This window comes from Lytechinus variegatus, chromosome 3 (assembly GCF_018143015.1).
Source record: "Lytechinus variegatus isolate NC3 chromosome 3, Lvar_3.0, whole genome shotgun sequence".
NCBI lineage: Eukaryota > Metazoa > Echinodermata > Echinoidea > Temnopleuroida > Toxopneustidae > Lytechinus > Lytechinus variegatus.
The window spans coordinates 68,497,835-68,629,589 of NC_054742.1; the positions used below are offsets into that span (position 1 = coordinate 68,497,835).

The 131,755-nt window shown below is 37.3% G+C and overlaps 4 protein-coding genes across 8 annotated transcripts; 2 read left to right on the forward strand and 2 right to left on the reverse strand.

The window, feature by feature from the left end:
- Window positions 1–831: 831 nt before the first annotated feature.
- Window positions 832–18,399, forward strand: LOC121411770 (ceramide kinase-like). The gene is given in 15 exon segments (XM_041604616.1): window positions 832–1,380; window positions 2,108–2,272; window positions 3,174–3,235; window positions 3,237–3,294; window positions 7,286–7,329; window positions 7,331–7,415; window positions 8,162–8,225; window positions 10,488–10,633; window positions 12,434–12,508; window positions 14,272–14,424; window positions 15,035–15,140; window positions 15,668–15,735; window positions 16,106–16,320; window positions 16,705–16,946; window positions 17,340–18,399. Coding segments are annotated over 15 exon segments (1,800 nt in total). The 5' UTR covers window positions 832–1,226; the 3' UTR covers window positions 17,503–18,399.
- Window positions 18,400–26,134: 7,735 nt separating this feature from the next.
- Window positions 26,135–67,066, reverse strand: LOC121411771 (glucose-6-phosphate 1-dehydrogenase X-like). 5 transcript variants are annotated; one of them, XM_041604617.1, is made up of 14 exons: window positions 66,658–67,066; window positions 58,943–59,023; window positions 51,872–51,909; window positions 44,965–45,073; window positions 42,022–42,236; window positions 41,154–41,312; window positions 40,440–40,565; window positions 32,664–32,757; window positions 32,093–32,279; window positions 31,596–31,625; window positions 31,158–31,360; window positions 30,272–30,441; window positions 29,644–29,727; window positions 26,135–27,188 (listed from the first exon to the last, which is right to left on the reverse strand). In XM_041604617.1, the coding sequence occupies exons 1-14, from the start codon at window positions 66,697–66,699 to the stop codon at window positions 27,182–27,184; spliced, it is 1,545 nt and encodes a 514-aa protein (XP_041460551.1). In that variant the 5' UTR covers window positions 66,700–67,066; the 3' UTR covers window positions 26,135–27,181. The 5 variants fall into 5 exon arrangements, with proteins under 5 accessions (XP_041460551.1, XP_041460552.1, XP_041460554.1 ...); XM_041604618.1 differs by having other exon boundaries at window positions 66,682–67,065; XM_041604620.1 differs by lacking the exon at window positions 66,658–67,066 and adding an exon at window positions 66,091–66,197.
- Window positions 67,067–81,777: 14,711 nt separating this feature from the next.
- On the forward strand, window positions 81,778–88,672 carry LOC121411772 (ornithine decarboxylase antizyme 1-like). The gene is given in 5 exon segments (XM_041604622.1): window positions 81,778–82,054; window positions 83,813–83,867; window positions 83,869–83,961; window positions 85,101–85,344; window positions 86,541–88,672. Coding segments are annotated over 5 exon segments (633 nt in total). The 5' UTR covers window positions 81,778–81,920; the 3' UTR covers window positions 86,648–88,672.
- A 6,157-nt stretch (window positions 88,673–94,829) lies between these two features.
- On the reverse strand, window positions 94,830–125,334 carry LOC121411773 (AP-4 complex subunit epsilon-1-like). Its single transcript, XM_041604623.1, has 22 exons — window positions 125,225–125,334; window positions 124,692–124,764; window positions 123,739–123,862; window positions 123,101–123,296; window positions 121,817–121,976; window positions 121,284–121,450; window positions 120,583–120,656; window positions 118,489–118,611; window positions 117,740–117,849; window positions 111,842–111,981; window positions 108,687–108,802; window positions 107,478–107,578; window positions 106,809–107,021; window positions 105,492–105,566; window positions 102,774–102,888; window positions 101,590–101,776; window positions 100,337–100,490; window positions 98,748–98,873; window positions 97,918–98,439; window positions 96,097–96,284; window positions 95,466–95,614; window positions 94,830–95,023 (listed from the first exon to the last, which is right to left on the reverse strand). The coding sequence occupies exons 1-22, from the start codon at window positions 125,332–125,334 to the stop codon at window positions 94,851–94,853; spliced, it is 3,396 nt and encodes a 1,131-aa protein (XP_041460557.1). The 3' UTR covers window positions 94,830–94,850.
- Window positions 125,335–131,755: the final 6,421 nt, after the last annotated feature.

Here is a 131,755-nt window from a genome sequence, read left to right on the forward strand (position 1 = left end):
ATTATCATTATTATTATTATCATTATTAATCATCATTATTATTATTATCATTAATATTATTATTATTATATTGTGATTTACTATTTACTTGTTATTGACATACGTCTTACGCCTAACTTTAATTTAATTATTTTTTTAAAAATTATCTTATGTGTTTTGAGGCATGTTGTTTCGACTTTTTCTGTAATTCTTACAAATATTTTGCCATAAATATATATGTATATGTCTTACTCTGTAAAGAATATAGAGTGATGTTTGATATACATGTATATATGCGTTAAATGAATTAATCTTTAGTTTGTTTGTTACTATCAAGTTGGTGTAATTTTGAGGGTATAGAGAGTGTCATCTCAAAACAACGACTATACATGATGTTCATGTAAAATACCTTGGTTTTACACAGTGCAACAGAAAAATTGGCACATATTTGTATTTTTTGTGCGACAATAAATAATAAAATGATATATGCTTACTTGGGTATTTTATCGGTAAACAAAATTCTTGTCATTAATATTTCAGACAATCATATTTTTTTAAATTGAATGCTCAAAAACACACGAAAAAATAGGATAGATTTTAAGATGAATGAGACGAGGTGATTGTATGATGAGGGGGGACAAAGGGAAAGGAAGTGGGATCATTACGCCCCTCCCCTCCTCCTCTACGATCGCGACTCGACTGTAAACATCGAACCCTGAGAAAGTTTGTTCACCTTACACCCCGAACTCTTTCATTAGTCTGCTGAGGAGTCCGTAAAATAGTCTTGATATTTATAAATATATAATTTCTCATTTTTAGAGTGAATATACTGGCATCAAATTTATTTCTATATATTCCTAAGTTTATTTCTTGACTAAATTATATTGTAATAATGGCATAAGTCACCAAAAGTGTAGATCTAAACATGCCTTTCAGACGCTGTATAGAGTTTAGACTAGGAGTAGAGAAAGTTTGTTGGCCTTTCGTCTGGCTGTATGCCAGCAGACGTGTTTTATTTATGAACTGAGCTGAGCGACAGCGCAGCAGCATGAGCGAGCTTGCAAGATCGCCGGAGTTTGTGAGCTCGCTGTACCGTCATCAGTGATCATTTCTTGGAGCTGCAGGCCAGGGCAAGATTATGTTTGAATGTTCATTTTTGATGATTCAAATGATCTATTCTGTCTTCTTTGCTGGAGGCAGTATATGCGAACGTGGTCTTATAGTTGATTAGAACATTAAGCTGAGAAATGGAGAAATTTGACTCCAATGATGGAGAATCTAGTTCTGCGGATCTGCAGGCGACGTTTGACATCGAGAAGAAACCCTGTGATGTGCGCCTCTCAGCCCAGTCGATTACGTGGTGGGAGGCATCCTCCACGCTGGGAAGGCATCATCAACTCCGTAAGTCAATGTTTGGATTTTTTTTTGAAGGAGATTGGTATTGGAGTCGAGTTTAGTCTTTATAAGTGACATAATACTAGGGAAATCACACAGCTTTTAGTTTAATGATGTTTGATTTTTATTCTAATTTTTGCCAAGGATTGAGAGCAGAGCTGCAGAGGGGGAGAAAGAGAGAGTTACAGGTCTAAAGACTAAACGGTAGATCTAGTTCTATGAAGTATGATCTAATTTTAGACTGCCAACGAATGTAAAGGTTTAGAGAGAGAAAAATCGAGAGATGTCAGATTTATCTTTTACTGCTAGTTTTTTTAATTTCAATTCTTTTATTATTATCATCATCATCATATCATCATTATTATTATTACTATTATTATTATTCATTATTAGTACCGTAGTATCACCGTCATCATCATCGATTATCATCATCAGTAGTGATATTTATTCAGGTCATTATACCAACAAATTTGATTGAAATATTGTTTCCACCAGTGATCCATATTACAATCACTGGTATGTCTGATGAACAATAACAATAACCTTGTTCATTGAATGAGTGTTACAACAAAAATATTTTAGATAGGTCAGGTGATCACAACAGCAACATTGTCTGGCATCTTGTTACTAATTCCTTGCATTTTAATTTTATAAAATCCATCTTTGCCTCAGAATATTTTGGTTCATTATAAATTCTGTACTACTTGTCACATTTTTTTATCTGTATTTTCAGACAATCACCAATGTATCCAGTTAAATCGTATCGTAGGGATTCGACTGAAGGGACCAGAGAAGCCTTCCACACCTGATGGAAGTCACATCATCACCTTGACTCAGATGGGTCAACTCTTTCAGGTGTTCACACCATCAACAGATCAACCGTTATTTAGCTTTACAGGTATGCATTAATAAAAAAACACAACAAATATGTAAACAAAATCTTTACAAAGCAGGATTTTGCAAGTACATGGTACGTTTTTCTATTCTATAATTATAACTAGTAATGAGGAAAGATGTTAAAAAGGGGTGATAGATTTTCATTATTGGTTATGCTGACAGAGATCATGATAATATGTTAGTGAACCTCTCCAGAAAATGAACATATATATTTTTTAATGTTCAAGTTCTGCCATGTTATGGATATTCATTTGTGAAGTCAGGCGATAAAATAATGAAATAAATTTTGTTTCGCTTGCCTGTCCGACATTGCAGTGTTGCCGTGTGCATTCAACAATTTTGTGGTGGTGGTTCACTACCTTTCTAGCAACATTGTAATTTACAAATAATGACAAATTATGATGAAAATTTTCAAGAGCTTATATGTGAGAAAAAACAAGATGTATATCAGATATGACAGATAATAACAATCCAATCAACTTTGACAACTGAAATGTAATCTAGGCAAGATGCCATTTCTTGAATGGATATTTTCATCCTGTGCCATTCTTTAATGTTCATCGACTTCTTTGCAAGGTTTATTTTGGTTTTTGGAGGTGTTGTTTGTATGTATCACTCAATGTAATCCGTAATCTTTTTTTTAAAGATTTCCGTAGTAGTTTCCGTAATTTGCCCTTAATGAATTTTTTATATGAGCTCCAAAGGAAAATCCTCAGAAATCGTAACATCTTTTGTTTTACAATCTAGGCCAACTACCCAACAATGGAAAGTAAATCTGTATTGATAATGCTTCCTTGCAATATCAACAATAATATAGATCTCATTGGAGGTTTCATTTTCTGATTTAATTCTCTATTGATTGTACATGTGTGTCTGTGTTCTCTTTGCTTCAATGGATGCAGTATATGTTGGTAGGAGCAGTCGACACATGAAATGGAAAGTTCAAGCTGTCACATTTTGCTCCCCATGACCAGGAGCTTTGTCTGAACTGGGTCGATAGAATAAAGACGACTCTCCAGCAAGGTAAGAACACTTTTGCAATATTTTTAGAACCCCCCCCCCCCCCCGAACCACATACCGGTAAAGAGAGTTTAAACTGTGATCATACACCAAGAGCTGTGTCTGAATTGACTTTGATACCTTCTAGAATAAAGACAATAGTTGAAAATTGTGATAAAATGCCAATGCCCCCCCCCCCCCTTCTTGACTGCACCAATACTAATCTCTGAATTTGGAGTGATAAAATAAAGAAAACTCTGTATTAAACACATGATAGTTATTGATTACTCGTGGCGCCATTCCTATTCTCAGAAGAAGTGAATAACACCCAAAATTCAGTCTCAGTTTGGTTGATGGAATAAAGAATATATACTCCATGATTGAATCCTGATGATTTGTTTAAATAGCATCATGTGACCATGGAAATGTTATGATGCGACCAAATAAAAAAAAACCCTACCTACATGTACATTATATTGTGAATGATGTTGAAAATGAAATGCCCTTGATAAATGAAGAAGTGACAGATGACATTAATAATTTGTGTCCGAATGGTGTTGAGAGAATAAAGACAGCTATCCGAAAAAGTGGGATTCATGTTTCTGAACAGAAACTTACCCCCCCCCCCCTTAATCAGTAGTTTTTTTAAATGAACAAAATCAATTTAGAATTTAACCCCCCCCCAAAAAAAAAAAGAGAAAAGAGAAAACCCCATATGATCAGATTGTTTGGTTTTCACTGCTCTGAAATAATAGAAAAATTAAAAAGGATTTTGACCTAAATTTATTTACTTATTTATTCGTCTTTTCATTCTTTATTTTTTTATTTCACAGTTAATATTTTTTATTCCTTTAAATATGTATTTCTTAATTCTTATAGAATGTGTTTGTTTAATGCTTGTAATTTATTCAATCATTTAGTAAAGTACATTTCACATGAATTATTATAAGTTCATCTCAATTGGGAATACCAGAAAAGTCTTGGAATAAGATCAGTTCACACATAATAGGTACACAGCCTAGGTAAGGGAAGTAATTATGTTAAGTACCAGCATCATCATGCAAGACTAAGCATGTTCTGCCTCAACGCGAGTGATATTCTCTAGCTTTTGTTTTCCAATAATTATGTGGGCAATATGAATGTGTAGCCTACTGTTATATGAATGTGTAGCCTACTGTTTTCAGTGTGTTCTACATGTACAGCAAACCTCGTATATGCAGTGCATACATTTACTAGTATGTAGTTTAAAGAGTTTGAATTTGCTTTGTTGATTTCTGGCACAGAAACCACTTGCGCAGTTTGTATTAAAGTAAACTGTAGTGATGTATTGTTAATATATTACTCTCATGTATCATATAACAAATATGTGTGTGTTCAAAATTGGTTCCTCTTTCGCTACATTGAGAGGCATGCACTGCCATGAAGAATTTTCAGGAAAACAATTATGGAATGAAATGTTCTCAATTTCGAACTAGACTCGGCCTATTCCATGCTTGAGTTTAAGATAAACAGATTTTCATATTAATTAAAATGTCATAAAAATTACAGATAAAATCTGATTTGACCTTTGATAAGAATCTCTATTTTATGACAAATATTATGTGTAGTCAATTTTTGGAGGCATAGGGCCAAATGGATTTAACACCTTTCCTTGCCAAGGGTGTGGGGTAATTAATGTCTATATCCTGCACCGCTTTTTGTTTATTAAAAGGGTATTGCTTTGGGAAAAGATAAAGGAATTGATACTTTAATGTAGATAAACATGTTTGGCCGATACTAGAATTATACGCAATTTTATTTTGATCAGTCAAGATTGGAAGGAAAAGAAGAAATCATGCCTTTATTTACATCCATTTTAGGCAGCCCTCTTTTTTTTGTTTACAGGAAACTGATCAAAATATAGATATTGGCATCACCATTCCATTAATTAAAAACCAAAGTACTCAAAAACAGCAATGAGGAACTGCAAAAACTATTCACCCTGTTACTTGGTGCTTCTGAATTTAAACATACTTGTAAAGCCCTTGCTTGCTCTGTACATATGCATGGCTGACATACAGTATTGTTAATATTATTCCTTTACAAGTGGTGGGTGAAAAGAATGTTATTTCTTAAACATGAAATTTTTACCAAAAACTCTGGGAAATCAATTTTAGTTATTAAAATGATTTTTTTTAATAATCAAAAAGAGAATTAGAAAAAAATCACCATTTCCTGATAGAAGTATCAAAGGGGAAATTACAAGAAAGTGCATTTGTCTTCTATGACTAATCACACATTACTTTCTTTCTGAGAACCATTATTTTTGTCTCTTGAAAGTAAGAACTTATTTGCATCTTTCCATGTACAACAGAATTCTAAATGAATCCCTTGATGAATGTAAAAAAAAATCCAACCTTTGTAAGGACTCAACACTAATGCTAAAAATAGGAAAGACCAATGCCATTACGAATCTCTACAAGATTATATCTGTGAACGGTATCTGAAACACATAGGCAATGATCATGGAAATGTTCAGTGGGAGGATGATATGCAATATGGTACAACAGAAAGACAGCAAGGTGACATGCATGTAAATTTTACACCTGTGGTCTTTGTGGAACACCAAATGATCAGCTGACTGGAATCAAATGTTGCTTGGGAGACAAACCTTCAAATTTTCTCATGTCTCAAAAACTGAAATGTTTTGGGTCTTCAGGTGTAATACTGAATAAACAACAACAACATAGCTGCCATGTAAATGCTTTGAGATGAAGTGTAGTCATTACTACTTTGAATTACTTTCAGTACTTTGATCTGATGGAGCTTCATTCTAGTTCCAGACTTTGAATCTGACCAGAATATTTCTTGTTACATTTTTGTAATACTTAAAACAAAGAAATAATTTATACATGTAGGGCAAGGCTCTTGTTGCCTCAATGACAACTTCATAGTTTAATCTGTACTTGTAAAATTGTAACCAGTATACTTCTCTGAACTATGTGACTGTTGTGTGAATACTAATCATAAATCCTGTTGTCTTATAGCCATGTAACAGCTCTCGTATTTATTCTTTTTTTTTGTTCAATTTGTTATTTTTTAATTTCCATCTTCAATATAGTGATTATGTAATGATATTTAGGCTAATGTGAAGAATTATTTCAGTCTAAAAAAATAATGACTAGAAAAGTGACGTGTGACTTGGTTTAATCCTACACCATTATTTATTCTACCTTCTCTTATTATTTTCAGACAAAAGTTAAGAATGTGGAAAATCATGTGTCTAAAAATAAAGTTGAGTGTAATCAGAGATCAATGGAACTCGTATTAAAGGACAAGTCCACCCCCAAAAATTTGATTTGAATGAAGAGAGAAAAATTCAACAAGCATAACACTAAAAATTTCATCAAAATTTGGATGTAAAATAAGAAAGTTATGGCATTTTAAAGTTTCGCTTCATTTCACAAAACTGTTATTTGCACATCTCGGTCGGTATGTAAATGAGGAACTGATGACATCACTCACTATTTCTTTTGTATTTTATTATATGAAATATTTTTATTTTCTCATCATTGTCATGTGAAACAGTGAAATGAAGTTTCATTCCTCCCTGAACATGTAGAGTTCCATTATTTTAACATTTTGTGCTTCAGGCAAGGAGGTTCTAATCGTCAAATACGTAAAAATTAAAATATTGTATAATTCAAACAATAAAAAACAAAAGAAATAGTGAGTGACATCATCGACTCTCTCATTTGGATGTAACTGGCTCGTTCATATAACTATTTTGTTAAAAATAAGCGAAACTTTGAAATGTCATAACTTTCTTATTTTACATCCGATTTTGATGAAATTTTCAGCATTGTGCTTGTCCGATTTTTCCTCTATTGATTCAAATCAACATTTTTCTGAGGTGGACTTGACCTTTAATGGAGGTGTCGCATGACAACTCTGCCATGTTTACTTCATTGAATTGCGAGCTGAAACATACTTCTAACTGGTGATTTGATCTGTTTGATTTGAACCCTGATACTAGGTAACAGCAGACCAAAGCGATTGCATGTAGTAGTGAATCCATTTGGGGGGTAAAGGAAAAGGACAGTCGATCTATGAGAGTAAGGTTGCGCCTCTCTTCGACCTTGCTGATATCGAGACCAGTATGACAAGTGAGTCACCTAATAGGATTAGTGTTCTGCAAACTTATGCTCTTTCCTGTTCATTTCATTCGAACTTCCTAAAATGTAAATGGAGTTTTATTTCCCCTTTCCTTTCTTTTATGTCTTTTAGTCGTCAATCTTTCAGATATACTCATGCATTCTCTCTCTTTCTCCTTCTAACACACTCTGATTCTGTGTATCTCTCCCATTTTGTACCCTGTTCTCACAAGCCAAATTTCTCTTGACCCTATACTACAGGTGGGCTAAATGACAAGTTAGCCTCACCTATATAGTATTGGGGTAATGATAGCCTAGGGTTTGGAAACGCCTTGAAAAAAAGGAATATATCTCTCTTTTTTAAACCGTTCCTCTTATTTTTCTGCATTGTCTCTTCCCCTTTTTCTCTTTTCATCTCATCCTCCCTTTCCATCTTTTTTTTACTCCCTTTTGTCCCATGTTCCCCAAATTTCTCTATCTATACCTGTCGTTTTTAGCTTTACAATTTGGTACTTATGATTTGATTTTTTTTCTTACATTAGCAATTAGCATTACGGTACATCAAAGCACATTAGAATGAAATTCTACTTCAAACAGTATTAGTCTGAATTATAATTTCCAAGTTTCGTATGGTTTGTTTTATGTGGTATTAAAATAGCAAATGCTGATAACTTGGCATGCACTGTAAGTTTAGAAATATAATATTTATTTTAAATTATTACATTTTTATCTCTTTCTGTTTAAAACAAAAATTATAGTCACCGAAGGCCCCGATCATGCCAAGTCTCTGATGCAAATGATGGACTTAACTGGAATCGATGGGTAAGTTTAAAAAATCTTCAAAAGAGAAGGTGTGATCACTCATTTCAAACATTTCATTCCTTCACTGTGTGATCAGCATCCATCTTTCTAATTCACAGTGTAATATGATATTTCCTGGGGAATGTTTAGTGGTATAAACAAAAAGCTATCAGTTTCCATGCATCGCCCACTCAGATTTGGATCACCAGACACGTTCAATTTCATATCGATTTGAAAATACTGGCACTTGTATCCACTTTCTGAAATATTCTTAACCAGATTTTTTTAATGATAGAATTCTGTAGGGCTTTCAATCAGGGGGGTGTTTCAGGAAGCACCTTGTCAGTGATTTTTCACTGACAAATTTGCTCTGAGCCAATCAGATGCAAGGATTTCAGTAGCTTGTAACATTTGTCAGTGCAAAATCACTATTCATGAAATGCTCCCCTGGAGCAAACTTGATAGCAATCATATAGTCGCAGACTCATAGGACTAATTGGCATGACTGACCCTAAAAGTTTGAAAGGCAATTTAGCAATATCAATATTTGATCAAACTTTTTTTAATGACCTGCAACTACCTACGCATGCTGTTTGGTTATAACCTAAATGTACTTTGTATCCGCATGTATCACAGGGGCTGCAGAACTGTTTCAAAGTGTGGGGGGGGGGGGTTGCTGACCATGTAAAAAATATCACAAGCAGATGGTCATTGTTATGTGTTGGTACACGGTGTTGTTCCCTGTATCATGATACACTTACTTAAATTTTTTTTTTTTGGGGGGAGGATATAAGTCTATTTCTATTTTATTCATAATAAGAAGAAATAAATTAGGGATTTATTACAGATATATAATCATACCATATTCTGAAAATAAACAAACAAAATATATTGAAACATTAAAAATATAAAAGTGTCCACAAAGTAAAGGTGTGTTCTCGTGCTGCAAGTCAGGCGGCATGTTCGGGTCCGGTTCAGTTCGGCAGGGTTCGGAGGTGCCAAGTTCAGCAAACTTCCGTTAGGTTCGGCAGTTCGGCTACAGCACTACCACAAAGCTTTTTTTTTTATTGATATGAACCTACTTGATGTCTTACTCAACTGGAAATAGTGCTTATATTTTGTTCACATAATCAGTTGATATATCGACTTTTGTTTAAAAAATCCACTTTATTTTTCATTTGTATGATCATTGTCCAAATATGAAATGCATTTATCACAAACTGGGTTGATTAAATATTATATTTCAAATAAAATCATAATAAACTTTACTTTCATTTTCTCCACACAAATAAGTGCGACATGATATACATATCAATATAGTCATAATGAATATGATACGTGCTGTAGTTTATACAGAGAACTGTTTATGAGTAGGCATAATCTCTGCACACACACATATGACTGTGTGTTTAAATCGAGGTTCAATAAAGTCTCTTTGTTCAATTCAGCACCCAATATGCATAGGTCTACCCACGTATCTTTATTAACAATGGGTTATTATTATGGGAGATGTTGGGTCTATTGAAAATTGTGAAAAGAAAGTACAAAGATCAAATATGAAAATGAATACATGTATGAGTATACAGGGCTTTAGAAACCATCCAATGGCTTTCAATGGCAAGGGTTTTGGAAGTTGTCATGATAACACCAAATGAATTCAAACCAATCTACCATGTTTGTGAGATACCTAGTTACTTTGAATTTTGCATTTCCTGCGAGTACAGAAAATACCCCAAGAGAGTGATCTGTTATGATCGCAGTGTTTCTGGTGCCAACTATGCAACATTTCATCTGATTTTGATTTTTGAGCAATTAATTGTAATTATATGCAAGTAAGCTTTGCAGATAAGGTTTGATGAAACCACATCAAAGAATTTAACAGAGTTCTGATTGTTTTTAAAGCTCTGATTTGTTTTCCCCTTTGTACTGTTTCACTGTAGTTATTCAGATTTACTTCATGATTTTCTTCACATTAAAACAGAAATAGATGAAACAAATATATCCTGATATATGAAATATTATAAAAAGAACACATGCTTTCCAGTAAAGAGTTAAAGTTCCTCCATTTTCACAAATTGTAAATCACACATCCTTCACACATGCTTATTTTGTATGTAACTATCTTATAACATGTCTTTTTTCAAGTTGATTTAATGACCTTGGTATATTCCATTTCTGATGTTGACTTTTTATGATTGTATTTATTTGATTTATATATTGTTGAAAATGAAATGAAATGAAAATTACCCTTTTCCATTCTTTGTTTACTTTCACCCACTCTAGTATTGTATCTGTTGGTGGAGATGGTACGTTTGCTGATATTGTGAATGGATTGTTAATAAGAACGCAGGAAAAGGAAGGGATAGACCCCAACAACCCTGCGTCTGTACCGGTCCCTCTTGGTCTTAGAGTAGGCATCATACCAGCTGGTGAGCGCCATCAATGTTTCATTTAACAGCCCAGTCTCTGACCCTCTACTTTTTTCGTTCATTTATGTGTCGCATACTGTGATAAATTCAGGAGGGTGATCATGAGTTTTCACCTCATGCTTAAATAAATGAAATGAGATATCTCTGTAGAAATCACATTTTGTATGTATCGCTATTTGTTTCCAATGAATTTTTTTTTTACTCTAGGATATGAAGAATTTATGAGGAAAGTCTTTAAAATATATTGTGGCAACACAAATATTTTCATACTTATTTTCTAAAATTTGTGAATCCCAAAGTTTTCAACATGTGTCCCATTTAGAAAAATATATATTAATACATTTGTAGTAGCCCCCATTCCACAGAGGGGAGACCTTTGAAGGACCTTTGAAAGACCAAACATTTGCAAGGTCCTACAGCAGTCTCCAAGATCACTGAATTTTGTCATCTCTGTGGAAGACCCCTCAAAAAACTCTTAAAGACTGATGGATATTACTTGTCTTACTGGTCTTAGACTAGTCCTATAGAGATCTTTCAATGGTCTTTCAGAGATCTTTTATGCAACAAGTGAATTTTCAGAATTCTTTCCATGGACTTTGCCTGGTCTTTCAATGATCTTTGAACGATCTCCTAAAAAATCTTGAGAGACTGCCAAAAGATCATGGAATGGCTAATAAGAACTAATAAGTTCATTGAAAGACCACTGAAAGACTGCTGAAAGACCATCAAAAGACAATTTTCCTGTAAGACTGCTGAAAGACTGTTTTGAAACATTTCAAACAGTTTTGGGACTCACAAGGACCATGAAGACCATTGAAAATCCATCAGGAATCATGAAAGACCTCAAAGATCTTTGAAAGTTTGTTGAAAGATCAAGGAAGTTTCATGGTCTTACAGCAGTCTTTCAGAGGTCTTGCTCTCTGTGAAATGGAGGTCTTAATGGAAGAATCATCGATTTGGAATACTTGAAAACACCTACTATTGCATTTTGGAAACATATGCAAAAAAAGAGTATTATGGTGCCTTTTTTGAAATCATATCTCAAGTATACAGTTTTATTCTTCAACAACAAACTTTTATGTTTGCAAAGGACATGGATGCACTTTTAGAGACTTTTAAACTCATAATGAATTGATAGAATAATGGTGATAAAAACTAGTATTTTTTGTAAATGTTTATATTCACGTATTTTATCAGTTTAAATGGTCTTTATATTAAGGGGTTCTTTACCTCTTTTCTTCATTATCGATCTGTCCTATCAAAAATTGGACTTTGATCTTGAGAGCCTCATTGTTCTGGGGATCAAAACAAGTGGAAAGCAAACATATCAGGAATTCAGTGTGTTTTAAGTGTGATTATTGATGAAGATTTTCTTTGAATAGCCAAATTCTTGTCATAACAAACAGAACTTAAAAAAAAGTTGTATCAGTGGCAAACTTTGGTATCACTCTAGCTATATTAGACTTGCCTTATTATTGTCTAGGGTAACACATATCCATCATAATTAGATAAACTCTTAAATTACTAAAGAGAGTTGTAAGGGACTGTACCATACATGATTTCATGCCCACTCTGAGCCTTTATTTCTCAAATTGAAAGTACTTGGTATATTGTATTAAAACCTAATAAATTTACCATAGGAATACTTCTCTTTGAATATGTTTGTGAACACATCACTACCTGAAAATGTACAACTTTTATTTACATTAATGTATAATACTGTAACATTTTTGTGGAATGGAGTGCAAGAATCTTTAATCTAATTCATTTTTTTAAAACAAATTTCCATTTATATCCCAGGTTCAACAGATGTGATGGCATATGATACGACAGGAGTGAACGATCCCGTCACATCTGCATTACAAATCATTCTAGGTATGAAAATACACATTTTTAGTTTTATTGTGGCAGTTTGAACTTTCAATCCAATTATGTAGAACTTGCTGTATTTATTTAGCCTTGGATGGATCACATTTTAAGAGCTTTTTATGGTTTTCCCCTCGGTAGAAAAGGACTCGATTGTTGGCTTTACAAATGGCTTACATTTTGGTTTCATGTTACTGCAATCTACTTCCTTGTTTAAACAGAAATTGTGTTACAAGAAATATGACAATGCGAGTTGAAAATTTAGATATTAGTCATTCTTGTTGGAGGAAATCGGATCACAGGGGAAATATTAAAGGTATATTGATATATTGACAAAACAGTATTGATTTTCAGAAATTAATTTGTTAAATACATTGAGATGATTGATTGTATGGAATTATTCTGATAGAGTTAAATTATGAAATAATTTTTTTTGCCACTGGCCAGGACTCCCATGATATTGGTGAGCTGCAAAATAGAGGCTATGAACTGGAATGAAGCATTCTATCAAATATCCAAGGAAATTAAATTTGTGATCTATAAAGACAAGAGGTCCTTCTATACAGTTGGTTGCTAAACCAGGTTTGATTATACTTCATTGAACCCTACCCCTTCTTTCTCCATCTTGCTTTGTATAAAAATCTGTCATACAGTCAAACTGATAAAATCTGCTCGATACAGAGACAGGAAAGCGGTCCATGACATTTGCTCCAACAACAAATTGCTCTGAAGGAAAATCTGCATGTTGAGCCAAACATAAAACCGAACCTCCAAAAGGAAATCAACCCTAATCATTATCTTTACATTATTCTGAACCAAATACTCTATTACAATTCTAACTCTAACAATAATAATGCAGTTCTTGTACAGCACTTATCATATTATGTCATACCGTTCCTATGCACTTCCAAAGGACATGGATATTATTACCCTCGCTTAAGCCCTGCAGCCTTTTACAGCGCGGTGGCATTTCAAGGAGTAAATTCCTGTCAGGTACCCATTCATCTCACCTGTGGATGAATTTCTTGCTGAAGGAAATAAAACCGTGGCTGGGATTCGAATCCACGATCCTCTGTTTCAAAGTCAAAAGACTAATCCACTGGGCCACAACGCTCCACATGCCCTCTGAGATATTGAAACAGGAGCCAATGTCGCAGGAGCATATGTCCTGTCATCTTATATTAAAAGCAAGTGGTCTTTGTGGACAGGGTGCTGTATCAATGGAAAAAAAGTATCAAAGGGAACTTATTTTGTGATCTTTACAGACAGGTGGTCCTTTTGTATAGGTAGTCAGACCTGCCAACCAGTACGTTTTAGGCGTGTTTAGTACGTTTTTTTTAAATCGTAATTTATTGAGAAAAATCATCTTTATATGTCTATATTTCCTAAAGCGTACACAAATATGGTTATTAGATCAATGTTATTTCAGGTAACTTGTTTTTTTTCCCAATCATTTTGTTAAAACCAGGGTGAGATATACACATGTTTCAATGTTTTGTTTTTTTCATCTGCAAGAGCAGTGCGCGTTATAGCTTGCATGCAGCTTGAGCGCATCGATGAGCGAGTGCGCCAAGCATTTTATAATGAAATACAATTTTTTGGGGAAAAAAATTTTTTTTCACAGAATACAGTTTTTCATTCCCAGAGGTTGGCAGGTCTGGGTAGTCACTAAGACAGATTTGACTATCCTTCATTATACCCATCCCCCCTCCTTTCTCCATCTCATTTTTACATACAATATTAATGATAACTCTTGTTATCTTCCTCACCAGGTTTCTCCCTCGGTCTGGATGTGTGTTCCGTCCACCACAACAACTCTCTCTTAAGATACACGGTCTCCTTCATGGGTTATGGCTTCCTGGGGGATGTCCTGAAGGAAAGTGAAAATTACAGGTGGATGGGACCTGCTAGATATGAATTTGCAGGTACAGTGTATGAGTGTAATACACACTTATCATCCTTTGCCACTCCCCACCCAGGTGTTCAAATGGAAACTGATAGGATTTGAAAAATCAAAGTAGATTTTCAGTACTGTGTGATGAATGAATATATTAGGGCACTGGGTGCCACCAAAATCTCAAGAATTGCTCCCAGTTCCTATTTAGTTACTACTTAGTTGAAGTTTGGATTAACAATTTTTTTTTCTGTGGATGCCACAAGGCTTGAACACTCCCCAGGATGTATACATGATTTGTACAATAAAAGATAAAGAAGGTTAATTCCATAATGGTTTGTTTAGTTCCTATATGTGGCACCTTCTTAAAATGATTTGTCACTTTTGTCTCTTTCATATAAGAAGTTGAGAAGCTCTCTTATGGCTTGAGCAGTTCATCAAGTGAAGTTAAAGAAGTGGGAAAAGGGGTCAGGCAAAAACAGGGTAGAATATTTCATGGACTTGGCAGTGAGAAGGTAGCCAGTATTTGCCAAAACATGCAAAGAGGAGTATTTTATCAGTTAACAAGAGCAAAGAGCTGTCATCAAAAGTGAATTGTGTTCAATGGGTTGATACCTTTTTTATTTTCTTCTTTTCATTAGGAGTGAAGAAATACCTCAGACATCAAGCCTATCTGGGAGAGGTTGCTTTCTTACCGTCAAAGGATGAAGACAACACACCATGGGATAAAAGAGGGTGTAGGATAGGGTGAGTTGGTATGGTATTCCTAATGGTCAAACTCGTAAAGTTGGTAAATAAACAGGTTAAAAAACGCATCATATAATATAATGTTATGAATTTCATATGCTGACGTCGAATGACATGCTTTTGTTGAACCTACAGGTTCAACTTGACCTAAATTTGTGAAATTAAAATTTTATTATCCTTATACTCTGCAGAATGGATACGAGCACTCTGTACGTTGTATTATTATTTTCAATATTATTATTGAGTACCTGTCTCTGAGGATCACATGTATGTTCTAATATGAACCTGACCATGAAGAATATCGTTCTAAAGAGACCACTTTTCTTGTCGTCCCAGGCATGGATCAATCTGGATTAGACACAGTAGATTTGAGAGTCCGAGTATTGTCCAAAAACAATATGGCCCAGAAATTGGTATTGTGTCTAATCCGGCTAGATCTCCACCTGTGTCTTCCTTCAATAAATGGATTGTATACATTTTGATTAGCAATGCTGGTATATCTCAGTCATGTATTTCTATAATTGTAGGTGTGGGGTTTGCTCAAAGAGAAAAACACGAAATCACCATGAAGCCCGCAAGAAATCTGATTACATTGGTGAGTATGATCCACCTTATGCACAAATCGACCAATGGTTTATTTGCCTTGCGTAAAAGCCTATTTAGTTTGTACATCTGACCACTTATGTTAGGACCCTTCCTGAATACTAAATCCAATACTATTCCATTGAATACTATTCCATTGAATACTGAATAATTTTGCTATAACTCCTGTTTTCCGTAAACTCCAGCATGCATATATGCGGGATCAGTCTCCACCAGGTCGATGGAAGGATCTTGGTTTCAGCAGTTTGAACAGTTGAAGTAAAAATGATGAAATGTGGGGGTGAGATGCACAAAATGTTGATTTTAGGGAATTCCCCATATGTAGATTACAATCTTCCACACCTTTGCTGCCATCTCTTCAGATCCCTCGGATTCATCATCCAAGTGGAGACACGTTAGAGGGCACTTCACAGCTATCAATGCTGCTCTCGTGAGTGGGCGATGCTCCAGGACTGTGACCGGTATGTCTCCCGCTGCTCATCTAGGAAACGGCTGCCTTGATCTGGTTCTAGTAAGAAAATGTTCAAGGTTTGACTACCTCAGACACATGCTGAAGCTGGCTTCATCGGGTAACCATGTAAGTACATAGTTTGAAAGTACTCTAGCAAGCAGGGCAGCAAATAATTGGAAGCCTTAAGTATTCTTTGAAATGGTAACAGCAGTACAGTTGAGTTTACCTTCCTCATTGTAATTGCAAAACTTGAAGCTATTCTTACAAATATTGTATGCTGGTTTATTAATGGAGCTGGTTTCTAGTCATTGGTACTCTAATTGGAAGATCTCTGGTTAAAAGCCATTGTGCGAGTGCCCTTTGGTGTGGTAGTGAATCCTTTTTACCAAGTCCCTCTGAGAGGATCTATGGCCATCGGTCCTCTGGTTGCCTACCTATCAACCAGTCCACACATTCCTTTTAACAATAAGATTAACCAAAGAATGTTCTTTTTCCTTTCTGAATGCCCAGTTCAACTTTGACTTTGTGGAGGTGCACCGTGCCAAGGCCTTCAAGTTCCGATCTCTCAACACCGATCTTGAGCTGGCCATGGCTGCCGAACCCTCGACCCTTCACGATGAACAGCAGACCTTCAGCAAGGGAAGCCCTAAGAGGTTTGGCATCTACAAGGCTGTCAGGACCGGTAGCGTCTGTAGCACCAGCTCGTGGAATATGGACGGGGAGGTTGGGGAACCCCCTGATATAGATGTTAGGTGAGCTATCAACAAAATCAATCAATTATAGATATTTATTCACTTGAAGAGCTGCTAGGTGTATTCCATAATTTGTTCTTCAACGACAATTAGCACAAATGTTACACCTAACCACATACATCAAGAGGTATTAAGCCCAATAACTAAATAGACCAATAATGGATATCAGATTGAATGGGTGAAGCCCAACTAGAAATTACACAAAATGGGCTCACTTTCAATTAGATCAAGTGGTCAGTAGACAAAATGGTTGTAGACAAACTAGAATTAAATGTGGGATGGGAAACCAGAAATTAGATGAAGTGGACGTTGATCAATTCGCAATTTACCCCTGATGCATATGTTAACTTGACAGTGTAGCATTTAAATGATATTGTTTTCTTGTCCCCACAGGGTGCATTGTCAGTTAATCAAGGTGTTTGCCCAAGGGCCAGACATGCCAGATGGGGAAGAGTCGCTTCAACAATGCTGCTTCTGTCAAACTCACAACTCGGATCCCTATGAAATCTATTCAACTCAGGACAATATCACCGTAGCTGATGAGAGGCCAATATGAGTGACCACTAAGTGACCAAAGCGAGACTGATAGGATTGTACCATCAAGTGAACGATGCAAATACCACTAGGAGTGACCTTCATTTGATATTTATGGATGAGTGATTAATAAGTGACTGCGCGGAGGGACAATCTGGAAGATACCACTAAGTGACCACTGTGATTAGCATTGGGCTTGACTGCTAGGAGTAACCACTAGAGTGACCTTTAATCGATGTTTTCAAATAAGTGAACACAAGGTGGCTGCAAGGAGTGACCAATAGGAAGATACTTCTGAGTGACTGCTGTGATTAGCATGAGGCTTGAACGCTAGGAGTGGCTATTAAAGTGACTTTCATTTGTAGATGCTTGACCCCTAAATTAAGTGACTGCCAGGAGTGACCATGAGGAAGATATCACTATTAGAGTGACCAGTGATTAGCATTGGCTTGACCACAGGAAGTGACTCATACAGTGACCATGAAGTGACCTTCATGTCTTGTTAGAGGTGCACAATTGCAGGTGTAATTATGAAGAGTCAACAAGTGGTATGCACAGATCTCTTTCGTACCCGTTAAAAGTTCTCCATGAAATAGATACTGGTATTGCAGCCGAGCAGTTTCCGCAAATGAGTACCAAAGTTTGTAACAAGTTGTGTTTGTATCATTTTTTTTTTTACTTTTATTCACAAAGACCATTGACATCTGTATTAGTGTGCACTACACTGGCATTATGATAAGATCTATTGGTCCATATTCTTAAGTCGGGTTTAAAGTTTAAGTATGGATAGCCAATTGTTTCATTAATCACTAACGGCAGAGATACCATATTTAAGCTCATTTGGGCTCTCAAATCATTCATAATTGTCCAGGATTTATAAATAGATGATTGTCTTCACCATCGATGAATCAGGAAAGAGCACAGTAAGAAGAAACAAACAACTAAATAAAAAATTTTGAAACTTATGGCTTCCCATAATTTTAGCACAGAGTTAGACCTGACTTCAGAATACAGGCCATTATGATGAATAGTATACAAATAATGAATGTTTATGAGTGCAATGGACATAATATTTTATGAGGTAAGAGATGAAACGATCCATTCAATGAGGTGTAGCCAAGTTGAATAGATTATTCACTTCATCTTTTACCAAGTAAAGTATTCTATCCATTGCATGAGTGAAAAGAAAATTCATTTTTGTTTTATGACACCTTAAATTAGATCCTTGTCATTTGACATTTCTAGATTTGAATTCATAGGTGCATTCATTGCAACCAAGGTATATTGATTGCCGCATACACATAACACATGCACTGCAAACACAAGTGTTTTCATGTGTGCCGGTGGTCTAGCTCAGCGAGTGTGCAATGGACAAAATCGTATGGATCCAAAATAACACGGATGACGTCTTTGTAACTGGGCTGAATGATCGACATCAAACCACCAATCAAATGACAAGGATCTATCTCGGTGCCATAAAAGTATAAATATTAATCATATACAGAATGGCCAAATGTTGCTAGATGTTTTAAAATGTCTACCTCAACTTTAAAAATCATCTGCTCTTGACCTGAAGCACAAGCGAAAGTTTTTTTTTTAATAAGACTAAGAAAATCAGCTTTGTATCGGTTCAATAATGAAAGTTATTGTTCGTGTATGTATCCTATGGATAAAAAAAAACTGTGAGCAGCAGGCTCTTGCAATACTTGTCGTTTGTTAATGATGCATTATGGGAAACTATAAATAGCAAATGAAGTACTGTGACATACATACACTGAGATTAAAAGGAATTTAATCAGGACTTTTGATTGATAGATGGGAAAAGGCTGATTGTTTGTAAAAATTATGTGCTAAATACCAACATTTCTTAATTGTGGAAATTGTTGTCATTTTGATCTCTGGTTAAAATTTGCTGAATATGATCTGAAATCTTTAATCTTGTATAATTACGTTTGAAGTGATTACATCTAGGCCTAATTACACCACCAGATACACACAAAAACATACCAGATTACGTTCATATTGAATATTGTGCAATAGGATTTGATTAATCAAGCCGAATATGGAATTGTGATTAGGATTTATCGAAAGTAGAATTTAAGTATCTTTCTTTATTTCTTGCTGCATATTTTTCTCTTTCATACCACATTGACATATTCGCATACATTCGTAATTCGGAAGCTTTGTATTCTGAAGGTTTGGATATTCCTAAGATTCGTTATTCCGAAGGTTCGTTAATCCGAAAAAGAAATGAGGTTTGTAATTCTTAAGGTTTGTTAGTCCAAAAACTAAATGATTAACTAACCTTATTTTGTTTTCGGACTAACGAACCTTCGGAACAATGAACCGTATTTCGTTTTCGGATTAGTGAACCTTCGGAACAACGAACCTTATTTCGTTTTCAGATTAACAAACCTTTAGAATAACGAAGCTTCGGAATAACGCCACAAATGTTCGCATTACGGATCCCTTTTACGTTTTCGAATTAAACGAACATCGGAGTATAGGCAATTTGCATGTTTCGGAATTACGAAGTGTATCCGATATATTACCGGTATACGTAAGTTTTGAGAGAAATTCTTTATAAAAGAGTACTGTGAAAAGGAGTGGGTGAAGTCCTTTTTTTCCCCTTCTAATTGACTTCTGATTTTAATATAATTCAGTTCACTCAAAAGTCTTGTAACTATCCATTATTTTCTAAAAAATTGTGCATTGAATAATGAACATATTTGGTTTTTTTTTTATTGAATATGCTAATGTTTCTCATGCACCCAATCCAATAATGAACTGAACTTAGTTCTCCTCTAGATTTATTTAGTAATACATATGTAGGAGGTATCTGTCCAAACTGACATGAATATTCCGAAAACTAGCTCGATGATTCTGGTTGCTTGTAAAATTTCTTGATAAGTGTGTATAAACTTGCCCTTATGATGAATGCCTTTCATGATTCGTCTGAAATATTAGAAATTCCTTCTGGTTCTTCGTCTTTTGTCTGCATGGCAGCGGGTTGTTAGGATTTACGTGTAAGCAAATTCCCATTTTTGTTGGTCATACAGAAGGGCATTGACACCATATATTTAGCATAGAACATGCTTGAACTAACGCCCTTATGCCATCCACCCATGCATTCTACTACCCTCAGTTCTTCCCGTTATATTATTGTAGATAACATATGTTCAATGCAGGTAAGCCGCTGTGATCCGCTGGGATTTCTGTCAAAGGGGTCTTTTGGCAAGCTGCTGGAGGGGGGGGGGGCGGGCGATGAAAATGGCTGAAAAGGGAAAGGTGTTATCTGCCCTTACATGAAGTATTATCATTGCACAAAGGAAAAAGTGTTTTGAAAGGAAATCAAGTGAAAAATATTTGTTATTGTATGTTTGTCTCACATTGTTGCTTGTAGAATATTTCTGAAAAGCTGCATGTAGAAAGAATAGTTTGCTTTATCACATTCCAATGCTGTAACTTTTTATACTTGACCATAAATATCGCAAGGCCTGGTCACACCGCCCGAGCGCTGTTGGAGCAGTCGTGTAACAAAGAGAAAAAAAATCATCACCACTCGCTACCGTTCACCATTTTCGATTTCGATTGTTATTTTTGTTTACTATTTTTGTTTTCAATTTTTTTCCCAATTTTGTGAGCGAAATTCGGCCCTCTTTCCCTACTGCTCCACGATCGCTTCAACAACGTTCGGGCAGTGTGACCATGCCTTTATATGTTTATCTGTGTGGGAAAGCCTTAAAATGCAAGGCCAATGGCTGATGATATTCTGTGCAAATCCAAACCTTACAATCTCTTATGGATGTCTAATTATGGATAAAGATTGCCCAATTATTTGAAAATGTTTTATTTCTATGCATATATTATGCTAATTTATAGTGACTTTTCTATTGTATTATCGATATTCACTGTTGGCTCTTTGTTACTTCCGTCTGATAAATGCTCCCTGTTGGCAGAAAATGATGATGAGGATGATAATGATGAAACCAAAAGTTTTTGAAAAGATGCCAATTTATTAGATAATTTCATTTGAGAAGAGTAGTTCTTTCCAGTCCTAGTTGATAACTTATTTCATGTTTGATATGACAGAAAGATTTTAGACAATGCATGGTCTGGCGTTGTTCACATATGATGCTTTGAATGGCCTTAAAATGGTGCTGTGGCAAAGTTACTGTAAGAGGACGTCCACCCTTTATAGTACAGTAAAAAGAGTAACAAGATTGTCAAACTTAAAAAAAAATGAGATTTAAAGTTTAGATCTTTTGTTGAAGTTTCTAACAATTTAAAGTTTGGTTTGAACTCAGAGCTTGGGTTTCAAATCTTGGATATGAACTTGGGTTTGGACATGAAGTTCAAATCAATCAAAGTCATAAATTCACTTTATGATGGGTTGTAAAATCAAGTTGCATTTGATTTTCCCTGGGTGTGATGTTTATTAAGCTTATTTTTTTTCTTAGAATCACACTATTCTGTATGTGAATGGAATGGAAGCTTGCAAATACACTAGTATTGTCTCATTTATCTCAACTTACTATTGACTAGTTATAGCTTTCTTACCAAAATTATGAATTCTGTTTATGAATTCAAGATGGACTTCCCCTATGGGTTTTCATTGCATGCAGTTAATATTTGTTAAGATGATTTTGAGCATCATATATGAACAAGCCTTCTAACAGATGAAATGCCACAATCTTTCAATTAGATGGGGAAAATGAACGATGATTTTGCGTGAGTTTCTGTCTCAAGATGGAAGCATGGTTTCCCTTTTTAGTGTGCAATATTTTATGTCATTTGCATTCTGCAAGCACTTTTAAGCTCTGTGTTAATATTAAATGTACATTTTCATCTGAGATGATAAAAGAGTTTAGTTTTGAATGGTGTTGGTACGATTTTCATTTCGTTCATTTGAGCGTCATGTTGATTTCTATACAGTAAGTGTTCCAATGTAACTACCGTTTTATTTTACGAATGGACTATATGTGTACATGTATTTTAAGTAAATGTTAGGGTGTTGCAAGAAATTTAAAGGAGATCATTATATTATTTGTCCCAGACTCAATCATTAGTTTTGTAATTAATTTCAAATTTGCAGTAGACTTGTACATCAACATATTCAAAGTTATAATCTATAAACAGAGGTTCTTGATGACCAGGTGGGTGTCTCATAAAGCTGTTCATAAGTTAAAGATAAATGAAAATAGTTGCAGTAAACACTGATTTCATGAGAAAGTGTGTGAAACCAAGCTTTATTGTCACTATATCATCAAGGATCTAGATCTGGTACAGTTACATAAACTGAACTTTGTGAAATCTTGAAATCTACGCTGATAAATGTTCACACTGAAGATCACTAACACGGATAAGCGCATGTGGGACAGTGTGTTATTGTTGCTTTGAATGTCTGCCCGACACTTGACCCGAATCCTGTGCTTATTTGCTAATTCTCAGCAATTACACAATTTCTTCCAGAATCCTTTGGCATATATTTTTTATTCATACAAACAGACACTTTGGTGGTCATTTCATTGGATTCTTTACAAACTCATTGAAATTAGTTACCACACTGGTGATCCTTGTGGAAAACGGTATGTTCATTGGCGATGGTTAAGCGCATAAGAAGGGTTCACCAGTCGCTCTTAACTTACGAACAGCTTTATGAAACAGCCCCCTGGAAGCTTGCCATAGGCTTGTCAGACATAGCAGCAAGTAATGTTTGCAAGCTGAATTCCAAGTATTGTTGTTTAATACTAACAGAATACGCATTATTTTATTCCCAGGTTCTCAGTAAAGAAATGATAAATATGAATCACATAGTAAATAAACAATAAGTATAAATTGATTATTGTTCAGAACTATCAATTACGAAAATTGTTACTGATTGTAAACAAGTTTCTTGCATCAATCCTCAAAATTGTTGTATACATTATATCTGTAGGCTGAACGATGGGATTATATTTGCACTTGTATGCTGCACACGCATGGCATTCTGGTCATTTCTGGGCAATTTCATATTGAATATATACCTCCAACCCCCTCTTTGTGGGAACTACCTGAAATGATCTGTATCCTTTTCTTAGTTCATGTGAAGTTTAATTCATTGCAAATTTCATGTCTAAAAAGTAAAAGGCGATGGTAGAAACATGATTTGGATCAAAGATATTTACTCTGTATTTTTTAATCATTCAGTTTGGTGGTGGTGTTTTTGTTTTCGATGTGTTTTAGGGAATAATATGTCAACCTTAATGGGGGAGGGAGGAAAGTGTTTTATTAATGTTGATTTATAAATCAGCCTGTGGCCTAACATATTCAAGTAGCTCTTGGAGGCTTGCCAGGCATAGCAGAAGAAAAATGCAAAATAACATAGCATGTATTCAAAATACTGAAGGTCTTTATACCCAGTTCCCATTGCCAAGATTCGTGGAGTAAGCGCAATGATCGTATCAGATCAGTCTGGGCAATCGTATTGTTCAAAAAATTTCGCAATCAGTGTGAATGAGGTATTAGGAAAGACACCTCCAAAAATGTTTAATAGGAAGTAAAACAGCTCATACTCATAACTTAACTCTTTGGACACTGAGCCATGAACCCCTGTGCTGAATTACTTTCAGGGAGGGAAACAATGCATCGTTTGCTTGAGCGTGAAATGCCAAATAAACGAGTGTGCATTGGTGCAGAGTACATGTGGAAAGGGTTAATAGGCCAAGTTATCTAGTTAACAACTAGTCAAGTTTGGTTTTACATGTTTATTATGGGTTACAGTCTATGGGCAAAAAATCCCCAAAGTCTTAAATTTATATATCAGTTTTTATATTCCTGAATCCCAATGTTATGTCCAACTTAATCATGTTATTGCACATAATTGATGGATGGTTGTTTGTATGTCTAAATGTGATGCGGATTACAGGTCACAACTCTTTTTTTCAGTCACATGACTGCATTTTCTAGTCTTTTTTAATATTATCCTGCTTAGTTGTAATATGATACATTTCAATCATGATGGAAATAAAGCTATGGTGTACTTAAACATAACGCATGTGTGCATTGTTGTTTTCATTCTCATATCTCCCAAGTCAAACACATTAAAGGAAAATATAACCTTTGGAACAATCTTGTGTAAAAATTTGAATATTGCGATCACTAGTGCTATGGAGATCATCCTATTGGCAATGCGACCAAGATGTGTGACGCCACTTGTGAACAACTCTCCCAGTAAATTTGTATATATTTCACTCAAACTGCCTCTTTTTTCACGTCTAACAGTAGATCATGTGTTCTTTCTATAGGAGGGCATGTAACAAAAATTTTCAAAGAATACATTTACGGATAAAGAGTTTGGATCACCATGAGAAAGAGCAAAAAGAGACATTTTGGGGTTATTTTATAGACCATCAAAGGAAAGTTGTTAACGTGTGACATCACACGTCTTTGTCGCATTGCCAAAGGGAGGATCTCCATAACATTAATGATCGCAATATTCAAATGCTCATCACTTTCTCATTTTTCTCAAATTTTCTTTGTTGTTTATTCTTTGATTTTTCTGTTTCCACACAAGTCCACATTTTCCAAGGTTTCATTCTCCTTCAAAGCTTCCTTCAGACATGATCTGACCAAGCTATTAACAGTGTTCACTCACACAGTGAAAGAAATCTCACCTATATCTGTCATGACCTTTTTTTTCCAATGCCGTAAAGACATTGTTCTATCAGGTGGGCATTTCATGAAGAATTTTGTGATTTCCTCTGAACAATTCCAGCCATTCCAATCCATCCGTTCCTTATTTCTATTCGACAATTAGCCACGAGTGAATATTTTTGCCACCTGACACACTGTATGTTAATTGACATAAAAACATTTCCTTCATTTCTGATGTACTTCTTTCTTATTTTTTTTCTATAATGATATACTATTTTAATCATTCAATAATGAGAAAAAAAAATCAACACCAACACAAGCAAAACAAAACACTGGTGACATATGCCATCACCAAAACTGTAGAGGGAGTACTTTCTGATGTTCTCAGAAATGCAATGATTTCTAGTCGTCTATAACAAAAGTTTTGTAAGTTGTACCAGCTACAAGATGGTTCATTACATAAAGCTGCCATTTTGGACTCGCCGTGCGGACACAGCAAGGGGAATATCGACTGCAGCAGCATTACTTGTTTCATTTGGGCCAATTTTTTAAAAAGAAATTGCTTGGTCACCTTGGAGAAAACATAACAGATGCTAGCATCTGCAACATGAATTTTTTTTATGCCTCAATCTCCATTGACTTAGTACGGGAACAAGTTGTTGAGTTTCGTTGCATTAGGCTTGGATGAACCCATATCTTTGGCTTGGCTAATGGCACTCAAAGACTTGTGGTGCCATTTAGTATTCCAATCAAATACACGCATATATCACTGACTTGCCTACATGTTTATCTCCTCATTCTGACATGATCATGCTCACAAATAAACCAACCACAAAAACAAAACACAAACAAACATACCCACCACTGACAGCTGATAAATAAAAGTCAATAAATAGTCAAAGAACAGACTTCAACCAATATCAACATACTATTTGTGTTAAAAAAGTTCAGAATAAAGCTAGTAGTAGTATGAACATAAATAAAAACGCACCACACAAAATGTTTTATTTTTCTATAAATTCATCACCCATTTAATACAATACAAGAAATGAGTCTTCTATTCTTGTGTATAAAATACTATCTAAATCATGCTTTGCATATCAAATATATATATATTTAGTATACTCTTCAACATCCATTCTCATCAATGGGAAATTAAGGTGTATATAATTGATTCAAGTCAATAATTGACGCCTTAAATACATTGAAAAAGTTCTAAACTTAATGGGAAATTATATTTCTAAATGGATTGGAATTCATAATGTGCAAATTAACTTTTTTTATTGCAATGTAACAATACTATGTTTCATTTAAAATGTAGCAATTATCTAGTTTTAATTTCTTGTAAAGCAACTGTTTAATTGCAAATAAAGCATCAAACCAAGTGACTATTAACTTTAGTTAGTACTTTTGTTTATTTATCTACTTAAGTAATCAGAGTGTTGAAGCCAGCATGTCTCATAAACCATATAAACATGTCACTTTCTCTCCTAATACAAAACGATTTTTGAATGAGGATTTTTAGACAAAAAGAAAAAAGAAATTTACCCTCAAATGCAGGTGCTGGCAAACATGTCAATTTAAGCAAATTGACTGTAGTACTAAGCTCCATTTAATATGAGCTAAATATGCATATGGTTGGTCCAACGTGTCTTTTCTTTGCGACACTTTAGGCAAGAAACTTGTTAGGTGATGCATGAAAAGAATCAAGACAGAAGCCTTGTCTATGGTGAAAGAGAAAGAAAAATTCCCTTCAGCAAAAAAAATGTGGTATAACTGCAACAAAATAGCCTACATTTTATCTTGGATTAGAAGCAAATGTCCATACCATGTAGTTTGAGGGTGGTAATATGTTATCTTAGATTTTACTTGTCTTTTTAAAGATAACATATTCTTGAAAAGACAAGCGAATAAAGCCTCAGAGTTTTGAACTGTTGAAAACCACAGCATAGAATAAAAAAGTGTAGCCCCATGCACTTCAATTTATGTTAGTCTAGTTACATAAAATGGCTTCTATCTCCTTGCTGGTGCTTTATGCAGTGAGCTTCTTTTCTTGAGACTAGATGTTAAAGTCTGTGAAAGGAAGGAGAATACACACACACAACTAGAGTGAGATCTTTCATTATTCAGCAAACCAAGCTGCCCAATTTCATTTTAATTACCAAAACTCTTATAATATAGATATTTGATAAATTAATCCATGTTTCTGGGTCGTAATTTTAAAATTGATAAACTACTGTGTCAGTTTATGAATTTGAGTGGATGAAGATTAGGGAGATCTTAATTAAAAAAAAAAAAAAAATAATATATAAAATCAAACACTGAATAGCAGTTTCCTCCCTTGTTTTAAGCTAAAAGCTATTTTGGAAGCTCTTTACAATCTACATCTGTTTATGTGATTTTTATTTTCATTATTGAAGAGGCTTCTCTCTGAAATACAAGAGTATGCATCATGCAAAACAAATGTGTACACGAGCACATATGAAGGTAACTACCCAATTAAGTAGCTTTTGAGCATTCTCTGACATCCCCTCAGTGCATATTATACCGTTATGTTGACTAAGGTGACGTCAAAACCTAGAATATAACAAATGTGATCTTTGAAACTCTGGTCATCAAGTGATGACCAGATTACTGTTTCAAATCTACATAACCTGTGATATAAAAATCTAGCAACCTTAAATCTTTACAAAATCAAGCAAAGGAAGAGAGAGTGGGAAGAGCATCGGACAGCTAGCAGCCATTAATTACAGGAGAAAAAAATCGGCCTTAGAATTTCATTTTGTTCTAAATATGTACTTTCTTCTAAGCATATATGAATATTCTGAATCGCATCCATGGAAAAGAAAGCTTTACTTAACAAGAAAAATCAGTAAATGAATCCCACTCGATTCCATTTGTCAAATGACAGTGTCATTCAAAAGTGAACATGGGCTTTATGTGATTTGTGCTAGTGATCTTGAAACCCAAAACCATTTCATCGTTAATAATAAATAGTTGTGTTAAATAGACTTGATAATTTTCCAAAGTGTTTTATTTATTCATGCCATCAAGGCAATTAGAACTATTACAAATAAATATAACTAGTATGAATAAATATATCTCTAAAAATGTCTTCTGAATTCCGATAATCATGTTTGTTGATCGCATGGACAAGGATTAGGTGCATGTATTCATGTCATCATTTGCAATGGAACTGATTTTGGACAAAGCAGAGATCTTCTCTGCTTGCGTTTAGCATGTTCAACATGTATGAATCCTGAAGAGCATTTCGTGAAAAGACTGATTGGAGATTTTATCAGACAGGTCCCATTTTATCCGACAATTACCATAGTAACAGTACTTGTTATCCATTCAGATCCAACGAAAGATGTCGGATCTGACTTCTTGTCGGACGAAAATGTTGGTGGAACGTTCCCCTGGACTTTAAAATTGCACTTGTATTCTGCTTCCAACACCTTAAAACTACATCTTTGCCCTTGAAACACACAACATTCTGATAGCATCAGTGTTTTTAGAATATACTCCATTAACATCCCACAACATTCTGGGATTTAGCAGTGAACAAGACACTTCTCACAGAACAAAACAAACAATTTACAGCGACATTGGCAGGCACGCACACACAAAATCTGATTGAATCGTTTGCTCATATAAACTGATTATTCTCAACCCCAAAATATCAGACATTACTTTCTATTGAACATGAGCCTTGTGACATAGGGTAGGTTGCACGACATTTTCTCCTGCGACTATTGCTCCGGGCTTTATTTCGTCTAAGATATAGGGTTAGGGTTGCAATAGGGTTTATGTTGGGTTTATGGTAGGGTATAGTGTTCAATCCAGGGGGGCGTTTCATCAATATTTTCGTCCGACAAGTTGTCAGATCTGACAACTTTCCTGGATTCCGATTGTTGAGAAGCAATGTTACTATAGCAACTGTCGGATAAAACAGGACTTGTCGGATAAAACGTCTGACAAGTCCTTTCATGAAACGCTCCCAGGTTGAAGTGGGTCATTCCATTAAAGTGTGGAATTGGCAGCAAAGCAATCGTCACCGGAGCTTAAGTGTTATGGACCCAGAGAGTTTGGGGTATTGCAAGAAGGTTACGTTCTGCTGCAACTGGACACAAATCAATTAAAAATTTTCTTTAAGGACTTACCCTTGATATTGGGACTTATGACTGATCAAGAACTGCATGTAAATTTCTTGCAACATCCTAATAGTCAATCTTAAAATCAATTCCATGTTTGTGAGTTGTTACAGACTTGCAATTAACATTGATCATAAGATGACTACCTTTTGTGTAACAGGGCATTGAACATAATACAAGTACGACTCCCTCAACGACAACCAATGCGTGTTTAAGTAAAGAGTGTATGGTGAAAACCTTAAACCCCAAAAGCCTTATACAGCGCTCTCGACATCTTTGATCTTTATTCCCTATCAATAATTGAAGCAGCTATCAAAATGTACAAAAAGACTGAGCTCTAGTTCAGCTGCCATTTTTTATTAAAATCAATTTACTTGTTGGGGTTACTCCATTTGTAGGTGCCAGTGAAGTGGAAGTTGTTCTTTTTGGCCATCTCGTCCGCCTCGGTTGGTCCTCGACTGCAAATAAAGAAAAACAGTACGAAGTAATCATAAAAGAAATCATACAAAAATAAAAATTCTTTATTCAAGGGTAGAACTTCAATCATGAAACTGCTCTAGCAGTGGGCAATGCATATCATGTTATCACAACCCTTCTCAAATTTAAATACCAAGTGCATAAGCTAGCGAGCAGAAGTTTCCATTGTTTTAAGAGTCTTTGTATGACTCGGCCAGGGCCAGAACCCATACCATCCTTTCCATGAGGCATTTACTCGTACCCTTGAGCCAATATCACCCCTATCAATGCTAGCTTTACTACCACTAGAAATTGGAGTCTATGCTAAATTGTGCCTTGAATGCAGTGGCGGACAGTGACCCGGAGGAGACAAAGCATTGGAGGGGCACTCTATGATTTGTGAACAATGCTGTGCCCCTCCAATGCTTTATCTCCTCCGGGTCACGGTCCGCCACTGCTTAAATGTGTGAGGGGCATGGGGGGGAAGGTTACAGGATAAATCTATTCAAGAGAAAGTGAAAAAAACAGAGGATTACGAGCTCATACCTTCCATATTTGTAAGGGATCGGTTTGGGTTTCTTGGCTTCGATTTCGTGCAGGACCGGTGTGAAGATCCTCCAAGCTTCAGCTAGCTCATCGTTTCTTACAAAGTGGATCTGACTGCCACAGAAGACATCCAGGATAAGACGTTCATAAGCATCGGGAAGGGGAAGGTCCTGTATTTCATGAAGAAAGATGAAAAAAAATTCAAAATACATTTCGTCCCTTCAAATGAATTCATAGCTTGTATCCCTGACAGTTTGTATGGTTAAAGACTAGCATAATTAAATAAATTGATAATTTTGTTGCATTCAGACCTCTAAAAATTCTCTAATTGAAGGAATCACTGTCTCATGATTGAGACAAAATGCTACTTGCATGTATAATCATAAACAAACCGGAATTAATGGGACGCTTTTGTTACTTATATGGGATATTAATGGCTGTCAGTGCAGAGGGTTATCTTATGTGTTTTGGGGGAGGGGGGGGCAACAAATGATAATCCCCTGCACTGACACCCATAGTGTTATCAAAGACTTTTTCATGCAAACTACCCTTTAAAAATGTTTGGGGATGTTTTCTAAGGTTTGTATCCAGTTGATCTTCAAGCAGATGGTCCACTTAATTCTCAGACCATCTGGTACCATGATGGCAAAATATACTTGGTCTAATTACTGTTTGGCAATTGTCTACCTACAAATCAATTCTCTAATGAACTGTTTATATAATAATTTAGATGAATTAGCATAACTGAAAATATGACAAAAGAGTGCATGAGCTACATGCAAATTAGACCAAATGGTTAGTAGACAAACTAATTGTATGAAGTACACAAAACATGTGTAGACCAAGTGACAATTTAGCAAGGTTCTTTTTGCTTCCCCATGCTCACCTTGTATCTTGACTTATAGGTCAGATCCAGTTCAGTCTCTTCAGTACCGAAGGCCATTCCTGGTTTCTTGGTCATGAGTTTAACGTAGACAGCCTCGTTAGGTTGTACCCTGATCACCAGTTCGTTGCGCATGATGTTCCCAAAGATATCGCCAGGGACGTCCTTGAACTGCACCCTCACCTCCGCTTTACGCTCGTTCAAGGCTGCAAGGAATGGGAAAATAGCGGGTCAGTAATGCCGGCGATGGGGCATTTGAATGGCTGGCAAAAAATGTGGACGGAGTCTTCATCATTATCAACATCAACATTATTTTCATCATCATTATCATCATCATAATAATCATCAACCATTATCATCACCATCATCCTCCTCATTCTCTTCCTCCTCCTCCTCATCATCATCATCATTAATCATCATCGACATTATAAAAAAACTTACCTTTTCCACATTTCAGCATGAAAGGCACACCTAGATATGAAATAAAATGAAAATGTAACATATTTTTATTCTAAATTGCAACATGTTTCTTTAAATGTCGATACAGTAATATTTCATATAACAAGTTTTAAGACTGACCTCTTGTGCAATATAAAGCATGGAGGCTATGTATAAAATACCTCCAATGACTCAGATCTTTGACTCTGGATACTTTCATCAAGACAAGACAATTCACTATTGGCATTAATAAAGTGCTCCTTATTCAAAGCTTTGAATTTCACTTTACAAAACTTAACATAAGATGATATAAAGATAATATAATGTACATTAACCTCAAGGGAATATTTCTCATTCCCAGTCAACAATATACTCAGATTATATTAAAAAGGACCACATATCTTCTAAACCCGTTACAAACTTTTTTCTATTTGCTATTTGTAAATCAAAGCATTCATGTCGCTCAAAAGAAAATATTCTTTGCAAAGTCAGTCACTCACCGTCCCATCTCTCGTTCTTGACCAGGAACTTGGCAAATGCAAATGTGGGCGTGACCGATTTCTGGGAGACCGTGGGGTCATCAAGGTACCCCTCCTTGGCGTCCCCTTCTCCGTCCGGGTCACCCACGTACTGACCCAAGACCATGTCGTCAAGGGTCAGGGGGGCCATGGCCTTCAGGACCTTGACCTGTGTAAAGGGAAAAAGTGATTTCAAGATTCATTTTGAGTTTGCTGTTGAGCTAATTTAATCATCGACCCAACACCACCATCAGAAGGCAGGGATGTATAATTGAGACCGGCCTCGAGCCACATTTTGCTGACCTTGGCTTTGGTCTGAGTCACAGTGAGAGAAGGTATTCTCAAGCAGCAATGGCCTTGACTACATCCCTGCATAGCTTCATCTGATGGATGCAATGGCATGAAAACAACATTCTCTTTGCTACAATCCATAAAGACTTGAAGGGGGTAATTGTAAGAGAATGATAGCATGGTTGGGTATATCTGGCAAAGCTTGGCCTTTGATTAAATAGGAGTGAATTTTTTTACCCGACTCTTTGTTTCCCGATCTTACCTTTTCGTCTCTGATGTCTTCGGCTGCTGTTGAAGCAGGCTTCTCCATGGCTGTCAGACATAGGATCTGAAGAAGATGGTTCTGCATGACATCCCTGTGGATAAGAACAAGGGTTCGTATTCACTTGGTCTACAATCACTTGTCTACAAGCAGTAGGTCTTCTTCTCAAGACAGTCTTGGGCGATTCCATACGTGTCGTAAGGGACATTTTGACAATTTCTTTCCTGGCCGAATGCTTGGGCAATAAAATATTCTTTTTTGTCAAGGATAAGCTATAGTGGGTAGTCATGTGAAAAACTAATAACCAACACAAACAAATTGATAATGGGTAAATTACAGGTGAAAATGTTGTGAGTCGTACGGGACGCAGGTATTTCCTTTACGACACGCAACATTTTAAGCTATAATTCACCTATGGACAACATATTTTTGGTGGTTGTCAGTTTTTTTTGCATGTCTACCCAGTAGTACTTTGATATTACCACAAAGCAAATTGAAGTTATTTGTGCGTTTGGACAGCAGGATGAAAAATGTTGTGAAAATGGCTGATTTTTCTAGCATGGAATCGCCCTCTTATACCACATGGGCTAAACTCATCGGCCCGTATTCTGAAGCCAGGTTTAATTTAGACCACAGTCTAACTCTGTGCTAAAATTATGGGGAGCCAAAAGTGAAGAAAAATACTTCAGCTATCATTCCCACACAATTATGAACAAATTGGGTGTCATATGAGTTAATAAATTATGAAAATACTTACCTGATTTTCTTATTTACGAGATAACTCATACATCTACTTGATTTGCTAGTTCAGCCCTCTGGACTGCCATACCCGAATAGAACTCCCAAGGATTTAAAAAGCGCGAGCGCGCCCTCTCCCGTTCAGGCTTACTACCCATGATCACCGCGCAATTAGCGTCCATCTTCCTCACCTTTCGCAAGCCCATACGTTGAAACATGTTGCTACGCAAGGCGGAGGGTCGGTGGGAGGTATCAAGTAGATGTATGAGTTATCTCGTAAATAAGAAAATCAGGTAAGTATTTTCATAATTTACTTCAATAACTCCATACATCTACTTGATTTGCTAGACCAGCACGGACTCAAACCGTAGGGAGGCATGTTTTCAATTGTAAGCCTAAGAAAATTTAAAAGAAAAAAACAAAAACAACGAAATTTAGGGAGAGGGGGAAAAAGCCGCAGCTGCTTTAAGCGCCGAAGCAGCAAATCTCGCCTCGCTGGACGGAATGTCCTTCAAGTAGAAAGAAGTGAAGGAGTTAGTTGAGCGCCAAAAGGCGCCCTCAAAAATGTCCTCGAGAGGAATGCCCTGTATACTCAGGAATACTAAGTATCATGGCCCTCGGCCTAGTGTCAGGAGAACAACATCACCTGCTGACTAGAGCGTAAGAATCGAAATTTGTTGAAAATTTCAACAAGAATCGTGATCGGAAAACTGAAGCTTTTAAGGCTCAGTAAGTGATCAATCGACCAATCTGAGAAGGCGAGATATCTCAGAACCCCTACCGAAATTTAAGCGTGCCGCTTGCTAGTAACTAGCATGCGACTAGCAGGGCACTCGCTTAATAAGCGAGTGCATGCTAGCGAACAGTCCCTGCTCGCTAAAAGATCGCTTAACTATTACTCTGCACGCATATCACACACGCTTATTAAGCTAACCGCATGCTAGTTACTAGCATGCCGCAAGCTTGCGCAAGTTAGTCGCACGCTTCCCGCAAGCTTGGAAATTTCTGTAGGTGAAGCCTCCGCGTGGGAGAAAGCGCCCAGAATTCGATATCTGTCTCAAATGCGTGAGGGCAGAAATCTGCAGAATTCTGATAGAGAGCTGTGGTAAAAAGTTACTAGCGGTCCGAAGGGGACCAGGAACGACGGAGAGTAGGGATTTAGGAAGAAAACCACTCGTAAGGCAGACAAGGGTCGAGAAAGCGACTGAGTGCCATCCTGTTAATAAGGAATGCCGCGACATGTTGCCTATGTAGAATAGAGCAGTCTGGTCAAAACAGCTCAACCGGGCGTGTCAGGGATACAGCGCGGTACACATCACGACAAAAGTGTGTTAGACCGAGTGATCGAGAGAGAACTCAGGATCCCCTTTCTCCCATACTGATTGAAGCACCCATCTGAGGGTGCAGTGCCCGCGGTGGAAGAGGTGGCTTGGCTCAAGCCACCATCGCCGAGAGAGCCCGTGAGGCTAGGCTGCGATGGCTGTCCGCTGGCGGGGGAATCCCTAGCAGCAGCAAGTGTACGCCAGAGGGAGCTGGCGAAAAAAATCTGTCACGATATTACGTGTAAACGACCATCAAGAGATGCTCTAAACGAACAGACATCGCCAGATATGATACCTCAACCGTTACATTCCCAACGGAATCGAATGAGGTAGCAACGGCCCTGTCCTATCAAGTTAGGGACGGAAACTGGCTAAGAGTGTCGAAGTCCTCGCTTGAAGAAACAAGCGAAGGAGACTTGAGGAAGTAATCACAAAATTTCCATCAGTCTGCGGTGAGAACCAGTTGTTTATGAAAACAGTCACAAGGCCTGTTTCTCAGGTGATCGTAAGAGCGAGCACCGCCGGCGCCGGTTGCGGCAGCGTGGAACAGTCCGATATCGGTAAGATAAGGAGCTCCAAAAAGCTGCGGGGGGGGGCGGCAAAAATGACGCCCTAAGCAGCGGGGATGAGAATCTAAAATTTCTAAAAGAAAACTCCAGTGAAGTAAATCACTTACATGGAGAGGCTCATCCACAGTCGGCCCGAGAGAAGGCGGGTCGTAGTGATCGTGGTTAGGAAGGCATAAGCATACATCCATCCACTGTTACATCATCCTCGGTCGTGCGGTGACCCTGGCCACATGCCTTGCATGGAAGGAGGATGAAAGCAGCATGCGGGGCGACTCGAGTGTGCCGTGAAAAAATTTCTAAGAAAGAAGCCGATTCGACTAACGGGCACGGTAAAGACATCCACCGTAGACCACTCCGCACAAGGAGGGAGCGGCGGAGACGCCCGCAAGATTGACCCACATAGAGGGCAGTCTATAAGATAGACAGTTAGAGCTCGACCGATGGTCTGGCGGTGTACAGTTTGGTGTGAACTCGCCGACCCGGTACGGTGGGTGTGCCCAGAAAGTAGGCATAGAATGCCGACAGAGAATCCTGGGGCTTTAAACAAGTTTGAACGCGCGTACATAGCCAACAATCTCATGAGATGTACGGCGGTTACTTTCCTCCGAGATGATGTTTACCCAACCGGGAAAGACTCGGGGAACAGCTGTGAATGTCAACAGGAGGGATATCTAGCATATGAAAAGCTGATTCCTTCCACGTATTCGGTGCGGGTGCTGCCGGCGGTGTCCGGGGGGACGACCGGTGATGGCAGCTCGGGCAGGGTTCGTACGAGCCGCCCGAATACGAGACAAATAGGTTAACATAACCATAATGCACCGGGTGGTGAAGGCATAGCGATTATTAAGCACAGGAGAACTTTTAATCGCCGTGACATTCAGATCCGATATACATACTCATAAGCTCGGAGAGCTATGAGATAGTGAGACATACCGCTGAGCGGTGATGGTGCTCATATCAGAGTCGCCCTCTCTTCAGCGGCGATCGCTGGAGAACGGGTGTCTGTACTAGCCCTGACTCTGGCGTTGCAAGGGTAGGAGCTAAGTAAGACAGGGCACCCTTACTTTCGAATAGAAAGTGAGGTTCAGGCCAGAAAAGCGACGGTCCCGTCGCCTGGGCGGACGTGATAGGTTGTCCTCTCAAAGCAGCCAAACATTCTCACGAGAGAAGTGCGGCATGCGGTATGTAAGAGATTCATACCTCCAATCTACGGGCCCGCTTAGGGGGAAGAATGGAGAGAGTTACCGCTGAAGGAGTCGTCGCCGTATGTGAGCTTGACGTAGAGGGCGAATTCGGGAGAACCTGCATAATATCGCCCCCCCCCCTGCCTCTGCCTTCTCGCTAGCCTCGAGAGGCTTGAAAATTTCGAGACGGCGGCGCCGGAGCCTGGCGCTTCCGGGCAGCAGCAGAGCGGGGGTGGGTTTACACCCACGGAGCTGGCGGCTTCCTCGTCGTAGGAGCCGCCTCGTCTAGAGCGACCCCGTCACTCTCCGAGACCCCCAATTCGGCCGATTGAGCTCGGAGCGCCTGAAGAGGCGGGGCGAGAAAATATGGACTCCCTTGCTTCATCAATACCCCCACTCGGAGGGTAGATGTGAGGTAGATACTTGTCAAGCAGCGCCTGAGCGCTTACTGAAAAGTCGACCGCGGGATAGGGGTTGTCCTCGTAAAGAGAGTCTCGCTCTATGGACTGAACCGGGGGTTTGTCCAGTAAGCGCCGGGGTGGCCCCGCGTGTCGGCTGGGATACGTGCTCTGAGATCGACGAAAATGCTGGAAAGCACACGCGATCTTGGGCACCCGGTTAGTCGGTGCACTGGCTGGCGATTTAACAGAATCGCTCGAGGATTTCCCGGGTGTCTGGTGGTTATTGCCCACTTGTCTCGCTTGATGCTCAGGGGCATCAGCGGGGTGAGTAGACGTCGAGGGTGGGGTGAACCCGCACTACTCGAAAGCAGAATGTAGCAGCATGAATAGCTGTAACATCTGACCACCGACACAAGGGTCTGAAGGAGGGACGCCCATGGCAACAGGGCTGGCCGACCTCACCTTCGACCTCTTCTTCTTCGCGGCCTCCGCCGGCGTGGCCGGGGCAGAAGAAGGCACAAGAGGCACGGGTGATTTCTTACGATTTGCCGCCCCTGGCAGGGCGGCCGCCGACAATGAAAATTCACCCGAATCTGACGGGGTCAGATTGTGGTCACAGCCCGATGTGTGACGCCTCTCGCGGTAGCAGAATATAGCAGCATAACATGTATGACTGTAACATCTGGCCACCGATAAGAGGGTCTGAAGGAGGAATGCCCATGGCAACAGGGCTGGCCGACCTCTCCTTCGACCTCTTCTTCTTCTTCTTATTTTGCGGGCTCCGCCGGCGTGGCCGGAGCAGAAGAAGGCACAAGAGGCACGGGTGATCTCTTACGATTTGCCGCCCCTGGCAGGGCGGCCGCCAACAACGAAACTTCACCCGAATCTGACGGGGTCAGATTGTGGTCACGATCAGATTGTGGTTACAGTCTGTGTGACGCCTCTCGCGGTCAGGGGCTGGGCGATCTCTCCCGATGCTGTCAACGGAGGACGACTTATACAGCAGAGATCCTGACCTGTGCCGGGGGAGAGAACCGCACTCTCCCTCCGGACTTCTGGTGACCCGGTAGCCGGTGGGTCGCATAGCCCTATGGGTGCTGCGGCGGCAGGACCTAGTTTAGGCTTGGAAGCCTTGGCTACCACTTTTTCCTTTGTCCGAGACCGTGGCACCACAGTCTCGGCCTTCCTTCTCTTAGCATCCGACCGCAAATTCGGAATGCTGATCGACGCACCCTCATACTCACCGCCGCTGGGCGCTCACCGCGGCGTCCTTCCTGCTCGCCTGGAGGCGGCCGACTTCTGTAACTTGCAATCGGGACGGTCCCCGTGGAGGGCACCAGGTCCTCTGGGGCTGTGTTAGTCCCATTCAAAGATACCTCTCTCTACCCTGAAAAAGGAAAAACAAGAATTTTTCTTTTTCTTTTTTTTTTTTTACAAAGATCTCGCTTAGATTAAAGGTGGAGACCGGAGTGGTCTTTCCCTCCTCCTAAAAGGAGTTTGTTTGAGCAAACAGAACAAAACAAGAGGGGAGGGGTAGGGAGGAAGAAGAAACTAAGAATAGTTTAGGTATCTGCCTGTAAGAAAATAAAAAAGGAGGTCGGAGACTTTGAAAAAAGAAACTCCTACAAGGTTCCCCTACTATATTCTCTTTTTTGTGCCCGAAGGAAAAATTCGAAACAAAAATTCAAAAATGAATGCAAGTTCAGAAGAGAACGAACTTTCCACCTGCGAAGAAACACAAAAACAAGCATTTCAGAGCAGGAAGAAAAGGGATTGAGAGACAAATAATTCCAGATAAGAGAAATTTTACGATAATTTCCAAGAGGAAAAAAAAAAGTAACCTCCTGTGGAAAGGTAAAGAAATTCAGAACAGGAGGAAGGAGGAACGTCTCTAGTAACGATTCCAAGAGGAAGAACGACACAGTAAATCCTCAAAGGGAATCGTAGAGCCCGCCTGTCGAAATAAAAAATATATAAGACTAGGAGGGAAGAGGGAATTGAACGAAGAAAACAATTCCGGGACAGGTCAAAAAAATTTCTAACAGGAAGGAGACCCCACCTGTAAAGAACAAAAATTTTTTTTTTTTTTTTTTAGGGGGGATTGAATAACCAAACAATCATCAGGTATAATTGCGTAAGCCGAATTAAACAATCCCCGAAGCGTCTGTGAATAAAATATTAATCAAGAATTTTATTCAGAACAGAAAGGAAAAGGAATTGAGCTTTAGGATGCGCCTGTGAATAAAATATCAATCAAGAAATTTATTCAGAACAGAAGGAAAAGGAATTGAGCTTTAAGATCCGCCTGTGAATAAAATATCAATCAAGAAATTTATTCAGAACAGAAGGAAAAACGAATTGAGCTTTAAGATCCGCCTGTGAATAAAATATCAATAAAGAAATTTATTCAGAACAGAAAGGAAAGAGAATTGAAGAATTAATCAATCAATAATCAATCGAAAATCTTAATAAATCAATTCCAGAAAGCAAGGAAGGAACAGAGTTGAAGATCCCAACCTGCAAAAAGAAATAACAATAACACCCTCGACAACAAAGTGTAGAGGCTGTCTAGAATTTAATTCAAAAACGGCACCAAAAGCCACCACGCTTTGAACGTGAAGAACAATAACCATGACAGGTGGTGAAGGCTTGCTGCCACGTAGGCAGGCCAAGCCCGGTGCCTCGCGAACGCGCTAGCGAAGCGGCGCGACGAGAACTCAAACGTTAGAAAAACAATTTAAGTGTCACCAAAAACACGTCTAAAAAGTCACGCCAAGTGTAAATTCTGAACACAATCTTACACACAAATGGAAAGATTGAAATTAAAAGGGAGAATGCACCACAGATAAGCGAAAATAATATACCAAGCTCAAAAAGATTTGAGCTCTTAGGAGACTTATCTGAGCACGTCTTGACAGGTGGCTTGCCGAAAGCAAAAGAGGAAGATGGACGCTAATTGCGCGGTGATCATGGGTAGTAAGCCTGAACGGGAGAGGGCGCGCTCGCGCTTTTTAAATCCTTGGGAGTTCTATTCGGGTATGGCAGTCCAGAGGGCTGAACTAGCAAATCAAGTAGATGTATGGAGTTATTGAAGTAAATCAAATGTGTCCTGTTAGGGATTTGTGCTCTGATTGGCTCTCCATAGTTAAACCACAACTTTAAACCAGGGTTTAATTCAAACCCGAGTTCAGAATACTAGATATTTGGTATACCTACACTCGGTCCAATATCCACTTAGACTTATTCTCACTTAGTCTAATTAACTCTTGGTCTATTCATTTTTTTATTAATAGTCCATCCAACCAAAATAGACTAAGTAGTGCTAGATTAAGTTGATACTACACGAAAATAGGTGTAGCCTAAACTTGTATATTGGGCTCAATGGCAATTGGACCAAATGGTTGATAGATGAAATGGTTGTAGACGTAGTAGGATTAGTACACTTGGAATGAGACTAACAATACACAATGCAGGCTAGAGTTTAGTATGAAAATACACAACAGTATTTGGGGTAAAAAAGGTAATAATTGTTTCACAAGCCAAGAACAAAGAGTTCCCTTACCTGATGATTCCAAATTCATCAAAGTAGCCTCCCCTACCCTGGGTACCAAAAGGCTCCTTGAAAGAGATGATGACCGATGCGATGCTGTCTCGATTCCAAATCGGGCTGAACATACGATTGGCAAATCTGAATTTTTAAAAAAGTCAATAATAGTATGTTTAAACTTACACTAACCAACATAAACGAGTACAATATTGTATTTTTTTTTGGGGGGGCTAGGGTTAATTGAAGATTTTCTGCAAGTGAAAGTAACAAGGTCAGCAAAGAAAAAATATTTCTTGTCGGCTGCAGGTAAACGATAAAAGGTATAAGCGATGTTGTGTCTCGCCCACTGTAAATGACCAGAAATATTGTGATATGCGAAAGGATGCAACAGAATTGTATTAAAAGTTCATTGAGAAATAACTGGGATGGAATAACATTTGTCGTAAGAGTCTTGCATGTAAACTTTAATGTTGACCTCAAAATGAACTTTAACCTTACCATGTGACCTCCGAACACAATGCAGGTCTCCTAAGTACAGCTACAACCCAAGTTTGATTTGGTTATTTGAGGAAAGCCACTAAATTTAGGGTCAAGTCTAGTCATTTTAGGGTTCAAGTCGGGTTAATTCAGTCAAGTCACTGTACAAATGTCAATAGGAACGAGCCATGGAATACTGTTCAAGTCACAGGTAGGTTTAAGTACAAGAGTCACGAGTTATTTCTTGATTACCTTAGCACCATGAGGTTTTGAACCATCTCCTTGCCAAGGTAATGGTCGATACGGTAGATCTGGTCCTCAGTGAACAGGCCGGCAAGATGATTGGATAGCTTAGAGGATGACTCCAGATCACGTCCGAATGGCTTCTCCACAATTACCCTGGTCCAGCCACTAGAGGTTGGTTGGTTGATGGAAAATCAATAAAAACGTTATGTATCACTTCACATGAGTGAGTGACAAATGAATAAAATCCATGGCTTTCAAAACAAAATATTACTTAATTGTTTTTACTTTCTTTTAAATACATAACAAGTTCACCTCTGTTTGCAAAAGGGCTTCAGAGAGGTACATACATTTTTTCAAAACAAGAAAAATCCATGATAATATTGGAACGTTCAACCACTTAGATAATGTACTATTTTTTAAAGTTCGATCTTACCAATTCAGAAGAGTGTAATTCTTTTTTTTGTTCACATTCAAGGGAGGATGAACATGCAAACAATCACAATAATATGTTAACATAGTTTGACATAGGATAAGTTCTCTACAATTTTGACTTTATTATCTGTGGACTATCTTGCTTCTACTGTTGAACAGAGCTGAGGGAATATACTTCAGAAAACAGTAAATCACCAAAGCAATAGCACTTCTAGTAGTGGTAATATTATCCTGCCTGGCTTTAGCTCAAGCTGTCCTTTCCTTCTCTCAGAGCCTTCAAGGTCTGTAATCCTGCCATATATCCAATCACCTCACTTGGGTTGAGTGGCACCCAATATCTTCCTTCTTGCTCGAGGAAAGCATGCCTTGGCTGGGAATGGGAACCTACAGCGCTCTGACTGAAAGAAAGTCAGAACCGCTCGACCAAGATGTGTATACTTACTTCTCAGCCATACAGGCGCCCTTGATATGCTTTGTTACAGATTCGAAGACGGACGGAGGAAGAGCTAGGTAGAAGAGTCTGTTTGTCTTTCCTTTCTCCAAGGTCTTGAGGTTGTCATTAAGGTGTTCAAATTCTGCAGCATCGTCGTAAGATCCCTTGTAGTAAACATTCTCCTTGAAGAATTCTTTTAACTTCCCCTCCTGGTCATCCTTGATCTACATGAAAATGATCAATTCAATGCACAAAAATCATCATTATCAACATCATCATAGACATCAACAATATCATCACCATCATATTGCCATCATCATCATCACCATCATCACCATCATCATTATCATTATCATTATCATTATCATTATCATCATCATCATCATCATCATCATCATCATCATCATCATCATCATCATCATCACCACCACCACCACCACCACCACCACCATCATCAATATCATTATAACGATGATGATGATGATGTTGATGATCAGCATTTGTATAGCATCATATAGCTGTAAAATAAAAGCATTCACAGGTGCCGGCTCCCCAATATGTCATACATTTGTCACAAAGTTGCTTGAAAAGCTAAGTCTTTAGTTCTGATTTTAAGGTTACAATCAAGAAGTTGGATAGGTGGATAATTCCAAAGCCAAGGAGGAAATGAAAAAAAAACTCTGTCCCCACAAGTTTTCAGACGGGTACTGGGTATTTGACGATTAGCTGACGTGCAATGATCAGACAAGTTACACAGCTCGGGGCAAAGTTATGGAGAGCTTTATACATCAGCATTAGGATCTTATATTGCACTCTGCATTGTACTGTCAGCCAGTGAAGCGTTGGCAAGAAGTGATCGAACTTCCGAATGCCCAAAAGAAGGCAGGCCGCAGCATTCTGGACAGCCTGGAGCCGAATGATAGCTAATGAAGGCGAACCAGCAAGGAGACAGTTGCAGAAGTCCAGTCTCTCTCCGTCATCATAGTCATTATCATCATGAACATCATCATCATAACCATCATCGTCATCGTCTTCATCATTATCATCGTTATCGTCATCATTGCCATGGTGGTGTGATTTCTAACTGAGCTTTCATCATTAACCCTTTGGCTCCATGTTTCATTTTGTCTAACTGGCACTCGTTTCATTAGACTGAACAGGGTTAGCCAGACTTGTTTTCAGGATTTTAAGTGAAATTAAATGAAATGGAAAGGAGATGAACTGGTTGGAAATAAAATAAAGTCTGAGTGTGGATATTCATTCAAGAGAGAGAGTATAATGATAATAGTATTCAGTTCTTGCATATTATGTACCATTTAACGTCTGGATGCACTTCCAAGAGCACTTTGGATATCAGCGTGGCTTTATATTCAATTCTTGCATAGTGCATATTCTGTACCATTTAATGTCTGAATGTGCTTTCAAAACGGCTTGGGATATTATTATTGTTGCTTTAGCCCGGATATGACTGACTGAATGAATGATGACTGTATATGATAGCTAAATTATCATGTACAGTATGTGATTGATTCAATCACTGCTTCCTTGTTTTAAAACAATCACTTCCATTTTACATGACAGGCCTAAAAAGTAACATCACAAAACTAGGCCGAAACAAAACTCCCTTTATTGATCATATCTTAATTTAGAATTTTCTTCAGTAAAAAGAATCAATCCCATCATTTCTCCCATGATCCTTGCTTTTTACACAGACTGAAAGCAACACACAAACACGGTACTGATTCGATCATTCAACACTCATTTCCGTGACATTGCCTCACACCCGAACGCACCTGAAAAGCCTGAGTGCTTGATCGAACAATTGCACCCCATCGCTTTCCTTTCACGATGCTCAATTGAAGAGAAAACAAGGCATGCCTTTTGACACAATTTTCACATTATTATCATGGTTGGTTTTGCCCATCCAATGCCGGCCAATAAAAGCACAGATGAAAGGAGGTTCCATGAACACGTCTCCTTCATGTATTTTCATTTCAATGAGAAAATATAAAATACACAAGATGCATGCTTGGATTGTGTTTCAAACAATGTAACCTACAATTTTCAACTGGTACATTTTTACATTGCAATATTGTTTTCTTCTCCTCGTCAACTTCCAGTAAAGCCCTAATGGACGATTCCAATGTGGTCAATCTTTGTGTACAATGTACCTCTGACCTCCATTTTACTCCATTCTCATGTTAATTCACAAAATGCTCAAGTCATTATGATTGGAAACCATTATCAAATTTGCATATGAAATTTGCATGGGAAACAGGTCAGGCAGGCCCCAAAGGATTCAATAAATGTGCATACATCTCTTGTATCCAAAGGAGCATTGTACTTTTCAATTTCTATTAATCCATATTCAAAACTTACGATCTGAATCCTCCAATAATACTGCTATTAACAATAGACGGCTTTTGTAGTTGGGTCAAATTTGCGGTTAATTGCTGATTTGTCTGCATACCTGTTTCATGATATCCCACACGGTCTGGGGCCCCCGTTTCATAAAGAGTTTAAACTGTTGTAACTTTGCCATTATGGCAACTACCATGGTAACCTTGATTGTGATTGGCTGCCGAGCCCTCTTACCATTGTAGTTGCCATAATGGCAAAGTTACAACAGTTGCAAGTCCTTTATGAAACGGGCCCCTGATCCTGGTTTGTCTACAACCAATTTGTCAAGTTACAATTTGGTCTCACTGCCATTATATCTAATTTCCAATTAGGCGACACCAATTCCATCTAATATTCAAATAGTCTCTACGGTTAGATTCTGTTAAAACATCTTTTAAATTCATAAAGTAAAAAAATAAAACATACGGTAGTCAAATAGGAAATTAGACAAGTGCTTGTAGACCAAATAGCAATCGGCTATCATACTATCTGCAAGCAGACAAATTGCCTCGTATACCAAGTGAAGATAAACCAAATGAATATCTTACATACCTTCATGTATGGTCTAGTTTTCGCCGCCAGTGCGTCAATGGTCATAACGGACCTAGCGTATCCAACAAATTTCGTCTTTTTTGGAAGGAGTCCATCCTTGTACAGCCACCTGTAAAATGACATTGATGAAATATTCTTGAAAAAATGACAATTTTGTTTCATCACTTATGCAGTGAATGAGCACCAATGATCGATACTCCACAGAATGCCTCATCAGCCTCTTAATTCCAATTCTACACATATTCTATATAAGGGCTATTCCACGGTTACTCACGTTACATTTGGAGACACCTTGACTCATACTTGGAGCTGTAACTCCATTATTATTGATAGGAACTAAACATCTCCTTATCACAACAAAGTACACAATCTGACTATCCTTTGCATAAAAACAAAACTTGGGAAATTCTATTATGCTCCTGGCAAATCATTGGAATGTGTCGGTTACTCACGTTTCATGATTTGGTCCAACCTGTGGAATTGCCCATAAAAGGATATTTGGAAGGAGAACCCAAGGCTGAAGATTATGAGATTTTGATAGATAGGCCTACATGTAGAGTAAAATCAGGCAAACAAAACTAAAAAAAAAAAATTTACTGAGACATTTTTATTCTGCTTCTGATATTGTGGTCGCCAACACCAAAGCCAGTATTTTTCTTACGCAATCAATCTTTAGATCTTAGAGCCCGTATTGATGAAAGGGGAAATTGCATGTACATGTTGTAAGATGGTCAACACCAATGTAATTGGTATACGGCAGACCACATTCAACACCGGAGAAGCATTTCATGAAAGGACTTGTTGGACGTTTTACTCGACAAGTCCCGTTTTATCCGAAAGTTACCATAGTAACAGTGCTTCTCGGCCAATCAAAATCCAGGAAAGTTGTAAGATCCGACAGCACTTGCCAGCTGAGCTGCTCCCCGGTATTCAATACAATCTCCAGATATAAATACATGTACTGAATTTGTCATATTTTTAAGTGGTCAATCACAACACCAGTCTGATTTCAAATTGGTGTTGCCAAAACACTAAATGGATAAGGTAGGGAGGGCTTGACATTAGCAGTGGCCTATAGCACCCAACAAGAAAGAATATCACAAGTGGAATGCCTCTGGCCGTCTCACCTGCATCACGCGGTTCAATATAGCAGCAGTGCTGACTTTGAATACTACTCTAACTCGCACAAGATGTTCAGTGATACATGGTTACTCTTATGTCCACTTTTTATGAACTAGACCAATAAACTTACAGAGATACATTGTATGATGGTTATTCAACAAAAAAACCAACATGGCCAAAGTTCATTGACCTTACATGACCTTTGACCTTGATCATGTGACCTGAAACTCAAACAGGATGTTCAGTGATACTTGATTACTCTTATGTACAAGTTTCATGAATCAGATCCATAAACTTTCAAAGTTATGATGGTAATTCAACAGATACACCCAATTCGGCCAAAGTTCATTGACCTTTGACCTTGGTCATGTGACCTGAAACTTGCACAAAATGTTCAGTGATGCTTGATTACTATTACATGTATGTCCAAGTTTCATGAATCAGATCCATAAACTTTCAAAGTTATGAGGGGAAATCAACAGATATCCCCAATTTGGCCAAAGTTCATTGACCCTAAATGACCTTTGACCTTGGTCATGTGACATGAACCTCATGTAGGATGTTCAGTGATACTTGATTAACCTTATGTCCAAGTTTCATGAACTAGGTCCATATATTTTCTAAGTTATGATGACATTTCAAAAACTTAACCTCGGGTTAAGATTTCGATGTTGATTCCTCCAACATGGTCTAAGTTCATTGACCCTAAATGACCTTTGACCTTGGTCATGTGACATGAAACTCTAAAAGGATGTTCAGTAATACTTGATTAACCTTATGGCCAAGTTTTATTAACCAGGTCCATATACTTTCTAAGTTATGACGTCATTTCAAAAACTTAACCTCAGGTTAAGATTTGATGTTGACGCAGCCGCCGTCGGAAAAGCGGCGCCTATAGTCTCACTTTGCTTCGCAGGTGAGACAAAAATGAGAGAAGGGCCACCAAAATTCTATGAAAGCCCACACTTGGTGGTCTGGATTGGCTAAAAAAGTTGACAAATTGTAATGTTTTCTATTGTTTAAGGACCATCAAATTTGCTTGGTGGGCCACCAAGAAAAAAAAAGTTAGTATGGGGCCTTTAGGTCGGGATCATGAAGGGCATGATTGATAATTTTCTGATTGCTGGGAAGCGCAGGGATGATTTGACCTCTGACATACATGTAATTATGCAGGGAAACTAGTAACGTCCCTTTTACGCTACCAATTCTAAGAGGCAGGGAAGTTAAGCGGGAAGTTTTCACCTGGTCTTTCCATACTGCATCATCCACTACCTATCACTGCCTTTCCCGGAGAAGGTCAACTGCTCTTCCCCCACTGAACTTATCTGGGATGGGAAGTGAGAACAGGGGGGGGGAACATTATGAACGGGGAACAAGAGGCCAAGCACACCACGACGTGAGAGCCTGGTAGTTTGATAGAAAGGTAATGGCGCAGTCACTTTTCGCCTACGATGGCCATACAGCGAGTCAAGAACTGCCATTTTTGTACTAGCTTTCTGTATGTGGTTTGAATAGAAATCTGTAAAACAACGGTTTTCAACTCACCATGTGGATAAGGTAGGCCCGGTGGGATCACTCACAGCAAAGGGGGACGCGTATGACCGTTACCACAAATGCAAGTAACCCCCTATTGCAGTCAATTTCAAGGACATATTGTGAAATTTACCCCCTATTTTCACGCAAAACAAAGACAAAATTGCGGTAAAATGGTACCTTGAAACACCCCTAATTATAAGATTGTAAGGACACTTTTGCCCATTTCGCAAACTTACCCCTATTTACCATATTTCAAGGACAGGGCATTTACACCCTTTCCTCATTCATTAGCAAATTGCAACACAGGCGTCAGAGTGCTCAGTCCTTAAAGATGACCAAGAGCCATACTGATACAATAATCCAAAAGAACTTTATTTTTCTTGAAAAATAAGAAAAGTAGAATTCTTTGTAAAATAAATGTAGAGTTGTCCACATAAAGATACAGAGCATGATCGTTCTCCCCCCTTTTTCCTGACCCCTATTTCCATCAGATCGAGGACGGTGAGCACCCCTATTTTCACTACTTCGAGGAGTGTTCTGTCCGCGGACGTTCCGTGAAATTGACCCCTTTTCCCGCGATTTTGGTAACGGTCATGCGGTCCCCAAATCATATTGAGTGACCCCACGGGAGGTAGGGGGAAATGTTACCGCAGCATGAACCTACAGCCCATGCTAAACAAACGGTGGCTAATTCATTGACTTTCAAATTTGCCATCTTGATTTAACTGACATTTCCTGCTGCCGCTTCAGGATCGAATTTCAATCAACTGTGGCAATCAAACCCATGGCCAATCCCTCCAACATAAACACACATTGACAAAGTGCTTTCCAACAAGAAATTGCAGGCCACGCTAATTTATGTCAGTCTTGTGGATTTTCTTTCTCCATACCAAAAGACGTGCAATATCTGTACTACATGTACATGTTGGTCGTACATGTATGTAGTTGTTCAATGTTGCAAATGCATACATTTTTCTCTATCTGCATTGAAGATGAAATTATTGCAATATTTTATTGACTAGAGATTGAAGATTGGAATCCCCATTCAACTTAGAATAGGGTATTAATAGCACTCCATTTTGTAAATATTCAGCTAATTTACAGGCACAGACACACTCGGGTATTGGCTTGGGATAATTTATTATTCACGGTACCATACCATCCCACTTTATTCAAATAGAGCCAAATGAGTCATAATCTACAAACACATCCATGGTTACATTCAACACTCAAGTGACAATCCTCCCATTTGGGCCGATGGGGATGGGGTTTCTTGTACCTCAAAAGGGCCGATTAAGCTAGAATCTTAAAGGACAAGTCCACCTCAACAAAAAAAGAAAATCCAACCAGCATAACACTGAAAATTTCATCAAAATTGGATGTAAAATAAGAAAGTTATGACATTTTAAGGTTTCACTTAATTTCACAGAACAGTTATATGCACATCCTGGTCGGTATGCAAATGAGAAAACTGATGACATCATCCACTCACTATTTCTTTTGTATTTTAATATATGACATATATCAAATATTTATTTTCTTATTTTCTCCTCATTGTCAAGTGAAACAACGATTAATTCCTCTTGAACATGTGGAATTAGCATTCTTTAACACTATATCATTCAACTTGGTTCTTATTGTCAAATCTGTAAAAAATGAAATAATGTATAATTCAAACAATAAAAAACAAAATGAATAGGGAGTGATGGACATCATCGACTGATTCGTTTGCATGACACTGACTTATGCATATCACTGTTTTGTGAGAAATAAGAGAAACTTTAAAATGCCATAACTTTATTTCACATCCGATTTTGATGAATTTTCAGCGTTATGCTAGTTTCATTTTTCTTTTATTCAAATTAACATTTATGCTGGGCTGGACTTGACCTTTAAGATCAGACAACCCTAGTTGATGAGACAACAGCTCATGAAACTAATGTACAACCCTAATTCAACCCTCCACCTTTGGGTTTTTGCATTCTGAGTGATGGATGTTTTTCATACATCCAAATGCTTAGAAATGGGTGTCTGAATATATGTATGCAGCAGCACGGCCTGATAAATGAGCGCTGCTGAACGGTTCTAATGGCTTTTCGGTTGGGATAAATTTCCTGCGCTTGCTTAGACTCCACATTCAGACTTCAATGTCACTGTCATATAATCATACCAGTAACAATATGGAGAGTAATTTTAAAAAAAATACATATTTCACTTCCTCACTACCTCTGAAAATTTGCTGTTCTGTATGCACAATGAGCTTTGGCCCCGCTTTTGAATTATGGTTCCAAAAAACATAAAAAAGACTACTGGAGAAAACCACAAAACAAAAATCTTTATCTCCAGGAAGTTTAAAATTACATGTTGGTGGGGAATTGGTTGTTCCCAATCTTTTAAACACACATTTTGCATAATAAATCAAACTGCTTCCTTAAATTATGAAGCTTCTAGCAGAACTCTGTGTGGCATGTATCACACATGGTTTGGAGGTATTCGGCTATAAGCAATTAATTCATCAGGGAGTCTGAACCATTAAGACTACATGATGAGGATGAGAGAATGCTCGACAACAGCCCAGCACCTTTCTCTTTATTTTCTGTGTATTTCTAACAATAGCAACACTGCATCAGAATCAGGGGGGGTTTTTCACAAAGATTTGATTATGACTTAAGAGTCACACTGTCTAGTTGCGCGCAGTAGAAAAGGCATGACAGCATTGGTCAGATCATGCCAAGAGGACGAGCACTAGTGCGCACTGATCAATATGATTGCACGTCGCATATCATGTACGCATCGGCATTTAACTAAGTGTGACCCAAGTCATACTTAAATCTTTGTGAAAGTGTGAAACACCCCCAAGTCAACCAGTTGGTCAAAATAGTCAATTGGCAATGATAGTATTTCACTTGAAATTACGGAAATGAGAATCAAATCTTGCAAATTGAACACAAATCAGTAACACCACACCCCCCCCAAAAAAAAGAAAACAAAAATATCTATAACCACCATAAAATTGACTCATTGAACGCAACTGATTTTGCTGGTCTAAAATAGGGCTGAAATATCCATTCCTGTTCCCTGACAAACCTAACTGAACAAAAGGTAAATACCGCTGATCCATTGGCTAATGAGTCTGCCATTGTATGCAGCTGAATTTGTATTACAGATGGATGTTTTAAAAAGATGATTGATTTTGTAACTGATTTTGAATGTTAACACCAATTATAAATGTGAATCACACGCCTGCATGTACGAAATGCAGAGCACATCTTCTAGTAGATGTATGGTATCACGACTTCATCCTGTTATGTTTAAGAACTTCTTGAAGTAGAGTGACATGATGTACAATATCGTCAGTTGGGTGTTAACACCTAATATTTCAAATAAAAATTGCACGACGCTCAGAAAAAAGTTGTATTTTTAATAGATATATATTGAAATGGTGGCAACCTCACATTGAAATCAGTAAGAGAACCAACTCTAGGAAAAGCAGGTTGCCATCCATTTCAAAATGCTGTAATAATTCAGCTAATACAGGCTGTCCCAATAAAAATATATATTTATTTTTTATATAGAACTGTTTCATACCCCAGTGGCACTATAAATTTCCTGCGTACCAAGGGCACTAGTATTCAACCCGTTTGGAGAGTTCACTCAAATATATAGAAATATAGAATTTACCTTAATTTCAGACCCATCTTATTTCAAGGAGCAAATGCTGATGATTCTTTTTCCGTTATTTTTTTCTTCAACCCTTCGACTGTGTGCGCGGGTGATCGAATTATATGGCGATGGTTTTTGGCACTAATATTCAATCCGTCAGCCCTAGTATTCAACTTAGCTATGAAAGATGGCCCTGTCTCTCAATCTGCCCTCATCCTATCCGACTGGACTAGACCATTTGAGATAAGACCAAACAGGGAATTAATCAAGGCCAGCGACTTACATAAGTCTAGATCTAATTTAGCAATCTAAACCCTTATGAGATTTGCTATCTATCCTCACTAGGTTGAATACTAGTGCCATTCAGTGCAAAAGGCCATCGCCACATAATTTGATCCTCCGCGCATACAGTCTGATAAAGAATATACCGACAACAGATTACCCTGGAAACAAAAATATGAAATTCAGACGAATTCCCTATTTCTAAGTATTTTGGGGAATATATCAAAATCTTTGAATCATACCGGGTTGAATACCAGTACCCATATGGGATATACATATATCTATTCTTATAAAAAAAACTTACCATAGAGTTGGATAGATCTTCTTCTTTGCCAAATCTCCCTGCAAAGATAAAATGAGAGAAAGGGGTAATTCAAATAGAAAAACAAGACCAAACAATTGTTTTGATGATCTTTTGATGAAGTATAATCTTTTTTAAGTTGTTGAAAATGGCATTGATACTCTTGACCAGTGCTTTACATGTAAGAAATTTCACCAAAATAGAAATCCTAAGTACATGAAAGGCATGAATAATAAAAAAAATATGTCTGGTGAACATTAGAACATCCATATGCCCTCCTTCATTCTCCCTACCCCCTTCTCTCCTCCCTCCCCCCCCCCCATCTCCTGCACCTTCCCCTCCATACCACCCCCCCCCAATCTCTCTGAACCTATCTATCAATTAATCAATTTCATCCATGTACTTGACTTTACCCATCTCCATCCTACCGATTCACCTGCGAGGCCTATTAATCTAACAACCTATTAAAAGACTAGATGGGAAATGAATAGAAATGGATCAATATTGGCCAATGACATTGCCTCATACAGCTGGCCTTTCAGGCTTTCAGGATGTAAAGGTGACTGTATTCATTTTAATTTGTCCATTGGCATACAATCCATTATCTACTTAAAATCAACAAACTCGGCAAGCTCTTATGAATAGAATATTAACTGTTAATGATTTTTATTGTAAATTTAAAAAAATCTCTGGTGGCTCCACTTCTACTCATATACATGTAGGCCAGATATCAATTTTAAAAAATATGAAGTTTGAGATACTTGCTAGCATCTTCAAGCTGGTAAAATTTCACCCATTTCACATCAATATGTTTTTTTAATCTCTTTGCAATTTAAAAAAATCTCTGGTGGCTCCACTTCTATATATTCCTATACATGTAGGCCAGAAATCAATTTAAAAAAATATTAAGTATGAGATGTTTACAAGAATCTTCAAACTGGTAAAATTTCACCAATTTCACATTAATATCATTGAATTAGAATGAAGTAGGAAAAAGTGACTGTATTCATTAAATTTGTCCATTGGCATACAATCCATTATCTACTTAAAATCAACAAATCGGCAAGCTCTTAATTGAATAAAATATTGACTTAATAATTTTTATTGTAAATTTTAAAAAATCTCTGGTGGCTCCACTTCTACTCATATACATGTAGGCCAGATATCAATTTTAAAAAATATGAAGTTTGAGATACTTGCTAGCATCTTCAAGCTGGTAAAATTTCACCCATTTCACATCAATATGTTTTTTTAATCTCTTTGCAATTCAAAAGGCAAATAATGACTCAGCTCTAGAGGCAGATATGTTTGCTTTGTATATTAACTTATCAAACTTCAAATTTCGTGTGGTTTCAAAGATAAAGAATGCATCTTGCAGCATGACTTGCAAAAAATCTTCAAACTCATTGAACAATGATCATGATTTAAAATTTTGACATATTTTTTTAATGAAAGGTTTGGGTTTTGTCATTGATATTCACAGCCTAATTTGCTCTCACCAAATCTGATAGAATTTGCAGTATTTTTTTATTATATGAAAATTCTTCCCCTGAGCCTGAGTTATTATAGATTTCCTGGCATGGGGCTACAAACTGGTAACCATAAAAAATGATAATAAACAAAAATGACAGCAATATTCTAGAATAAATTAATGCAAACCATATTTTTTTTTTAAATGATTCAAAACTGCCTCATTCAATCTATGAAATAAAATCTCAAGCACATGAATAGTAGTCGAAACTGCTTCATTAACTATATGAAATAAAATCTCAAGCACATGAATAGTAGCCAAAAGTCAAAACTGCCTTATTTATTCTATAAAATAAAATCTCAAGCACATGAATAGTAGCCCCTGTAGTAGAGTTCCATGTATAATTCCCTCATGTCTATTTTTAAGAGAAGAGTGGAAAGACCCCCGGGTGGGGGGGGGGAGTCAAACGTAGTGGAAAGATTGCTGCATTTAATTAAAATATTTGTATCCAATCATCTTGTTCTACCTAAATGAGAGCAGTTTTAATTTGAAAAGGTAAAGGGACACCATGTATTGGAAGACTGCCTTAATTAATATGATTAAAATCCCTGCAGGTAACCAATGTTCAGATTGCCTTTTATAATGAAACAGATTAATTAAGTTCTCTAGCCTCCATTTCTATACTTTACAGGCCATCATCAAAGTATTTTACTTTCCCCGACAAAACGTGGGTTTGATTTCTTCATGGATAAAATGACATCATCATTATCATGGGTATACCGACTACTACGGCTGAGTGAAAATAAGTGAGACTCAAAACTATGATACTTCCTTATTTTACATCCGAATGTAATGAAATTTTCAGTGTTAGGCTTGATTCATATTTCTTTATCATGAACCCGTTGCTGGGGTGGACTTTGGCTTTGAATAAAAAACATAACTAATCATGACTATGGTAGACGGTCTAAATAGTAACAGTAAATTCATGAAAATTGTTTGAATCAGGAAGTACACAAGTTTAAATTAATTCAATGTCCTTGTTTGAACTAACTGAATTATTTATTTTCATGTCAGAAATACACTGTATATGATACTGAAAATCTCAAATTTTGTTCTCAACACCCTGGAAAATTTATGAAATTTGCTCAAAACTTCCAATTACAGCCTTAATCGATTTTTTGAGATTTTCATTATCTTCTACCAGGAAGGTGCCACCTCCCTGCATCTACAGTACAAACATTGATAAGATTCCATGATCATACAGTACCAAGTACATGTAAATTTACTTTTGAGAAATGGTCTAGACGCAATGTACATTTATATCATATGGCACCAAGAAGAGAAATTCCCCTCATTTCTGAATAATTACTTGAATCACAGCCCCCCCCCCTGGAAGTACACCATATATGGGACTTTTTTGTTCAATAACCATTCACGTGGGAATACATCCTCATCCATTCATCGCATACTCAAAATATTTCACTTCACTATAAAGTGTACATGTATCTTAATTAAAACAAGAAGGGCCCAAGGGTTATCTAAAGTCTGTATGATGAGCACACAAACATTCAATTTTAAAGGAAAAAGAAAATAGAACAGAGAAAGAATGTTCGATATAAAAAAAAATACCAGATTAATTTCATGGCCATGGAATGTTAGATGATATAGTCAAGTATAATTCCCATTAGCGACCCTTTTAATAGAGAATCTTTAGACGAACTTCCAGGGCTCAAAAGTGCACTTAACATGACAGATATTATGTGAAATGCACGGTGACAAACTAATTAGATTTGATGGGTTTCATTATGCATTTTCAATCTCATTAGGGCAGGTGCATGATGGGAGTTGATTTGATAAAGCGACCGGGACAGGACTGCCGCCAGAGGCAAACTTCAGCTTGGTATAAAAAAAGGATGATAGAGAATAATTGCAAATGCATTTCTCACCAACCGGCTAATAATTAACACAGTCCATAATAATACTTTAAAGTCCATGGTATACATTAGTAGGGATATTCCTGGTACATGCATGATGGTAATGTAGTACTATCGTATGGAATTTGCACATTTACAGGCCAAGTCCACCCCAGAAAAATGTTGATTTGATTAAATGGAGAAAAATTAAACTAGCATAATGCTGAAAATTTCATCTAAATTGGGTGTAAAATTACAAAGTTATGACATTTTTAAGTTTCGCTTATTTTTCAAAAAAAAGTGATAAGCACAACTCAGTGACATGCAAATGAGATAGTCGATGATGTCCCTCACTATTTCTTTTGTTTTTATTGTTTGAATTATACAATATTTCATTTTTTCCAAATGTGACAATAAGGACAAATTGACTGAACCATATACATGTATTATTATCAAACAATGCCAATTCCACATGTTCAGGGAGGAATCAATCGCTTTTTCACTTGACAATGAGAAAATAAGAACATTTCATAAACAAAAGAAATAGAGAGTGGATGTAATCAGTCTCCTCATTTGCATACCGACCAGGATGTGCATATAACTTTTGTGAAATTAAGCAAAACTTTAAAAATGTCATAACTTTCTTATTTTACACCCGATTTTGATGAAATTGTTAAGTGCTTTTTGGATTTTTCTCTTTTTATTCAAATCAACTGTTGTTGGGGGTAGACTTGTTCTTCAAGACATAGATCGTGAGACCCACATTCCATGCTTTATATTTTCCCTATCATAAATATGAAAAAGAATGCCAAAGCCATTGTAATGTAATAGGAAAAGAATTCAGGAAATCATTTTTTTTTCAATCTATATTGATCAAAGTATAAATTACAATATAAATCAGACAAATGAACAAGCTATTTACATGATTAAACAGAGCAGCACTTAAGAATGTATAAGTTTGTTGAGACAGATATACATAAGACAAATATAATATCAAATCTCCATTTTTTTAAAGTACAGGTAATTTACCATTTTTCTTTGCCAAAAAATATTCAATTATCCTTAATACCTTTGATACGAGCTTTGAATTCTACAATATTGGGGTTTTGTTATTTTTCATTATTATGGTAAAATACTAGATTGTAATTAGCTAAAATATTTCCAATACAATTTTTTCACATAATTTTGTTTTTAAATGACATTTTGTTGTTGTATTACCAGTACTGATTTTGGCACATTTTTTAAATCTGTACCTGTAGGAAAAATTTAAATACTTCTTTTGTTTTGTACTTCAAGCAGAAATAAATTCAATTCTTCAGAAAACCCAGCAAAAACAATGCCAAGGCTTTGCCTGATAAGAAAATACAAAAAGACTTTATTTATTTTATACTTGAATGTTTAAATGGGAAAACACTCAAACTTCCTGAACTGCAAATCGAATTTGAAAAATTAAATTATTCTCTGCTACAGTCCTAACAGTCTTCCTTTTCTCCTTCCATATTAAGGTATTATAATTTTTATTTTTAATTTTTTTTTGCATTTAATAGGAGATTGGACATACATGTAGATATATAGTCCCATCCATCCATAACAACTGAACTGCCTCTATTTATGATTGTGTTCCAATTTTTCCCCTTGAAAACAAAGTGAATACATGTATATAAGCCACACAGGAAATTAATGATCTGTGTAAAAAGCTGGTACCTGTACCTGTATTATTTTTAGACTTATCAATAACCACCAGGGTTGCAATTTTTTATCAAAAAATAAAAAAAATTGATTTACTTGATTTAAATCAGATTTTTTTATTTTTAAACAATATTTTCAAAAAAAAGTGGAAAGACTAAAAACATAACCCTTACACTGAAATCATTTTCAAAATCACACATTTTACAACTAAAATTATCATTAACTTCTTTTCTATTTCCTAATTAAATCCAGTCAAATTAGAATTAATATAGAATACGTAAGTCATGACGAAGATGCCGTTTCTGCATCCTCTTGTGTAGGTTATTCAGCTCCTATACTGACTGGTTTGGTCCAAGTTGAGGAAATGCCTTGGTACAGCTAATAGTGCAAAGTAAGTGTTCCTATTCAAACATGAAATGAGGATCAGTTTTTCGTTGGAGGAATTCCATGACTCAGAGACTCACATTCTCGAAAGAGAAACATTGATCTTTCAGTTGAAAAATTGCAACAAAATATTTGCAATTGACTGCAAATGTTTTTTTTTGCATTACCCCCATAGTGCTTATGTATTTTCCTGACATATGGTCTGGCACAAATTCTGGCATACTCTTAGGAATGGATCCTCTTCAAATTTTACAATGTCTACTCAAAAACATAGATTTATCTGCATTAAAAAAATTCTGGAAGAGACTAGCTTGAAATACTATGTGTAGGACTAGGGCATGTTTGTGTCATTGTGCCAGCATATTCTATGTAGCTGCATTCATAAAACATGCAGGCCTTACGTTGAGGTTGTCATAGTTGTCTTCATAACATACTCAATTTTCAGGTGATGTGAGGATTTGATATATGTTGTAGGAAACTGACAAATCATTTCGAGCCCAAATTCCCTATTACTGAATTTGTCTATTGGATAATTAAGACACTAAATAAACATATAAAAAAAAACTTGCTTGCACAAAAAAAGATGAATTTATTTTCAAAAATAAAACTGCTCATGGCAAATATCCTCTTTCAAACATGATCACAATTAATGTCAGAATACATGTAGTTGTGGGGGAAAAACACGATTATTACAATCTATCTATCTAATTTCCTCTCACAAATAGTACTACGGACTACCATTTACATTCATAGTTTATACTAAATCATATACATGTGGTTATTACAATATCTGTAATTGTACATCTCCTTGAATTTACAATTGGGATCACAAAGCTACAGGTACATCAGGGAATGATTTTGTTCACCAAATTGGATAGATTTTGGGGCCATTTAGGGAATAACTCTCCACTATTCTGTAGGCTACAATCATTCTTATATTAAAAGAAATTTTAAGAAATCTGATTTTTTTGTGCGGCAGTCTTTAAAAAAAATGTGGAGCAAATTACGATGCAATAACCAGGAAAATTATTCCCTGCTACAGTGTACATGTTTATTTAAAGGACAAGTCCACCCCAACAAAAAGTTGATATGAATAAAAGGAGAAAAATCCAACAAGCATTATCCTGAAAATTTCATCAAAATCGGATGGAAAATAAGAGAGTTATGACATCTTAAAGTTTCGCTTAATTTCACAAAACAGTTAAATAGCACATCCTGGTGGGTATGCATATGAGCAGACTGATGACGTCACCCACTCACTACTTCTTTTTGTACAGTAGTTTTCTACTCATTGTCATGTGAAACCAAATTTTATTCCTCCCTGAACGTGTGGATTACCATCATTTCAAAAGTTTATGGAGAATTTAAGTTGGTCCTTTTTGTCATTTCTGTAAATCACAAGAGAAATAGTGAGGGACATCATCGCCTCTCTCATTTGCATATCACCGAGTTACGCATATAACTGTTTTGTGAAAAATAAGCAAAAATTTGAAATGTCAGAACTTTATTTTACATCCGATTTTGATGAATTTGTCAGCATTATGCTTGTTTGATTTGTCTCTATCGATTCAAAACAACAATTTTCTGGGGTGGACTTGACCTTTAAAGAATACTTACAGAAGCTCCTAGGACAACAAAGATGTGTTGAACCTCATCTTCCTGATTCATGCTGTCCTTCAGCATAGAAAGACCGCTCTCCTATAAAAACAAACAAAACAAATACTTGTAAGAACATTTCTGAGTGATATGTCTCATCCTTTGGGGTATGACTGTTGATTTTTTCATGCATGCATTATCTTCACCTCCTGTGTGTGAATTAGGGAGCTTTAGAATTGTGACAACTTCTGTAATTTGTTGTAGTTGGCAAACAGTGTTGGCAACAACAAAAATCTGCCAAGTCCTTGCTTCTACTTCTAGTAATTTTTACAATTTTGGGTCAATTTATCATTTGTGAGGATCTACAGTGCATTTGGTTATGTACTGTTGACTTGATACCCTATAAAACCCTCAAAAATTCCAAGCTAGTAGCGAGCTAGTGACTAGTTAGTGGATAGCTTTCAATAGGCATGCAAAGAAACTTTTTCGTAAGCATATGCCATTCGCGAGCTTGCAATTGCTTAAAAGACAGCCACCGGCTCGTCGCTACTAGTTACTACACATTAGCTTGCAACATGTTTAAATTTCTGTAGGTAGAGATATACACCATTTACCAGAAAAGCACTGAGCTGGAAGAATACTACTTGCAGCTAATCAAATGGTTATGAACTTTTCAATCAGGCTGCGTAGTGCCTTCCCAAACTCCAACGCAAGTGTGCAAACACGTTGCAAGCTCAGAGAATACTAAAATATGCAATTTGGACATCTCAGAAGCTGTATGAAAGTGGTTTCTTATTCACCTTCATGGGTTATTGAGGGTTATTTTTATTACCAAAACTCGACTTGGCATTTAAGATCCAGGGTATGTTCTACGTACATGAATGTGCACAAACTGTCTCATTTCCTGTCTTACATGTATATATTGCTGGGTTCAAGTAGTTCAAGTCGAGTGCTTCAGTAGGATATACATGGATTTGCAGACAGGAACTGTTTTCCATATCATACAGGGGCATGTTTTATAAACTGTAAAGACCTCCAATTTTCTTATTATGATACCTTCAATGGAGACATTTATTTTGATTGGAGTCCAAGTCACGTTACCAAAATTACAGCTAAAGATATTCTTAAGTTCTTGATGAAACTGACCCTTGGGAAGTAAAAATCTCATGCATCATTTAATTTCATGCAGTTGTACATGTATATACCAAATAAGGATTAATAAATTAAGCAACACAAAGCAGCTTACGTGATGACAAGGAGTGAATTCTTATGTTTTGCATTATTTTGGAAATGGGTTAATATGGAGGCAAGTAATGAGCAGAGAGAAAGACACCGTTCTCACTACATTCCTAAAACTATTTACGGTACTGTAAACTAGTTTAACGCGTAGCGAGAACGGTCGAAGCGGTCTTGGAAGCTTTATGTAAAGTGATTTTGAAAGCTTTATGTGAAGCCATCTTCCAAACTGGTTTCCTGAATCACTTTCCAGTAAACTAGTTTTAGAAAGTGTTATGAGAACGGCCTCAAAGACACATAGAGGTGGTGGTGAAATTATGAAAACAGAAGTACCCATACAGTATATGTACTACATGTGAAAATTCTGTTCAAAAGTGTTTGTGACAAAAAAAATTACTCTGCATTGTCCCCCAGTCAAGCTCTGTTATCATTTGCTTTATATACGTACATATAGGCAACTATGCAAGGGAATGCTTCGCTTTATTCAACAGAGCAAATGTCAGGGTACCCTTCAGACTTGCAATAGAGTAATTAAATTTCACGATATTAAATTTCATCATTAAACTCTTGACCTTGATACCTGTACATGTGGGGTCTCATTACCTATGGTCAGTTTGTTCGAAAAAGAAAACTTCTGAATAAATAAACTTTTTGATGAAACTCCTTACAAATGAGACTAATTGATTGCTGTTTGTTGTACATGTACTTTAGTACTGGTCAGAGAAGAGAACTTGGTGCGACAAGAGTTGCCAGTTAAATGGGATATCTTGTGTCCACTGACTCTCCAACAATAAAGGCAAGGACAGTAAAAAAATATTGAATATTAAAGTTGGTCTTGTTTTATTATCCAAAAGCCAGTCAGTAAAAATATTCCCAGTTTACAAGGACAGCATTTCATCACCATACACAGTTGGACAAACGATTTTCCTGATCACCAGTGCAATATACAATGTAGTATTGAAGACCTGCCAATATCTCTGGGAATGAAAAAGTGTATCTCTGTGATAAAAAAGTGTTTTTTCCCCCAAAAAAAGTGTATTTCATAATAAAATGCGTGACGCACTCGCTCATTGCGGTGCTCAAGCTGCATGCTAGCTAAAATGCGCACTGCTCTTGCAGATGCATATCTCACCCTGGTTTTCACAAAATGATTGGAAAAAAAAAGTTACCTGAAATTATATTGATCTAATAACCATATTTGTGTAAGCTTTATGAAATTAAGACATATACAGATGATTTTTCTCAATAAAATATGAGTTTGTAAAAAAAATTAAAAAATATTATTTTTTTTTACAAAAACATGATTTTTAAAGAAATATCAAATACGCCCAAAACGTATTGGTTGGCAGGTCTGGTATCGAAGCTCGATGATGATGTATTAACTATTTATTTGTTTTCTACTTTACTTAGTTTTTTAGCTTGGTTATGATGAGAAACATCCATAGCCCTAATTTGATGGAAATTGGTTCATGGGGGGGGGGGGGGGGGGGGGTGGTGGCCACACAAATACCTACGTCTTAGACCTGTTGAAATACGTGTAAATTTTGCCTGGTTCAATCTAGCAGTAGGCCAGTTCATACATTTATTTCAATGGAGCCAATTAGGCATTTGGGGCGACTATTAACAATTCACATCAAATTTGATGTGTGGAGTCCAGGGGCCCATTTCATAAAGGACTTACAAACTGTTGTAACGTTGCCATTATGGCAACTGCCATGGTAACGGGGCTAAGCAGCCAATCAGAATCAAGGTAGTTGCCATTAGGAATGGCAAAGTTACATGTACAAGTACAACAGTTGCAAGTTTTTATGAAATGGGCCCCAGGTTTTCCATAATGATCTAGTGTAATTGAAATATTGCAGGACAACTAGGCTTTAAATAACATTTTGAGCATCAATCTAAAAAAAAAACAATACTACAATCATTAATACTACAATCACAACATTGTCAGTTTGGGCATTTCTTCAAAAGGAGAAATTATTATCAGTCGTTGAAACATTATTTTACATGAACTCCGACATTCATTAATTAGAATATGAGAGTAGTCTGTAGAAGTTAAAAAATTCATAATATTCATATTTACATGTAAAGTACACACAGTAATGTACTTAAATTTTTTATTGTTTTTGTTATTCTTCATCACCAGCAAAATATTGAAATTTGATATTTCACCCAGGAAATACCATACCATATTACCATTGATTTCCACCTACACTGTAGATTGTTGAATAACTTCACAACTTTTTCATAAAGGACTCTTTATAACACGATTTCCTTGAGAAGCCAAGAGATTACCGAAGTATAAAAAAGCTTGAATTTTAGTCAATTGTGAAACATGCTACTCGAGAAGGAATGCTATAAAGAGAGGCCTAATATTTGTAAAAGAGCTTTAATACTGTACACAAAATCTAGTAGAGTATCACTACTGTACATGTACATAACATATTGGCATGTACTGTAACCAACCATTGATCAGTCTCTGATTTTACACTGTATAAAAGCTTAAACCAACTTCATGAATTCTATCTTAAAATCATGTCATGTCAACAAGATAATGAATCAATGAAATAAGAAAATTATATTTCCCTTTCAACATAAAGCCTTTACATTACTAGTATTCATTTAATAATTTTTCAGGTTAATTATTTACACAAACAAAAAGGTAATGCCGCAAAGTGCAAAACATAGGGAAATGGTACAGTATGATATTTCTGAATTAAGTCTTGAAATAAGCAGATGGTCCAGGCTGGCGATAATTATATCTAAATAAATAGAGTAAAAAAAAATTTTTAAATGCTGAAAATTTGATCGACAAATAACAAAGTTATTGATTGATTTGATTTGATTTATTTTGAATTGAATTTAAAGACTTGCATTATTCTGGTAAAACACTTCTAGGAATGTCTGTATGAATATTCATTAGGTGGGCTCATGTCATTTCCCCACTTGTTCTTTTGTATTTTTATTATATGAAATCGGCTTTATTCAAAAAATTTCTACCAAGAACTAGAACAATTGAATTGACAACTGATTGAGTGCATTAGTTATTTATTGCCACAACTCATTTCATCATGATGGAGACACATCAATTATAAATGTATGAAAAAATGAAACGTTTATGATTTCATGTAATAACATTTAAAAAAAGGAAGTGGGGATGTGACATCATCAGCCCACCTAATGAATAACTGTTTTTACAAAATATTGATAAACTTCAAACTTAAATAACATCGTTTTGATATGAGATTTTTTTATGAACTTTTCAGCATTTTGCTCTGTGAATTTTACTCTAATAGATATATTTTCAGCATCCCTTGAAATTAAAACATGTGACATGCAACTTTAATATCATACTGTCTCACTCTGTAGTCGTTGTGCACAGCCAATTTTTAGTCATAAACCTTTTTTTATGAATATCCTGCTCCTGGTCCATAGTTTATTGACAATGTTCATATGTACAAAAATTTCACAATAATTATGATTTAATGAGTTTCATATCACATGCATTCAGCTTACAAGTATCATGTTAGACAAAATTCTTAAATCCTTGACTTTGACTTAATTATACATTTGAAGTTTGATCACCGATGAGAATAATCACATCTGATCATTAAATGAAATGTCATGTATTATCATACAAATATAATAAACTATACTTGGAATGACATGCCCTAGCAACATTCAGTTTACATATTGATACCAGTTCACTCATATCAGAAATTATGCTCTAATTTTGGTCACATTCAACAGACAACATACACACTTGCCAAGTTTAGGCTTGTCAACATGCTTCACAAATCATAATCAAAAGTTTCTTGAAAATGTCATAAAACTTCACCTTAAGAAATAAAACACCAAGAGAAAAGTCTGAATACTTCTCTTCAATAACTCACCAGAAAAAATGAAAGACTGATTACCAGAGCAAAATGGTTAAGTGATATAGTCTATATAGTGTCTGGTTCCTATATTAAGATGTTCACATGAACATACCCCTAAAAGCCAATAGACACTGAGATTACAATATCCCACGGTCCAGGGTCCTTTACATAACATACCATCACACAGTATCAGCTCAGCGAGACCAGCAGACACAATGACTTAGCAATTCTGCTGGCAGCAATCTCCAGCTTCACACTCACACTGCATGGAAAGAGCCCTTTTGAACTGGTAAACAAGCAAGTGCACCTCAACTCCCCTGGCAAATCACAAGCCTTCGAAGGCTGGCCTGTCTCATCACACTAATTAAATTTTATGGTGTAAATGGGTGTGTTGTCATCCACGGCACATGTGAAGGATGCCCCTTGCTGTACCAGAGTGTGTGCATTGGAAGTACATTCACTGGCTTGTAATAATGGAGATGTAAGAGGGTGCTGTTCACACATTTCACAGATAAACATTGATATTTTGTATTATAAAACCCGAGATAAATATATATTACATTCAACAATACTCCTTCTCGGGAGCATTGGGGGAGTGTTACAAAGAGATACATTCAGTCCTAGTATTTATAATTCATTGTAACTTTTTATACATAGTTTGTCATACATGGTTGTATCATTTAACTGTTGGTGTTACAGGGCTGTGTGCACATTTCTAATCAGTAAATTTCATTTTCAAATGACCAAATAAAAATCATAATCCATGTCAAGTTTTAGACAAATTTTCATCATTGTTTTTTTTTCTTCATTGAACACAAAAATCAATGTTTCTTAAAAATTACCATTGTTGGATTCTTCTCCAAGTCACAGTGTAACACTTCAAGAACCTGGACTTTTAATTACCAATCATATTCAGCTTTGAATTCAAAGGTCAAGTCCACCCCAGAAAAATGTTTGATTTGAATAAAAAGAGAAAAATCGAACTAGAATAACGCTGAAAAATTTCATCAAAATCGGATGAACATGTAATTGTAAAATAAGAAAGTTTTGACATTTTTAAGTTTTGCTTATCTTTCTCACAACAGTGATATGCACAACTGAGTGGCATGCAAATGAGACAGACGATGATGTCCCTCACTCACTATTTCTTCTGTTTTTCATTGTTTGAATTATACAATATTTCATTTTTTACAGATTTGACAATAAGGACCAACTTGACTGAATCGTATTGTATTAAACAAAGCTAAGTCTATTCAGGAAGGAATTGAGGAGAAAATTAAACATTTCAGATTCAGATTTCATTTAATGACATAGAAAAGACAGACAGTACGACAATACGCCAGACGGAGGCCTGTACTTATAACGAAGAAATATTAAGTGGATGACGACATCAGTCTCCTCATTTGCATACCAACCAGGATAGGCATAAAAAGTGTTTTGTGAAAATAAGCAAAAGTTCAGAATATCAAAACTTTCTTATTTTGCATCCAATTTTGAAGAAATTTTCAGTAATATCCTTGTTGGACTTTTATCTGTTTATTAAAACCAACTTTTTCTTGGGATGGACTTGTCCTTTTATATCACCATTAGCCATGAAAATATCACCATGATCATTTCTATTGATATTAATAAAACTTGCCCAAATGAATAAAACTCTACAACAAACAAGATATAAATAATGATGATGATCTCTCTCATACTCAACAAGACATGCACTTTTTTTGGGGGGGGGGACTTGGCACTTAATTTTCACATTAATTTCATCACTTCAATTAATAACATTTTTATATCAGTGAAGACTGGCACGTAAAAAGTTCAACTAATTAGGAACAGATTGAGGCATGCATGCATATGCATGCCTCGCCGGCCACACGGCCTGGCACGTCTTCTTGGGGTCTTCTTGCCCGGTGAACTGCCCGTAAGATCTGCCACCTTCACCATGGGCATGGCTCGGACGTCGCAATCGGCACTCGGCAGATTCAGAATTGTTGAAATAATTATTTCACTACATGAGAACAGTAAATTAAGAATGCCTAAGACTTTGACTCTACATACCTTAAGGTACCGGTACCTAATCAGTCAAAATTATTGCACAGTGTGAAACAGTTTCGCATCACGGAATATAAACCCTTGCCTTTATCGGCCACCGACGGTCACGTTGATTAGCCTTTGTGTACAAACGATAAGGGGAGATATGAGCGCAATGCAATATCTGGCGCTGTTTATGTTCTCATGCACGCGCTTGCTCGAGGCTGGCGCGCAGCGCCGCCAGACACATAGAAAAGTGAAATCTACAAATCCGACCCTGCTAACGAAATACTTATACATGTAACATTCCCTCTTTGAAAAAAGAAAGAGAAAACATACATTATAGAAATTAGAATGGAAATGGAACTAGTTAAATCTGAAACGCCCTGTTATAAATGCTAACAAGTTGCAGAAGAGGAGAGAGAATTCGAAACACGGGTCTAGAAAAATCCGGGACCACAGGAATTGGTAAAAGGAAAATGTTCCCAAAGGTGAACGAAAAGAGAAAAAGAGTGCTGGCAGAAATGAGGTGAATGAAAAACAACCAGAGAGCTAGAGTAAGCAAACTAGGCAGCATGCTTTTAAGGTACAAACCCAGAGGTTCACAAGATCCATTACCCTGCCTTCGTCTGCCATTTTCCGGGCTGTTTTTGTAAAAGTTGTTTGTCGATCTATGAGGAAGAAGACGAGTATCAAATCGAAACCTCTCCGACTCCGTTCTGAGTCTGGTGCAAAACGATTTTTAATGACCACCACCCGGAAACCCAAACAGGAACAATGCAGGCCAGCAATCTGTTCGAGTCAGTGAGAGAATAGATATTTGAATTCAATTCAGCTCAGTGGCCTTGTCGCTTCGTTTTAGATGAATGCACAAAACGAATCAGGGACACCGAATTGAAATGGAGTGATTCACTAAAAATCCAGGTAGATATTCCACACACCGTGTTCGTATACCGTATCTATAGAACCATAAAGCTATCTTTATAATAGCTCCATGCTAGAACTATTCTCCTGCTATGCAGTATAGGCTATAAATACCTATAGGCACCTCGACATCACATGTCACAGTAGATCAACCTTAACCTTGAATATTTAGCGCGTAAATCTCGACTTGTGTACACGTCGCAGGTCGCAGTACACGTACTTTTTATGCTAGTCGAATCGCAGTTGCAAAAATGGGCGTGTCGCAGGCGCGGCCCATGACGTTGCACCTTGCACTCACGAGGACTGCGCGTCGATAATAAACATAAAACGGGACTTTCCCGTCTCCACTTGATATTGTTGGAATCCTACATACAGAGATTGACATTCACCGTCATGTGACTGTCATTGTCATCTAATTCTCTTTACCGGTTGAAGCTATCATGATATTCTTAGGCCATGAGCTTTCCGTGAGTTTTTGACAAAATAATGCGCAGAAGACATAAACAAAATCACTCAAATCCTGGAAAATCAATGTGCATTTCTGGTTTGCATTTTGGTTCCTTGGGTTTTTTGGGGGAAACATATGCATGAACAGGCAGTGGCGTAACTACGGGGGGCATGGGGGGGCACGTGCCCCCCCCCCCATCGGCTGGCCAAAAGAAAGGGAAAAAAAACGGGGGGAAAGAGAAAAAGAGGGAGAAAGTGAAAGAAACATAGTGGGAAGGAAGAAATTATTGTTTATTATGTTATATTATAATTATATTATGTTATATTACATAAAAATAAAAATATATATATATAACTTTATGAAACATAATTTGCTCAGGGCCTATGTCTTCCCATAAGTATAAAGCCGCTATCAGAACGAGCGAATGAGGATGAAACAGTTGGGTTTTTTTTTTCATGGCTAAAAATCATTTACTCACTGGTTAGAGGCAAGATAAAAATCATGAGAAGGAATTTTAATGGGAAATGTAGGCAATCACAAACCAAAATATAAATTTCCAAAAACATTAAAAAGGTAGAATGATGTAAATAATTTCATGAAGGAAATATTTTGAAATATCAGTAAAATTATATTTAGCGATGATGATATATTCAAAATTCTGTACAAAATTTCATTAATATTTGTAATATTTTCCTTTCAAGTTTATTTTATAATGCAATAAGTCCCCCTGGCCCGGATAAAATGTAAAGATATGGAAACGGAAATGGTATGATCAATGTCATCAATATTGTACATGGTACTTTAATTATGGGGTTAGGCCTATATTTTGCACAAATTATCCTTCGCTTCTCACAGTATATACGCCCCTCCCCACTCCATTGTTTTGAAAGAATGTTTTGATTGGTTTACGATCAACATTATAACCATATCTAAAGTCAATGGAATCATATCATTAATATATGGACTCAATATCACCATGATCGCCATTCACCATCACCATCATCATCATCACCCTCATTATCACCATCATCCCCATCATCATCACCATCATCATCACCATCGTCATCATCATCACTATCATCATCACCGCCATCATCATCATCATAATCATCACCATCATCATCGCCGTCGTCATCGCAATCATCATCATCAGGCATCATCACTATCATCATCATCCTGCTCATCATCACCACCACCTTCACCACCATCATCACTATCACCACCACCGTCACCATCATCATCATCACAACCACCACCACCTCCACCACCATCATCCCCATCATCATCACCATCATCATCACCACCGTCACCATTATCATCATCACCATCACCACAACTATCATCATCGTCGTTGTCATCGTCACCATCACAACAATCATCATCAACATCATCATCATCATCATCCTCATCATCATCATCATCACCACCATCATCATCATCAACCATCAGCATCACCATCTCCATCATCATACCGATGTTATACCTATGTTTTCCTGACTGCTAAGAAAGTACGAATGCCTGTGAGCAAGCAGCTAGGGGACCAACGGCTTAAGGTCCTCTCCGAGGGACCCGGTAATGAGGATAAATGTCTTACCAAAGGGCACTAGCGCACCACTTTGGAATCGAACCCGGGTCACGTACCGAAATCCAAACCCCCTCTCTACCGACTTAGCTATCGCGCCTCCCTATCATCATCATCATCATGATCACCATCACCACCACCACCATCATCATCGCTATCACCATCATCATCATCGTCACCATTATCGTTACCTCCATGATAATGTTGGTACTATTTTTCGAGGCTTGCAACATTTATTTGCCATACCAATCTGAATTTCAAAGTAATGCGAATTAACTTTTCAGGAATTATCAATATTGTTCAGAGAGTATTAAAGGCTCCCACCTCCATTATCATCACCATCATCATCATCATCACCATCATCATCATCAGGCATCATCACTATCATCATCATCCAGCTCATCATCACCACCTCCACCACTATCATCACTTCCACCACCATCTCAACGACCATCATCCCCTTCATCATCACCATCCTCATCACCACCGTTACCATCATCATCATCACCATCATCACAACTATCATCAGCATCATTATCGTCGTCGTCACCATCACTATTATCATCATCAACATCATCATCATCATAATCATCATCACCATCATCATCGCCATCATCATCATCACCACCACCGGCACCACCATCATCATCACTATCATCATCATCGTCACCATTATCGTTATCTCCATGATGATGTTGGTACTATTTTACGAGCCTTTCAACATTTATTTGTCATAACTATCTGAATTTCAAAGTAATGCGAATAAACTTTTCAGGAATTATAAAGATTGTTCAGAGAGTATTAAAGGCTTCCACCTCCATTATAATAATAATAATAATAATGCTCAATTCTTGTATAGCGCATCACACATAGCATATAGCATGTCCCTATGCGCTTGAAGAAGAAATAGTGAAGGTAAGAATAAAGTAATCAAAATATTTAGATTCAGTGGCGTAACTACGGGGGGCATGGGGGGCACGTGCCCCCCCCCCCCCCCCCATCGGCTGGCCCCCCCCCAAAAAAAAAAAAGGGAAAGGGAGAAAAAGAGGGAAAAGGGAGGAGAAACGTAGTGGGGAAAGAAGAGATTATTGTTTATTATAATGTTATATTACATAGGTCATGTAGATTCGAATCAGTGATAGGTCAATACGCCATCACGTGACCATGGCTGCGAGGATCGCATTTGTTATATTCTAGGTTTTGACGTCACCTCAGGGAATATACCGCGTTGTATTTTCAATTGCGGCGTTATATCCACTGATACCGTGTTTACACAGGGACAGGGCTCGGGGGTTCGACACGCGAGCCGTGCTCAACACGGCAATTTTATGCTGTGTAAACGCGATCAGTGTGATCCGCGAGCCGTGTCGAACACGGCTTTTTCGATCCGCCAAAATCGTAGGTTTCAACCCGCGAGCCGAGTCAGACTCGGCAATTTTTTCGTGTGTAAACAGAAAGCCGTGTCGAACTCTCTTGACCTAGGTCACTGCGCGCGCTTTCACTTTTGGCATTGTTGTTGTTCGCACGGACAAGATTCGATTCCGGCGGTGAATTTCCCGCCTTTAATTTGCGACGTCATAATTCTTCTTCCGTTCGAGATCCGCGAGCCGTGTTGAACTCGCCTTTTTATATGTACGTATAAACGCGATCTCTGATCCCTTCTTCGCAGTGTTCAACCCGGCTCGCGGATTCAACACGCGAGCCGAGTCAATGTGTAAACACGGTATAAGGTGACGTCACTCGCTGCATACAAGTTGCGCAGCAAGGTAGTTGATGTACGCGCTAGTGTTAACGCGTCGATTGCATGAAGAACGCGCTTAATGTATTTAAAAAAAAAACTATTATGACGTAGATGGATCAGAGCAGTAGCAAGAATTTCGGGTTTGAGCCGGATGATGAATGCAATTTCTGATGGCGAATCCACATATACTATATAATATAACAGATATTGCCTGGTCTATCGTTTTAATAAATAACATTTCAACTCCCCTCCGAAGCTATATTTTTCCCTCGGGATAATATTTTCCCTCAGCGCTGCGCGCTTCGGGCAAAATATATTCCCTTGGGAAAAATATAACTCCGTCGGGGAGAGGAAATGTTATATTCAAACTCTAGGTAGGCAATATCTGTATAATATTATATTATGTTATATGTTATATTACATAGGAAGCATTTTTTCATTACTTTATGAAGCATTATTTGCTTCATTGTTTCTGGTGCTCGCATAGACTGTTTAACGAGATATATAATCCTGTTGTACTAAAACCTCCCGTTTTCAAATCAATATACACAAATATATTTCCTCGCAATTCGAGTTATTATTGCTTTATGTAGTGACATATTCTTCTTTTTCATGACTACTTAAAGTGATTGCCCTATTTTAAGGTCTTAATATAAAATATTTCCTGTCTGTGCTAACGTTCGCATTAGTGGATTTGTGAGATTTCTGCTCTTCGTGAACTCCTTAAATCAGTCCTTAAAATGTCAATTTTTCTGATCTGAATATCAAAAATTTTCAGCTCGCGCTTCGCGCTCGCATCATTTGGCTAGTGAAATACGTAGGGTCTTAGTGAATTCCTACAAACAAGCCTTAGAATGCCCCTCTTCAGGTCGGAATATCCTAAATTTTCAGCTCGCGCTCGCAGTATTTGATTAGTGAGATGCTTATGATACTCATGATTACAATGATGACTTCAAAAAAGTGACTAATGTTTGATGTAATTGTAACAAAATCGACAAGCGCTTGGCATTGGTATTAGATGACTATGGTGAGATATGTATACTCTTAATGGATTTACAAAGAGCATAGTCCTTAAAATATCCATGTTTGGGGTCAATAAGTACAAAATTTTCAGCTCGCGCTTCGCGCTCGCATCATTTGGTTAGTGAAATACATACGGTCTTAGGGAATACATACAAACAAGCCTTAGAATGCCCCTCTTCAGGTCTAAATTTCCCAAATTTTCATCCCGCGCTTCGCGCTTGCAGTATTTGATTAGTAAAATGCGGATGATAATCATGATTACAATGACTACAAAAGGTGCTTCATGACTGTGTTTAGATGTAATTCTAACAAAATCAGCAAAGGATGGCACTAGAATTAGATGACTGTGGTGAGATATTTATACTCTTAATGGATTCTGAAATATATTCCTTAAAATTTCTCTATTTAGGGTCAATATATAAAAAAAAATTAGCTCGCGCTTCGCGCTCGCATTGTTTGTTTAGCGACACAGTTACATATTATGATTACAAAAAAATTGCTTATAATGTCCCTTTTTAACTCTGAATATCAAAAATTTTCAGCTCGCGCTTCGCGCTCGCATTATTTTAATCAGTGAGATACATATCCGTTTAATGGCACTGCATGTCCTTAAAATATATCTATTAGGTCAGAATACCTGACAACTGAGCGCGCTTCGCGCGCTCCCTAAGTGACTCAAAATTTTTGCTGGTGCCCCCAATGCCGTGACCCACGGTACGCAACTGTTTAGATTGGATCATTAGTTCAAAGTTGGTATTTTATGCATTGAAAGATATGTTTCGAGGGATCTCCTGAATGTACATACATGTAAATCACTTTGATATCTCATTGAATTAGGTAAAGCATTCCAGAGGACAGCAGAGGCACCACCATCATCATCATTATCGCCATCATCATCATCATCACCACCATCACCATAATCATCATCACCTCCACCATCATCATCATTATCATCATCATCATTATCATCGTCGTCGTCGTCGTCACCATGATCGATATCTCCATGATGATGTAGGTATAATTATTCGAACATTTATTTCCTATATCTAGTATTTCAACATAATGCGAACTACGCTCCCGCGCGATATTAGACAGTACAGTAATATCCCCCTTCCCTCTACCTTCAGCTGTCTCTCTTTCCTTTTCCCCATCAATCTCCCTGTGTTTTTTTTTTTTTTACAATTTTTCCTTTCTACTCTTTAAGTTACTTTGTATTTTTCTATATACTTATTATTCTTATATTCCCAATAGTCTTCACACAAAGGTATATACTCTTGCAACTATCTATTTCTTTCGCTGATAATCAGAATGATGATTATATCATGATCATTTTCTTATTAATTTCAAGAAATTATAACTGGGGTGAACTGATTTGGTGAATTATTTTAGTCAGCTTCTTTATTCATCCAAACAGAAAAAATATACCCCTTCCCATCTCAAGCTAGGATGCCCGTCATCACTCTGGGGTGATTGTTGGTGAACTTAATCGATAGAGGGCAGAAGTCTGTCTGCCTGGGCGCAAATCAAATCAAGTAGAAGTGCCGTAGCCGAGTGGTCTAAGGGGATCGAGGCACATGAAGGTCCGGGGTTCAATCCAGCACGGGGTTCGATCATCACATTTGCCCTTGAGCAAGGCAATTTAATCAACAATAATTTTAGATACATCAAAATAATAAATGATAACAGGCATCATTTTGTGCCATCAATCTAGAAATAATCTATTCCGAGGCGCATTGTTAACCGGGGGGGGGGGGGCACTTACATTGACGAGTGGATACCATGCGCGACCCCCAAAACACGTAAAAAGGATGTCTTTTTCAAGATAGGGCACGTTACATACGTAACGTGATAAGGGTGCCAAAAACACAAAAATAATGAAAAAAAGGTATCTATTTCACTAGGAGAGCTACGGTGTTTACGGTCATATTTGCGGGGGTGATAAAACTAAATTAAAATTTTATTTAAGAAGGATGTCCTTTTTGCCCCAACACAACGTGTTCAGAGTCCGATTTGTGCGAGGTGTGGAAGGTGGGGCCGTACTAAATTAAGCCAAATGATGTGTAATGGTGAAACCGACGACCGACGGACCCGTGACATAATAATAAAATATCGCTGTATTGTTTAGGGGTTCATTTCAGGGAATATTTGCCAAGAGTGTCGTTTTGTTTCCAAAGAGGGTTGGGTTTCACACGCCAATATACTGTCTTGTTAAGGGGTGCATTTTCAGAATATGGAATATACGTGTTTAAGGTGCTTTTCGAGACCCCATGGTCGCGCATATCCACTGATCGTCAATGGAAGTCCCCCCCCCCCCCCGGATCGTTAATTATATGAATAATTCATAACGACTCATAGATTGCGGGAGCATTTGTGAAATCAATGGGCTATATATGCAGGACAAAAGATAATCAAACAATACAAGACGGTGCTGTCGGGGGAATGCTTTCCCTATATAAATATCAAGACAAGTATCTCCAGCCCTTGAATGTCAGTATTTACTCTACTATAAATGTTTTTGCGTAAAAAATGATAATGTTGATATTGATCTGATCGATTTGACATAAATTTGCACCTGCGGAATTTAAATCAAGTTCTACGAGGTATTGGATAGAGCGCCCCCTGCTCACGTTTGAGAGACATAGGTAATACAACTCCTGAGACGCCCTCGAAATGCACCTCGAGCGGGCTTGTCAGGATAATGTACTAATACAGGGCAGGAGAGGTGGTCTTGCACGATTTCCTGAGAACTTTTCTTTCCTTTCTTTCTTTTACTTTTCGAACTGACATAATTTGAACAAAGAAATTATCATATTTTGGAAAAAAAGAAAAGCATATTTATAAGGCAACAATAGTCAAAACTGTCTAGTTTGCCTATTCAAAATAACAACAACTCAGAAACAATTAAGTGCGCGATATGCAAGTTAAATGAAATAGCACGTGTATTATGTCGATTTGTTCCAGATAACATGGATAAAACAAACGATTAATTTGCATAATTAAAAATGCTGATAGATGTTGCCCGCCGCGACGGTAGGCCTACGGGTTACGGGGCGACGCGGTCTTAACAGTTTCTCAGTATTATAGTTAACAAAAATATTAAAAAGGAGGGGAGGGGGATTGAAGAAAAGTGAAATAGAAAAAAAGGAAGATAGGCTTATCAGAGATAAGATTTTCAAAAAGATGGGTTTGGTTCCTGTGTAGCCCTATAAGGGCTTGGGGAAGCTTGCCCCCCCCCAAAAAAAAAAAAAAAAAAAAAAACGGCACGACCAAGGAAAAAAAAGACTATTATTTTTTTAATATTACGTAAAAATCTATTGTAAAATTGGATTTTGTATTTAAAAATGTCAAAATTTTGCTCGCTCCCTTTCGCTCGCAACTTTAAAAAATGAATTTGGCCCTATATACGCTAAGTAAAAATGGTCTAAAAATTTTTGGCGCATTATATACACAACTGTTTGTAATTCAAAGTGATGTCAGCTTTATTTCGTCTTGCACGCGGCCACTCAAAATGACCTGCATAAGTATCTGCGGAGGGGGGGGGGGCAGGGGGGCAGCCTGCCGGGCCCCCCTGACGAGCCACAACCCATGCAAAGGACATGTCCCTGCCCCCCGAGCTTGAAAGACCTTTTTTGCCCCCCCGACGAGCTTGAAGACCTTTATCGCCCCCCCCCCCCGCTGACAAGCCTGCATGAAGACCTTTTTTAAATTTATTTTTTTTTGCTTGTCAATTTTTTTTCTGGTACGAAATCCTTTATTTGTGATTGAAGACCTTTTTTTCTTTTTTTTTTGCTTGTCAATTTTTTTGGCGGACGTTTTGCCCCCCCCCCCCCCCCCGTGGAAATCCTAGGTACGCCACTGCCTGCATACCGGGCCTGCATATTATGTTAAATCTAAATGCTCACTTATTATTATAAATCAATCGTTTTAAAAGTAAAAGCACATAACAAATTATAATGACAATATAATGTCGGGCAGAACTACCCGGTGGGGAACTACCCGATTGAAGATCGTTCAGAATCGCCAAGTGGGCAAATATTGGTAATCACAATTCACAAACGCCTATATGTTTTACGCTTTTTTGTTCTGTTTATAACTTATGTAGTAAAAGTATCGAACAGGCTTTCACAGTTTACTTTTAAAACTTAATTCATTTCAGTAGGCCTACGTGTGGACTTAAAAGACAAAACAAAATTTAGTGTTGGCGTTACCTACCCTTAAAGAATAGAATAGAATAGAATTTATTGACTCTTACGACCCCCTTCTGGGGTATGAGAGTACAACATATTTACATGACATGATTATAATACAAAAGAAAATAATGTATACAAACATATGATAATAATACAGAATAATAATAGGTCCATTTATATAGCGCAGCTACTATGTGCATATACTCTACTGCGCTTTGATACAGAAGAAAAATACCGAATACAGTGTACAAAAAACCCCAACAACAACAACAACACTAAAATACAAATGTATAACAGTATGAAGATGTTCTAAACCTAGGCTATGCTAAACATGAATTTACAGTATCATACAGTGTGGCAAGCATGCTTCAAAAGTGGTGAAAACCACATGAAAGATTATAAATACTTACAAAAACTATATAAATAGCCTAACTATCTAACAGGTCATAACTTCTATTTTGTACATTTACATAAGAGAAATGTAATTTGGCTTGTTAAAATTCATGCAGACTAACAAAGTGTGATGTAACTCAACTGTCATATATGAAATGCTTAACATACAGCAAGACTGTACTACAAATCAAGGATTCTCGGTTGCTTAACTGACCTACCACTTCGGGTTGTAACATTCCTGTTTATGAGCGTCATTTGATTGGATTGTTCAGATTTACATTTATATAGGCCAGCAAAATATGACATTATTTTCCTTAAAAAGAGTACTAATTTCTTCAGCTGACCTAAGCTAGAATATAAGAATAAATTCAACATGTGTAATGAGCAAGGTCGTTTAACTCTTGCTTTATTACCTAAATACAGCTCTCTTTCCTTTCTGAAAAAGGGACATACAAAAACATAATGAAATTCATCACCAGACTCCTGCATGTCACAGCATGGACAGATAATACTGGTTTCATTAAGGGCTTCCGTGAATCTGTTATTATTAATTGGTAAACGATGTGACCTACTTCTAAAACGACTCAGTGTTATTCTATCTTTTTTACTCAGCAAAACTAAATACCTTTCAAACAGACAATCCTTTTTAAAGATCCTATAATTCAGGCATACACTGTTTGACCATATTTTTGCCATTACATCCTGTTTTGAAATATCGTTTAATCTCAACTTCAGAGTGCTCAGTATCCAACTGTTACTAAATCCTTCTCCTTGCTTCAGCCAAACAATCCCAAGACCAGCATGATTCAATATCTCTTCAATACATGATAACCACTTGAATGTAGACCTTTCTGCATTCTGACTAATTAACCTTTGCAATAAATAAAATTTGACAGAGTATTTAGAGGGAGAGCCTTTTACTATTCTTAACCAGAAGCTAATCATTCTATATTTAATACTGTTAGCTAACCATACCCTTCCAGTTTCACCATATACCATACAGTCTGGCGTAAATTTATTCACGCATAATGCTGACCTGAGAAATTTTCTATGAAATATTTCAATTTGGCTCAAATCTTCATATCCCCACACTTCGCATCCATAAATGAGTATTGGTAATACAAGTTGATCAAACAATTCACATTGAATATCCAATGGCAGTTTGAGTCTTTGAACCTTTAAAGACATAGAGAAAAGAGCTTTCCTGGCCTGTGATACCTGCTTTGAAATAGCCTTTTTAAAACTTCCATTATAATTAAACCGAATCCCAAGATATACAAAATCATCTACAACATCGATTTCATCTGCCCCAAATCTGAAAACAGGAAATTTACGCACTTTACCTCTAGAAAATATCAGTACTTTAGTTTTCATAGCATTCACACTTAATTTCCAAATTTTACAATATTGAGACAATGCATTCAGTGCCACCTGCAATTCCTCTGCTGAGTCAGCCAATATTAGGGTATCGTCTGCATACAACAATGTGTATAATTGTACAAAAAGATCACTATTTACTTCTTTATCTAAGATGTCTGCACATACATTGACCAAAAACTTGAGACCTTTAAAATGATTACTGAGAAAATCCTCGAAATCATTAAGATATATAGCAAAGAGTAGCGGCGCATAAGTTTTCACCCTGCCTAACACCAACATCACATTTAAAAGTCTCAGACATTTGACCATCTACTACTGTATCACACATGATTTTGCTTGAGAATATCATAATAACTGTGAACACCTTACCATCCACCCCTGACTTCAATAATTTGTGCCAAAGTGAAACCCTATTGACCATATCAAAAGCATGAAAGCACAGTAAATCCTCTTCCGCTTAGACAAGTAAATATCAAGCAAGGATTTCAAAACAAAAATGTGGTCTGTTGTAGAATAGCCAGCACGAAAGCCAGCCTGTTCTTCTCCCAGCTTACATTCACTGTCGAAATAATTTGTTATTCTATAATTCAAGATAGAAGTGAATAATTTTCCCAAAACAACTTACAGAAATCATTCCTTTTTCCTAGCTTATTTACCTTACGGCATTAATGAGAAATAAAAAAAATCGTTTAAGCAGTGTTCAATATGCTGGTATAACTTGTAGTTTGATAACTATGAATTTCGCAATTTGTTCGAATTCTTCATGAAGCCAGAACACGAATAAGCCAAGTCCATGCGAAAAGACTTGTAATGAACACAAAGAATTATCCAGTAAGAACCAGATTATGAGAGCTCCAAGTTCACTGCAATAAATTTGACAGCGCAGCAAGCTCTGCACCCCAGCTCCACCATCTCAATTTTCGGTATTTAACAACTCGTCCGAGAACGTGTCGTTCGAGACGTTTGACTGACACTGTTTCCCTACACGTATACGTATACGAATCCCTATAAAAATCAATCCCTTTAAAATAATTCTTTCTTTGGTCAGTGCATACAAATTCAGGTCCATTCTTTGCGCTAGCATTATCTATTTTGATCAAGTCCACTTCAGAAAAATGTTGATTTGAATCAGAAAAAAATCATACACTGAAAATTTCGTTAAAAGCTGATGGGATGTAAGAAAGTTACGACAATTTAATGTTTCGCTTATTTTTCACGAAATGGTTATTATGCACATTTATATACTCAGTGACAGGCAAAATAAGAGAGTGGTGATGTCCCTCACTCATTATTTATTTATTTATTTATTTATTTATTTACTTGTTTGAATATGAGTCGATGTTTACAGGATAAGGACTACCTGGTGCATTAATGTTAAAACACTGGTTTTTGCACGTGTTCATAGAGTAATATTTCAAAATTCAAAATAAAAAAATAGCGAGTGGATGAAGAGTCGGTATTTGCATATCAACAAGGATCAAGAGAAGCTTCAAAGTGTCGTATTTACTTAGTTTATTTTACATTTGATTTTTATGAAAGTTCGGTCTTATGTTTTTTTCTATTTTTATGCAAATTAATTTGTTTTGTTGGGGGTAGAATTGCACTTTAAATGTACTGAAGTGGACAACCTTGGGTAAATAATCATGTCACTATTATATGCCCCGTCCCCTGTCAGTGTGACGTATGTTGCGATCTATAGGTGAATCGTGCTCGCCGGGTAAGTTCGCGTAAAATATAATGTACGAGCGCACATAATGGGGAGTTGTATGGGTTTTTTTCAACTATACTTAAGTTTTTCTTTTTGGGATGGGGGTGGTAGTCCGTTCTAAAAAACACATCTTTCTCATCACAAAATAAAACAGATTTAAAGGTCAAGTCCTTCTCAGAAAAATTTTGATCTGAATCAATAGAGAAAAATCAGACGAGCACAATGCTGAAAATTTCATCAAAATCGGATGTAAAATAAGAAAGTTATGAAATTTCAAAGTTTCGCTTATTTTTAAGAAAATACAAGCCAGTTACATCCAAATGAGAGAGTCGATGATGTAATCCACTTACTATTTCTTTTGTTTTTTATTGTTTGAATTATACAATATTTCAATTTTTACGAATTTGACGATTATAGGACCTCCTTGCCTGAAGCACAAAATGTTAAAATAATGGAATTCCACGTGTTCAGGGAGGAATGAAACTTCATTTCACATGACAATGACGAGAAAATCAAAATATTTCATATCTAATATAATAAAATACAAAAGAAATAGTGAGTGAGTGATGTCATCAGTTCCCTCATTTGCATACCGACCGAGATGTGCATATAACTGTTTTTTGAAATGAAGCGAAACTTTAAAATGTCATAACTTTCTTATTTTACATCCGATTTTGATGAAATTTTTAGTGTTATGCGTGTTGAAGTTTTCTCTTTTTATTCAAATCAAGTTTTTGTAGGGGTGGACTTGTCCTTTAAGACATATAATAACCTGGTAAAAGACGTATCATTTCCCGTTTTCAGATGAATGTCAACACCCTTTGGTCAAAACGTGACACCCTGAGGTTATTTTGGCGATTAATGGTGAATGGTGCTGAGAAGGAGACACCCACCCCCATAGGCGGCGGAAGCGGGGGGGGGGGGAATTTGTTGTTGATGACCTTTTTTTTTTTTTTTTTTTTTTTTTTTTTAGCAATTTATTTTCCTACGTCCCCCCTTAAAATTTTTGGGTTGAAAACCTTTTTTTTTTTTTGCTTGTCAAAATTTTTTGGGTTGTCCCCTCCTAAAATTTGTGGCTTCCGCCGCCAATGCCCACCCCGCCCCTGCGAGTCGACAACGCAAATTCAAAAGTTTATTGATGAAATCCTGATATTTAAAGGTATTGTTTAACTTCGTGAGCAGCCGATTTAAAAAATTCTCAAACCAGATGAAACATGTGTACAACTCGTGTATTAGAACTAATAAACCCTGAAAACAACCATTATTGAGAATGAAAAGCGAAAACTACAAGGAAAACCCCGACTTTTTGTAAATATAGGTGTCTTATAGACACCTAAATAGTACACATGAAATTAAGATGGTGTTTCCGGTCACTTTATATTTCAATTTTTGAAGCAATGATTATTTTCGAACGCAATTTTTTCTGGGCTATTTTTGTAACATCACAGACACAGGTGACAAGTGTGACCTTCTAGCTCAGATTTTTTAAAAGTCAAACCGATTGTTAACCAATGAGGATCATCATCAAAAACAAAGAAACATAATAAAAAAAATAATACGACATAAACGTAACAAAGTATAACAACGAGGTATTCAAAAAAAAAAAAAAATTAAAAAAAATACAAAGAAAAAAAACAGAAGAAAAAAAAAATCTTGGATGAAATGTTAGATGCGAGATACATAAATGCATACATATCACATACACACATAGGCCTATATAATATACCTAAACATAAAACGAGTGCCCATCTTTGTTTTCGACGCCTTCTCTAGCTCGGGATACAGATCCTAGTCGACAGTTTTTCGAAATTCGCATAGTGCACAATGCATTAAAAAAAGAATTATAGGGCCTACTTAGATAACCCGAAGAGCAAGATGACTTTTGACAGAGGCCTGAAAACGAGCCCTTTTTCAAGTAGGCCTACTGTAGGCCTATCTCAATAGCCCATTAAGCTTGATATTTTTCTTTCATTTTTTTCGTCACTTTTCTTTGTCCTTACTTCATTTAATAGTATTATTATTAGTTTCGGTGGTATAGCCCGCGTCCGCCCCCCGGGGCCGGCCGGGGGGGGGGCTAGGGGGCGGCTTTCGGTGGCTGGACTGGAACGTTCTCCTAGCACCATCTGTAGTACTCTAGAGATCAACGGAAACAATAAGAAAACCATAAATCAAAGAAAAATTTGAAAGAATAATTGTAACAGAGTCAAAATCGGGGTCAAACTCTGGCTCATTGAAAGCCGTAAATGATTTTTCTTTATCTATTTTTACTTTTATCTAAACAGGCGAATATACAAAGGTCGAACTGTCTTGTACCGCGCGATATCTCGCGATATCGACATTATAAACTCAGCTGCTGATAAACGAATTGACTATTACGCCACAACTCGACGTCTTTGTTCAAACAATCAAGAAGTTTTCACCTCACTGTATAGATTTTCTGCATTGCAAGTGACGAGAAATCAAGATTAATGGTGTTATCAATTGATAAATCCGCTAAACTGGATTTGAATTTTAGTAGACATGAAGAAAAAACGTCGCAAAATAGTGAACTTGATAGTTCCAACATCAACGTCATCAAAATGTCTGCCGACAGGGAAGCACTGTGAGTATTGAAGGGGCGCACTGCTACTGCCTGGCGATGGCCATTTAAAGAGCATTGACAGTTATTTTGTTATGTCTGTGCACTTAACAATCGGACCTGCATTTTCTTTGATATTTCATACCAAAAAAAAACATTTGTTGACATTAAACGTCAATATTGTGCCTGAATTAAAGAATTCTTTATCAGAATGAGGAAGAATTCAAATTTCAATCTTATAAAAAATAATCATCTGTCATGATCATCTCGTGTCTGTCTTTTGACAACATACCAGTACCTGTATTGATAACCATCATGTTTGTTGTCGTGTAAATTCAGCTTTTAAAAAATGAAACATTAATTTATTTTGAATTCTAGGCCCTACAAGAATTTAGTTGACAGATCTAGGCTCCTAGTCCCTTAAAATTTAGAGAAAGTTCCTTATTATTAAAATTGAGATATTCTAGACTAGGCCTAACCTTTTTAGTCTTGTTGGTTTCTTGCAAAAAATACCTAGCCATAATCTATGATGATATTGTAGATCTTTATCATTTTTATATATTGATATGTAAAAATGATATAAAATATCATCACAGAGTCCTCAAGGTTTAAAACTAGTACAGCTAACCAGTCATTTTCACTTAATTTCAGGGTGAAAAATGTTGCCCAATGTCTTTGCAAATTGCATCCAAACAGATTTTAAATACATAAAGGTAATTGTGTTATACTAGAAAACACTGAAATCAGCCAACACAATGTTATTCTAATTTTATAAAGGGGTAAAAATGAAGGGGATGTAAGTATGTGATTTCTATGAAATTATAGAAAATAGGGCAGAAAAATACACTAAAGAAGACCCCCCCCCCCTTTCTAAAAAAACTGGCTAAAGAATATGTTTAAGAAAATGCTGCAAGTGATCTGCAACAGCAATAGATAGAAATATCTTACAGTGAGGTATGTATTGAAGGAGGTATGGAATAATAGGGAAATGAAAAATTGATAATTTCTTTTTAAAAATTTGCACTACAGAAGAAAGGTAAAAAATAAAATGAAGTGGAGGTTGCAAAGTAAAAAAAGATAGAAACTGAAACCTTAAGTACATGTGCTTTTCTATTGAGTATTGCCACATATGTGATTATCCCATCTTTAATCCTGCTATTTTTTTTTTTTTTTTTTAGTTGCTATTCATAGATAAATTGACTTCATTTTGTGACATGACCTTCAATATTCTCTGATGGATTTTCCCTACATCAACGCTCGATACTAGCACTGGACTGAATATACAGGGGGGGATCATATTTTTTTTCAAAAGATGAAATTTATGCTAGTCCAATTTGGCAACAGAATTTTGTGTAAAAAGGCAATCTTCTTCCCACCATAAACATCTGCGACTCTGGGATGTGCTTCTTCTTTATGCAGGCCTACACACCAAAAAAATCTGTCTCAAATGAGGAGACCTGGTTTCTTACCATTATTTCTGCCACTGAAATCACAAATGTTTTTATCAAATGGTCACGGTATTACAAATTATTTCTTGGTTATTGAAAACACTATTAAAATGTCCAGTTTTAGGCTTCAGTGCATTAGTCAAATAATACCAAGATGCACACGCTACTGCATGTTAATCAATAAAATTGCAAGTTAGATAGGTGTGTGTGTCTGCTTTTTGTGAAACGCCTTCAGGCTTTGACATTTAGTGGTCCATTTCATTTTGGTTAAATTGTTTCCTACAGCTTTTTTATGATACCATGCATTTTGACATGTTTTTGTTGATGTTTTTAGGGAGGCAGGAAAAAGTTATCTCTTCACCCTTGGTAGAGCGCCTCAGCAGTGCTCCTGATGTTCCTTCGGGGTCAGACAACGGTCTTATCCTTGAGAGTGTCACTGAGGAAGATGAAAAACCGGGCCTTTTGGCCTCGCCATTCTTCAAGGTGAGCGTCGTTCTCTTCTGGGGGCGTTTAGTTGTTCATATAGTTATGCTAACTTTACTATGGCAAGCCAAAATGTGTTTCTGTTTTGGTAAATTACATGTGCTTATGCTCACATTTTCATTTTTACAATTCATCTTTAGGGCATTGTAGTATATTTCTGCTTAAAAAAATGAGTACATAAAAGAATTATTTGAAATACTCATGTAATTTCTTTCTGTCGGATTTTGGATTTATACTTAGTTATGATTATTACTGAAATTGTTAACATCGTATTTAAATCTGATGTGAGAACACTAGATTATTTTCATGTTAGTTCTAAGAACACTTCCCAGAGTTACCACAACTTCAATTTAAATTCATATATCTGAATTTCTAAAAAGCTATCTGATAGTACTCTTCTTTTTTTCATGTAAAACTAGATGAAATTCTGTAAACAATCATTTAAACCTTGAATATAATGCTGATAATATAATGTGTAAAATATTTGTCAATAGAAGGAGCACTATAAATGAAACAAAGGAAAAAGGATTAAGCATAAATTAATTTCATGATTTATAGTAAAAAAACTTGCTGTTCCTTGTATGTAAAGGTTTACCCATACATGAATTACTAAAATAATTCAAGTTGTTGATAATTTACAATAGAAGATGAGTCGCGAGATGCCTTTCCTTGACTAAGTTGACTATTGACCCAAAATGTCCTTTGAAGTTAAAACTACTTAATTAATCCAGAGTCCATTCTAAGACCCCAGTTCATGCCAGTTTGACTGTACATGTTATTTTTTTTTTGGACTTTGTTATAATTACAGAAATCAAAATTTACATGTTGTGCGGTCTACTCTAGTGGTTTGAGCATTGGACTCATGATTGTGAGTTTGAATCCCTACTCGGCCACTCTCTGCACTTTAATCAAAATGGACCGAGATTATTTAATACATGTATGTCCTCAAGGTCAGCCACAATGACTGCTTTCTTGAGATGTAATTGTAAAATGTTTCCTATGTAAATACAAACTTGGCAATTAATGCAGTGGAAGGCTGCGCTTCTCAGTTCCTACGTGTGTTGCTATGACAGAAAAAAAATGATGAAGAGTGAATTAAGAAGTTAAATTTAATTGTATTTTCCTTCCTGTGATAACAGAAAAGCCAAGCTGGAGGAGGACCCAGTGACACTAACTACATCCGCTTCCTCCATCACTTGACGGATAATTTGTTGGTGAAATGGGAGTCCATATTGCTGGAGTCTCGTTTGTACATCCAGCTGCCAGAGACCAGCTTGCACCAGGGAGGTCGAGACAGCTTGGTGGAGCTTCTTGACATAGCCGAGGAGCAGCTAGGATGCAGTCAGGTCATCATCATGTTTACTCGAAAGAGATCTGATAATGGTAGGTTCCAAATTGTTTTATATTCCTGAACCATGAGAAACCAATATCAGATAAAACTATTTACTAGAAAATGGTAGGATTCAAGTTCAAGCGTAATTACATGTATGATAACTTGACCGAGTTGTGATTTTATAAATTTTAGAAACTTTGGATGCTTCTTGAATTCAGAATTCTACAAAATATATTTTTGATGTAGATGTTTAACTAACCAACATGTTCTAATACAGAACCACCCACAAAAAGGTAATGAGAGTCAAGAAGATATTTGAATGAAATCACTTCAAATATTTTTTAAATGTTAAGAATTTCTGTATTCTTTTATTGTTTTTGTTGTTATAAGACTGAACAGAGAACTGAATAGAAAATATTGTCCCCCAACCTCATGTATACCAGTTCTTATGTTAAATTATATTTAAATACAAATCTAGCTCGAGCTAGTTCTTTCTAGAAATTTCTAGTACAGAGTTCATTCTATAAATTCGAAAAATTCCTTTTGCATTTATGAGGAAGGTTACGTGTATGTCAGAGGGGTATTTATTCTGTGTGAGCTTTGTTTGTTTGGACTTTGAGCTGCCAGATACGCCCCATTGAACATAAGCCAAGAGCTACGCACTTTACACCATTAGCAGTAGTGGCTGGGCTCCTTTTATTGGCTCTCTCCAACAATGGGAACCTGTATTACCCCCCCCCCAAGAAAAAACAACTTCATGCATGAAAGCAAATGGTATAAAAGTAAATAGATGTCCTTGCTGTGGTTCTCAAAGTGTGGAAAAATTTTGTTTTGACAAGCTAGTATAAAAATATACCAGGCTTTTAGAAAGGTTGGGAGGGAATTATTCAGCAGAAGTTGGGAGTGGCAAGTACAATTTTTTTTCCCAAGGGGGTTTGAAAAATATAAAAATTGCCAGTTCAACTGAAGATGAATAATTCCCACAAAAATTTTGAAAGAGATGCCTGGCATAATTGTCTTAATGAGTTAAAGTTTGAATAATAAATGTTGGTAATCCGTAAAGGAACTAATCTGTTGTCTCACGATGTGGCAAACTAAAATTGTGACGTTTCGACTGCACCTCCTAGTCTTCGTCAGGCAATGAAGTGGACAATCGCTGCCTGCGTCTTTTTTTTATTGTAAGCTGCATGCTTACCGTAATTCACACAGTCTGAACATGGGTTTTTATCATGCATTACATTTACAGGTCAGTTGATGAGAACGTTCAAGTTCCTTGGATTTGAAACGCTTCCTCCTGGCCACCAGTGGTTGCCACCTGCTACAGACCATTTGTTTATGGCATACAACATCTAGTTTTGAACCCAACAATATAACTGTATCGCATGCAACATCTCTTCTCCAACTCAAGAGTAGGGTATTATGACATACAACATGTAGTGTAAGATTCAACAGACCATCGTGGTATGCAACATTCTGTCTCCATCCAAACATTAGGCCATTGTGGCATGCAACATCCAGCCCTGAACCCACCAACAGACCTGTACGAGAAACAGCATCTGGCCTTTAGCTCTGTAGTAGAGTACTATGGCATGAAAGCTATAGTGGAAAACACCAATTCTTGATGGCACACAACATTCTGTTTCCATTCAAACGCTAGACCATTGTGGCATGCAACCTCTGGTCTGGAATTTCAAATCTGCCTCAATGGTAGACAACGTCTAGTCTGGAATACAACAACGGGCTGTTAACATTTGCACCAGGATGAAGTCATCATTGTATGTTTTCTTTTATTAACATTGTGCAGTTTATTTGCTCTTTGTGAAATTAGTATCAGTTCAAATTGTATTAAGAGTTAACCAAGTGTTGCAATTAATGAAAAACAATGATAAAAAGTGACTAAGATGCACAGTTTCTTTCATTTACTTGTAACCTTGTAGATTGACATTTTAAAATTGCTGCAGAAGTTGTTACTCAGCCATTATTGAAATTTGTATGGGCTGTTTACTAAGCAAGATTGTTTTATTTAGATGTATACAATATACTTTAGAAAATCCCTGATATTATGTTAGCTCGGACTTATGGGGCATTTTTTAAGATATGAAGAGCTAAGAATTATTTTTTAAGCAGTTGTATGCCCCCCTCCCCTTCTCTAAATATTGATTGATACATGTACGCATAGCTAAAGTTGATTGTCGTCCACATCCCAATAATTTCACATAATTTACTTTTTGGTCACAAATTTGTGAAAGTACATGTATTGTAATATTGAGATGATGGATAAGATCTTAAGATTCAATGTTTTATAAGTTGAGATTTGAAGAAATGTCATTTGCCAGACATGGACTTTATGTACAATTTGTATTTCTCGTTTTGTTTCCTAAGCCAGAGCTATGTCTGAAGTAGTTGATAAATTCATCTTGGTATCATTCTCAGATCACACTCCATTTTAAACTTAATATTTTTTAATTTTGGACTTGATTGTGCACATATTAGTATTGCACATATATATATGATCAACATACTAGTTTTGTTTTGTGATTTATTGTACACGAAAAAGTGGCCTGGTAATTGTGTTTGTGCAGTCGTGGTTGTTTTGGGTACTGCAGTTGCTTATAAATGTATTTGTGTTTTATTCATGAAGGAAAATAAATGGGTGGTAGTATATTCATTTTATTTCTTGTGTTGAATTTAAAATTGCATAAAACTCTGCTTTTATATCTTTAATTTGGTGACTGAGGATTTAAAACAAACTGATGTAATTGCCTCAAGCATTTAAGAATAAACATGGGTTTTCTAACAAAGAGGAAAAGTAACATATGTAAGAAAGATTGAAAATAGAATTAATGAGTAGGGAGTCGGTGACTCAAAACTGATAGCATGTACTTTATGGACTCAAATTGTACTGCATCCCCCCAAAAAAATAGATTGGTTCTATTTGCAAAAATCTGGGATACATGTAACATGCATAGGAAAGAGAGTCATGATGCGTGTTATTGCTTGTGTTTGGATACATGTATTGTTTTAACCATAGGTATCATGAACTACTCTCTTTAGGAAAGAAAAAGAAAGTTGTATAATTTTATGGATACAGACCAGCCAAACTGACCATCGGGTATTAAAGATTGAAAAATTAGATCTAAGAGCTTTATATTACAACCGGCCGACCAATATTTGTTTCCATCTACTATCAAATCGTATGGGGGGGGCCTGATGTAAAGACTTAACCATGTGCTTTGTATGACAAGGGGTTTAATCTCATGTCCAGAGATATATTCCATGCACTTGTGTTTCTTTTGGTCCATCTTGTTTGGTGATTCTTTAAGTCTTTTTATCGCATGTAGGAATTGTTTAATTGTAAAATAAATAGACATAGAAGAGCAAGAGGAATATAGGATTTTTATTTTGGACTGCTGTAGTCTTAAGAGGAGAGTGAGGGGGAGGATGTACTGGGAGAAAGAGAAAGATGGCAGAGATCAGATGAGACACAACTCGAGAGAGGGGTGGGGTATTGAGGGTGAGAGGGATACACAGAGACAGAAATATGACAATGAGAGGGAGAAACTGGATGATAGAGAGGGAGAAAAGAAACAGAGAAAGATGACAGAGATTAGCGAGTTGGGACAATATGAGGGAGAGATCAGATGATAGAAGGGGGGGGGGGGGGGGGTGGAGAGGGAGACGAGACAGAAATATGACAGTGATTAGATGGGACAATGAGAGGGAGAGACCATATGAGAGGGGTGGGGGTAGTGAGGGAGACGAGAAATATGAGAGGGGTGGGGTAGTGAGGGAGAGGAGAAAGAGAAATATGAGAGGGAGAGACCGAATGAGAGGGGTGGGGAAGTGAGGGAGACGAGACAGAGAGAAATATGACAGCTATTAGATAGTTGGGACAATGAGAGGGAGAGACCCGATGATAGAGATGGGTGGGGTAGTGACATGGAGAGAGAAATATGACAGTGATTGGATAGTTAAAGACAATGAGAGGGAGAGACCGGATGATAAAGAGGGGGGGGGGAAGTGATGTGGAGAGGACGGCGGGATGGAAAGATGGCAGAGATAGGTGGGGCAATGAAAGAGAGAAAGGCTAGGATGAGAGGTGACCAGAGGGGAGCATTATTTGCCCTGGGAGGAAGGGGGGGGACTTCCATTGACAAGTAGATACCATGTGTGAAAATGGGGTTTCGAAAGACCTGTATTTTCCATGTTCTGAAAATGCATCCCTTAACAAGTGTTGGTGTGTGAAACCTGACCCTTAACAAGTATTCAAAACAAAATGGTACCCTAGAGAAATTAAGTATTCCCTTACTTTGACCTCGTAAACAAATACAGCGATAGTTTAACGACCCCAGCATTAGAAGCAATCCTTTTTCTAGTATGTGTATGCACATTTGAGTTTATTATATCAGAGAAGCAAACAACTTATGAGTAAGTTTCCCGGGACCACCCCATCTCCTACAGGACCTTAAACACAGTGTTGGTACAAAAAGTACATCCATTATAATCTTTTATAGTATACCCTCGCGAATTGGACTGTAAACATGTAGCTTTTTCCAAGTAAAATGTATACCCCTTTTTCATTATTTTAGCATTTTTGACACCCTTATTACATTAGTACACAACATGCCCTATGTTGAAAAAGAGATCCTTTGTACATGTTTCTTTGGTCACGCATGGTATCCACTCATCAATGTAAGTGCTCCCCCCCCCCCCCCGGATTATTTGCAAACTAAGCATTAGGAAGGCGAGCTGTTGCATGTTAGAAGAGGGATAATGATACAAATAACTTGAACAGATACAATAAGTGCGGGGCAGAGAAAGGGACACTGACATAAAGGACTGGAGATTCAGGAAGAGCAGAATTTACTTGGAGGCAAATAAACAGTATCAAAAGGGGATAAATATCAGGGGCAGATCCAGGATTTTCCAAAGGGGGGGGGCACAAGTTTGAGAAGCAAAAAGTTTTTCACCAAAACTTGTCAGTCATTTATTTTGCCCACGTAAAATTTGACAAGCAAAAAAAACAAGGTCCTCACTTGTGTATGAACGACATATTCTCATTATAATATATGCTGTGACTTTCAAAGGGGGGGGGGGGTGAAGGGGCACACTTGTGTAAGAAAGGCATATTTACATTGAAATTTTTAATTATGGCTCTTAAAGGAGGGGGCAAGAGCCGAATGTGCCACCCCCCCCCCCCCCCCCCCCGATCCGCCAGTGTAATAAATGTTTATCATACGTTGATACTTCCTCCATTCAACACATGCCGATGCACAAATGCTAAGCAGTTTTATTCAGGAAGTAATCGTCTTAATTCATGGATATGCAATGCAGTCCAAACAGGATTTCATTTTCCATGATAAGAGGATTGCAACATGTGGTGTGCAAAAAATACCAGATATTTGTCTTCCCTCTTCGTATTTTCTATTCTTGATTAATCTTCTCTTTATCATATCTTCTTTCTACCTTCCCTTCTGCAACTCTCACCCTCTCAAAAACACACATCTGGCTCTTTTTTGGTAGTATAAATCTTTGTAATCAATCAAAAAATAAATCTTTTTTTTTACAATAGGATGAAAGAGAACAAGAAATAATACATGGATTTACTTTTGTCTTGTATATTTTTTTATATAGTTGTTTAACAATATGTGCACCAATAATGACAATTTAGATTAATTCTCATTAGATTACAATGAAACTAGCCTTTTAAGTACCAACTTATGTATGTACATTGCTGATAACACAGGCATATGCATGCACATGCATATACATATAGCTAGTATTAATATCAGTTTACAAGAAATCTGATCCAATTTTATCCATATAAAATGCTGTAATTGATATTTGAAGTGGTCCCATACTAAATGATAATCATTTTGCTGGTAAGGATTGAAATGTGTCATATTTCTTTTCCTTCTCTTAATATAATACTGAAAAAATAGTAAGAATTAAAAAGTCAATGAGATCATATTTATTGGATCATTAACGATTGAGCAGCAAATAACAGAAGGCTTTATGGGGGATATATACTCTATTGATCTACTTCTCAGAAAATCTAATAATACATTGGCTATTGGTTTAATTGTTGTTTGGTCTAAAATATACTTGGTCTAATAACCACTTGGTCTAATTACCACTTGGTCTTATAACCACTTGGTCTAATTACCACTTGGTCTAATTACCACTTGGTCTAATTACCACTACATCTAATACACAGATGGTCTTATTTCAATTTGCATACTAATATCATGCCCTTTGTAAAGTAAAAATTTGATTCACGAACAGTTTATCTAACCATAGAGCTATTAGACAAAGTGGTGTTAGACCAACTGGGTATTGGACAATGTGGTATATGGGCTAAATGGCAAGACCAACTGGTTGTAGACAAATTAGACCATGTGGGAAGAGACCAAATGGAAAACGGGCAAAGCGGGTGTAAACCTAGTGGCAGTTTACCTTCACATACTGTCTCTCTCTCTAGAAAAAAAGAGAAATTCAAATAATTTTAAGTAGTTTCCTTTGAATGCAGATATCACACACAGCTATCATTAGGTTCATTAGCCAATGTATTCCGGCGTCATAGTAATATTCAACTATGTTGATGTGTAATATTTCATTCCCTTGGCATTTAGACAGAAGGCGATTGCTATAATTTTTTTTTCTGTCCCCAACATTCCACATTCCTATGGTAAATGTATTATTTCAATTTTCATTTGTAATTGTATTTCTTTGACTGAATATCAAGAAAAAGGCAAGATGATGGTTAAATGGGCATGTTAATAAAAAAGGGGGGGGGGGGTGGGTTGCAAGCATATGACAAAGTCATTCAAATATCAAGATCTTCAGCAAATGTAAAGGAAGATGATGACAACAAATTGAGAAGCAGTAAGTTTCACTGAGAATGCCTATGGACACAGCAATTTTCATTTTTAAAAATACCATTTTGTTACAATTCAATCATAATTTCATTTTGTGACAAAAAGATTGCAGCAACAACTATAAATGAAAAAAGTACATAAATAAAATAGACTCTCATCACTTTACACAAGTACAAAAGGGCAATATGAACAAAACATACTTGGCCATTATATTATGACAATTGCACAATCATATTGGTAATTACAGTATATGCCTATGAAAGAATATTTCATACAAAACACATTTCAAATTCTAATGCACTGAGCAGACATAAGATGGGAAGGGTAAGCAATGATTTGTTAAAGGACAAGTCCACCCCAAGCTCGTTCATAAACTATTTTGTTAAAAATAAGCGAAACTTGGAAATGTCATTACTTTCTTATTTTACATCCAATTTTGATAAAATTTTCAGTATTGTGCTTGTCTGATTTTTCTCTATTGATTCCAATCAACATTTTTCTGAGGTGGACTTGACCTTTAACCACTGCTTGCTCTTTCTGAGTCTAATAAAAAAGCCCAGAACAAGTCTACTCTCAATTTTGATTTTTCAGAGGATATGCCAAACATGATCATCATAAATCTAAAGAGATTTCCATTTTATGATATCAGTGAGTTTGTACCGTTTTTCTGCCACCTATGCATATTTTTTTAATAGAAAGACTTCTATAAGGTAGTAGCGGCATAAATGACCAAGAATTAATTTCAGTAAATCAAAGGCAGTGCAGGGACCCAGGCCACAAAGGATCAAGATATGGGTTAACAAAATTTCTGCTACAAAGATTTCATGAACCAAGGATTACTGTTATACAAAGTTTCATTTTCATTGCATTTCCTAACAAAACAGAGACATGTAAACAATGCAAGTAGACAGGAAGTAAAGGGTATCCTATAAGAGGAAGTCTTGAAGGAAAAACAAAGACTGAAAGGAGAGAAACAGGAGGTTACACTTGACCTGGTCAACCCAAAACAAAGAGAAGACAATTCTAACCTTCCATGACCCTGTTGACCTGACTATAGTATCTACTCAGTCAGTCGTCCAAAGTGTCTGCAATATAGCATCATAATGGGTTTTGTTTTTAATGTTAGCGAAAGTAATGGGATGAACGTCAAATTGCAGTTTTGAGGATAATGGAGTAGGTTACCATTCATTATATCCAAGCTTCTGGACAAAATTTGGCTTGTGTGTTTGTTCATTACTTCATCATCCATATGAATTTTAGACACATCCTTAGTTGCAAACCCCAGCTGTTAAAGATCCTTAGTACAACTAATTCATTTCCTCCCCTTCTATATCGTTGGCACACTCATGGCAAGGATTTGAGAAAGAAGTTTCCGAACTGGTTTTGACCCAGATGTCTACTATGTTTAACTGTTGACCTTGATGTGTATCAACATACAACTTCTGAAGGTTCTGGTAGAATCAAATATCTTACATCCAGGCAACATTTCATCAGTAGAAATTTTTTAAATCCACTATTAAAAGGGGCAGCTCATTGAACTTTGTGGCAGTTTAACCTTCATCAAATGGAATATCTTAGTACAACTAATTCTTTTGCTCCTCTTCTATATCGTTGGCACACTTCTTGGCAAGGATTTGAGAAAGGAGTTTACTTCTGATCTTGACCCAGATGTCTACGCTGTTTAACTGTTGACCTTGATGTGTATCAACATACAACTTCTGAAGGTTCTGGTAGAATCAAATATCTGACATCCCAGGCAACGTTTCATCAGTAGAATTTTTTACACATCCCTATTAAAGGGCAGCTGTTTGAACTTTGTGGCCAGTTTAACCTTCATCTATTGGAATTCCTTGGTACAACTAATTCTTTTGCTCCTCTTCTACATCGTTGGCACACATCTTGGCAAGGATTTGAGAAAGGAGTTTACTTCTGCTTTTGACCCAGATGTCTACGCTGTTTAATTGTTGACCTTGATGTCTATCAAAATAAAACTTCTGAAGGTTCCGGTAGAATCAATTATCTGACATCACAGGCAACATCTCATCTCTAGAACTTTTTACACATCCTGATTGAAGGGCAGCTGCTTAAACTTTGTTGCCAGTTTGACCACCATCTATTGAAGTTCCTTGGTACAACTACTTCTCCTGATCATCCTCTATAATGCTGGCACACTTCTTGGCAAGAATTTGAGAAAGGAGTTTACTCCTGGTCTTGACCTCAATGTCTAGTTTGTTACTGTTGACCTTGATATGTATCAAGATACAACCTCAGAAGGTTCCGGAAGAATCAACTATCAGACATCAAATGCAACATCTCATCTGTAGTAACTTTTTACACATCCTTAGTATTAAAACGGGCAGCCACTTAAACGCTGTTGCCAGTTGTGAATCCAGCTTACGAAGCTCTTTTACTCCTTCCTTTGACCCTCCTCTATGACACTGGCACACTTCTTGGCAAGGATTTGAGGAAGGAATTTACTTCTGGTCTTGACCCAGACGTAACCTCTGTTTCACTGTTGACCTTGATGTGTATCAAGACACATCTTCTGAAGGTTCCAGTAGAATAAACAGATGACATCAAATGCAACATCTCATCTGTAGAATCTTTCAAACATCCTTATGAAATGGCAGCTGTTTGAACTTTTTTTGCTAGCTGTGAATCCAGCTTATGAAGCTCTATTACTCCTTCTTTTGACCCTCCTCTATGACACTGGTACACTTCTTGGCAAGGATTTGAGAAAGGAGTTTACTTCTGGTTTTGACCCAGATGTCTAGTTTGTTACTGTTAAGTTTGAGGTGAATCAAACAGATAGAAGACTGGAGAAGAGATGTAGCAAGGATACCCTCCTCACCTATAAACAAAACAGAAATGTTATGTATTATAACTAAGAAGGAAAAGAAACATTAATTTTTTTTCCTTCTGACCATTGCATAGACAGGCAATTACTTCAGAGAATGTCAGTATTTTGGTGATTTTCAAATTAAACATCTACAGAAATACATAGAAATGTAGAGAAATTTAGAAAGTAATTTGGTGTAACAATTTATCATTTTGGGTCCCATGAAATGAAGTAAATTATAGAAAGCAATGAGTGATGATAGTATATGATCCTTAATCACTAAATCGTGTAGTGAGAAATACGATTAATATCAGCAAGAAAAATAGATTTTATACATTTTATATAAAATTTAACCAAATATAAGCTTCATGTCATTAAATGTAGGGGTCTGGGGTGTCGTTAAGCACCAGGGATTAAGAGGTCATAACCCTCATGTACGTGCATTGATACCTACCTATAATCTCAACAGGAAACAGATGCAAACTAGTCATCTTGTTCATGATACTTGTAATTGTCCAGCCCTTGGCATCCTGGATTAGTCTTTGATCTAAGCTCAGTTCAGTCCAAAGTTTTCCAAACTCCTCTGTAGTCATTTCTTTGGTTCTAAATATGGATCGATGACATACAAAGTATATGTTACCTTCAATATAAGCCCAGAGCCTTTTTGTTCTCGTAGGTAACAAAAATTTAAAATATTTATCATGTTGGTTAGAAGTGAAAATGAGAATAAACCTGAGACCCCTTTGCATACAAGTGGGCAACTTGGAAGATACAAAATCCCTCTTGGTGATTTTCAATCAAACATGACAATTTTTTTTTTACTACAGTCATTATTAATGGAGTCTCTTGTGCAAAACGACAACCAAAAAAAAATCTTTCATGTGCATTAAAAAACCCAAATTTATTTTCAATCTATAAACTAATTTAACAGCGCTGATTGACACAAATATGAATGGAAAGTTTTTTATGGTTTTAAGGAGAAATATTTCATAACCATTACATAATTCAACAATACAAATTGACACAATATGTGAGCAGAAAGCGTGAAAAGCTACACTACATTTGAAACATTTTACTACATTTACCTCAATAAATCTTTGATATGAATCGGTGCATGGAAGAACAGTCTTTTGAGAGTTTTGGTGGGATCCTTAAATGTGAGCTCTCCTCCTAGACTCATGTTAGTAGCTGGTACATTGCACATCAACTTGGCTTGTGAAACTCCGGATGGTGGAACAACCATCACATTGGTTTCTTCATTGTCTATCGTACACTGCAAAAAAATTAATTTGGATATAATTGCCTAATAACCCAAGCACTTATTCAAAGTCAAGACAAAACTTTTCAGGACATATTAAAATTCATCTACATGTATTTATCTAAATTCATATTTGTACAAAATAGTAAATATTTAATCCATTATAGTAAAGATATAGTGTGTGGGGGCATCGTGGTCTAGTGGTTAAGATTCTCGTCTTTCAATCTGAAGGATGTGGGTTCGATTCCAAGCCATGGTGTGTTTTCCATCAGCAAGAAATTTATCCACACTGTGCTGCACTCAACCCAGGTGAATTAAATGGGTACCGGCAGGAGGTAATTCCTCAAAAAGCTGTGCGCACCGGAATCGATAGACTAGTGTAACTGGGGTAATATAGGAGCGCCTTGAGAACCTAGCAAGGTGGATACGTGCGCTATACAAATCCTATATTTTTTTTTATTTATAACAACATGCAAGTCCATTAAAATCTAAAACAATACGTAACCATTTCAATAAATTGAAGGAGAATGAAATCCTTGAAACCAGATGAATTAAAAAAAAAATACAATCAATAAAATTTTGAGGAAGATTGAGCATTCCAATATTGCGCCTTGGGTACTCTGCAGAGTGTATTTGGCGCATAACAAATCCCATCTATAACTATAATTATTATTGTATTGAGATCACTAATGTTACATAGATCCTCCCATCGGTAACACGAACCAAGATCTGTGAGGTCATACACGTACAACTTATCATCTACTTTAGAACATATTTCACTTAAATTTTCTCTTTTATCTAATCTATCACAAGATCTTATTTTTGCAAGAGAGGACATAGAGGTTTTACAGCATTATACCATGGATGTATTGTTTGTTATATCAGTAGAATAACCCCCCCACAAAAAAAAAAAAAGATGTTTTGGGGTATATTTTCAGTGTACATAGAGAAAGTTGTACATGTGTGACATCACAGATCTTGTTCGCATTGCCTATGGGAGGATCTCCATAGCATTTAGTGATCTCGACATTGCTCAGAGTCTCTCTTATTGCTTGTCCAATTTTGTTCAAACTTTCATTTATCTTCTTCTGTGATTTTTCTGCTTTCACACAGGCTAACTTGCTCAGAGTTTCATACTCCTTATAAACAAAATGATGAAATCTACACATGTAGATATTTTGTATTTTACATTTCATATTCAGCAATATAGTAAATATCAGGCGCTTACCATGGGTAAGAATATATGCTTCATGTAATAAAAAAACTTATGAGAGGAAGATGGTCAACCCATGTAATCTTTGAAATACTGAGGAGCTATATTAATGGATCTTTATTAACCTATTCAGCCAGTAATGTCAATATTCATTTGACTGCGAATTTTTTTATATTTTACTTTTAATACATCACTTCGTCACCTTCATATCTATATGATATATAATAATAATTAACTATAATAATTAACATCATTTATATAGAGCTTATCACAAAGAATGTCTCTAAGCGGTTAAGTATTGTGATTAACTTCTAAGAGCTATGAAATACAATTGGATGGCTCATTAATGAACAAACTGACATGCATGTAAGTAGAAAATATTCTTTTTCATATCATTCTCAAACAATGGAATATCATAATCACTGGGTAATTTACCTTCATATTTGATGGGACATCTAAGGTTATCCTCACTTCCTCGACCGGCGTGAGTGCAGAGACAAAGAAAACCAGAGCGAGAGCTTCATTCTGCCAAACTCTCCTCATCGTCAGTCTTACGTTGGTGTCAAACACCAGTTCTTCTGCTACCTGACTACTGGGACAGGTCTCCAGACTGTCCGGCAAGGACGGTAAAGTTTGATCATCATCATCGAGCAAAGAAACACCATGGTTTGACTTTGATTTCAAATCACCAACATCTCTCGGCAGCATGTCAAGATTGATAGTCTTAGAGTCGTTATGTCGGTTGGAGCCATGCAGGATCGATGAATGACCATGTGGAGTGCTTCCTTCATCTGCCACACTGGGGATTCCGATATCCAACAGGATATTCCGGCCCATGTCTCCACGTATCCTGAGACCCTCTTCCGTGCAGTAATCTGCAAAGGCTTCGGGACCGGCTGTCTCTTTCAATGACGACGGCTTGGCAGTGGAAGAGGATTTCATTCGGGGCTGGGGTACCTGTAAACCAATGCAACAAAGATGACTAGATAAATCATTTTAATAATAACAATAACAACAGACAAGTTTTATACAGCATTTGATAATTCTAAGTGCTACATATTATTACCATGGTTTGAGCATGGCTACCTCGATCAGGCGCTCAAGTATTCAATAAATTCCTTCCTCCCAATCTATACCCATGGCAAATGTAGAACTTTATTGTTTTCTTCCAGTTATTCAGTGTTCATTCCTTACCTTAACATTAATCCCAACAAGTTTGGAGAATTGATGTATATAGTATCATGAGTCAATAAATTGGGAGTTACCTCATTTTGCTCTGGTTGCTTCCTCGCAGAACCAAATAAAGCCTTTGCCAATTCTTGTTTCCTTTTCTCCTCTTCACTTTCAGCTGGATGAATAGTTGTCATTCCAACCGCTGTTACTGGACTCATCTTGAAAGAAACATTAAATGATTTATGTAGAGAGCTGCCAAACTTGTGCAACCAAAAATAAAAGTAATCACAATGGCACAAAGAAGGAATCTCCAAAAATATGAATTTGTCAACACAAACCATAAAACCAGACCTGCGAACCCCTGGGGATGAGAAACTATTCCATGATCCCTCAAAATGTATTTTTCACCCAAAACTGCATTTTCTGAACTTTGACCCCCAAATGACCTTGGACCAGTTACCTGGAATTACATTCATCCGTCTGCCTATGATTCTGTCAGTTTTATAAGAAAGAGACATACATGTATAAAGATTCTTCTTCTTACATACATAATACTTTGAAGAAAAACATATGTAAAGACAATCGCAGTTTGGATGAAAAAATGTAATGGTTGGCAGTTCTGTTTCATAACAGACAAATTCACGCTGGGGAACAACTCACTCAAGATCAAATCCCCTCACTCAATATTCCCTCGGAGGAAAGCTCCCAGGAGGGCAAGTCTCAATGGAGGATACATTTCCATATGTAAAACCCTGGAGAGACCCCTGGAGTTGTCCTGTAGACATAACTTGTGATTTTGGACCACTTTGTTAAGGCCAGGACACGGCGTCCAAACTTTGTTGGAGCGTTTCTTGAACGGTAGGGAGAGGGGGCCAAATTTCGACAATGCTCGTCAACGCACACAAAATGGGGGAAAAAATCGAAAACATGGATGTTGCCCTAGTGGTGAATCGCTGAAGCCGGCGTTGCTTTAGCGTTGGTCCACTCCGACACCTTCATACCAATACAAAACCGAAGTTCATCACCGCAATGGATCGCTGCTTCAACGCCCGACACCATTCCAGCAATCCTGTGTCCTCTCGTAAAACGCTTACGACCGCTCCACCAAAATCTGTGCAACGTTAAATTACCGCCCGGGCAAAGCTGGTGAAGCAACTGTGGTCCAGCGTTCAAGATTTCTGCGGTGGCCTAGCTAACCCAAGTGTCCACGAACTTGCGTCTAGTGGTGCCAAACTTTGACTGGGGGTTGTTGGAGCAGTGGTGAACTTTGCTGAAGCAGAAAACTACCGCTCCTCACTGCTCACAATATCTTATGCAGCTCATAACTTTTGGAGCGGTAGGAGTGACCAACAGCGGTGGCCGAGCGTAAACGGTGTTGCCTTAACAGGGGCCAACTTTTATCAAAATGTGGTGAATGGTGACAAGTTTTGTCACCGTTCCAGGAATGCTCCAGCAAAGTTCTGGAGGTGTGACCAGGCCTTTAGTATAGGCAGTAGGTGACTCTGCCTAGTTGTATCTCATAGGACCATGGATATCTGTTTGACTTAGGCAATGGATTTAGAAGATACCATTAACACATGTTTTGCATATTCTGGTCTTAAATAATGCTAGGCGATATCTTGACTTATGGAAGGCCAGTGGTCTAACCCTACCCTATGGTGTGGCAAGATAACTTCGCTACCTGTACTGGAGGTTCTTTCCTGCTCTCTTCCCCTCTCGGTTGTACAGTATTGTTTCTCTTTGGTGATTGCCTCTTCTTGTTGATATCCTTATTAGCTCTACTGTATCCAGTCTGGCTCCAAACTTTCTGGATACCTTCAGTTTTCAAAGATGGTCTGTTGAATAAATAAAACAATATCCTGATGAATTGTCACTCAGTCTAATCCTAAATCAGTTCAGTGTATCCTTGGTTCCATCTGTCAAGATCTAATCTCATTTTGTCAACAAGTTCATCTGATCTGTCACTTCACCCAATTAATTTGTCTTAATAGGCTATGCTAATTTAATCCAATACCCACTAGGTCTACCACTATTTTAATTAGACCGCATGGTAGTTGGAACACATTGGAAAAAGAAAGGTCAGTCGAATATCTTTATTGACTTTGCCCCCCCCCCCAGGTAGGTTCATAAATTCTGAAATCACCACATTTGGTTAGAACTCACTGGCCCGTATTCTGAAGTCGGGTTAACTTAAACTCAGGTTTAAAGTTGTGGTTAAGTATGGACAGCCAATTGTTACATAAATCACTAATGGTACAGATATCATATTTCAGCTCATTTGGCTCTCAAATCATTCATAATTGTCTAGGAAGTATAAATAGATGATTGTCTTCACCATCGATGAATCAGGAAAGAGCACAGTAAACATAAGAAACGTACAACTTAATAAAAAAAATTTGATACTTTTGGCTTCCCACTTTAAACCTGAGTCTAAGTTAAACCTGACTTCAGAATACGGGCCATTGGGTTTTTTGTGTGTCTTTTTTTACATAGTAGTACTGTACATGTACCTTGTCCACAGATACAACTTTTATGAAAATAGTAGTGTTTGTAAAAAAGTAACTACCCCAGTTTTCCAAGACACAGAAAACCAAATTTTCATAAAATTTAGTAAGGACATGGAATACACAGACTTTCAAGGAAGGAAGAATGCTTCAGATGAAAAAAAATGTTTCTATCAAATACAGTAATCAAATTAAAATCCCAAACAAAGCCTTGCATCAGTGAAAAATTAGTCGATCAAACCTGTCAAGAGTGTTTTGCAAGTGCTCACAAAGCTTTACATACATATCTCACATCTTGTACATGATGGAAACTTCAGTTTTCCAAAGATTTTCATTATTTACATTAACATTATCATGTTTTGTATGTCTCAGAGAACACAGAATCAGCATTATAGAAAATGGCAAACTGGGAACTTGAATATATATCTACCTCGTTGCTAACTCTGTATCAACACTGTTTCCTGTGGCCCCAGAGCTAAGGGACTGAGACGGTGACCACGAGGAAGATTCTTGGTTGTTGACGGGTACAGAGCTAGAAGATTCTGTAGGAGTCATCACTGATGCAGAATGGGACTCATACGGCCTGAAATTCAGACCGGACAGGAAAGGCCTCATCACTGCAAGAAAAAGAGATAATATACCGATGTATTGGTTCGGTTGGTAGAGCGTCTGTCTCACAACGGGGAGGTCAGGGGATTCAAGCCAAGGCCAGATCACATCCAAAGACATGAAAAGATGGAAGTTGCTGCTACCCTGTTTTGCATTCAATGATTAAAGGGATAGCACTACATTGATCTGGCGCTGCACAGTGGCTGCCGGTTCCACAATCGATTAGGCAAAGTGAATTTTCAGAGTATTTCAAACGATAAAATATGATTATTTTTTCTTTCATTTTTAAATCATAATAGGCATTTACATAGCACTATCAGTCTAGATATAATACATTCTGAGATGCACTTTTATTATCATTAACCCGGCATTAGCTCCAGCTGCCAGTTCAGGAGCTCAGAGCATTCAAGGAATTAATCGTGACCAGTACCCATCCACTTCACCTGGGTCGAGTGCAGCACAATGTGTGTAAATTTCTTGCTGAAGGAAAACAAGCAATTACTGGGATTCGAACCCATGACCCTCCAATAGAAAGATGATAGTCAGAACCACTTGACCAAATTAAAGGCAATAACCCCCCCCAAAAAAAAATAACATAAACAAATAATAATAAATAAATAAATATTAAAATAAATAACTGGGAACTGGTTTAAAAAATAGTGTGCCAACTAATGTAACAATGTAAAATTTTCTTATATTGAGAAAGTGACTTGCTACCCCCATCCCCCCCACAAAAAAAACACTCAACAAAACCTGGCACTAACTTAAATCACATTTAAACTTATTTTAACTGCCGAAGAGTTCTATTTTGAATCTCTAACTTATGAGGAACTGTGCAGAAAGGTGAAAATGACCATATTTTGAATGTCCTGTTCTATATGTTAACATACTCTCATCACTTGTCAATAAAAAGGTGAAATTTATCACAGTCTTAATTTTCTTTTCTATATTTTGAGGAACTCTCTTAATTTGTCAATATGAAAAGGAACAAGGAAGTGATGCTACCTTCGGGACTATTATGTTTTTCTGCCGATCTTTGCTGTTTGGGCTTGTAAGGAGCAGCTCCGTTTCCCAAGGCATCGGAAACATAGTCATCCAGAAACGATAAAGTCCAGTCAAACTAAACATGAATTATACACATAAAATCACTGCATTACAAACGATCCTTTGGAACAAATGTACTCAAACTAACATGTGTGCTGCATTGCTGGTGAAGAAAATTACTGTGGTTGTCATTGCGAGGCAATTCTCAGTTGATTGAGTATCAAATGTTCTGATAAATACAAGTATCGATTGTAAAATGTTTGTGTCAGATTCGGCTTTCCATTGTTAAGTCACAGATACAGACAATGGTTTAAGTTGAACCACAGTTCAGAGTATGGACCAAGGTGTGACGGATTAACCTTCATTAAAAATAGGAATCATACTATTATGAACAAAATAGATTGTTGAAGTAATTTCATTGGCAATATATCAAGGATTATTTTGTTTTGAACCTGTTCTCAAATAACTTGGTGATTTGTTTGTATGAGTAATCAAAAGGAGGACTACTTCATTCTATTTGGTATATATAAATAAATGACATTGAAAATGTCATCTATTGTGTGTAATATGTGTGTGTGTCGGGGTGGGGCGGGGGAATAACTTTAGTTGAAAATGAATCTAAACAAAGTAAGAATTCTTTGAAATGAGGGTATGAGGTATGTCAGCCTTGTATGTCATATGTGATATGAAAGAAAACAAATTAGCATTGTTGCAATATTAAGAAGATTAATTATCAATTTGAATTTGTATTTTGTATTGAGATGATTATGAAAATCTATAATTTATTGTTCGAAATAGACATGAAATGAAATACTCCAAAAATTTGCTTTGCCCAATGGGCACGACAGCCGCTGTGCAGTGCCAGATCGACAAGGCTCTATCCCTTTAAGCGCTGAATTGCCAAACAGTGTAGCAGTAACTCCCATCTTTTAACGTCTTTTGGTCTGATGAGGCCAGGGTTTGAACCCCCGACCTACCGGTTGTGAGACGGATGCTCTACCAACTGAGCCAACACACGGTCTTTATGTGACCTGCCACCCCAATAGCAACAATATGTCGAGCTTGAAAATTCACTTCCTAAGCTTTAAAATGATATATCATATGTTAAAATGGACCAACAATAACCATTACAAGTACTTGATTGAATGCAGAGGAAATAAAAAATAAGGGGAAAACAAGGTTTGAAGGTTGGGTTCACTCTAGCATTAGATGTGCATACCGTTTCATCTCAGTGAAACGTCCAAGCAGCCCAAAAAAGTAGTGTCCCAGAAACCCTTGTATCTTTTCTTTTATTCAACTTCACGACTTCAAATTTTCACAGTAGGAAGAATTGTTCTTTCAGATAACTTTTTTTTGTTTGTTTGTTTTTGGAGACTAAATTACTATTTTGGCTACTTACGGCTAACCTCACCTGGTTGATTATTGGTAGTGTTGGGGTAGTAAGGCACATATGGTGTTGTTGTCATTTAATAATCATTATTACAATATTAACAAAACATGCTGATATTGCTACAGCACCTCATAGAAAACATATACAATGGAAAACTTTTGGTGTACATAAACAAGGTCTATAAGTTATAACAAGTGGAATGCCTCTGGCCATCTAACCTGCATCACGCGATTCAACATAGCAGCATTGCTGACTTTGAAAACTACTATAACTCCCACAAGATGTTCAGTGACACTTGGTTACTCTTATTTCCACGTTTTATGAACTAGACCAATACACTTAGAGATAGGATGGTAATTCAACAAATACCCCAATGTGGCCAAAATTCATTGACCTCACATGACCTTTGACCTTGATCATGTGACCTGAAACTTGCACAGGATATTCAGTGATACTTGATTACTCTTATGTCCAAGTTTCAAAAGTCAGATCAATAAACTTGCAAAGTTATGATGGTAATTCGGTAATTTAACAGATACCCCCATTATGGCCAAAGTTCATTGACCTTTGACCTTGGTCATGTGACCTAAAATGCGCACAGGATGTTCAGTGATACTTGATTACTCTTATGTCCAAGATTTATGAACTAGACCAACATACTTTCAAAGTTATGATGGTAATTCAACAAATACCCCCAATTCGGCCTAAGTTCATTGACCCTAAATGGCCTTTGACCTTGATCATGTGACCTGAAACTTGCACAGGATGTTCAGTGATACTTGATTACTATTATGTCCAAGTTTCATGAATCAGATCCAAAAACTTAAAGTTTTGATTGTAATTCAACAGATACCCCCAAATCGGCCAAAGTTCATTGACCCTAAATGACCTTTGACCTTGGTCATGTGACATGAAACTCTACTAGGATGTTCAGTAATACTTGATTAACCTTATGGCCACGTTTCATGAACTAGGTCCATATACTTTCTAAGTTATGATGTCATTTCAAAAAACTTAACCTCAGGTTAAGATTTGATGTTGACGCTGCCGCCGTCGGAAAAGCGGCGCCTATAGTCTCACTCTGCTATGCAGGTGAGACAAAAATTATACATTTACATACCATGGCACTGCACAGCAGCTGCCGGGCCCACAATCAATTGGGCAAAGCAAATTTTTCAGAGTATTTCATATCATGTCTATTTCAAACAATAAAATATGGATTTTATTTCCATTTTTATAATTTTATTAGCAAAATGGAAAAAATAATCACAACAGAATAATATAATTACCTGACTCTTAGCTATACTTGGCAATGCTGTAATCAGTTCTGGTTGTGAAGAGAGCACTTCTAGTTCACAAGAAACCTGTACACACATTCAGTTAATGATGAACAGGGTTTTATTTTCACAATCATATTTTCTTAATGACGAATCATACTTTGATAGTTTCACTGAAAAAAAATGTACTGGTTGGCACGTCTGATATATCTCATATTTCAAAGATGAATGACTTCAGTTAATTTAACATGCTAGTCACAACAAAATTTTCAGCACAAATTATCAAAATGACAGTTCAGATACCATAAGTAACGGTGTATTAACCGCACCTTTTTCTCAGCGGGATAGAAGCAAAAGTCGGGGGTGCGGTTTATACACGGTGACGGGTTTGAGCCAGCCCGCCGTAACCCCTCCCGTACATGTACGATGTCTGCCAGTTCACAACACATCGAGTGGCCGGGCGTAGCCGCCCAGGCAATGTCGTTTAGAGGGGTATGAGCCGCGGGTAATGGGAAGCGATTATTACGATCTTAATTAAATATTGTCTTCATGACACTAATTTTGACTTTATTCTTTATTCAAAGTAGTGAAGTTCCCTGGCTAAGTTAAAAGAGACGCCAAGCATACTCGGTAATATTTTGTCACCGCTGAGCAAGAGTTGAGTGAGCTTAGAGATTGCGTTGTAATATGGTTATAGTGCGACTTAAGCTGGCGCTATTCAAAGTCCCGTTTCGCGCCAGCTTGTTTTTTTTTCCTTCCTGTTTGCTTTTCATAAGATACCATGTAAACCACGCACGAGAGAGACGGCACGAAGCCGTAAAAAAACAACTGGAAAAAATGTAAATTTCTTTGTTTCTTGAACCTTCCTGTAATCCCATATCCAAAATTCATGCTAAGACATCAAATTTCTGAAAGTGATTGTGAGGTTATGTGATCCAAGAAATGTGAATGTTTCTTCCTCCTACGCTGGGAAAGATGTACTGGCATGACTGATACTGTATCGTAGTTTGCAATGTAATGTCAGTGCTGTGTGTGTGTGTAAACTGTGACTGTGAGGTGAGTGAGTTTGTAAGTGGCCAATATAATCGGGACCATTCTTTCTTTCTAACATTTGTAGATGAATTGATCAAGAACAGCAGATTTCCGCATACTGGAAATCTCTGGATATTTTGAAATCTTAAACTTAGTTTTTGTTTCTTCGTACCTCAAATATGCATGTAAATGTGAGAAGAATTTTTTTTTGTTTTATTCCAAAGTTGAGGGTGCGGTTATACACCATTACTTACGGTATCCATAATATACTGTATATGAAAAATTAAGTACATGTACCTGTTTGAGATGAACATTCTTTTGGGCAGTTCGAGCAACCTTGGTGACGTCTTCTGCTGCTAGTCCACTCTTCAAGACTACTTTGGTAATGGCTGTCACTACACAACTTCTGGTAGCAGGGGACATTGGTTTGGAGAGTAGTGCAGACAGTCCAGCCATAGCTTCAGAACCAGGGACAGTGGACTTCTCTGAGTGACTATACTCTCCTAAAACCTAGAAAATACATAAATATTATCATGAAATAGAGAATAGAGGGTTGAAACAAAAAAAGTATCTAAAATGCACAACGCAATATGGTTTTAATAATAGTAATGCATATTCTTGATATCTTACATATTCCAACCTTATTGTCAGTTGAACATAAGTTGAAACAAAAGAAATTAATTTAAGAGATTAATTGATATCAGATAAGTCAAAGAAAAGTAATGCCATGATATATGACGCACTGTTTGCAAGAACATTGAATAGTGCCAATTGACTTTTCAATAGCAGCCTCGTGTTTGACTAATAAAAAAAGATGTACCGGTACATCAAACAACAGTCTGAGATTACTTTTTTTTTTATTGAACAAAAATTTCAAAATTTTGCTAACAAATCACTATAAATGTGAAAACGCAAAGGGAGATATTGAAAGGAAATGAAATAAAGGAATATCATGTCTAAACTTACCCATGCTATGAGCTTAATCAAATCTTCTCTAAGATGTGCTTGCTTGGATAACGTGAGCATCTCTTCAACAAGATAAGAAACCAAACCCGATTCTTTGGGTTCTGGGAATAAATGAAGATAAAAATAAAAATGAATATTTGTAATTTCTTAAATTGATTTGTTCAAATTTTTCAAAATTTTTTTGAATAAAAAATGAACTAACAATTTTCCTTACTAGAGGCAACTATCGAAATATATTTTACTGGTCTCTCATGCCCTCACAACCTTATTCACATTTCTGTACATTTAATAGCAAAATTGACATACTACATGGTAAACATGCTTAAAAAATCATATGTGCAGTATTCAAGAAAATGCCCTTGGTTTTTTTTTTTTAAAGAGACAAACATTACTATAAAGAGTGTTGCAAGACACATAATTGTAATCAATAGCAAATATTATTTACAAAATTTAGATTTCAAACAAATAATAACAACAATCATAAGAAATCCATTCAGAATTTCTACTCCAAGAAGATAAGCAATTAATTGTATATTTACAACTAATTGCAAAATTTATAATGAAATGAAAATGTAAATGAAACCTATAATCGGCTTACATTTGTTGCAATTTTTTCCAATGCCCCATCGGTGGTATGTAACACATATGTTACCAATTGATCTCAGAACAACATACTATGATTGATTGCATTGACCACAATGTGCAGCCAATTGTGATTCAGTTATACAATCATTCCCAAGCTTTGTGTTACATGATCCTTGATTGCTGTTATGATCCGGTACAATGAACAATTAATAATAATAGTGATATCTCATTGAGCGCACACCAACCAGAGACACTCATGATGCTAGCATAGCAACAGTTCCTTTGGACATGAATATTTTATACATATAAGCAACTAAAAAATATAGATAAAGTCGACAAAGAAATCTTAAACCAGTACAAGTACAGTCTTGCATCATCACCACTGAAATTCCCAGCTACATCCTGGAGGGGCCTAGTACCCTTGTGCTTGCTGCTCACTGACAATTTAAGGGGCAAGCCTGGTCAGCTCAGTACCCACAGGAGCTCTAGCAAATGAGGGCATCAGCCCCCATAGGAAGCCAGTCAGACCAGCGTATGATGATAAAAGATAAAATAAATTTCAAAATTGATAGATTGGCAAATCTTCAGGAATTGGTAAAAGAAAAATGAAATACTAATACTCACCGTGCCTTTGAATTGAAGTAATGAGATTATTGATTGTGTTTGGAGGAACATCGGTACTATGTAGATGAAGAATTTTTACTATGATGACCACATACCATCTTATACTGGGATGGAATGTATGAAATGAGTTAAGGAAACTAAAAGCATAATTTAAAGGCAACATACCAATGATCTATTTGAACAGCACCATCTGAAGTCACAAATTCTCGAATAGATCCTGGATTCCTACCCAGGATGCAATGTTCTATCATATAGTCTTACAATATCCCTTTTTATATCCATTTTTTGCTTAATATACAACATTTATACCACAAAATTATTTGCCAAGAAACCAACCATTTATGGACTACATCAAAGCATTCTTTTTTTTTAAATTTCAATAAACATCAAATGACCATCATAATTTGTAGTCGTAAGTTATTTTGTATAGGATGGATTTGTCTTCTTTTATATATGTATTTGTTTGTATATTGTATGTTTGTATTTTTTAAACGTGTCACTGGACTCCTCAGAAGAACAGCCTGTGGCTGAAGAGGGTCATCCAGCCAACAAGTGAAAAAATAAAAATAAATAAAAATCACATTAAAAATAAATAAATTAATCTCCACTTGTTTGTAGCACCACCCTATGCCAACATCTTCACGTCTAATCTAGAAGACAAACTATTACAAGCCTCCCCTGCCAAACCATTTCGTGAATCCTGGCATCGTTAAATTGATGATATCAATTTCCTTTGGGTCGACGATGAAGAATCCCTTCAGGAATGTATCCAGCAAGTCAATTCATATCACCCCATGATCAAGTTTACATTTGAATCATCCCCACACCACGTACCTTTCCTGGACACCTTGCTTTCCATTAAAGATAATACGCTCCATACATCTCTCAACAACAAACCTACAGACAGTCATGCATACCTCATTCCTCGATCATGTTACCCACCGTACACCTTCCCTGGAACCCCTAATAGTCAAACCCTTCGTATCCGTCGAATCTGTTCAGAAAGAGGACAACACTAATTCTGCACTATCTCAACTAAAAGACCATTTAACATCCCGCCAATATGACCCAAGTCTAGTTGAGAAGGGCATCAACAAAGGCAGACTCATACCACATTCGGAATTGCTAACCTACAAAAAGAAGAATCAATCACGAACACCGTTCGTCCTAACGTACCATCCGAAAATGAAGCAGTTGTCCAAAATTTTCCACAAACATCTCCCACTCCTCCATCAAGATAAGACAATAAACTTTTTAAGGACCCACCTATGATTCCTTTTCGTAGATGTAGATCTCTGAAAGACCTTTTGGTGTCATCTAGGATCCCAAACATGGACCCGTCGACCCCTAAAAATCCCCAACAGATAGGTTCAACTAAATGCAGTGCAAATGTTGCATCTGAACATTCAGGGGGGGGGGGACTGATCATTTTACAAGCACAGTCACGGGCCAAAGGATTCCTGTCACCCAACACATCCACTCTAAGTCTAACTTTGGGATATACCTGATAACTTGCAAGAAATGCAATATGTGGGAAAAACCACAACCACCCAATTCACAAGAACCAGCAACATCAAATCTGATATAAAAAAGTTCAACACCAACAGAAGAAAGGACATCCCCATTGCCTCTCACTTCAACAAAGAAGGCCACTCCATCTCCAGCAAGTCACTTGTATAGAATTAATCCGCTATAACGATGCTGTAGTAATACTAAGAAGGGAATCCTTCTCGATTCTCATGTTAACCCAACCGTATTAATGTACATGAATAAAGACCGAAAGCCGTTTCTTTCTTAGGGCAAATTTTCTTATCATCAGTCTAAAAGGTACCATTTATTCTATGTATCGTACCTCAACTTTCACTGATCCACTACTTGTTTGGCTACAAACAGAATTCTGTATGAATTTTCTTATTACAAATCATGCTCTATTATCAATGCCTTATTACGGAAATGGTGCATGGATGAATTACTTTTTACCATTAGCGAGGGCAGTATTGCATGGCTTATATAACATTGGTTTTAATTCTGTGTTTATAATCAACAGCTGAAAAACCGTACTACCTGATTTCCTTTGAATACTCATGTCAAATTATTCTTTTGTTGTATACTTGACTTTTGTGATTATAATTTGTAAAGAAAGTTTTCATTCGAAAAGTCAATAGGTCTTTCTTTCTTTCTCCCTCCCTTTAATCTCACCCCTCTCCTCCTCCTCCTTCTTCTTCTCATTATATATATATATCAAGACTATCCTAGTGCACATAGGTCTATGATGGGGAGGCATTGTGTGCTAGAGCCACTTGGGAGTTCAGTTCTCCTTTAAGTGAATATATTCAGTCTGTTTTATACTGTCTACCACATATAACAGCAGGCATGACAGCTCAGATTATAAGAATGGTCCTGTAAGCTTGCAACACAGATACCTAATATTATAACAAAACTGGCATTCATTAATTATACATGTAATCATCAACGCCAGGACCAGGTCCCTTACAGAGGAATTAAAACCATTGGTCCTCTAGTTTTGCTTGAAGGCATACATGCCTTTTACAGGAGTAAGGTGTAATAACCACTTCCAGTTCTTAACATATGTCACCCTTACTATTAAAGGGTGGAGCGTTGTGGCCCAGTGGATTAGTCTTCGGACTTTGAAACAGAGGGTCGTGGGTTCGAATCCCAGCCATGGCGTAATTTCCTTCAGCAAGAAACTGATCCACGATGTGCTGCACTCGACCCAGGTGAGGTAAATGGGTACCGGTACGAAGTAATTCCTTTTGAAGCTGTGTGCGCTATGAACGCCTAGCTTAGCGGGTAATATAGGAGCGCCTTGAGCACCTAACAAGGTGGAAATGTGCGCAATATAAATATCCTATATTATTATTATTATTAAAGAGTCTTCAATAGTGCCTCTTAGAAACTGAGTAGGGGCCGTGGAAAGAAGGGGGGGGGGAGGTTCAGCTTCCCACTTTTGTTCAATAGATGTGTTCAAAATCTAAAAAAATCACCATCTGATTGTGTCTTTTTTGCATGGTCAGCCCCTTCCCCACTTCAAAACCATTCCACTGCCCCTTGAAATGCACCCGTCTCTTGGCATAATTGACAAAATCACCTTTCGTTCTTTGGAAGCACACAGATCTATTTTATGAAAAGGATATTGATGCGCTAAAGAAACCATCCTGTGTATATGTTCACTGTGGTCACGCTCATCCTTGCCAGAATTCAGATGATCTAAGACCTTGTCCAAAATCACACTTATATTGTCCGTATTGCACATCTCATAGAGTAAATTCAGTGTCTGAAAACAAAAGAAAATAGAGAAGAGAATATCAATCAAACTGATAATCAAGATAGAACTATTTTGGCGTACTTTGGCAAAAGGAAGTGTCACAGGGTCTACTTTCAATTTGAACTTGATCCACCTTGTGATGGGATCGTTTTAACTGCAGTGTTATTCCACCCCACAGACTCTTATAAACTTGTTAAACAGAATACCAATTCACACCAGTAATTAGGTTTATGAAAACCTTTATTACAACAAACTACTCTAACAAGGGTTACAGATTATGAACGAAGTATAAACATATGAAATATTAACAGTTTCTACAATTCAATGATAATGACGATGCTTAGCTTATTCTTCTTCTTCTTCTTTGATTCTTGGTTTCACACTTGAGTTCCCTGACGATGACTATCTGTCTGACGTCAGCTCCTGTCTCCTGGATATAGACCTAGACCAATGATTCCGTCCCCGTCTCTTTAACTCCAGTTACAGATCATAAATCTAAACACCAACTTCTCGTTGGTGTTTACTGATTTATAACGATTCCAATTTTGCCAATGTGGAATCCCAAGACCCGGACTATCAGGTTGTCCTTAACAACACCTTGTTGTATTCACCGAGAGCTGAATATAGTATTCTGATGAAAACTTGTAATACTTTTGTGCAGTATCTCTAACAAGTAGTATCTCTGTTGAATTACAGCAGCTTCTGATTTAGAATCAAATTTTAGCTAAATTTATAATAATTTTATCCCATAGACCTAATGGTCAAGAGTTTGGAACTCTGATATTCTTGGAAAGTTTTCTGAAGTATACGCCCCTCTAAATATCATTGGCTAATGCTGGGTCACTCATTCTGTCCCTTGCATTTGATTGGTTAAGAGCTATTTACTCTCTACCCCCGGAAATGGTCAGAAACAGAACTCTGATTCTTCTTGGAAAGTGTCTGACCCGTCTAACGGTAAATGTTTACGTTTTACCCCATTGATGTTGGGCCTTTCTCCTTTTATGGTCATGAGGCTTCCTATTCAGGGATAAATACTAAGAAAACCTGACTCACAAGTGGTACCTGTATGACGTTTGACCATCGTCATAATTACTGGGAAAACCTTCCACCGGAAGCATTCTATTTCCTTCTTATGAATTTCATTCATAACATTGGAATGTTTACTACTACATTATAGAACATACAATAACATAGATGATACATATAGAAATAATCAAATACATAACATTTGCAGTAATAACATTTCATATAACACATAATATGAACAGTCTTATAATTAATACACAGTTATAATTACACAATTATAAACTCATTATCACATGATACATACAATAAATACAGTCATATCTTGACACCACCCCCCATTTTAAGATAGTAGTAGCACTATCTACAACATTGTATGATCATGTAGATATGTGATCAATACATATTAGATACCAAATTATTACTCTATTAAAGTATGAGTGGATACCCCTGCCTATTGTTCAGGGCAACGGCTAAGAAAATCAGCCCCTACATTATCTATTCCCCTTACTGCAGTCACATGGTAACGATATGACTGAAGCGCAAGAGCCCACCTCAGAATTCTACTATTTTGCAATTTCGCTTGTGCTAAGTACATCAGTGGTCTGTGATCTACTTCTAATTCAAATTCAGTGCCATAGAGGTAGACATTGAATTTTTTCACTGCCCAAGCAATCGCAAGACATTCCCTTTCGATTACCGCATAGCGTCTTTCTGTGTCGGACAGTTTTCTACTCGCGTATGCGATTGGAAATTTTTCTTCCCCTACGCGCTGCATCAGAACGGCCCCTATGCCTACATCTGAAGCATCCGTTGCCAATATGTATGGTTCATCTTGATTTGGGAGATGCAAGATCGGTGATGAAGTCAGACGTGACTTTAGTGTTTGGAACGCTCGCTCTTCAATTGGACCCCATTCCACTTTATTTGGCCCGTTTTTCTTTGTGAGATCGGTCAGTGGCGCCGCGATTGTCGCAAAGTTTGGGATGAACTTCCGATAATAGCCTGCCAAACCTAAGAATGCGCGTACCTCCTTCTTGGTAGTTGGAGGAGTTGCATGCAGAATTTGATCCAGTTTTGCTGGATCAGGCCTGAGTGTGCCTTCCCCGACAACATGTCCTAGGAAATCCAAAGATTGGAATCCAATCTGACACTTACTCGGTTTTGCTGTCAGTCCAGCCTCGGCAAGTCTTGTGAACACTTGGACCAATGTCCTGACATGACCCTCCCAGGTTTCTGAATAAACTAAGATGTCGTCAATGTAATTGACTACCCCGTCTAGCCCAGATAGAACCCGTCGCATAAGACGTGAGAATGTAGCTGGTGCATTAACCATTCCGAAAGGTAACACAGTGAAGTGAAATAGCCCCTCAGAAGTTACAAAAGCAGTCTTCTCTTTGTCATCTGCTGCCATTGGTATCTGCCAATACCCCTTGCTCAGATCTAGCTTCGAGAAGTAGCGCCCTTTTGCTAGATTTGACAATAAGTCATCCGCGTTAGGCACCGGCTCTGGGTCGAAAACTGTTACTGCGTTCAGTTTCCTGTAGTCGACGCAGAATCTGTTTGTGCCGTCTTTCTTCTTCACCAAGACGATTGGTGAAGCGAAACGCGATTCCGACTTCTCAATCACACCTAGTCGGAGCATATCAGTTATCTCAGACTTGACTGCTTCGCGTGTTGACTGAGGTAGTGGGTATGGTTTGCTTACCACTGGGTCATTACTTGTCAGTTTGACTGTGCACTGCATAGTATTAGTTCTCCCTGGCACATCTGTCAGTTGTGCTTCAAATTGTGTGCATCTTGTGTGTTGGTCAGCTTGTCACTGATTACCACATGTCGGAGATCCTCGGTCTGGATTAGCGCAGGAAATCCAATACATGGCCTATCATGGTCATGTTCTTCTTCGACCACAGAGATTGATGCGGCTTGGTTGAGATCGCTTACGTCGCTTCGGTCAATGTATTTCTTCAGGAGGTTAACATGGTAGGTTTTTAGCCTACCATTAACTTCGATACGGACATCGCATCGGCCTACCTTCTGCTTGATCTCATACGGACCTTGCCATTGCATCAGTAGTTTGCTTGCGCTTGTGGGTCTGAGAATAAGGACCTTATCCCCCACGGCAAACTTCCTATCTCTAGCTGTGGTATCATAATACTTCTTGTAACGAGCTGATGCGCGTTTCAGCTCTTCCTGCGCAAGCTTGCAAGTTTCTTCCATTCTTGCACGCAGATCTACAACATATTCATACGTTGTCTTAACTTCCTCAGATGCATCCTCTTCTTCCCAGATAGTCTTAATTAGGGAGAGAGGCCCACGCACGGTTCTACCATATAGAAGTTCAAATGGGCTGAAGCTGAGGCTAGCTTGCGGTACCTCCCTGTATGCAAATAGTAGTGCTGGAATGTATCGGTCCCAATCTTTGGGTCGCTCTGCGCACATGCGCTTAAGCATCGTCTTAAGCGTCCCATTAAAGCGCTCTACCAGCCCATTGCACATTGGGTGGTAAGGAGTTGTGGCTAACTGTTTGACGGACAGCAACCGCCCTAACTCCTTCATAAGCCCGCTCATAAACTGGCTCCCTCTATCGGTGAGAATTTCATCCGGTAGGCCTAGCCTACTGAAAATCTCGAGAAGAGCTTCGGCAATCCGCTCGGTCTCAATATTAGGCAATGGTATTGCCTCAGGATATCGCGTCGCATAGTCAACTAATGTCAAAATATAGCGATTCCCTCTGTCAGTCTTTGGATCTAATGGCCCTACGAGGTCAATGGCCACGCGCTTAAAGGGAGTGTCAATGAGGGGTGTGCTCTCGAGTGGCACGCGACCAACACTTCCTTTCTTTATTGTCCTCTGACAAATGTCGCAAGAGATACAATAGCAGCGCACATCTTCTGCCATGCGCGGCCAGCAAAAACTTTGCTGTAGGCGATCAAGAGTTTTTTGTACCTTAAGGTGACCAGCCATGATACCATCATGGGCTAGCGCCATAAGTCCTTCCCGAAATCCCTTGGGCACGCAAAGTTGAGTAATCAGCCTGCCTTGAGTTTGCTTGGCAGCTCTAAATTCCTGATACAATAGTCCGCGTTTAACCAAAAAGCGCGTCTCATTACCCTTTCCAGTAATAGACAGAGCCCCTGTTTCTGCCGCTTTCCAATACTTACCAAGTGTCTCGTCCTCCTTTTGCACGTGCTGAAAATCAGCCTTGCTCGTAGCAAGTGAAAGTGCTTTGGCAGTCGGTAATGGCTTTAGTGGCTTTAATTTCTTTGCTTTTTGACCCCGCGTCTCTACTGCGCCTCCCTCGGATGGGATTTCCGAATCGATGTCGACTTCGGCATCGAAATCATCATCCTCGTCTAGCTCTAATGTCCAATCAGGGTCAGGATCGGTGTGTTTCCTCAACCCGCTGACGTTACCGAGTATTAACTCATATTGTGGGTTCTCTAGTACTAACGCATCTAACTGCCCAATATAGTAAGGAGTATCCACCCATATCCTAGCAACAGGGAATTCCCTTATCGTCCTATCGATTAAGGCTACCCTCTTCTTAATATTCAGGTACTGATCTGGCCTTACATACTTGGATTTTACAATCGTCGTACTACATCCACTATCCCTAAGTACAGAGACAATGTGTCCCCCTACCTTGCCTTGAACGACAGGCATTTCATCCTTCACAGTCCCCGAGACTCCCCCAGCCTCTAGTAAGGGCAACTCGTCCCCACTAGACAATTTTACATAAGAGCCTGGTTGCCGAGCTTCTGAGTACATGACTGTATTCATTTCTTTGCAGGCACCCCCCTTCTCCTCTGAGTTTGAGGGTATTTCCTCTAATGCCGCCCCTTTCTTGAAATTGGACCTTGCTGCACTTGGGCAAGCTTTTGCTAAGTGCCCCCCTTTCCCACATATAAAACATCCACAGGGTCTACTTTCAATTTGAAAGTAGACCCTGTGACAGGAAGCAAGTTACAAAGATATCATTTGTTGCAAATGAGCAATGTGTGTTCGTCATTTACATAGGCATCAATGCAATTTAACAGCTATTTTCTTCAATATCTTTCCCTAGAACGTTCGGTTCTTCCTGAAATTTTGCCTGAACATGCAACATACAAAGGGTGTTTCAGAAACTGATATGTCACTTGCTTCCTTTTGCCAAAGTTGGGCAGTATTGTATGCCATCCAATTTATTTCTAATACCTGAAAATAGTAATTAGTGAGACTGAATAGCTTGAGTAGAAAACTATTCAGAGAGCCTGGAAATGACTGAAGACATAATTCTACAAAAAAAATTATATTCAGCGTTTTGCTCCTTGAGGCTGGACTTCGCCTCGAGGAAAATTGGGTGGTCTTGTCCTTGGCTTCAGATGATCCCTTTCCTTTGCGTCTAATGGAATTTAAGTCAGAGTGTGGTAAACATTGCCATATCTTAAACTTAGACCAAATAGATCAGTATTTCAACATGGTATTGTTATACCGAAGTTATTTTACCACCTAAGACTGAAAGCCATGAAGCAGCAGTGACAGGGGACCGCACTTCCGAGGCCTCTCCGAGGGACCTGGTAATGAGGATAAATGCCTTACCAAAGGGCATTAGTGCACCACTTGGGAATCGAACCCGGGTCACCGGAATCCGAAACCCCCGCTCTTACAACATAAATGTGACTTTATGATATGTACAGAAATAGATAAGAAAAAACGATGGAAAAAAGATAAATGTTTTTCTTGAAACAGTTCAAAGACTCACTGCTTGTTTTATCGTTGGATCCTCATCCTCTAAGCATTCTACAACGGTCATCTGGTGTTCTATACTGAATTCAGGATGAACTTTATGGATGACTCCTAATGCATTCACACCTACACAACAAGGGGAAAAAATCATTCCTGGGGCCCGTAACACAAAGCTTAGCAATGATCCTAGAACATTTTTTCTATGATTGATTGCATTGACTACAATGTACAATCAATCGCGAATATTGAGCGTACGATTGATCGCTAACCTTTGTGTTACGGGACCCAGGATGTTCTCGTGCATATTCTCAGACGTACATGCTTCACTGATTTATCCAAATGGTTTCATGAATCTTACAGTTTATTAAGTGTTGGCATGGTTTTCATTATTTGAATGAACAAGATAACCCTGGCCTCTTTAGTTTGGAATGAAACAAAAAAAAATCAAATTAAATGTAACCCATTAATCATGATGTTCAATACAGGATATTCATGCATACATAGTGTATATATGCCAAATGGAAGAGAAGAACATTATCAAACATAAAACAGAGAGAGAGAGAGAGGGAGCTTGACTATTTGCTATTTGTTAATTTCTCCCATTTGATATACCATTTATTGGGAGGTTACAGAGTACTAACTTCAAATTCATACTTCCAAATTAAACACATACATGTATCAACAAACTATTTTTCTATAAGATTGATATGTCTAGAGACAAACCAAAATCTATGGCAAGAAATACAAGACCACGCGGCAACCTACCTAGGTATCTGAGATTGTTGCTTTGTGATTTCAAGAACCTTGTTATACAGACAGAAGCCTTCTTCAACAGGTCCAGTTTGGGATGGATTTTTGCAATGGTCATGATGCATTCATACTGGACACCTAGAGTCATTTAAAACCAAATGTAAAAAAAAAACCAACATAATTTATTCAGAATCAGGTTGATACAAAACAGTTCCATGACATTTGCTCCGGCGACAATTGCTCCTACTGATAAAATCCACATATTCAGCCAAACATAAGGTCTGACTTCAAACTTAACGTCAACCTAAATCCTAATCTTTACATGATCTGGGGCCCGTTTCATGAAGAGTTACAACTATTGTAACTTTGCCATTATGGCAACTACCATGGCAACAGGTAATGCTGTAACCGATTTTTTTTATTTCCAATTCGATCCGATCCGATTTTCCCCTTTTTTCTACATTTTTCCGAACTCCGATTTTTGACCAGTGGGGAAAAATCGGATCGGAAAAACCAAAACATAACAAGACAAAAAAAAGAAAACACGTGGCGACATGTTTGCCGTCAAAATGCGCTGGTGATTTGTTTAGATCTCAGACAAAAGCGGTGGAAGGAAAAGAAGATAAAGGGGAAGAAAATTATGATTTGTTTTTATCTGTGATATTAGCGGAAAGGCAGGTGGAGAAGAAGATTATGATTTGTTTTGATCTCCGACATAATCGGGGAAGAACAAAACGATAGTGATGATAATTGGTGATAATTTGTTTTGATCTCCGACAAAAATGGAGGAAGAAAAACAACGAAAAGACGATATGTTTTGATCTTAAGGGGAGGCAAATAAGATTTAGTTGAACACGCTGACATGCGCGGTAATATTTACGACTATCTGACTATACGTCCTCTAAGAGTTTACGATTACCTCCGCTATCACTACGATGTTGTAGAGAAGGTAAATATCATGGTGAACAACTCTGGATAATAATGCGTCTTTTTCGGGAGGTCATGCGACCTTTAACAGTTTACGATTACCTCCGCCATCACCACGATGTTGTAGAGAAGAGGCCTATCGTTGATCGGCGGTAGTGTCGCGCGCTGGAACGTCATTATCTTATTTTCCTTCCTCCGATTATGTCGGAGATCAAAACAACTCATCATCTTCTTCCTCCGCTTTTGTCGGAGATCAAAACAAATTCTGCCATCAGTGTAGCGTGCCGCATTTGTCCACGCGCCGGCCACATACAAATTTTAATGTATTTTTTTGTTTTTGAATATCTTCCGATCCGATATCCGAACCGATTCCGATTTTAGGAGCAAAACTTCCGAACCGAACTCCGATCCCGTAATTGCTCTAACTTACAACATTAGCAACAGGGCTCAGCAGCTAATCAAAATCACGTTTACCCTGGTAGTTGCCATAATGGCAAAGTTACAACAGTTGTAACACTTTGGATATCAGTGGAGGAGCAAGGGGCTAATGGAGGGGCCTACAGAACATTCTATTTGATCTTATAAAATCAAATTTTGCAAGGTTATTCAAAAGAGCATAAAAATGGAAAGGGGATTTTTCAAGAGAACATGCTTCGCATCATATTACAATGAGTATTTTCCTTGTTACTCAGATCTTCAAAACTACTTGATAACTTTAATGTACATAAAACTAAAAGATAAAAATTCACTGTCCTGATTTAATAGCTAGCATATCAAAGAGGGATTTTATGGCCAACTATTTTTGCTCAAGATCAACAGTGAGTGTCTTTGGCAAAATAATGTATGTAGAGTTTGCATAGTGCAAAACCTGTATATTTGCTAGCTTGACATACCATCGAATTGGTATATATTCAGCAAATTTTAGATCTATCTTACAGAAAATTTGCACTGAACGGCACAACTTATTTTCACCCAAGAGCCGGGCAGTAATTTGCCTTGGCAGGCGGCTGGAAATTAAATACTATCCTATAGGAATAGAATTTCAATTGTCATTCAGAACAATGATTTTTGGGGGGAAATACAAGAATTCTCTCCTCAGAATTCATACATATGCATCATAAAACAACAATTGATCAATGATTGTAATGGTAAATAGATGTTAAAACACATAATTGCTCTTACCACAGGATATCAAGGATATTGTGTTGGAAGACTCCAAAACCTCCTCTAACACATCATACATCATTAGACTTGTCCTGAAAATAGAAATACTAAAACCTAAGAAAATGCAGAATAAGCCCAGGCCTTTAATTCCATTTGTTTTAGGGCAGGGCCAGCTTTTTCAAAGACACAGTTTTATAATACAACAAACTTGAAATTGGCACACTAAATATCCAAGGCCAATAAAGAGAGGCATTGAGGACAATCAAGCTAAAAGCTGTAATGGGATGCCATGTGATGTGCCTATGGATGTGACAAGGTTCAAGACTTCAACTAAAATCATACATTAATAAATTTATAGCATGTTGGACCCAACAGGAAGCTGCAGGAGAATGCAGCCCCTTTGAAAGTAGATTAGAGAGTACATTAGAAAGTACATTATTAAACCTAATCAGAAATGAAAAAATATTCATGTTGAAAATTGCCAACACTGATAAGCACATATGGAACAGTGCATTATTGCTTGGAAAAGGACCCAACATCTTGTAATTTTTAAGTTGATAATATCTCCATAATTACACATTTTCTACCAAAATCTTTTGGGACATATTTTTTTCTATACAAACACTAAGGTGGTCATATTATCAGGTTCTGTTCAAACTCATCTTGAGATTGTTATAACAACTGGCTTTTATATTAAATTATTAAAAAAAGAAACTTACTTTGGATCATTGAACCCCAGTCTTGCAAGCATCTTCAGAATTTGAATCTGCAACCAAGGGGCGGGAACACCTCGAAATTCATACTCCTGCGATAGCTTCCTCTGCACGACCTGTTTCAGAATACTGGTTAGAGGACGCACCAAAGACTTGTGATGCTCAGGGTGTTCCTGTGAACCAAAGCCAAAGGAATTAGAGATTTTCAAAGACATATATCGCTTTTGGGGAGATAAACAGTGAATCTATAAAAAAAGTTTTGAGGACAATTATCAACACGGCAGCCATGAGAGTCGACTACAACACTAGATGTGACTGTCCACCTCCAAACCAATAAGTCAGCAATAAACACATTCTAAAATTTCATTAAGATGTGAAAAGCATATCCTGACCTTTAAGTGTATATACAACTAGTAAAAAATTCATCAACTATAATCCACACAAGTGCTTGATTCTCGAATACCATCAACATCTACACGTCAGCATCCTCTAAAATCACAAAAAGATGAAACAAAATCAAAAAGCTTTTACATTTTTACCTTAACAAGGGTTTGATAGATGTGTAACGCAGCCGTCATGACTCCTGGTGACCTGTCACACAAAGCCTGTTGAAAATATTCTCTCATATGACCAATGAGATGAGGACACTTCAATACAAAGCTGTGAAGAACCAGCACTGCTTTCCTTCTGACAATCTCACTGTTACACAGAATACAAGATTACAACATCTTAAAAAATTCAGCAAGCACCACTGAATATTCTTGGAAAATAGCAAATTACAAGTAAAGAAGTTAAAGTGATTGGTTAACATTGGTTTGACTTTTAAAAATTCTGAGCTAGGTCATACTTGTCACCTGTGTCTGTGTTATGTTACAAAAATGAAGCCCAGAAAAAAATAATTATTTAGTGCTTCAGAAATTGAAATATAAAATGACCGGAAACACCATCTTTATTTCTTCCCATACACTTATGTGTACTATTTAGGCATCTATAAGACGCCTATTTACAAAATCAAGGTTTGCCTTGGAGTTTTAGCTTTTCATTCTCAATAATGGTTGTTTTCAGGGTTTATTAGTTCTAGTATGCACTTGTACACATTGTTCATCTTGGTTTGAGATTTTTTTAAATAGGCTGCTCACAAAGTTAAACAATACCTTTAAGGCATGCTTGGTCTGTATTAAACAATTAGTATGATATCTATATATGGGCTATCTTCATATGATTTCTTTGTCCATCTTTCATTTTCTCTGGCTGGTACCTGAGCTAATTGAAGATCTAATAACCACTTGGGCTAATTATCACTTGGTCTTAGCTGAATAAAAAATTGGTGGCAAGGACCGAAGTACATCAAACTATAAACTGGCGTAAACAAATTAATAATTCGATCTCTGTAAGTCCCTATGGATGTTGTACATTCTGCAACATGATACAAAGAAAAAGAAGTAGCAAAGATATCAAAGATTTGTACTGCATAAAGAACACTATCCCTATCCCATCACCACCATTATTATCGTCATCCACACCACCAACACCATGACTATTTAATTGTTAATTAATACCACTGTTATCATCATCACCATCACCATCATCATCCCCACCATTACCACCATTACCATCATCATTACCACTATCATCATCATCATCATCATCATCACACCACCACCACCATTACCATCACCACCATCATCATCATCACCACCACCATCAAAACCATCCTCGCCACCACCACCACCAACACCATCACCATCACCACCCCCACCATCAAGAAAACTAACACTGTACCACCACCACCTCCATCATCTTTATCATCATGTTTAACTCACTGTTGATGTTGTACATTCTGCTCTATCAGCGGTAGTACAACCTGAAGCATCTCAGGTCCAATGAGATTACAACATGCTGTCAATCCTCCACACACATCAAGAACATTGGTGCTATTCAGATCCTTCTGAATGGTGTTGATCAACAGCAGGATCAGCTCATGCTGACTGTTTAGGAACAGACTGACTCCCAAATATCCTGAAATTGAAAAAAAAATTGTAAATCTTTGAAACCAAAACTGAAAAATGTTTTCCATGAGAACATATATGCGATGATTATTATTATGAGAGGAAAAAGGAAAGTAAAACAAGTATATATTAGGTCAAACTTAGAAAAACAATTAGAAAGTTATGACTTTTTAAAAGTTGTAAAAAGTTTTAACCACTGTACCTATGGGGACTTCAAAATGGCCGAATGGGTGAGGTCATAGTGATTAATGGTAAGGACTACTCTTGCTCCAATACATTAAATGGCTAAAATGTAATATTTTCAAAAGTTTGTACTAAAAATGCTATACCTTTAACAAGAATATAATACATATCTATGTTTGTTTTGATTACGACCCAATGATTTTTTTTTTTTGGGGGGGAGAGCATCCTAAAGCCCCCCCCCCCCCGATCTGTACACCACTGCATCTTACCAACTCTCTTGTTGAGAAGCACACCTTGCTGGGCCATCTTAATGGCATGGATGTAAGAAAAGGTAGCTGGCTGGCCCAGCATCTCACAATAGATGAGTCGAACCATGAATTCTTTCATCTTTTTCTACAAGAAAACACAATAGGAACAAAATTAATCATGAATATGAATTGTTATCATCTATGCCATAATTTATGATTAATATTACATGTAATACATCTCTGTGCATAACTTATAATTAGAAATCAGGACCATTGCTTAACAAACAAAAGAGAGGGATTTTAGGCTATATATTTATGCATTTGTAATCAATACCTTCCCTGTTGCCATATCACAAATATATATATACCTTCATAAATGAAGGATGAAAATGTTTGTTTTGATGATCATATCAAAATAGTATTATTCCAGAACAAAATAGGATTCGTTAGTTGCATTTAATCGTTTGTTTTTCATGTTTAATCTTTGTTTGTGTCCACAAATTTGCCACCTTAAAGAAAATGTTCCCCCTTAACTCCCAAATACATAATTACAATACACGTCAACAAAACCTTATCCTACGACCTTATGTAAGAACTAATGTTTCCTTGAATTCTTTCATAACATCTTGTAGTAAAGAGTGGAACCGGTTGCCTGCTGATATAAGGAACTGTACAACTCAGTTTAAAATACAATGTAAAAGATCTCTTTGACAATCTGGGTTAAATCTAGTATTGAAAATGTTGTTCTATACAACTATGAGTTATCACGTAGCAGGCCAGCCTAGTCGTGTGTGAGCGTGTGTGTGTGTGTGTGAGGGCGTGTATGTGTTGCATACACAGGCTCTGCTTTTTAGGAGTCCTCGAAAACCTCTCATATATGTTATTTATCCTTTTGTATTATCTGTTCATTGATTTGTACTCATATGTCTGGTTTTTAATATATATTAAACTTGAACTTGTTCGGTCAAACTTACCATAGAGATGTCAGGTTGGGACAAGTTTTGTCTAATGAGTTCCAGCTCCTTTTGCACAATACGTTCCTCTTCCTGTACCAGAGGAATTATATTTGAAAATAGTTTTTTTTTCTCAAACAACTGATGTCCTGCCCTTTCCTGATCTTAAATGGATTTCATAATCAAAAATTCATGGAGAGATATCCAGAACTTTTGATTTGAAATGTGACTAACGAATCTTTTGTCATAATGTCATGTTAATGAAATCATCTGAAAAAAAAAACTGTGGTCCTCCCCTCCAAAAAAGGCCTAAGAATTGTTTTTATATGGTACCAAAAAAGATTTTTTAAATCTTTAATTGCACAACCCAGACATTTGATCAAGAAAATGTTAAGATTTTGAAATTGCATCTTTCGCACAACATATGTTTTTATGATACCTTTATCCTTTCATGTTATCCCCGCATGAATTAAGAAAAAAATCTTTACATATTTATCCAAATTTAATAAGGCTTTAATGATAGCTTCAAGTAATGAGTATGACTTAAAATTTACCCCTTTTGAGTTGGCCTTTTGATGGCTCTGATGAGGCTGTAGAAACCACTGGATATGGTCATGTTCCTCGGTCCAGCTATAAGGCCAGAATATGACAATGCCTTTTCCATGATGGTAGGAGTCTTGACCTACAACTCCTGAATCATTGGAAAAAAAGAAAGGAAAAAATGTAGTCAATGACACATTGAAATATCAAAGTCCACACTTTTGCAATGTGTTCAACATTACAAAAAGATTGCTCCAATTTTGGGTTCATTACCTTTCGTGCAACAAGATTCGAGGAGTGGATGCAAATAATCATATCACTGCAATTTCAACAAGATGGTGGTGAATTTGGGATTCACCTATCTGGCAAAAAATTTGAGTTTTTGAGGGTTCAATTAATTGTGTTCCAGGATCCAGATACACTTCATGCATAGGATGGTAAATTCAACAATGAAACACCTTTCAATCTCTGTTTCCACAATTCACAAAGGGGGCCTGACGTACTCCAAATAGCAAACGCAACTTGATTTCAATCAATAAAATGCGCAGATCACACTTGATATTTTTTTAGTTATGTTTCAAATGCAATTTTTCTGCAACAGACTTTTGATGAGACAAATTATAGCTTTGTGACGAAAACATCATATTTCATAAACATCAAAGAACTATTACAGCTCAGCCATATGCTTGTATTTCAAACATTTTCAAATTTATTTATGCCCCTGTTACTGTTAGGCTCACTTTCTTCATTTACAGTTACAATTATGTAATATTGACGAAATATTCAATTGCAATATCACTTTTCAACTAAATTACATTTTTTAAATTACCAATTACTTTTGTAAATTACAATTCACATTACCTTCTATAAAAGTCATTCTGAATGAAATCAATTTGCATTCTGTATCAACTGAACAAGCACCATCTATTTCAACATGCACGTGAATGGGAGAGATTCCTGGCTTCGTGGAGGTTTTTACTCTCTAGGAGCCTCCACTTGTTCACTGCAACCATCCTGCCTGCAGGCTTTGGCAAAAGGAAGCAAATTACAAAAGTATCAGTTGTTGTAAATGAGCAATGTGAGTTTGTCATCTAGCTACATAGGCGTCAATCATCAATGCAATTTAACGGCATATTTTCTTCAATATCATTTCATAGAACGATCCATTTCTTCCTTAAATTTTCGCATGAGATCGGTTTAACCTGCGACCGATCGCATGCGATGTTTTGAAATCGGCCGTGACTATGTGTGAGGAAAAAGATACTGGCCCAAAATCACCAATTTTGAGGATAATCCGAGCCCGAGGATGGACACGGAGTGAAATACGGGTGAAGAGAAATTAAGCTATTTAATTTACTTTCTCGTTACATTTTTTTTCGATAATTTTTACAATAACAATTTCCCATCCTACCTTTGTCACTCGGAATATCCGAAGTAGGTGTCACTCAATGATCAATCACTGATTAAATTCAAGATACAAAATAGACTTACGTTTATGTTAATACATGGGACTGAACAAAAGTTAATGCGTAGGAAAATAGACACAAAACAAAACATCGGTTCCTAGTTTTCTACATGAATACCATGTTGTTACCTCTATCTTTCTGCCATTCCATAGATAAGCTATTTGAAAAAAAATACCTACCGTATCGGTACCTCCAGTCCACTCTCGATCTCTCCCCTCCTTTCCGAACTCCGCGACACTTCGGCTCTCTCAGCTCAGGATACGATATCGGAATATGGATCGACATACTACACCGGGCGGCCGGGCGCGGCTGGCGGCGTGGGATCCGGGCGGGGAAAGGGAGGTGGAAGTTAGTGATTGCCCCGTGAGTGATGCGATAGCGGGGCAACAACTGTAAGTAGTCATGAAAAAGAAGCATGTCACGACATAAAACAATAATAACTTGAAGTGCAAGGAAATAAAACAGGATGTTTTAGTACAAGTATCCTCGTTAACTTAAACAGACAATACGACCCATGCGAGCACCAGAACGATGACACATAGGCCCTGCTGACCAAATTATGTGTCATTAAGTTATGTAAAAAAAAAAAATATCTTATTCTATATAACATAAGATATACAGTAGGCCTATATGATATAATATATTCCTGAATAAATTATAATGTACAATAATTTCTCCTTTCCCACTACATTTCTTTTTCCTTTCTCCCTCTATTTCTCCTTTTCCCCATTTTTCTTTTACCAGACGATGGGGGGGGGGGGGGAGGAGGTGGAGGGCGCACGTGCCCGAGTATAGAGAAGGACTTGATCAAGGAGATCATGGGAAGAGCTACTAGTAGCTAGGAGGACTCGAGGACTAGGAGATCAAAGCTTAAAGATTACATAATAAGTTTATCAAGAAGATTTAATAACAAGGTGATGGAGATTCTATTCTCATATTTTTTATGATAGGATTGTTTGCGGCCTACAAGCACATGATACAATCCTGTTTTTATCATAATCATTCTCAGTTGGAGCTGGGGGAAGGAGGGGGGGGGGGGGGGTTGGTCGGAGGCGGTGAATATTCTGGTCTAAGGTAAGAAAACATCAAACACTAATTGTATCATTTTTCTTACAAAGTATAAAACTTTTATTTAATAAGTTTTCTCATAAACGAATAGAATAAACATCACAAGAACACACAAAATATTTTTTTTAATTGACACAGCCATTACAGCCCTTGCCTAGACATAGTACCCAATCAGAATTGTTGTTGATTTAAGAAAAATAATTACAGTAAAAATAGGATTACCTGTTTGTTTTATCTTTTTTTTCATCATTTTGCAGACTTTGAGATTGTAAGGATTCCTTTTGCATTTAAATAAATCTCGAGTGTTTTGAATTTCAATTTAAACATCAACAATATGTGATCTGCAGATGATGGTGAATTCAATATCATCATTTGGGTGATTATGCAGTAACAATTGTCTGTCCATCTTTTTTTTTCTGGCATACATGTTCTGAGTATGTAAGGCCAAAATAATTTTTACAAAGTGACAACTCACTTTTTGTGCTAAGTGCAAAATCATGCAATCCAATTGAATAATGATGATAATTACTTCAAACATACGTATCCATTACGGTAACAAAAGTATATTTGCCCTTTTAACCGCTATATTTATATATGATTTTTTTAACTTGCTATACTGTACAGTGACCAGGTCATAAGCAGTAAGTCATATAACAGAAACCTGTAATGTTTCAATTATATATTAGATATGAAGCAATCAGAATTTTACATGGTCAAACATATATAAAAGCCTCTGTATTGTAGTCAGTTTCATTGAATACTTGAGTATTATCATCATATTTTTTTTTTTCACCACTATAACACTCAAACAATATAGAATCAGGAGTACATTTAATTCTTGTAAGAAAATAGCACTTATTTCTAACACTCATTCATCACATATTATCATGGCATGAGAAGTATGTGCTGAAGATGAGTTGACCTGCTTGTCAATGAAGGGTACTACATCATTGTCAACTTATCAGTTTTTATTCATGATATAATGTATTTGTGCATGGTCAGTGCTCTTGCATTTTTTGTATAGACTATGCTTTTTCCAGAGCCCCATCTTGCACAGAATTACGATTGATGCAATCGTAACTCTATGGAAAGCCATCAGTGTCATAATGTTTTCTACAGGAAATGTGCACAATGTCCTTTGTAAACAAAGAGAAGCACAGAGATTTTTTCAAGACTGTGATATCCCTGACTAGAAAGTAATGAAAAGTCTGAATGCAAAGACTATCACAAAGGACTGCATACATAATAGCCACGATTGTGTACAATGACGTTGTAATTGCAAACACACAAGTAAAGTTATGAAACTTATATTTTAAGCCTAGAACTGAGTTATTCAGTCACGCGAACTATGAAGTGGCATGTCTAATTATGATTTGGACTGATTTGAAGCTTAGATGTTAAATTGGCGACCCTGCCAGGACTTTGAATCGCCACAGAACCTGATGACGTGATGGATGTGTGCCCAGCCATCGCATTGGCCCATGGTGAGTAGCTGTGTCTTTCTGCCGCAACTTCCCTGTTCATTTTGACCCCACTTTGCTGTTATACTAAACCTATACGGAGATTTCTTTTGTGACTGTATACGGTGAGAGAGTGTACAATAATTGCTACTGGGCACAGTCAAAACATAAGTGGTAAACAAGAAACCTGAAAACTGGTCCCTTTCCATCCGGATAACCAACTTTTGACTGGGAAAGCTTGGGAACAATGGTTAGAAGGCTTGGAAAGGGAATTCAGGTATTTCCGGATAGTGAACCCTGTTGACAAAGCTGATGCACTAATCATCTATGGGGAAAAGGATATCGCCAGGTTAGCAAGATCACTCCCAGACCCAATAGAAACGGATGTAAACAATCCAATGAATGAATACCAAAAGCTAAGGAGGAAACTTGATGAGTATTACAAGCCTAAGAAAAACAAGCAACATGCTCGTTACCTGTTCTCGAAAACAAGAATGCAAGAAGAGGAAACCACCGCTGCCTATGTTGCTCGTGTTTGGGGAAAAAGCTGTAGAGTGTGAATTTGGAAGTTCGCTGGAGGAGAGGATCCTAGAGCATTTGATTCAAACCTTAAGAGCACATCTCTAATTCAGAAGGCAATCGGTAAAGGGTGGAACCTGAACGAATTATTGAGTGAAGCCACGCAGAAAGATGTTTTGCTTCAGTGGCAGACATGAGTACGCAGGATGTACGTAAAGTTGGAAAGATGTACCCAAAGTCAAACAAGCAGAACCAGAGAGCCTGTTCATTTTGTGGCATAATTGACAAACATCCCCCAGGGAAAGGTTGTTCATCTTTATGGGAGGCAGTGCAATAAATGTCGCAAATACAACCACTTCGCCTCAGTGTGTGAATCAAGTTCCAACTCCAAGGTAAAATCAGATGACAAAAAGAAGGCAACAAGTTCTTTCAAGGATGGTAAAGAAAAGAAAGGAAAACACAAAAGCTTTGTCAAGAAACAAGAAGGAGATACAAGTTCTGATGATGGGATTATGCAACACTTGACTACTAAGCAAGCCAAAACAGTTTGAATTCGGAAGATAGGAATCCAGGACAAGCATGTCAGAATAAAAATTGCTAATCTAGACGCTAAGGTTGAAGTAGATAGTGGTTCCGAGGTCAACCTTATGGATGAGCACCAGTTTAAAGCATTATCTAACAGATCTGGTAGAGAATTGAAGTTACATCCCACAGAGGTTCAACTCAGTGCATTGACAACTGAACTTGATGTCAAAGGAAAATTCACAACAACCGTGGAGAATGAAATCTTAGGTATAGAAACAGAATTCTATGTGATAAGAGGGAAGATAGACAGTGTACCACTACTAGGAAGAGCATCCTCAACTAAACTAGGAATGTTGGAGATAAGACCCAATGGTACTCTGCAAGCCAAGAAAGTTAGCAAGTCACCAGATTCTATGGATGAGATAATCAAGAAGAATGCTCAGGCATTCAAGGGCATTGGAAAGATACATGGCAAAAGCAACAAGGATATTTATGCATATTTCCATATGAAAGGAGCAGTGCCAGTTGCTCAAAAGCCACGCACTGTTCCATACTATCTCCAGAAACCTCTGAAGGAATGGTTACCGGTAGATCACTGTGTTGCTGAGGACGTATTTGAGCCACTACCAGAAGATGAGCCAGTTACATGGTGCTCACCATTGGTGATACAACCGAAGCCAAGGTGTAAGGAAAAACCAAAAGAGAGTCTTACACAGAACATGATAAGAGCAAGCACTGATCTAAGAATACCAAACAAAGAGATGGAAAGGAGCAGGATAAACCAAAATCCTGTGGTAGAGGACTTCATGAGTGTAAAGTCTTCTCCAAGTTAGACATGAAGAATGGATACCACCAGTTGATGCTCGCACCAAAATCCAGACACACAGCAATTTTCAGCACCCCATGGGGAAACATGAGACGTAAAAGACTGATCTTTGGAGTAAAATCATCACAAGACCTGTTTGATGAAACAATCACTCCAATCTTTGGAGATATCCCTTACTGCCTAAATCAAAGAGATGACATAGATAGGAGGAAAAACTCTTGAGGAGCACAATGCAACTCTAGAACTGAGTTATTCAGTTGCGTGAACTATGAAGTGGCATGTCTGAGGAATGACTGATTATGATTTGGACTGATTCGAAGCTTAGATGTTAAATAGACAACGATGAATGCATGAATATACATCACAACTAGAAATTTTTTGGAACAAACATGTATTTCATATGTTGACTTTGCAGGCTTTCCATAGTTGCGATATTTTTCCATAGTTTGCGATCGATCGGATCAATCGCAACTCCTTGTAAGACGGGGCCCAGAGGTACATCAGGAAATATTGGTCATGATTAGACATCATTGTACTCACATACGTTATGACTCGTACAATATGATCTTGGGTTGGTCAATATATCTAAAGTACCTTAAAGAGCCAAGTCAATACATGTATTACAATATATTGCACTCATCACATTTTACAAGCTAAAGTACTGAATCTGACCTACCACCT

Coding starts and splice junctions, on each gene's coding strand:
- LOC121411771 (XM_041604617.1), bottom strand. CDS start 66,699: ATGGCAGACGAAGGCAGGGTAATGGATCTTGTGAACCTCTGG. Junction 41,313..42,021: donor GGCGCCTGTATGGCTGAGAA/GTAAGTATACAC, acceptor ACCAACCTCTAG/TGGCTGGACCAGGGTAATTG. Junction 29,728..30,271: donor ATCCCTTACAAATATGGAAG/GTATGAGCTCGT, acceptor CTTTATTTGCAG/TCGAGGACCAACCGAGGCGG.
- LOC121411773 (XM_041604623.1), bottom strand. CDS start 125,334: ATGGAAAAGGCATTGTCATATTCTGGCCTTATAGCTGGACCGAGGAAC. Junction 120,657..121,283: donor CTGGGGTTCAATGATCCAAA/GTAAGTTTCTTT, acceptor TTCTATTTTCAG/GACAAGTCTAATGATGTATG. Junction 117,850..118,488: donor CAACAATCTCAGATACCTAG/GTAGGTTGCCGC, acceptor CTTGTTGTGTAG/GTGTGAATGCATTAGGAGTC.